The sequence below is a fragment of the Zalophus californianus genome, chromosome 16 (genome assembly GCF_009762305.2).
Source record: "Zalophus californianus isolate mZalCal1 chromosome 16, mZalCal1.pri.v2, whole genome shotgun sequence".
Classification (NCBI taxonomy): domain Eukaryota; kingdom Metazoa; phylum Chordata; class Mammalia; order Carnivora; family Otariidae; genus Zalophus; species Zalophus californianus.
This window is the reverse complement of record NC_045610.1, coordinates 1,864,311-2,002,898: the sequence shown is the minus strand read 5'-3', so window position 1 is coordinate 2,002,898 and position 138,588 is coordinate 1,864,311. Positions and strand designations below refer to the sequence as shown.

General features: G+C 51.2%; 6 protein-coding genes, 1 long non-coding RNA gene, 2 other non-coding genes and 1 pseudogene across 17 annotated transcripts; 7 read left to right on the top strand and 3 right to left on the bottom strand.

Moving 5' to 3' along the window:
- Nucleotides 1–13,686: 13,686 nt before the first annotated feature.
- Nucleotides 13,687–22,960, bottom strand: LOC113908304 (polyunsaturated fatty acid lipoxygenase ALOX15). 2 transcript variants are annotated; one of them, XM_027568584.2, is made up of 15 exons: nucleotides 22,314–22,960; nucleotides 21,808–21,966; nucleotides 20,350–20,554; nucleotides 19,987–20,068; nucleotides 19,757–19,879; nucleotides 19,495–19,598; nucleotides 19,157–19,317; nucleotides 18,774–18,917; nucleotides 17,564–17,773; nucleotides 16,157–16,243; nucleotides 15,885–16,054; nucleotides 15,641–15,762; nucleotides 14,945–15,045; nucleotides 14,655–14,822; nucleotides 13,687–14,571 (listed from the first exon to the last, which is right to left on the bottom strand). In XM_027568584.2, the coding sequence occupies exons 2-15, from the start codon at nucleotides 21,940–21,942 to the stop codon at nucleotides 14,392–14,394; spliced, it is 1,992 nt and encodes a 663-aa protein (XP_027424385.1). In that variant the 5' UTR covers nucleotides 21,943–21,966; nucleotides 22,314–22,960; the 3' UTR covers nucleotides 13,687–14,391. The 2 variants fall into 2 exon arrangements, with proteins under 2 accessions (XP_027424385.1, XP_027424384.1); XM_027568583.2 differs by lacking the exon at nucleotides 22,314–22,960 and having other exon boundaries at nucleotides 21,808–22,082.
- On the top strand, nucleotides 20,586–40,124 carry LOC118356366. Of its 3 annotated transcripts, none has more exons than XR_004819687.1 (4): nucleotides 20,586–21,107; nucleotides 25,730–25,844; nucleotides 33,070–33,184; nucleotides 39,296–40,124. It is a non-coding gene; the product is annotated as an uncharacterized LOC118356366 (long non-coding RNA). The 3 variants fall into 3 exon arrangements; XR_004819689.1 differs by lacking the exon at nucleotides 20,586–21,107 and adding an exon at nucleotides 25,456–25,637; XR_004819688.1 differs by lacking the exons at nucleotides 33,070–33,184; nucleotides 39,296–40,124 and adding an exon at nucleotides 31,955–32,539.
- LOC118356410 lies at nucleotides 30,773–30,901 on the top strand. The gene has a single exon (XR_004819719.1). It is a non-coding gene; the product is annotated as a small nucleolar RNA SNORA65 (small nucleolar RNA).
- On the top strand, nucleotides 38,112–38,240 carry LOC113908366. The gene has a single exon (XR_003515442.2). It is a non-coding gene; the product is annotated as a small nucleolar RNA SNORA65 (small nucleolar RNA).
- Nucleotides 40,125–40,261: 137 nt separating the features above from the next.
- On the top strand, nucleotides 40,262–40,920 carry LOC113939135 (annotated as a pseudogene).
- Nucleotides 40,921–75,069: 34,149 nt separating this feature from the next.
- Nucleotides 75,070–97,126, bottom strand: PELP1 (proline, glutamate and leucine rich protein 1). Its single transcript, XM_035724708.1, is given in 18 exon segments — nucleotides 75,070–76,527; nucleotides 76,741–76,821; nucleotides 76,823–78,163; nucleotides 78,271–78,477; nucleotides 78,608–78,663; nucleotides 79,062–79,221; nucleotides 79,363–79,510; nucleotides 79,628–79,744; nucleotides 79,825–79,913; nucleotides 80,322–80,409; nucleotides 80,546–80,675; nucleotides 81,021–81,171; nucleotides 81,456–81,515; nucleotides 84,316–84,387; nucleotides 84,604–84,753; nucleotides 88,567–88,672; nucleotides 89,058–89,122; nucleotides 96,832–97,126. Coding segments are annotated over 18 exon segments (3,363 nt in total). The 5' UTR covers nucleotides 97,081–97,126; the 3' UTR covers nucleotides 75,070–76,434.
- A 5,541-nt stretch (nucleotides 97,127–102,667) lies between these two features.
- On the top strand, nucleotides 102,668–110,910 carry ARRB2 (arrestin beta 2). Of its 3 annotated transcripts, none has more exons than XM_027625053.1 (16): nucleotides 102,681–102,830; nucleotides 104,148–104,353; nucleotides 105,602–105,632; nucleotides 106,300–106,360; nucleotides 106,473–106,517; nucleotides 106,718–106,914; nucleotides 107,191–107,250; nucleotides 107,617–107,684; nucleotides 107,823–107,958; nucleotides 108,186–108,270; nucleotides 108,463–108,535; nucleotides 108,814–108,951; nucleotides 109,743–109,826; nucleotides 109,917–109,996; nucleotides 110,107–110,161; nucleotides 110,426–110,910. In XM_027625053.1, exons 9-16 carry the CDS (start codon nucleotides 107,914–107,916, stop codon nucleotides 110,517–110,519), a joined length of 654 nt encoding a protein of 217 aa, XP_027480854.1. In that variant the 5' UTR covers nucleotides 102,681–102,830; nucleotides 104,148–104,353; nucleotides 105,602–105,632; nucleotides 106,300–106,360; nucleotides 106,473–106,517; nucleotides 106,718–106,914; nucleotides 107,191–107,250; nucleotides 107,617–107,684; nucleotides 107,823–107,913; the 3' UTR covers nucleotides 110,520–110,910. The 3 variants fall into 3 exon arrangements, with proteins under 3 accessions (XP_027480852.1, XP_027480854.1, XP_027480853.1); XM_027625052.1 differs by lacking the exon at nucleotides 104,148–104,353 and adding an exon at nucleotides 103,322–103,406 and having other exon boundaries at nucleotides 102,686–102,830; XM_027625051.1 differs by lacking the exon at nucleotides 104,148–104,353 and having other exon boundaries at nucleotides 102,668–102,830.
- Nucleotides 110,911–116,333: 5,423 nt separating this feature from the next.
- Nucleotides 116,334–119,266, top strand: MED11 (mediator complex subunit 11). Its single transcript, XM_027625057.2, has 3 exons — nucleotides 116,334–117,342; nucleotides 117,462–117,592; nucleotides 118,210–119,266. The coding sequence occupies exons 1-3, from the start codon at nucleotides 117,258–117,260 to the stop codon at nucleotides 118,345–118,347; spliced, it is 354 nt and encodes a 117-aa protein (XP_027480858.1). The 5' UTR covers nucleotides 116,334–117,257; the 3' UTR covers nucleotides 118,348–119,266.
- On the bottom strand, nucleotides 118,706–122,576 carry CXCL16 (C-X-C motif chemokine ligand 16). Of its 2 annotated transcripts, XM_027625055.2 has the most exons (6): nucleotides 122,313–122,576; nucleotides 121,854–121,992; nucleotides 121,503–121,585; nucleotides 119,776–120,192; nucleotides 119,251–119,315; nucleotides 118,706–118,990 (listed from the first exon to the last, which is right to left on the bottom strand). In XM_027625055.2, the coding sequence occupies exons 1-5, from the start codon at nucleotides 122,377–122,379 to the stop codon at nucleotides 119,269–119,271; spliced, it is 753 nt and encodes a 250-aa protein (XP_027480856.1). In that variant the 5' UTR covers nucleotides 122,380–122,576; the 3' UTR covers nucleotides 118,706–118,990; nucleotides 119,251–119,268. The 2 variants fall into 2 exon arrangements, with proteins under 2 accessions (XP_027480856.1, XP_035580423.1); XM_035724530.1 differs by having other exon boundaries at nucleotides 118,706–119,315; nucleotides 122,313–122,573.
- An 812-nt stretch (nucleotides 122,577–123,388) lies between these two features.
- On the top strand, nucleotides 123,389–128,576 carry ZMYND15 (zinc finger MYND-type containing 15). 3 transcript variants are annotated; one of them, XM_027625048.2, is made up of 13 exons: nucleotides 123,389–124,167; nucleotides 124,567–124,801; nucleotides 124,890–125,045; nucleotides 125,304–125,464; nucleotides 125,970–126,122; nucleotides 126,442–126,522; nucleotides 126,675–126,791; nucleotides 126,889–126,977; nucleotides 127,065–127,163; nucleotides 127,275–127,428; nucleotides 127,517–127,575; nucleotides 127,852–128,012; nucleotides 128,224–128,576. In XM_027625048.2, exons 1-13 carry the CDS (start codon nucleotides 123,597–123,599, stop codon nucleotides 128,393–128,395), a joined length of 2,208 nt encoding a protein of 735 aa, XP_027480849.2. In that variant the 5' UTR covers nucleotides 123,389–123,596; the 3' UTR covers nucleotides 128,396–128,576. The 3 variants fall into 3 exon arrangements, with proteins under 3 accessions (XP_027480849.2, XP_027480851.2, XP_027480850.2); XM_027625050.2 differs by having other exon boundaries at nucleotides 127,275–127,441; nucleotides 127,482–127,575; XM_027625049.2 differs by lacking the exon at nucleotides 125,970–126,122.
- Nucleotides 128,577–138,588: the final 10,012 nt, after the last annotated feature.

The following is a 138,588-nucleotide window of genomic DNA, read 5'->3' as shown; positions in this document are numbered from 1 at the left end:
CTTTGGGGCGCCTGGGTGGCTAAGTCCGTGAGGCGTCTGCCTTCGGCTCAGGTCATGATCCCGGGGTCCTGGGATCGAACCCCACGTCGGGCTCCCTGCTCAGCAGAGAGCCTGCTTCTCCCTCTCCCTCTGCACCTCCCCCTGCTTATGCTCTCTTGTGAGCTCTATCTCTCTCATGAATAAATAAAATCTTTAAAAAAAAGAGTTAAAAATAGAAATACCATATGATCCAGTAATTCCACCACTGGGTATTTGCCCAAAGAAAACAAAAACACGAATTCAAAAAGATATATATACCCCAGTGTTCATTGCAGCATTATTTATGATAGCCAAGATATGGAAGCATCCCAAGTGTTCATCTTAATATATTAAGATATATATATCATATCTTCTTTATCCATTTATATATAGTGGAACATAACTCAGCATAAAAAAGGATGAGCTCATGCCATTTGGGATAACATGGGTGGATCTAGAGAGTATAATGCCAAGTGAAGTAAGTCAGACTGACAAAGTCAAATACCATATGCTTTCACTCATATATGGAATCTAAGAAAACAAATGAATAAACTTCTGCTTTTTAGCAGAATCAGACCTATAAATACAGAGAACAAACTGATGGTTGCCCGAGGAAACTGGGGTGGGGGTGGGTAAAACGGTGAAGAGGAGTGGGAGGTCCAGCCTCCCAGTTATGGAGTAAGTTACAAGAATAAAAGGCACAAGATAGGGAATATGGTCAATGTTACTGTAATAGTGTTCTGTGGTGACAGGTGGTAACTACTTTTGTGGTGAGCAGAGCATAATGTGTAGAGACGTTGAATCACTGTGTTATACACTCGAAAGTAATGTAACATTATGTGTCAACTATACTCAAATAAAAATTTTAATAAGTAGATAAATACATAAATAAAAGTCTCAGTATAAAGCGTTCTTTAAGCCTTTTTATGACTACTAACAGTTGGTGTCATATAAACTCACATATTTTTTGGTTAGCTTACAACTCAGCAGGGATGAGTAAAATTTTCCTTTTACTCATCCAAAAACTTGAGAGATGAAAGAATGTATTTTTAGTAAGAATACTGATTAAAGTTTTATTAATTACAGTTCTGCACAGTTACCTTGTGGATTTTATTTTTCCTCCTCAGTGTGAAATATTTATCTTTTAACTAAATATGTTATCATTTCATTAATAAAAATATGCTTTTACAACATGAAAACCATAAGACTCTGTCCCTTTGAGACGGATTTAACCAACATGAGCAATGTATTTGTGGAAGGTTATAAGTATAATTAATGACTGGGCTCTCTTTCCAAAGACTGGGAAGTTTTAAGATGTCATTTTTTTCTGACATATCTCTTACTTCCAGCCTAAAGAGAAACTTTCTTAAAAGACTGTCATATTTAAAACATTGTCAGTTTTGCTTTATTTCTACCTGCCCATAGCCTGGCTACTCTTTGGGATTTCTTATTTTAGGTTTTTGTAAGCACTTATTAATTTCTTATAATTAAACAAAATGGAAACTCTTTAAGTATTTTATTATCTTTATTTTCTAATACCTCTCATTAAAGATGCTCTCTGAAGGAAATTATTTTTTTGTTATTTATGGATCCCATATAGTACCAATCCTTGGGGAATTGCCAACTTTGGCAAACATACTGTTTTATCATCAGAAAATCCGGAGTCTCCACTAGATGCTTTGAATTTTCTTGGAATTTTCACTCCTTCATACTCAATTCATGTGGATTTTGAGTCGAGGATATATCTTGAGTCATAATATCTCATATTCAAACAATGTGAAAAATAATAAATTTCATGGCAAGTGCAGACTACATGGAATCTCTTATTTTAAGGAAAGAAACAGGGAAAATATATGCATTCAGAATAGAAAGCACAACCCTGACCCAAAACTTCACCTCTATTTATATTCCTAGAAGGCAGCAATATCGAGAAAAGGCAATTTTTTCAGGTTACTGCTTTCCCTCTTGGAGACCACTTACTCTACACTTGGTCCAGCAGGATTTCAGGAAAACTCACTCAATGGAGTCTTAATGCTCCCAAACAAAGAAAACCCAATTTTTGGAGCTAGAAAACATTCTTTCCAAAAAAAAAAAAAAAAGGCATTTCTTCCTCTGAGCTCTGCTACTGGGATCAAACTGGGTATTTGCCCAAAGATCAAAGGCATGGGCACATACACCATGCCTCTGTCAAAAAAAAAAAAAAACATTAGAAACAATGACCCACAACAACAGAAAACAAAAAGACAACAGTCTTAATCCTTTCACTTTCCAATGTGTGGCGGAGACTGCTACCTGTCCTGCAATGTCCATTCTATCCTTACTCCATACAACTCAAAGGGCAGCCGGCTCTTGGCTAGTGGACCATCCCAAGTTCCCAGCCTCCTCTGCAGCTCAGTGTGGTCACATGACTTAGTCCTTTCCCGTGAAATGCAAGCAGGCTGATGTCCGCCATTACTGGGACAACACCTCAAGACTAGACCCCATCTCCTCAATATTCTTTCTTTTTTTCTCCTCCCCACTTTATTGAGGCATAACCAACAAATAAAAATTATATCTCTTTAAGACATACAATGCGATGTTTTATTATATGTACACATTGTAAAATGATTCCACAATCGAGCTAATTAATATATCCATCCCCTCGTAGTTACCTGTTTTTACTTTATTTTTTTCCCTTTAGAAATGGGTTTTTTTAATTAAGGTTTTATTTTCATTCCACTGTAGTTAACATACAGTGTAATATTAATTCCAGGTGTACAGTATAGTGATTCAACACTTCCAAACAACATGTGGTGCTCATCACAAGTGCCCTCCTTTATCCCCATCACCCATTTAACCCATCTCCCCACCCCCACCCCTCTGGGGACCATCAGTTTCTTCTTGATAGTTAAGACTCTGGTTCTTGGTATGCCCCTCTCTTTCTTTTTTTTCCCTTTGCTTATATGGTATTCGTCTTTCTCTGACTGACTTATCTCACTAGCATTATATTCTCTAGCTCCATCCACGTCATTGTAAATGGCAAGATTTCATTTTTTATGGCTGAATAATATTCCATTATATATATACCACATCTTTTTTATCCATTCATCTATTGATGAATACTTGGGCTGCTTCCATAATTTGCCTATTGTAGATAATGCTGCAGTAAACATAGGGGTCCTTGTATCCCTTTGAATTACTGTTTTTGTATTTCTTGGGTGATACCTAGTAGTATAATTACTAGACTGTAGGGTAATTCTATTTTTAACTTTTTGAAGAACCTCCATACTGTTTCCACAGTGGCTATACCAGTTTGCATTCCCACCAACGGGGCAAGAGGATTCCTTTCTCTCCACATCCTCGCCTGTTGTTTCTTCTGGTTTTGATTTTAGCCATTCTGACAGGTGTGAGGTGATATCTCATTGTGGTTTTGATTTGCATTTCCCTGATGATGAGTGATGTTGAGCATTTTTCATGTGTCTGTTGGCCATCTGGATATCTTCTTTGGAGAAAGTGTCTGTTCGTGTCTTCTGCCCACTTTTAATTGGATTACTTGTCTTGGGGCTGTTGAGTTGTATCAGTTCTTTATAGATTTTGGATACTAGCCCTTTGTCAGCTATGTCATTTGCAAATATCTTCTCCCATTCCATAGGTTGCCTTTTAGTTTTATTGATTGTTTCCTTTGCGGTGCAGAAGCTTTCTATTTTGATGTGGTCCCAATAGTTTATTTTTGCTTTTATTTCCCTTGCCTCAGAAGACTTATCTAGAAAAATGTTGATATGGCCAATGTCAGGCAGTTACCTTCTTTTCAAATGAGAACAATTAAGATCTACTCTTAGTAAATTTCAAGTATGTGATTATTAACTATAGTCACCATGCTGTCATATTCTCTTCCTCATTCCTACTGGTTACAACCCAACCTCTCTCACATAGAGGAGTATAATATCCTATGGAATGGAAGAAAAACAAGATGAAGAAAACCAGCCTCTTGGAATTGAGGAGTAGAGTCCCTAACCGACTCAAAATGCCAGCCTGATGGGTACAACAAGGAGAAACGTGACCCTGTCCTAGCTGCTGCATATTTGGGGTCTCTTCATTATAAGAGTATAATCTACCCATGAGACTCCTGGGTGGCTCAGTCAGTTAAGCATCTGCCTTCAGCTCAGGTCATGATCCCAGGGTCCTGGGTCTGAGTCCCACATCGGGCTCCCTGCTCAGCGGGAAGCCTGCTTCTCCTTCTGCTTGCTCCCCTTGCTTGTGCTCACTCACACTCTCTCTCTCTGACAAAAAAATAAAATCTTTTTTAAAAAATCTACCCTAATACACAATGTTCCCATTGATTTTCTAAGCAGGACAGCTCTTTAGCATTGTTCCCACTGGTTAGAGGCAGATGGTAGCAGTGGGGAGACTCCCCAGTGACAACCAACAGTTAAACTTCAGTTGCTTTCCTTGGCTGGTACATGAGCTCACAGGTGTCCCAGGAACACCGCTTTCTGTTCAGTTCATCAAAACCACATCACAGCACCATTGGTTTACTTAGATAAGGCAAAATTTTTTAAAAAAATCTTTGCTTAAATAAAAAATCCAGAAGAATTATTATTTTATGTCTATGCACGGGGGAGAAGGAGGAAGTGCCAAAAATCCTTTCTGCATAAACGAAGGAAATTCACAAGCATTTATACTTTTTGAAAAACATAAATGTCCATTTAAAATTTTTGTCAGAACAACACATTATTAATTCAAATCAGCCAATCAGAATTACAGACTTCCTAGAGGTTAAGGAATACTTCCATAGGTAGCAAAAATGTCTAAGTTCTGGTGATTTACAAGACTACTTAACTGGGAAGAATATCTATAAGAATAGTTTTACCAGGCAGAATACCACCTACTTCGCAGCTTCAAGGGAAGAGGCAACATTTTCTCTTACCTTGCAGAGGTTTCTTGCACCAGTGGTTAGAAGAGCCTAGAGTTTCAAGGCCAAGCACTGAAATTCCATTAGTAAATCTGTCCTAGGATGCCCAGAATTTACAACGGGGAAAAGAAGAAGGCAGAATAGGGTTATTAGCAAATGGAATACAAAGCATATAGTATTTTACATCCATATGATAATTGACATAGTGTTGCTATAGTAAAGTGCATTTGAAAGGATTACATATAAACTGATTACAAAGATTATATGAAAGAGAAGACCCATAAGAATATCCAAGGACATTTTGAAAAAAATGCATGTCAAAATATAGGATAAAACCATTATATGTAAGAAATCTAGAATGGTATTGGCACAATAAAAGGAAGACAGATCAGCAAAACAGAACAGAAAAGAAATAGAGAAGTCTAGACTATGACGAAGAAACTTCCAGTTTAAGGAGAAAGGATGAGCCATGTAATAAGAGGACTCGGGATTGTTCACTATCCAATATTTTCTTAAGGTTAGATACCTACTTGACACCATATCCCAAAATAAACTCCATGCAAATAAAAAAAAAAAGCATGAAAGCAAACTATAAATTATTAGAAGAAAATATAAAAGTACCACCTTTATATTTCCAGGTACTGTGAAGGACTTTCCAACTACAATAAAACAAACATCCTGTTAAAATTTCGCTTGGCTCAAAAAGGTAGGGAAATCATGAAGTATTGGTGGGGAAGCTGACATATGTATGAATCCGGTAAGCAAACAACCAAGGAGACTTTTCATGGACCAAATGGCTATTCTAGAGCTAGAACCTAGCGATTAAGCCTAGGGCCCCCTACTAGACTGGGGCATTGAGCCGGTCTCTCAGAGGGCAAAAGTGGTCTCAGGTGAGGAGTATCCCCTTTGACTCCCATCATAAGAAAACTGCAAATTATCTGTGGGGAAGAGCAACTCCAGATTAGGCCCTTGGAGCTTCCACAGGCTAAGTCCCATCAGGTATGAGTTCATAATCAGAAATCATCTAACCCAGAAGGAAAAAAAGCACTATGAGTGAACACCAGCAGAAAGAATGACTGCATATTTAGCCAGGGATTTCAGATATTGGATTTATCAAATACAGAATACAAATTAACTATTGGTAAATGTATAAAAAAATGAAATACGGAATAAAAAAATACAATAAGCAAGAGACTATGACAAATTCCAAGGAAGTCTCAAGAAGAACTCAACAAAACTTTTAGATATGGAAAATAAATAGAATTCCACTTCTGGTCATGATGGAGTAACTGTTGTGAGACTAGACTACTAGGCTGTAGTGAAGGGCTAGAAAACTGGACAGAATATATGAACCACTTGTTTTAAGACATTTAACAGCAGGCAGAGGAGGGCTATATAATCACTGAGAAAAGGGAAACACATCCTATAAGATTTCTGCCTGAAGGCAGTTCCCCAGCAGGGGGCACAAGGAAGGGGACCTAAATAGACCCTTATGGACCCACTGAGTTGAAACAGAGATCAGAGTATAGGGAAACTGAGACAGCTACAAATGATAGAACAGAGTTCTAGAGAGGTGGGACCAGTGCAGAAAAATACTTCAGGAAATCTGCATATAGGTGTTCTTGAATATTGGTTATGTGTGGAAGAAAGAGTGGGAATGAAACTCTACGAGACCAGGCAAAGAAAGACTGGGGCACTGAATAACTCTCACAGCTCCCAAAGTGGAGCAATATTTGACCACCCAGGCATTCAGTAGAGACTCCAGGGGTGGGGGTGGGGGGGGTCACATCTTTTTTTTTTTTTTAAGATTTTTTTTTTATTTATTTGCAAGAGAGCACAAGCAGAGGGAGGGGCAGAGGGAGAGGGAGAAGCAGGCTCCCCACTGAGCAGAGCCTGACATGGAGCTCCATTCCGGGACTCTGAGATCATGACCCCAGCCGAAGGCAAATGTCCAACCAACTGAGCCACCCAGACGCCCCCCCGGGGGGGGGGGTGGTCACAACTTGACAGTAGTGCTGACTTATCCCTGATTGAGATTCTAGACCCAGTCCAACAGTGCTAAACAAGCCTTGAAGGAAAAAATTGATCTGCCAATAACTCAACTTCTTATCGGACTTGCAACAGATTAAAGGAAGACAAAATCTAGGGAGTCAACAAAGCCATAGTCATGATATTGGGCATCTACTCAAAACTTACTAGACATTCTGAAAAGCAGGAAATAAAACCAAGAGAAAGACCAGTCAATAGAAACAGAATTACAAATGATGGAGGTCATGGAACCAGAAGACAGGGAGAATAAAACAGACATTGTAACTCCATTCAAGTATTTATGGGAAAACATTAATATAATGAAGAGAGGAATCACTGATGTAAAAAAGAGACAAATGAACGCCTAGAGTTAAAAAAGCATCTGAAATAAAAATTTTACCGTATGGGATTAAGAGCAGACTGGATATCACAAAGAAAAGGTCAGAGAACTTAAAAAAAAAAAAAAAACACAAAAGAATGTATCGAAATGAATCACACGGAGGAAAAAATTATGCAGAACCTCATTAACCTGTGGGACAATATCAAAGTCTAACACAGATGTAATGGGAGTCCCAGAAGGATAGAGAAGTAAGACAGAAATTTTGTGAAAATACAATGGATACAATTTTCCCAAATTTGATAAAAACTAAAAAAGCACAGATCCAGAGAACTCAATAAACCTTAAGCAGGATAAACACATATACACGGGCCTGACACTAAGGTACCTCAATAGTCAAATTGTGGAAAATGAGTAGTAAAGACAAAAGCTTAAAAGCACTCAGAGAAAAGATACTATGTGCGGTGTAATAAAGATAAAAATCACAGATTTCTTATCAGATAGGCAAGTCAGAAAGACAATGGGAAGACATCTTCAAAGCAATGAAAGGAAAAGATAGGGGCGCCTGGGGCGCTCAGTCAGTGAAGCGTCTGCCTTCGGCTCAGGTCATGATCCCGGGGTCCTGGGATCGAGTCCCGCGTCGGGCTCCCTGCTCGGCGGGGAGCCTGCTTCCCCCTCTTCCTCTGCCTGCCCCTCCCCCTGCTTGTGTTCTCTCTCTCTCTCTCTCTCTCTCTGACAAATAAATAAATAAAACCTTTAAAAAAAAGAGAGAGAAAAAAATTAAAAAAATAAATAAATAAAAAAAGAGAGAGAGAAAGAAAGGAAAAGATATCTTCCAAAAACACAGAAAAAAATAAAAACTTTTGTAGAAAAACAAAAGTTGCATCAAAGGATTTTATCAAGAAAGTAAAAATACAACCTACATAATAGGAGAAAATACTTTCAAATTATATTTTTGATAAGGGCCTAATACCTCTTACATATATATCTATATATACCTCTTACAATTCAATAATAAAAAGACAAATAACCCAATTTAAAAATGGGCACAAGATTTGATTTGCAACAGCATGGGTGGACCTAGAGGGTATTATGCTATGTGAAATAAGTCAGACTGAGATAGACAAATACCATATGATCTCACTCATATGTGGAATCTAAAAAACAAAGTGAATGAATGAACAGGCAAACAAAAAGCAGAAACAGACCCATAGATACAGAGAACAAACCGATAGTTGCCAGAGGGGAAGGAGCAGGAGGGAGGGCAAAATGGAGGGAGGGCAAAATAGGTGGAGGGGAGCGGGGGGTCCAGGCTTCCCGTTATGGAAGGAATGGGTCATAATAGGGATGAAAGGAACAGTATAGGGAACATCATTATAGCCACACCGGTGGTGATCAGAGCATAACGTACAGATTTATCAAATCACTGTGTTGTACACCTGACACTAATATACGTCAGTCAACTCTACTCAAACAAAAAAATGTTTTAATAAAAGTGGGCAAAGGATCTGAATGGACATTTTCTCAAAGCCTACAGACAAATGGCCAATAAGCACAGGAACAAAAAGAGGCTCACCCCCATCAGTCACTGGGGAAATGCAAATCAAAGCCAGAATGTGATACCACTTCACACCCACTAGGATGGCTATTAATCAAAAAAAGAAAAAGAGGGGCGCCTGGGTAGCTCAGTGGTTAAGGGTCCGTGACTCCTGGTTTTGGCTCAGGTCATGATCCCGGGATCCTGGGATCAAGTCCTGCGTCGTTGGGTTCCCTACTCCGTGGGGAGCCTGCTTCTCCCTCTCCTTCTGCCGCTCCCCCTGCTTCTGCTCTCTCACTCTCTCTGGCTCGCTCTCTCTCAAATAAGAAAATAAAATCTTAAAAAAAGAAAAAACATGTGGGGTAGGATGTGGAGAAATTGTCTTAGAGAACATCAAGATCATGTGTCATGAGTTTCTCCCCACCAGCCTGTTTGTAAAAACCCTGTGTCAGGGGTACCTGGATGGTGTAGTCGGTACAGCATGCAACTCTTGAACTTGGGGTCATGAATTCAAGCCCCACGTGGGGCCTGGAGCTTACTTAAAAAAAAAAAAGATTCATCTCCAAAAAGCAATGGGACTTGAAGTTTTCTCTATCAGGGAGTGAGGGGGAAAACTATGAAAATGAAAATATCTGACAAGGAACCAATAATGAGAGTGAAGGGGGTGGCTCCCAAGGAAAGGGGTGAGGTCCCCAAAGAGAAGGGGTGCTACCCAAGGAGAAAGGGGTACCTCTGTGTTTGACTTCCAGGACCCTCTCCTATCATTACTTAAAATCCTTCAATAGCTGTTTCCTAAAGGTCAAGCCTAATTTCCTGGCACCACCTTCATGAGACCACCCTTCCCAGCGCCTCTCGCCCAGCCCCCACTGCTCCCGCTGCCCCACTCCCCAGCCTCCCCAGCTGCATTATTTCTGGTGCGGAGATTGTACCACGCTCTCTCACCAGATCCCAGGATTGAACTCTACCCCACCTTTCCACTGTGTATTCCCTATTCTTGCTTTAAGAATCAGACTAACCATCACCCATACGTCTTCTGCCAACTTAAACAATCAGAGGCAAGAAGCAACTTTGTTCATCTTGGAAAGGAAATGGTTTGGGCTGGTGTATACTTGAATTTCTGCTTTAAAATACCCACAAAGTGGTGCCTGGGTGGCTCGGTTGGTTGGGTGTCTGCCTTCAGCTCAGGTCATGATCCCGGGGTCCTGGGATTGAGCACCACATCAGGCTCCCTGCTCAGGCGGAAGCCTGCTTCTCTCTCCCATTCCCCCTGCTTGTGTTCCCTCTCTCTGTCAAATAAATAAATAAATAATCCTTTAAAAAAAGAAATAAGGGCGCCTGGGTGGCTCAGATGGTTAGGCGTCTGCCTTTGGCTCAGGTCATGACCCCAGGGTCCTGGGATCGAGTCCCGCATTGGGCTCCTTGCTCAGCAGGGAGTCTGCTTCTCCCTCTCCCTCTGCTTCTGCCCCTGCTTGTTCTTTCTCTCTGTCTTTCTCGCAAATGAATATATAAAATCTTTTCAAAAATATATATAAATTAAAAAATAAATAAAACTTCTAAGTTTATTTTTCCAAAATTTTCATCAGATACAGAAGTTGGATTTTAGTGATTCCTTTGTTGTCACTCATTAAAATAAGGAGGGGTTTTTTTAATTTATTTTTTTTTTAAGATTTTATTTATTTATTAGACAGAGAGAAGAGAGAGCACCAGCAGGGGGAGCAGCAGAGGGGGAGGGAGAAGAAGATTCCCCGCTGAGCATGGAGCCGGATGCAGGGGCTCGATCCCGGGACAGTGGGATCATGACCTGAACTGAAGGCAGCCACTTAACCGCCTGAGCCACCCAGGCGCCTAAGGAGGGTTTTCCAAAAAAATATTTTATTTCTGCCACCAACTCATCCAACTGACAGCCTTGTGTCTGCCCCTGCAGGACGTCTACAAAATTGGTAGTATTGGTACAATCCCTGTGGGTCGAGTGGAGACTGGTGTTCTTAAACCCAACATGGTGGTCACCTTTGCTCCAGTCAGTGTTATAACTGAAGCAGAGTCTGTTGAAATGCACCATGAAGCTTTGAGCGAGGCTCTTCCTGGGGACAATGTGGGCTTCAAAGTCAAAAACGTATCTGTCAAAGATGTTCATCGTGGCAATGTGGCTGGTGAGAGCAAAAATGCCCCCCACCCCCACCCCATGGAAGCAGCTGGCTTCATGGCTCGGGGGATTATCCTGAACCATCCAGGCCAAATCAATGCTGGATATGCACCTGTGCTGGATGGTCATGCAGCTCAGGTTGCTTGCAAGTGTGCTGAGCCTAAAGGAGGAGATTGATCATCATTCTGGAAAAAAGCTGGAAGATGGTCCCAGGTTCTTGAAATCTGGTGGTGCTGCCATTGTTGATATGGTTCCTGGCAAGCCTTTGTATGTTGAGGGCTTCTCTGACTATCCTCCTCTGGGCCATTCTGCTGTTTGTGACATGAGACAGACGCTTGGTGCGGGTGTCGTCGAACAGTGGGCAAGAAGGCAGCCGGAGCTGGCAAGGTCACCCATGTCTGCCGAGAAAACTCATGGGCTAAATGAATATTAACCCCAATACCTGCCACCCCAGTCTTCATCAGTGGTGGAAGACTGGTCTCAGAACTGTTTATGTCATTGGCCATTTAAGTTTAATAGGAAAAGACTGGTTAATTATAACAACACATCGTAAAACCTTCAGAAGAAAAGGAGAATGTTTTGTGGACCATTTGTTTTTGTGTGTCTGTGGCAGTTTTAAGTTAGTAGTTGCTTTTTGTTTTTTTAGTTTTTTGTGTTTTTTGAGAGAGAGAGGCAGGCGGGGTGGGCAGGAGGGGCAGAGGGAGAGGGAGAGGGAGAGAGAGAATCTCAAGCAGGATCCACGCTCGGCATGGAGCCCGATGCGAGCTCACGACCCTGAGATCACGACCTGAGCCAAAATCAAGAGTCAGATGCTCAACCAACTGAGCCACCCAGGCACCCCTTTTTAGTTTTTAAAACCAGTACTTTTTAATGGAAACAACTTGACCAAAAATCTGTCACAGAATTTTGAGACCCATTAAAACAAAAGTTTAATGAGAAACCTGTGTCTTCTTTTGGTCAACACTGTAACCTTGTATAGTACGATTCAGGTAAATGATTAAGAGTTGCACAGACTCTATTTCTGGTGTTAAAATATGTTGAAACTGAAATTTGGGTTAGCATTTTTTTTCCTGGGTGGGAACTTGGGTTTTTTCACCTTGTCTCAGGGAAAGAAACTCTGTTTAAGTACATAGTAAAAATCTATGGGAAAAGGGGGTCTGTTGGTGCAACACATCTTCTCTTAGAACAGATAAGCAAAGAATAACACCACAAGATAGTTTATAAAACAGGTTAAATTCTGTAATACAAAGTCAATGTGTTGCATAGAAAATTTCTATTATATCACTATGGAGTAAACTTGTTGATACATTGTCACATTTTCATTTCCCAGTTATTGGAATGCATTGTCACATTTATAAATATTGAAACCGGGTGCCTGGGTGGCTCAGTCGGTGAAGCGTCTGCCTTCGTCTCAGGTCACGATCCCAGGGTCCTGGGATCGAGTCCCACGTGGGGCTCCCTGCTCAGTGGGGAGTCTGCTTCCACCTCTCTCTCTGCCTGCCACTCCCCCTGCTTGTGTGAGCTCTCTCTCTCAAATAAATAAATAAAATCTTTATATATATATATATATATAGAAACAGTTTGAAGTACCCTAAAAGGTGAGGCATTCAATAAAGTTATTTTACTTAATGGTAGAGTTAATTGTATCTAGATTGTAGGAGAAGAAAATCTACTGGAAATTACTTACGAACTAGAAATCCACTTCCACAGGAATCTTCATCTTTAAAGAGCAAGGTTGGTTGAAGAGGGAACATTACTGCACTGGAGATTAAACCCAAAGTTTGAGAAGGTGCAATGGCATATACCTAATGAGAGAGAAGGATGTATTTTGGACTGGAATGTAGGGTAAGCTTTGTTTTTATTTTATTTTATTTTTTAAAGATTTTATTTATTTGAGGTAGAGAGAGCAAGAGAGAGAGATCATGAGCAGGGGGGGAAGGGTAGAGGGAGAAGCAGATTCCCCCCGAGCAGAGAGCCCAATTCGGGGCTTGATCCCAGGACCCTGGGATCATGACCTGAGCTGAAGGTAGACGCTTCACCGACTGAGCCCCCCAGGTGCCCGTAAGCTTTGCTTTTCGTTTGAAAATGGTTTGGAGGTTTTGCTAAGTGTCATACCAAAAAGTACCTGATGAGAGGGAATATTGGAAGATGACCATTTGAAGTTGAACTGATGAACAGGATGAAAAGAGAAGAGCTCTTTAAAAATTATTCTGGGGGGGGTAATTTTATAACTTAAAAAATTGCATGCAGTGATTGGTAAATTAACAGTATTTGGGTGACAACCCCCTACCTCTTGGCTTTAAATAGCTAGCAAATCTCTCAGAACACCGGTGCATTTGATAAAACAACTATGAATCTTGACCATTTGAACATGAGTTCTGTCAAGATCCTGTTTGGTCCCTGAATAGGCTTTTTTGGCCTAAGAAAGGGAAGTTTTTCAAGCTGCTTTGAAATAGGGCGAAAAAAGCACACGGGACACCTTGTGTTTTATAAGGCAAATGATGCTAAGTGAATGTATCCTATAACTTGGTGGCCATAGGCGAGAAATGACTGCAATTGAAAAATTTTTTTCATTTAGTTCTAAGCGAGGTAAAATGGTCTCTTCACAATACCATCAGGGGCACTGATGAGGCCTGTAAATTAGAAACTAATAAAAGATTTTGTCCTCAACTCAAAAATAAATAAATAAAAAGATTTTATGTATGCATTTATTTATTTGAGAGCAAGAGAGAACACAAGCAGGGGGAGTGGCAGAGGGAGAAGCAGGTTCCCCGCGGAGCAGGAGCCCCATGCGGGGTTCCATCCCAGGACCCCGAGATCATGACCTGAGCCGAAGGCAGACGCCAAGGCGCCCCTCTGGTTAATTATTTTCATTTGGAGCTTTCCAACTGGGGAACCGCAAACGGGTTATAGATACGGACCCCCGTTTTCTTCCATTTATCGCTAAGTCAGCCATGAGACAAAAGTCTTGAGCATTGCCATGTGGATGGTTTGCTCTGTGTTGGGTCCAGCCTCAGGACGTGTGACAAAGCCCATCCACTTAGGGAAGATGCGCTACGTTCTTTGGCCATTATTTGCTTTGGGATAGTTTGTTCTAACTTCTTTTCTTTCATTGTCTAACATACCTTTTTGTTGCCATTTAAACTCGATTTTGTTTCAAAATCATATCTGGCTCATAAAGGGTGTGGAGTAACATGTATGGACCCCCTATCCTATTCTTGAAACAGTTTATATAAACGTGGCTATTATCTGCCCCACCCCCAGGGAGACCTGAATGATGAGGGAGGCAGGGGGTAGAACATCTAGAATAAAATGTATCCACCGTGGGCACAGACCATGGAAAGGGGACTCTTGGGAGGGGGGGGACTGCGGGGCGGGGGGGGGGGCAGGACTGCAAGCACCGAGGGATGGCGCGTGGCTCGGGTGGGAGACGGCGCTCAGATGGCCACGCTGTTTTCCACCAGGCTGGGCAGCAGGTACTCATAGGGTATGTCCAGCTTTGCATTCCGGGTCTCGATTTCCTTCTCCAGGGCAGCCAGCTCCTTCCTGAACTCCTTCAGCACGGCCTTGGGTCCAGGGCCTGAAAAATACTCCTCCTGGTGTTGGCCCAGAGCCACCTGGGCGGAGAGAGAAAGGCAGCTGAGAGCCTGGGACCCTCAGCACGGGGTGCTGGGAGACCCCAGGGCGCCCCGACCCGCACCATCACGGGCTGGCGGCGGCCCAGCTGCCAGACGATGGACATCTGCAGGGAGGCCTGGTGGAAGTTGGGCAGTGTTGCCATCACTGTCTCCAGGGTGGCGTCCTTGGTGGTCGGCGGGGGCATCCGCATGGTGCAGGGCGCGTTAGGGACCCAAGAGTACCAGTCCAGCTAGGGAGGGGCAGATATGCAGGGTCAGTGCCCGCGAAGCATGGAAACCCCTCAGCCCACCTGCACCCAGCCCCAGCCGCCACTGCAGGTGCAAATTCCCAGCTGCCCCCTCTGGTGAGTACCTGGCCCAGGTGGGTGGAGGAGTGCTGGCCGGTGCAGGTGAAAATGCACATGGTAAGGAAGTGGCACAGCTGGTGCCGGGACTGCAAGGAGCTGGGGAAGCCTGCAAGGGGTTCCGGGGAGTTAGCCGCTGGGGGGCCAGGAGCAGACACAGGGCAGGGCCGGGAGATGACAGGGGTGGGGGGGGCACCGAGCACTGACCATCAGCGCTGAGCGCACACTGGGCCGTAATGGGGGTGGGGGGATCTGCTCGGGGGGTCCCACCCCGTGGGGCACTGGTGTGGCTCGTGCTGGCCCACAAGAGCCAATCAATTACGTTACGGGTCAGGTGTTTAGTGAGCTGGCTGACGTCACATTGGTAACCACAGTGGGAATATTTACACCGTGCAAGTGGGCAAATCCTACAATTCAGGGTTTGGCTGTATTTTGCTTTGTTTTGTTTGTTTTTCCAGGGAGCTGGTTGTTAAACATTTACAAGCAACCAGTGGTCCCACTGTGTCTGGGACCTCGAGGGGTTCTCAGGGCATAGGACGGGGCCCTGTCTCTAGCTGATAGGGAAGGAATCTGGGAAGTCCTCTGGGCATCTTCATAGGGTTGGAAATGCTTCTGGTAGATTGCACGGAAGTTAGAGAGGATTCTGGAGAGGTTCCCAGGGGAACTCTCTCATGTGGGAGGTCCCAGGCAGGGGCTGATCTAACCTTTGTCCTGGGCCCCGAGCAGCCCGACTTCAGTGATCTCTCTACACCAGGACTGCAGCTCCAAATCGTCTCTCACAGCCTCGTCCGTCTTGTAGTGGAGATGCACGATGCCCTGCACATAGCTGCCCTCCCCCCCAGGGTCTGAGAGCCGAAGCGCCAGGGGCCCCAGCCCCCCAGCCCCCCAGCCAAGACACAGGCCTCCCGTCCTAGCGTCCTCCCCCAGCCCTGCCGTCCCGCTCCTCACCGAGCGAGGATTTCCCACAGCCGCAGGGCATCTTGGGCATAGAAGGAAGACTTGACTCCCAGGAGCCCCCGGTCGGCCAGGTCATCAGGAGGACAGAAGGAGCGAAAGGTTAGAGAGGCTCCAGCTCGCTGGAGCAGCTCCACATGGCCTCCGCCGCCTGTGCTCACCACCTGAGGAGCAAGGACCAGGCAGGGTCAGGCACATCAGCCTGCCCCGAGGCCAGAGAGCCGGGGGGCAGGCTGGGCTCCGGGATGCCCCTGCTCTCCTCATACCTGGTCGAAAACTCCCATGTCAGAGATGAGCCCGGTCCTGGCCCGGGTGTTAATTTCCAAGGTGTAGCGCAGGTGGGGAATCATAAGCTGCAGAGACAAGAGCGGGGAAGGGCAGAGTCCTAAAAGAGCCTGGCTAGTCCAAGCTGGAAACAGGGCTGAAGAGCAGGAAGGCGCCGGCACTCTGGGAAAAGCACAGACGTGAAGCTCAGTGGCCCTTGGACGCTGCTGACTTATTGCTCTATGATAACTGAAAGAAATCACCCTCCTTTTCTGTTTGAATATGACTGTGCAAGGTCAAGCTCAATGTTTCTCATCCTTTTGTTTCATTATCACTCCTCTAAGTAGCCTTTTTAGATATCATATATACATAGTATTTATATATTTATACATGATATACATTTTTAGATAGAATTTCTCCCCAGGAAAATTTAATGTTACGGATATACTGTATCTGTTATGTAGTGTATGTTTATATGTGCTTTATACATAAAAATAGTACTTTCTTTTGCCTCCCCAGAAGCACTTTCATCCCCTTGGGGGGGGGGCGTAATGGCCCCCCCCCCACCAAGAATGCACGGTCTAACTTGTCTGCCTCTGGAACTTCATCTCCGACCCTCTCCCCTTTGTCCATTCCACTCACCTTCTTTCTGTCCTTCAAACAGGCCACGCTTGTCCCTGCCACGGGACCTTTGCACTAGCTCATCCCGGCCTTGACCATCTCACGGCTGGCACCTTGTAGTCTCATTCTCAAAGGAGCCTTTCCTGACCACCCGGTTTAACTCCCTCCCACATCACCCTGCCCTGATTCTCTGCATTGTACTTACCACAGTCGATAGGCTCCAAGAGAGTCTTTATTGCCTGTTAGCCCTTAATGGAAATGAAAATCCCCAAAGATCCGGACCTTGCCTGTCTTGCTTCCCACCGGCATCTAGAATGGCTCTTGCCCCATGGGAGGGCCCCAAGAAAACAAGCGAATGGGTGGATACCCCATTCTGCGATGAGCCAGGCTACCGTCATTGGCCTGAGTCCCCCGAACTGGTCTATGGGTTACTGGTTTAGGACTCTTCAAAACGGGCTGGAAAAAAATACTTGATGCTATTTGTATGGTCCTGCCTTGTTGGAATCCTCAGCCATTTGTGTATGCCGTCTATATAGTGTACGTACGTCTGCGCTTTAGAGTAAGACTTCTCACCCCTCACCCCGCCGATGACTCATTTGCACCTCCTTGGGAGGACACACGGCCCTGTTCTGAAGGCACAGCGGGCCAGCCTCCCACTCCCGGCTCGCTTGTCTTTCTGGGCTGGCTCTCCGGGCCCTGAGAGTCCCCCGAGAGGTTGCCTCCAGATGCGGGACCGCGCAGTGGGGCAGGGAGAGGGGCAGGCAGGAGTGGAGGGAGTAAGGGGCTACCTTGAAGACAGGGTGTATTGATGGAAGGCACCTCATGGTGGCCACAGTGATGACCTCCGCTATCAAGTGTCCCCGCAGAAGATGAGACTGCAGCTCATGCATCTGGAAGTCAGAGCTGCGGACCCAGCATTTGGCCAGGAGCCAGACCATCGGGGGATCCGTGGGCAGGAAAAGCGGCGGCGGGGAGGATCCCACTTGAGGCAGCTGGAGCTGAAGTGGGGACCAGAAAGCGGGACGAGTGCCAGGCGCCCACAGCTCCCCTCTCTTGCGTGCCTAACCCCTCGGGCTCCCTCCCAGTCGCTGAGCTTTGCCCACCTGGCTCTGCTAGTCCCCAGCAGCCTCTCCTACCCACTCGGCCCAGCAGCCCTCTGCAGAAATTGCTCCCCCGGCCTCCTCCGACCTCACTTCCCCTTCGGCCCCCGCAGCGTGGACAAGATTCAGACCCTCTGCTTCCTCCTTCGCACAGCCTTGCAACACCGCCTCCACACGGCTGGCTACGCCCAGGTCCTCAGCTATCACTAGGCACACGTTACGATCTCGATGTCCCCCCCGCTGCCCCGTTACCTCAAAGTTGGCCTCCTGATTTCCCTCCTTCTTTGTCCCATTTCTGCAGGAGCCTTCCCCGGCTCCTCCTTTGCCTCTCCCCCTGAACGCAGGCCAGTTTAATTTTCCTCGGCACCCCACAGCTGTTCCCCACGTCGGAGCCCATCACCTCTGCCTTGGACAGTCGCTGAACCCATCACCCTAATCCCGGGGTCGAGCATCCCCCTTGTCGCCCCGTCCTGAACGCAGGTGTCCATCACGGCAGCTTTCCCCAGCTTCCTGTGTTCCCGCTCCTTAGCTGGGCCGCCCCCCACAGCCTGCGCTGTGTGGCCCCCTCCCCCACACCACCCCCCAGCACCCCGGGCTCACACTGGCCAGACCTCAGCCTCCCCACGCAGCCCGTCCGCCCTCCTGCCTGGAGATCTAAGTCCCGAGCCTCTTCCAAGGCTCACGCCACCTCCAAAGGGCCCTCCCAGACTGCTCTGTCCTCAGGGGCTTCTCCCCTCCCGGAGTTTCTTCAGATTCACCCGGCCTGTCTCTCCAGCTGGACCCCAACTTTCCTCCTGGCGCCTTAGGCCTCTGCACTGAGTGGGGGACTCAGTGCACCAGGGTGAGGGGCTGAGTGGGAGCGCCACCCCTGGGGAGCAGAACTCCCGGGGCCTCTCACCTGGATGACCATGGGCAAGAGTTTCCCATCAGGCTGCAGCTTCAGCAGGACCAGAGGGGCGGCCAGGTGCTGCTGGCTGCACAGGATGACGTTGGCCTTGATCCCGTTCAGCAGCGAGAAGTCCGCCTCGAACAGTGTGTCTGTCTGCATGGGGGGCGGTGGGAGGCAGAGGGCAAGGGCTGCCATCATTTCGACTCTGCCTCTGTCAACACTCTTCCCCCCCAGGGTTCACTGCTCTCACTCGCAGAGGAAGGCATGGACTTGCATTTCTCAGGATCACCCTGATTTCTCCTGTCAAATCCTTTCTTGCCAGCCAGCTGGGCCCACAGTGGACCCCACCGCCATCTCACTGTGCGGTCTCTTTAGGGCTCCTGTGTCCATACCTGGAGCTCCTTCTCCAGCTGGACCTTCAGCTCCTCCATCCCCGGAGGGAACACCAGGCGAGCAGGAAGCTGCTTGGAGCGCCTCAGCAACATGGGGTTAGTGCCATTGAGAAACTGGTACCCAAATAAGGCATCCTCCTGCCAGGAGTCCCGCACCTTCTCTGGGGATGGCCGTTGTGGAGGACTCCATGAGATTGGAGCACCCCCACCAGACCATCCCTACTTGACCCCAGCCTACTCGAGGCACCCAGGCCTCTGGTCTCCCAGCCCTGGCGCCCTCGATTGGATGGGACCTGGAGGCAAGGGTTCTGGGAGAAGCACTGGGGTGGGGGACTGACCAGCCAGTTTGCTCTGGCCACACCAGAAAATCCGGTTGAAGTCATTCAGGCCCTTCCAGGAGGTCAGAACATTTAAAGAGTCTTTGATGGCTAGGTCTGCCAGCCTTCAGGGAAGTAGAAGCAAAGAGTGTGAGAATTATGCTCAGAATCCAGCGGATCACAGGCACCCACCTTAGGCTGGCCCAGTGCCATGCAGTCCTAAGCCCCTCGCCCTCCCCTGCACGAGAACACGTCCCTCGTGCCCAGCCCCCCTTGTTCTCACCCCTTGGCCAGCGAAGCCTCAAAATCAATTTTCTTGTCTTCCAGAAATCGCTCATCTACGGGGAGGTCACAGATGGTGGCCCCGGCCATATTCAGGATTAGCCCATCCTTCCAGTTACCCCAGCTGTGGCAGAGAAGTGAAAGCAGATGTTGGTACTAGGGAAGGGTCAGCAGCGCCTGGCAGGGTCGGGTGGGGTCGGGAGGAGTCCGGGGCACGGGAGGAGGGCTGACCGGTAAAGCCTCCTCCTATCTTTCAGCTCCTGCTCCCTGTGTTGCTTGAACAGACCTTGAGGGTCGTCTCCCAGGGTCCGGCCTAGATGTGGGGAGCAAGGCGTGGGCAATGAGGCCTCTCCTGAGAGCCTCTCCCGGGTCCCCCCAAGGGCGCCTCCTCAGCCGGCCCTTCCCGCTGGCCCTTGACCCTTCAGCATCACGCCTTCCTCCAGCCTCCAGGCCCCTCAGCTCGGGGTGCAGCGCCAGCAACCTGCCTCTTCCACATCCTCCCAAACCCCGCCCCTCCGCCCCCCAGGTTCCAGCCCTGCCTCCTGGCTCCGCTACCCCCACCAGACCTCCTCACATCCCCAGCGGCGCGCTCACCGGTGCCCTCGGGGAGGCTCAGGATGTCACTGCCCTCCACCCAGCGGTAGCATGGGAACCTGAACTCGTCCCCACTGGGTCCGGGGCCCTGCACCCAGATCCAGTTGCAGAACCAGGCGTCGTCCTGAAAGAAGTGCCGTTTATGCAGTTTCACGAACAGCAGCGGCCCCAGGTACTCCTGCACGTCCGCCTTGAATTCCGTCTCCTGCAGGCAACAGAAGGGGCTCAGCATCCGCGGGGCGCGCCGGACCGGGTCCTTGGGCTGAGCCCTGCTCCCGCTGGACGCCCTTCCGCGAGCTTCTGGGAAAAGCGCGCGGAAGGAGCCAGAAGGAGGGGGCGCGCACCGCGCAGGTGCGTCGGGGTGAGGCGGCAGAGGGAACATGGGGAGGTGCCCTCCTTCCTTGACTTTTTCCTTGGTGTAGACCCTGCCTGTGCCAAGCCCCGCGCGGGGAGGGAGCGCACCGGTGAGCGGGGAGACCCGGGGCTGAGCAGGCAGCTCCGGCTGCGGCCGCGGCGCCCTCAGCCGCGCCCCCCAGGCTGCGCGCGGACGGCCCACGGCCCGGGCAAGCCTCCCGCAGGACTGGCCTTCTGGCGACCCCTTCAGGAGGCAGCGCTCGGCAGGAGAGGGAAAGGCGGGGAGGCGTGCGGGGCAGGGGCAGGGGAAGACGGGGCCAAGGGAGGCTGAGCTGCGTCGGGGAGCTGGGGCGCCGGGGAGAGCTATGCGGACAGGCGCGCAACCACATCGTGAAGTCTCGAAGGTAAGCCAGGGGCTTGGGATTAGTCCTGAGAACACGCGGGGCACGTTTGAAGGTGGGGATGTTTGGGAGAAATCGCTCCGGCCCCAGAAGGGCTGGGAAGGGCCGCGCGGCAGCCGCGAGACGGTGGAGAGGGTGGAGGTGACCAGGTTCAAGGGGGCCCTGGTGGGCGGTGGGAGGACGGAGCTCGGGGCGCGGAGCCCGAGGGGTCCGGGAGACGGAATGGAACGCGGCGGTTCCCGGCTAGAGGCGGAGAGAGGGGGAGGCGCGGACAGACAGCCGCATCTGGGGGGCTTGGAGAGAGCCGGACAGGCGGTGAGAACTGGGGGGTCGGAGCCGGGGCGAGAGCCAGGTGGATGCTATGGGAGCGGGGAAGTGGGCCGGAACTTCGGTGTTCTCATCTCTGGCTTCTTTCCGCGGGCGCCCCCATCCCCACCTGGTGCGGGCGAGAAAGCCTACGGGTCGGACACCTCGCAACGGTGGAGAAGGCTTGAAACGGCAGCTTTTGAGAATAGAGAGCACAGGAGCACGGAAATAGGGCACGGGAGGACCGACTGCCCGTTCGAGGAAAGGCGGAGCTCCGCGCGACGCCGGGCCCGCGAGCAGCGGGTCAGTTCCAAGGGGGCCGGGCGCGCGAGCACGTCCTGGGCGCGCACTGTGCGCCGCGTCCCGGCCGGAGGCTCCCCCGGACCCCGCGGCTCACCTGGCCTCGCGCCGGCCTCAGGCGCTTCTCGATGGTCGCCTCCCCGTGCTCGCCCACCAGCTGCAGCTGCACCTGGTTGTTGGAGCCCGCGCACAGGGAGGAGCCGGTGGACACGCGGATGCGGTAGACACCCATCCTGCCCGAAGACGAACGCGCCGTCTGAGGAGGAAGAAGAGGGGGCGCGCTAAATAACAGCCCGGGACGCCGCTCCTGGGAGGCCCAGCGGATCCGAGGGTGTGGTGGCTCCCGGATCTCTAACGGACCCCACGCGCAGCTGAGAGCTCAGACCAAGAAGGCGGGCCTGGCGCGGGCCGGGGGGGGGGGGGGGCGGGGGGGGAGAGGGGGCGGTGCACACCACTGGCCGGGTGGGAGGAGAAGGAGGGAAGGGGGAAGCAGACGAGGCTTGAGGCAGAAAACCTGCAGGAAGAAGGAATGGACGGCCGGCCCAGCAGACACATGGAGCGCGTGGCTGGGCGCGCACACAGTGACCTCACGAGGTGGCTCACCTCTGTGAGGGTCTTGCTTAACGTTGCAAGGGAGGATGAAGAGGGCAAGGAGAGTCGCTCTGCAGGAGTTTGTGAATAAAGTACATCATGGCCACTGAATTAACTCGATCAACTTGGAACACTTGCAAGCCCTCCGTGTGCCAAACTCTGGGCCCCTTCCTTTCTAGCTTAAAAGCCTCTACCTCTCTGTTGCCTACAGGAAAAAAAACCCAAGCTTCTTGGCATTCAAAGCTCTTGCTCACGCGGCCTGCCCTCCTCCCACCTCATCCCACGGTTCGCCATCCTCAACCCCCCCCCCCTCCACTGGGGGTGGAGCCCTGTGTTTCCGAGAACCAACTATGTTGTTTGCTTGGCAGTCCCTGTTCTGAAAAACTCTGTTCAGCCTTCTAATCCCTGGTTCGACCTCAGTTTTTCAGAGAAGTCCTCCCTGGTGATTTCACCCCTCCCCGCCTTCCCTCCAGAGCGCACCAGCTTTCCTCTCTATTTGCTTTTGTCCTGTGCATGCTTGTTACCGCTCACTTACTACGCCCCGTAATCTGTGTGTATGTCCTCGTTCCCACCCTGCTGAGCTCCCCCTAGGCAGGGACCACGCTCCCGGCAGGACTGACTCATTTTTATTTCCCTGGATTGAGCACAGTATCAGGCTTGTGGGTGTCAAGAAGTGTTTGCTAAGGGGCGCCTGGGTGGCTCAGTCGTTAAGCGTCTGCCTTCGGCTCAGGTCATGATCCCAGGGTCCTGGGATCGAGCCCCACATCGGGCTCCCCGCTCTGCGGGAAGCCTGCTTCTCCCTCTCCCACTCCCCCTGCTTGTGTTCCCTCTCTCGCTGTGTCTCTCTGTGTCAAATAAATAAATAAAATCTTAAAAAAAAATCAAGTCAAGAGAAATAGGTCTGTAATGCATATTTTCTTGTTTGTTTGCTTGTCTAGTGGGAAGTGCATTTACATGATGCAAAGTTCAAAAGGTAGAAAGAGGTAACCCCCCATGCCCCCTACCCCCCATGCCCCTACCCCCCATGCCCCTACCCCCCATGGCCTTACCCCCCATGGCCCTACCCCCCATGGCCCTACCCCCCATGCCCCCTACCCCCCATGGCCCTAACCCCCATGGCCCTACCCCCCATGCCCCTACCCCCCATGCCCCCTACCCCCCATGCCCCCTACCCCCCATGGCCCTACGCCCCATGGCCCTACCCCCCATGCCCCCTACCCCCCATGCCCCCTACCCCCCATGCCCCTACCCCCCATGCCCCTACCCCCCATGCCCCCTACCCCCCATGCGCCTACCCCCCATGCCCCTACCCCCCATGGCCCTACCCCCCATGGCCCCTACCCCCCATGGCCCTACCCCCCCATGGCCCCTACCCCCCATGCCCCTACCCCCCATGGCCCTACCCCCCATGCCCCCTACCGCCCATGGCCCTACCCCTCATGCCCCCTTCTCCCTCTTGACCCCATTCTCACCTCCCTCAGTCACTCCTACATCTTTCCGAGGCACATTCACAAGCAAATACATGCCTGTCATTTTTGTCCTTTCCGCGCACCTGGTTGCATACACTATACGCTGTTCTGTGGCTTGAATTTTCCACACCGCAGCATAAATCAGGAGATCATTCCGAATCAGGACTTGAAGAGCTTCCTTGTTCTTAAAGGTGCTCCTATTTTGATGCAGAAAAAAGTCTGCCCGGTTTTGTAAAAGTTGGACATCTAGGTTGCTTGCAATCTTGTGTAAGTATTAAAAAAAAGTGTTTTTGCGAGGTGCCTGGGTGGCTCAGTTGGTTGGGCATCTGCCTCTGGCTCAGGTCATGATCCGGGGGTCCTGGGTTCGAGTCCCACATCCAGCTCCCTGCTCAGCGGGGAGTCTGCCTCTCCCTCTCTTCCTCCTCCCACTCATGTGCTCTCTCTCTCTCTCTCTCTCTCAAATAAATAAATAAAAATCTTTTTAAAAAAGTGTTTGCTAAAAGAGATTACCGGGCATATACATCATTTCTCAAATGTAGGTATATATGTAGTACAAAATCCTAGAAATGGAATGTCTGGGTCAAAAGCCTGTGTACATTTGGCATATGTAAAATTGCCTCCCCACATAGAAGTTGTACCAATTTATACTTGCATCAGCGAGTCCACTAATGTGTGAGAATGCTCACTTTCCCTCCCTCTCGCCAACAGTGTGTTGATGAACACTTTTACCCTAGCCAATCTGACAGGTGAGAAATGGTATACTCGTGTAACTTTAATTTCTGTTTCTCTCGCTCTCAGTAAGGCTGAGCATCTTTTCATATTGTAGAAGCCAATTATATGTCCTTTTCTGTGAACTAGCTGCTCCATTTTTCTATTGGAATTTGGTCTTTTTCTTATTGATTTGTAGGAACTATTTACATGTTAAGGAAATTAGCCCTTTTCCAGCTCTGTCATGACTAAAAGGGTCCCAATAGCAACAATGGTTTTTTTCTACCTACACCAACTCCTTGGAGCCCAGATTGTGGTCCACAATATTATTCTCCACTAAAACCTAGCCTCCTTAGGGGGTACTTGGAGCAGGTAAAATTCAGGATACGCCTGGAACAGGCTATTGTTGCTAAAAATAAAAAAGTAAGGGCACTCTCAAGAAAGTCACAGGCTATACTGACAGGGCACAATGTCCAATTAGAAGGGCTCCCACTGGCTATGTTGAGACATTTTGGGGCACAAAAACCTAAATAAATGGGGCTAATGAAATAAGAAGTGTATCAGAATGCTTTCTGTTGCAAGTAACCAAAAAAAAACCTATTCAAAATGACCCAGACAGTACGGAAAAATCATTATCTCAGAAAATAACAAGTCCATAAGTTAGGTTGGCTCTAGGATTGTTTAGTTCAGTTGCCCTACAGCATCACCAAGGAGCCAGGGTACTGTTTTTTCCATCCTTCATGACTTAGCTCCTTGATGGCAAAATGGTGCTGCTTCTACAACAATGCCATACAGACACAACACCACGCAGTGGGAAAAGAAGGACCATTGTAGGAAACAGAACGCCACAACAACCACTGGTGCAAGCTCGCTCAGACTCCGAGATCTCTGGGAAAACTCGAGATTGCAGGATTAAAAATAAGCAGGAAGGATCACAGTGAAATTCCCTTGGAATGTGTGTGGTCAGTTCCAAAGAACACAGCAGAAGATGTTTAGTAGGTAGGAAGCCAGCTGTAAATAGCACACTGGGCACTCCCCTATTTGTTCCTTTATTCTGTTTTAAAGATTCTTACATGCTTGACTGATCCTGGGTACGTGGAGGAATGTGCCCTACTGCGCCCCTGCTGTAAATCATTATAGGTCTATATCGCCGTAGAAGGTATAGAAGAGGATGGAAAATAAACCTTGGCACCTTGGGCTGTTAGCTCGGGGTCCCCTGTGCCTCACTCTACTGTCGTCTCTTTTTCTCAGTTCCTTCACCGCCCCAGGTCCCCGACTCTCAGAGGTCGACAAGTGGCGCCCGAACAGGGACCCGAAGCCCCCGTCGAGGAGTGATCAGCCAGCAATAGGAACCCTACGGAAGGTGGTAAGTAGGAAAGTTTATTACAGGGTTATGGGGCAATCAAATTCGAAAGCATCAGGTTTTGCTGCGTTGATACATCATTTTCTTAAAGAATATGGAGCTACAGTTACTAAGCAGCGCATAGAAAAATGTTCGGAAACAGTAGTTGAATATAATCCTTGCTTTCCGGACGAAGGCTCCTTAGATGAGGAGACTTGGATCCGAGTGAAAAATAATGTCTCGAAGGCTACGAGACAGGGTGAAATGATTCCCCTTGATTTCTGGCCCATTTGGGCTTTAGTACGAGCGGTGATCAATACTATGGAAACTGCGGATAAGTTATCCCCGGCTGAGGTTGCTAAAGAAACTCCTAACTCTTTACATACATATGAGTTAGACGATGAGACTTTAGAAAAGGCTAAGACTGAAAGTAAAAAAATTTTCGCGGCTTCACAGTCGTGGCCGTTACCCACGGCCCCTCCGCTTTTAACGGAGGACCCCGCCGAAGATGAGATCAACCTCCCTCCACAGTAGATTTATTCCCTCTCAAACGATCCTCCCTAGTTCTCTCACCTCTCGAAAAGGAACTCGGATGGCAAGGGGCTAATGATCGATTTATGGCTTTCCCCGTAGACCGAACACAAGCTACTGGTCCCGTCTATGAGGGATTAGATTTAAATGCTTTAAGGGAACTAAAGAAGGCTCGCCGCTTGTATGGACCCACAGCCCCTTATACTATAGAGATTTTGAAAACTTGGGCAAATTCTGGGGAGTGGATCCCTCGTGATTGGCATATGGTTGCACGGGCTTGCCTTAAGCCACAGGATTTATTGCAATGGAAAATGTGGCTATCAGATGGTGCTTATATGAAACCCCGGGCGAATCGGGCTAACCCAGCCATGCATCATATTTCTTTTGAAATGCTCACTGGCTCTGGCCCCTTTTCAGATGTTCGAGAGCAGTTGGTCAACACTCCACCTGCAGCCACAGCGCAGGTCTCTGAAATCGCCCTCGCAGCTTGGGGAAAGCTAACCCCTTCAGGAGAAGTGGGGCAAAGTTATATAAAAATTGTGCAAGGCCATACAGAAGCATATACTGATTTTATTTCTCAGCTTGAAATGGCTATTGACCGCCAAGTCAATAATAAACCTGCTAAAGAGCACTTGCTAAGACAGCTTGCTCTTGAAAATGCTAATGAGGACTGCCAAGCAGCCATCCGGCCCCATAGACAAACAGGAGGTATTCTCGATTATCTTCGTCTATGTAGAAATACTGGCATTCTTACACATCAAGCTCGGAGAGCCTCCCTTCAGCTCATGGCCCTACAAAAACAACAGGATATAAAATGTTATAATTGTGGGAAAGTAGGACATGACAAGAGGGAATGCCGTAAAGGCCCCCAACCTAGAGCCAATTCCCTTTCTAATACCGCGCCTAGCCCCTGCCCTCACTGTGGCAAAGGCAAACATTGGGCCAAGGGATGCAGATCCAAATTTGACAGGCAAGGTAGCCCACTCCCATTAAGGTCGGGGAAACGGGATGCGGGGCCACCCCCGGGTCCTGAACAACAACGGGGTATTCAATATGTCGCCTCTCCAGCAGCAACTTCCTGCTGTGCACATAAACCCTCCCTGTTATCATTCAGTCCCGCCACCCAGGGAAGTGCGGCAGTAGATTTAACCACTCCTTTTACAGTAAGTCTTCACCCTGGTCTCAGGCCTCAAAAAATACCCACGGGTTATTATGGACCTTTACCAAGAGGAACCGTGGGTCTTGTGCTAGGAAGATCTAGCCTAAATCTTTTTTTTTTAAATTTTTTATTGTTATGTTAATCACCATATATTACATCATTAGTTCTTGATGTAGTGTTCCATGATTCATTGTTTGTGCATAACACCCAGTGCTCCATGCAGAATGTGCCCTCTTTAATACCCATCACCAGGCTAACCCATCCCCCTACGCTCCTCCCCTCTAGAACCCTCAGTTTGTTTTTCAGAGTCCATCATCTCTCATGGTTCGTCTCCCCCTCTGACTTACTCCCCTTCATTCTTCCCCTCCTGCTATCTTCTTCTTTTTCTTTTTTCTTAAAATATGTTGCGTTATTTGTTTCAGAAGTACAGATCTGTGGTTCAACAGTCTTGCACAATTCACAGCGCTCACCACAGCACATACCCTCCCCAATGTCTATCACCCAGCCACCCCATCCCTCCCACCCCCAACCACTCCAGCAACCCTCAGTTTGTTCCTGAGATTAAGAATTCCTCATATCAGTGAGGTCCTATGATACATGTCTTTCTCTGATTGACTTATTTCACTCAGCATAACACCTTCCAGTTCCACCCACGTCGTTGCAAATGGCAAGATCTCATTCCTTTTGATGGCTGCATAATATTCCATTGTGTATATATACCACCTCTTCTTTATCCATTCATCTGTCGACGGACATCTTGGCTCTTTCCACAGTTTGGCTATTGTGGACATTGCTGCTATAAACATTGGGGTGCACGTACCCCTTCGGGTCCCTACATTTGTATCTTTGGGGTAAATACCCAGTAGTGCAATTGCTGGATCGAATGGTAGCTCTAATTTCAACTGTTTGAGGAACCTCCATACTGTTTTCCAGAGTGGTTGCACCAGCTTGCATTCCCACCAACAGTGTAGGAGGGTTCCCCTTTCTCCACATCCCCGCCAACATCTGTCGTTCCCTGACTTGTTAATTTTAGCCATTCTGACGGGTGTGAGGTGGTATCTCATGGAGGTTTTGATTTGGATTTCCCTGAGGCCGAGCGATGTGGAGCACGTTGTCATGTGCCTGTTGGCCATTTGGATGTCTTCTTTGGAAAAATGTCTGTTCATGTCTTCTGCCCATTTCTTGATTGGATTATTTGTTCTTTGGGTGTTGAGTTTGATAAGTTCTTTATAGATTTTGGATACTAGCCCTTTATCTGATATGTCATTTGCAAATATTTTCTCCCATTCTGTCGGTTGTCTTTTGGTTTTGTGGACTGTTTCTTTTGCTGTGCAGAAGCTTTTTATCTTGATGAAATCCCAATAGTTCATTTTTGCCCTGGCTTCCCGTGCCTTTGGCGATGTTTCTAGGAAGAAGTTGCTGCGGCTGAGGTCGAAGAGGTTGCTACCTGTGTTCTCCTTTAGGATTTTGATGGACTCCTGTCTCACGTTTAGGTCTTTCAACCATTTGGAGTCTATTTTTGTGTGTGGTGTAAGGAAATGGTCCAGTTTCATTCTTCTGCATGTGGCTGTCCAATTTTCCCAACACCATTTGTTGAAGAGACTGTCTCTTTTCCATTGGACATTCTTTCCTGCTTTGTCAAAGATAAGTTGACCATAGAGTTGAGGGTCCATTTCTGGGCTCTCGATTCTGTTCCATTGATCTATGTGTCTGTTTTTGTGCCAGTACCATACTGTCTCGATGATGACAGCTTTGTAATAGAGCTGGAAGTCCGGAATTGTGATGCTGCCAGCTTCGCTTTTCTTTTTCAAGATTCCTCTGGCTATTCGGGGTCTCTTCTGGTTCCATACAAATTTTAGGATTATTTGTTCCATTTCTTTGAAAAAAGTGGGTGGTATTTTGATGGGGATTGCATTGAATGTGTAGATTGCTCTAGGTAGCATTGACATCTTCACAATGTTGGTTCTCCCAATCCATGAGCATGGAACGTTTTTCCATTTCTTTGTGTCTTCTTCAATTTCTTTCCTGAGTATTTTATAGTTTTCTGAGTACAGATCCTTTGCCTCTTTGGTTAAATTTATTCCTAGGTATCTTATGGTTTTGGGTGCAATTGTGAATGGGATCGACTCCTTGATTTGTCTCTCTTCTGTCTTGTTGTTGGTGTATAGGAATGCCACTGATTTCTGTGCATTGATTTTATAGCCTGCTACTTGACTGAATTCCTGCATGAGTTCTAGCAGTTTTGGGGTGGAGTCTTTTGGGTTTTCCACATACAGTATCATATCATCTGCAAAGAGTGAGAGTTTGACTTCCTCTTTGCCGATTTGGATGCCTTTGATTTCTTTTTGTTGTCTGATTGCTGTGATCTAGCCTAAATCTTAAAGGAATCCAGGTGATGACTGGAATAATAGATTCTGACTATGAGGGAGAAATAATGGTGGTCGCACAGACTCGGGTTCCTTGGACCTTTAAGGGAGGAGATAGAATTCAGTTATTATTATTACCCTATGTACAAATTGGTCAGTCCCAACAGATCAGACGGGGAGGATTCGGTAGTACTGATCCTCTCATGGTTAAATGGGCTTCATTACTGACTCAGACTGATCATCCTTCTACGACTCTTAAAATTAAAGGAAGGACTAGAGGAAGGTCTAGTAGACTCTGGAGCCAACATTTCAGTAATAGCCTCCCAGCATTGGCCTAATACCCGGTCCACGCAAGCAACTTCTAGTTCGGTAGAAGGAATAGGTTTTGTGACGGCAGAAGAAATTCGACAAAGTAGTGTGCCACTTAAATGTGAGGGACCAGACGGATTAGAAGGAGTTATCCAGCCTTTCATCTTAAATACCCCCATTAATCTTTGGGGAAGAGACCTCTTGCAACAGTGGGAAGCCGAGCTAGTCATCCCCCCTAAATCGACCAATTAATCAAATCAGGACAAAGATGGGCTATAAACCAGGACAGGGCTTAGGCAGACAACGTGAAGGAATAAAGGAGCCTATCATTGCCCAAGGACAAACTCATAGGGCTGGACTGGGTTACCCTTTTTCCTAGGGGCCATTGAGGAGAAGAGCCCTGTCCCCATTAAAATAACATGGAAAACTTCTTCCCCGGTTTGGACTCCTCAATGGCCCCTTCCGATAGAAAAATTGCAGGCCTTAGAACAAATTATTCAAGAACAATTGCAGGCAGGACATATAGAGCCTTCGCAATCTCCTTGGAACGCTCCTGTTTTTGTTATCAGAAAGAAATCAGCCAGTCACCCGCCACTGCACCCGATCAGTTTCTGTTGGCTGGTGCAATCCAGTGGTGAGCTGATAGTAAACCCCAGTTTAGGAAACAGCATTGTTCTTCATGTGGATGACTCTGTGCCGAAAGCATGGGAACAGCCCGGAAGCACCAGCCCCACAAAGTGACACAGTACAAGAAGGGCAAAGATTCTCTTTATGCCCAGGGAAAGCGGCGTTACGACAGGAAGCACAGTGGCTCTGGTCGGCAGACTAAGCCGATTTTCCGGAAAAAGGCTAAAACTACCAAGAAGATTGGGCTGAGGCTTGAATGTGTTGAGCCCAATTGCAGATCTAAGAGAATGCTGGCTATTAAGAGATGCAAGCATTTTGAAGTGGGAGGAGATAAGGAGAAAGGGCCAAGTGATCCAGTTCTAAGCTTCATATTTTGTTAATGTTATGAAGACAATAAAATCTTGAGGTTATGTTCACTTCAAAAAAAGAAAGAAAGAAAGAAAGAAATCAGGTAAGTGGAGGCTCTTAATAGACCTCCAGATTGTTAATCCACCATCATGGAGCCTCTGAGCGCCTTGCAGCCTGGGTTACCTACTCCTACAGCCATTCCCAAACAATGGCCATTGATAATAATAGATCTAAGGAGAAATTTGCCTTTTCTCTTCCCAGCACTAACAATAAGGAACCAATGAGACGATACCAATGGACAGTTTTGCCACAAGGCATGACTAATTCTCCTACCATGTGTCAGTATTATGTTGGCCAGGTCCTCAGACCTGTAAGAGATCATTATCCTCGATCCTATATCATTCATTATATGAATGATATTTTGCTGGTGTCACAAACTGAAACCGAATTACAAGATGTGTATCAGGCCGCTTCCCAACATTTGACTTCTGCTGGTCTCATAATAGCCCCGGAGAAAATCCAAACAACTACTCCGGCTTCTTATAAAAACAACTCCGTAAAACTATTTCAAAAAAGAAAGGGGGAATCCACCCAAGACATCATGGCACAAACCTTATTTATTTTAAATTTTCTAAATTTACCCCAAGGAGAACCATATACCAGAGCTGACAAACATTTCTCGCCAGCCTCAGTCTCAACTCAGGATGCACCGTGTGGTTAAAAACTGAGGAAAATAATTGGTTGCCCGGGAAACTAATTACCCAAGGCCCCAGTTAATGCTTGTGTCATTCCAGATCGAGCAATTTGGGTACCTCTTCGGAAAGTCCGGCCCAGGACTGGCGATGAAGACAACATAAGAGGTCTCTCAGCCGCTGCAGGGATTGACTACCCAGCCCCCTGTCCGACAGATGGCAACACTTTCCTTGAAGAGACCTCGAAAACGAAAATTGCCTCCGACAACACCTCCAACCTGGGGGCAACTGAAGACCCTCACTCAGAGGGCGGAGCGAGTCCTGGAGACGACCAGATCTACCAAAAGCCCTGAACATTTGTTCCTGGCTATGTTAGCGGTGGGGACATGCGCCTCAGCGCAGTATGGATTCCATCCTTCTCCAGGCCCGTATGGGGGTCTGGATCCTGGATACTGTATCCTCAAAAAACAAATGAGTGCCCCAAATCTCCATCACAGAGTGCTTACGACAGCGGCTAATTTGAAAAAAGAAAGGGGGAGCTGTGGGAAACAGAACGCCACAACAACCACTGGTGCAAGCTCGCTCAGACTCCGAGATCTCTGGGAAAACTCGAGATTGCAGGATTAAAAATAACCAGGAAGGGGCGCCTGGGTGGCTCAGATGGTTAAGCGTCTGCCTTCGGCTCAGGTCATGATCCCAGGGTCCTGGTATCGAGTCCCGCATCGGGCTCCCTGCTCCTTGGGAGCCTGCTTCTCCCTCTGCTTCTCTCTCTCTCTCTCTCTCTCTCTCTCTCCCCACCTCTGTCGCTCATGAATAAATAAATAAAATCATTAAAAAAAAAGACTGCAACATCCTTTAAAAAATAAAAATAAAAAAAAATAAAAATAACCAGGAAGGATCACAGTGAAATTCCCTTGGAATGTGTGTGGTCAGTTCCAAAGAACACAGCAGAAGATGTTTAGTAGGTAGGAAGCCAGCTGTAAATAGCACACTGGGCACTCCCCTATTTGTTCCTTTATTCTGTTTTAAAGATTCTTACATGCTTGACTGATCCTGGGTACGTGGAGGAATGTGCCCTACTGCGCCCCTGCTGTAAATCATTATAGGTCTATATCGCCGTAGAAGGTATAGAAGAGGATGGAAAATAAACCTTGGCACCTTGGGCTGTTAGCTCGGGGTCCCCTGTGCCTCACTCTACTGTCGTCTCTTTTTCTCAGTTCCTTCACCGCCCCAGGTCCCCGACTCTCAGAGGTCGACAAGTGGCGCCCGAACAGGGACCCGAAGCCCCCGTCGAGGAGTGATCAGCCAGCAATAGGAACCCTACGGAAGGTGGTAAGTAGGAAAGTTTATTACAGGGTTATGGGGCAATCAAATTCGAAAGCATCAGGTTTTGCTGCGTTGATACATCATTTTCTTAAAGAATATGGAGCTACAGTTACTAAGCAGCGCATAGAAAAATGTTCGGAAACAGTAGTTGAATATAATCCTTGCTTTCCGGACGAAGGCTCCTTAGATGAGGAGACTTGGATCCGAGTGAAAAATAATGTCTCGAAGGCTACGAGACAGGGTGAAATGATTCCCCTTGATTTCTGGCCCATTTGGGCTTTAGTACGAGCGGTGATCAATACTATGGAAACTGCGGATAAGTTATCCCCGGCTGAGGTTGCTAAAGAAACTCCTAACTCTTTACATACATATGAGTTAGACGATGAGACTTTAGAAAAGGCTAAGACTGAAAGTAAAAAAATTTTCGCGGCTTCACAGTCGTGGCCGTTACCCACGGCCCCTCCGCTTTTAACGGAGGACCCCGCCGAAGATGAGATCAACCTCCCTCCACAGTAGATTTATTCCCTCTCAAACGATCCTCCCTAGTTCTCTCACCTCTCGAAAAGGAACTCGGATGGCAAGGGGCTAATGATCGATTTATGGCTTTCCCCGTAGACCGAACACAAGCTACTGGTCCCGTCTATGAGGGATTAGATTTAAATGCTTTAAGGGAACTAAAGAAGGCTCGCCGCTTGTATGGACCCACAGCCCCTTATACTATAGAGATTTTGAAAACTTGGGCAAATTCTGGGGAGTGGATCCCTCGTGATTGGCATATGGTTGCACGGGCTTGCCTTAAGCCACAGGATTTATTGCAATGGAAAATGTGGCTATCAGATGGTGCTTATATGAAACCCCGGGCGAATCGGGCTAACCCAGCCATGCATCATATTTCTTTTGAAATGCTCACTGGCTCTGGCCCCTTTTCAGATGTTCGAGAGCAGTTGGTCAACACTCCACCTGCAGCCACAGCACAGGTCTCTGAAATTGCCCTCGCAGCTTGGGGAAAGCTAACCCCTTCAGGGGAAGTGGGGCAAAGTTATATAAAAATTGTGCAAGGCCCTACAGAAGCATATACTGATTTTATTTCTCAGCTTGAAATGGCTATTGACCGCCAAGTCAATAATAAACCTGCTAAAGAGCACTTGCTAAGACAGCTTGCTTTTGAAAATGCTAATGAGGACTGCCAAGCAGCCATCCGGCCCCATAGAGAAACAGGAGGTATTCTCGATTATCTTCGTCTATGTAGAATTACTGGCATTCTTACACATCAAGCTCAGATAGCCTCCCTTCAGCTCATGGCCCTACAAAAACAACAGGATATAAAATGTTATAATTGTGGGAAAGTAGGACATGACAAGAGGGAATGCCGTAAAGGCCCCCAACCTAGAGCCAATTCCCTTTCTAATACCGCGCCTAGCCCCTGCCCTCACTGTGGCAAAGGCAAACATTGGGCCAAGGGATGCAGATCCAAATTTGACAGGCAAGGTAGCCCACTCCCATTAAGGTCGGGGAAACGGGATGCGGGGCCACCCCCGGGTCCTGAACAACAACGGGGTATTCAATATGTCGCCTCTCCAGCAGCAACTTCCTGCTGTGCACATAAACCCTCCCTGTTATCATTCAGTCCCGCCACCCAGGGAAGTGCGGCAGTAGATTTAACCACTCCTTTTACAGTAAGTCTTCACCCTGGTCTCAGGCCTCAAAAAATACCCACGGGTTATTATGGACCTTTACCAAGAGGAACCGTGGGTCTTGTGCTAGGAAGATCTAGCCTAAATCTTTTTTTTTTAATTTTTTATTGTTATGTTAATCACCATATATTACATCATTAGTTCTTGATGTAGTGTTCCATGATTCATTGTTTGTGCATAACACCCAGTGCTCCATGCAGAATGTGCCCTCTTTAATACCCATCACCAGGCTAACCCATCCCCCTACGCTCCTCCCCTCTAGAACCCTCAGTTTGTTTTTCAGAGTCCATCATCTCTCATGGTTCGTCTCCCCCTCTGACTTACTCCCCTTCATTCTTCCCCTCCTGCTATCTTCTTCTTTTTCTTTTTTCTTAAAATATGTTGCGTTATTTGTTTCAGAAGTACAGATCTGTGGTTCAACAGTCTTGCACAATTCACAGCGCTCACCATAGCACATACCCTCCCCAATGTCTATCACCCAACCACCCCATCCCTCCCACCCCCCACCACTCCAGCAACCCTCAGTTTGTTCCTGAGATTAAGAATTCCTCATATCAGTGAGGTCCTATGATACATGTCTTTCTCTGATTGACTTATTTCACTCAGCATAACACCCTCCAGTTCCATCCACGTCGTTGCAAATGGCAAGATCTCATTCCTTTTGATGGCTGCATAATATTCCATTGTGTATATATACCACCTCTTCTTTATCCATTCATCTGTCGACGGACATCTTGGCTCTTTCCACAGTTTGGCTATTGTGGACATTGCTGCTATAAACATTGGGGTGCACGTACCCCTTCGGGTCCCTACATTTGTATCTTTGGGGTAAATACCCAGTAGTGCAATTGCTGGATCGAATGGTAGCTCTAATTTCAACTGTTTGAGGAACCTCCATACTGTTTTCCAGAGCGGCTGCACCAGCTTGCATTCCCACCAACAGTGTAGGAGGGTTCCCCTTTCTCCACATCCCCGCCAACATCTGTCGTTCCCTGACTTGTTAATTTTAGCCATTCTGACGGGTGTGAGGTGGTATCTCATGGAGGTTTTGATTTGGATTTCCCTGAGGCCGAGCGATGTGGAGCACGTTGTCATGTGCCTGTTGGCCATTTGGATGTCTTCTTTGGAAAAATGTCTGTTCATGTCTTCTGCCCATTTCTTGATTGGATTATTTGTTCTTTGGGTGTTGAGTTTGATAAGTTCTTTATAGATTTTGGATACTAGCCCTTTATCTGATATGTCATTTGCAAATATTTTCTCCCATTCTGTCGGTTGTCTTTTGGTTTTGTGGACTGTTTCTTTTGCTGTGCAAAAGCTTTTTATCTTGATGCAATCCCAATAGTTCATTTTTGCCCTGGCTTCCCGTGCCTTTGGCGATGTTTCTAGGAAGAAGTTGCTGCGGCTGAGGTCGAAGAGGTTGCTACCTGTGTTCTCCTTTAGGATTTTGATGGACTCCTGTCTCACGTTTAGGTCTTTCAACCATTTGGAGTCTATTTTTGTGTGTGGTGTAAGGAAATGGTCCAGTTTCATTCTTCTGCATGTGGCTGTCCAATTTTCCCAACACCATTTGTTGAAGAGACTGTCTTTTTGCCATTGGACATTCTTTCCTGCTTTGTCAAAGATGAGTTGACCATAGAGTTGAGGGTCCATTTCTGGGCTCTCGATTCTGTTCCATTGATCTATGTGTCTGTTTTTGTGCCAGTACCATACTGTCTCGATGATGACAGCTTTGTAATAGAGCTGGAAGTCCGGAATTGTGATGCCGCCAGCTTCGCTTTTCTTTTTCAAGATTCCTCTGGCTATTCGGGGTCTCTTCTGGTTCCATACAAATTTTAGGATTATTTGTTCCATTTCTTTGAAAAAAGTGGGTGGTATTTTGATGGGGATTGCACTGAATGTGTAGATTGCTCTAGGTAGCATTGACATCTTCACAATGTTGGTTCTCCCAATCCATGAGCATGGAACGTTTTTCCATTTCTTTGTGTCTTCTTCAATTTCTTTCCTGAGTATTTTATAGTTTTCTGAGTACAGATCCTTTGCCTCTTTGGTTAAATTTATTCCTAGGTATCTTATGGTTTTGGGTGCAATTGTGAATGGGATCGACTCCTTGATTTGTCTCTCTTCTGTCTTGTTGTTGGTGTATAGGAATGCCACTGATTTCTGTGCATTGATTTTATAGCCTGCTACTTGACTGAATTCCTGCATGAGTTCTAGCAGTTTTGGGGTGGAGTCTTTTGGGTTTTCCACATACAGTATCATATCATCTGCAAAGAGTGAGAGTTTGACTTCCTCTTTGCCGATATGGATGCCTTTGATTTCTTTTTGTTGTCTGATTGCTGTGATCTAGCCTAAATCTTAAAGGAATCCAGGTGATGACTGGAGTAATAGATTCTGACTATGAGGGAGAAATAATGGTGGTCGCACAGACTCGGGTTCCTTGGACCTTTAAGGGAGGAGATAGAATTCAGTTATTATTATTACCCTATGTACAAATTGGTCAGTCCCAACAGATCAGACGGGGAGGATTCGGTAGTACTGATCCTCTCATGGTTAAATGGGCTTCATTACTGACTCAGACTGATCATCCTTCTACGACTCTTAAAATTAAAGGAAGGACTAGAGGAAGGTCTAGTAGACTCTGGAGCCAACATTTCAGTAATAGCCTCCCAGCATTGGCCTAATACCCGGTCCACGCAAGCAACTTCTAGTTCGGTAGAAGGAATAGGTTTTGTGACGGCAGAAGAAATTCGACAAAGTAGTGTGCCACTTAAATGTGAGGGACCAGACGGATTAGAAGGAGTTATCCAGCCTTTCATCTTAAATACCCCCATTAATCTTTGGGGAAGAGACCTCTTGCAACAGTGGGAAGCCGAGCTAGTCATCCCCCCTAAATCGACCAATTAATCAAATCAGGACAAAGATGGGCTATAAACCAGGACAGGGCTTAGGCAGACAACGTGAAGGAATAAAGGAGCCTATCATTGCCCAAGGACAAACTCATAGGGCTGGACTGGGTTACCCTTTTTCCTAGGGGCCATTGAGGAGAAGAGCCCTGTCCCCATTAAAATAACATGGAAAACTTCTTCCCCGGTTTGGACTCCTCAATGGCCCCTTCCGATAGAAAAATTGCAGGCCTTAGAACAAATTATTCAAGAACAATTGCAGGCAGGACATATAGAGCCTTCGCAATCTCCTTGGAACGCTCCTGTTTTTGTTATCAGAAAGAAATCAGCCAGTCACCCGCCACTGCACCCGATCAGTTTCTGTTGGCTGGTGCAATCCAGTGGTGAGCTGATAGTAAACCCCAGTTTAGGAAACAGCATTGTTCTTCATGTGGATGACTCTGTGCCGAAAGCATGGGAACAGCCCGGAAGCACTAGCCCCACAAAGTGACACAGTACAAGAAGGGCAAAGATTCTCTTTATGCCCAGGGAAAGCGGCGTTACGACAGGAAGCACAGTGGCTCTGGTCGGCAGACTAAGCCGATTTTCCGGAAAAAGGCTAAAACTACCAAGAAGATTGGGCTGAGGCTTGAATGTGTTGAGCCCAATTGCAGATCTAAGAGAATGCTGGCTATTAAGAGATGCAAGCATTTTGAAGTGGGAGGAGATAAGGAGAAAGGGCCAAGTGATCCAGTTCTAAGCTTCATATTTTGTTAATGTTATGAAGACAATAAAATCTTGAGGTTATGTTCACTTCAAAAAAAGAAAGAAAGAAAGAAAGAAATCAGGTAAGTGGAGGCTCTTAATAGACCTTCAGATTGTTAATCCACCATCATGGAGCCTCTGAGCGCCTTGCAGCCTGGGTTACCTACTCCTACAGCCATTCCCAAACAATGGCCATTGATAATAATAGATCTAAGGAGAAATTTGCCTTTTCTCTTCCCAGCACTAACAATAAGGAACCAATGAGACGATACCAATGGACAGTTTTGCCACAAGGCATGACTAATTCTCCTACCATGTGTCAGTATTATGTTGGCCAGGTCCTCAGACCTGTAAGAGATCTTTATCCTCGATCCTATATCATTCATTATATGAATGATATTTTGCTGGTGTCACAAACTGAAACCGAATTACAAGATGTGTATCAGGCCGCTTCCCAACATTTGACTTCTGCTGGTCTCATAATAGCCCTGGAGAAAATCCAAACAACTACTCCGGCTTCTTATAAAAACAACTCCGTAAAACTATTTCAAAAAAGAAAGGGGGAATCCTCCCCCAAGACATCATGGCACAAACCTTATTTATTTTAAATTTTCTAAATTTACCCCAAGGAGAACCATATACCAGAGCTGACAAACATTTCTCGCCAGCCTCAGTCTCAACTCAGGATGCACCGTGTGGTTAAAAACTGAGGAAAATAATTGGTTGCCCGGGAAACTAATTACCCAAGGCCCCAGTTAATGCTTGTGTCATTCCAGATCGAGCAATTTGGGTACCTCTTCGGAAAGTCCGGCCCAGGACTGGCGATGAAGACAACATAAGAGGTCTCTCAGCCGCTGCAGGGATTGACTACCCAGCCCCCTGTCCGACAGATGGCAACACTTTCCTTGAAGAGACCTCGAAAACGAAAATTGCCTCCGACAACACCTCCAACCTGGGGGCAACTGAAGACCCTCACTCAGAGGGCGGAGCGAGTCCTGGAGACGACCAGATCTACCAAAAGCCCTGAACATTTGTTCCTGGCTATGTTAGCGGTGGGGACATGCGCCTCAGCGCAGTATGGATTCCATCCTTCTCCAGGCCCGTATGGGGGTCTGGATCCTGGATACTGTATCCTCAAAAAACAAATGAGTGCCCCAAATCTCCATCACAGAGTGCTTACGACAGCGGCTAATTTGAAAAAAGAAAGGGGGAGCTGTGGGAAACAGAACGCCACAACAACCACTGGTGCAAGCTCGCTCAGACTCCGAGATCTCTGGGAAAACTCGAGATTGCAGGATTAAAAATAACCAGGAAGGATCACAGTGAAATTCCCTTGGAATGTGTGTGATCAGTTCCAAAGAACACAGCAGAAGATGTTTAGTAGGTAGGAAGCCAGCTGTAAATAGCACACTGGGCACTCCCCTATTTGTTCCTTTATTCTGTTTTAAAGATTCTTACATGCTTGACTGATCCTGGGTACGTGGAGGAATGTGCCCTACTGCGCCCCTGCTGTAAATCATTATAGGTCTATATCGCCGTAGAAGGTATAGAAGAGGATGGAAAATAAACCTTGGCACCTTGGGCTGTTAGCTCGGGGTCCCCTGTGCCTCACTCTACTGTCGTCTCTTTTTCTCAGTTCCTTCGCCGCCCCAGGTCCCCGACTCTCAGAGGTCGACAGACCATTTCTTCCTGCACCTTTCTTTTTAAGAGTGGGAGAGGCCAGGGCCACCTCTGCCAGCACCATGTTCAAGGTAATTCATAGGCCCGTGGGGCCAGCCAGGCTGAGTCTGCTCACCTTCAAAGTCGCCTCCCAAAACTTCCGCAGAGGTTAAGGAACTTTGGCTCTCCTCCATCCCCAAGGGTCTTTCTGAATATGGGGAGGAGCCAAGGACCCAACTTGAGGAAAGCATCTCACATCTCTGACATTACTGTGAGCCATCCATAAGTTGGTGTCAGGAAATGTACTCACAACCTAACCCCAAGAGCTTGGTTCAATGGGGGGGTAGACACAAACCTTATTTATTTTAAATTTTCTAAATTTTCTAAAATCATAGACAGCTATGAATGTCTCCAGAATGCACCTCCTGGATTTTTTCCAAGACTTGGTGTTACTGGTTTTGCTGGCATTGTGGACTTCTTTTGGCCAGAGTTTCAGAAATAAAGAATCTGGTGTATCTACCTGGGTTTGTGGGATGAGCTGTCTCTCTTCATTATCCACAACAAGCCCTTCATCGTCTTCGTCCAGGTCAGTGGGGAGAAATTGTATGACTGGGGTCTACAAGTATTCATAGTCCTAGAAGATTTATAGAAGGAGAACTTTCAGATGCCAGAGAATGTGAAGAATTCACCTGGAAATAAGGAGATTGTTCCATGTTCTGCCCATTTAATCAGTTACAGGTAAACATTGGAAACTCCATGCGGTAAACCAGTATTTCCACAGAAAAGTGGCAGAGTCTAGAGGCTGCTTTTAGGCAAACAGGCTTGTGTGATGGACACAAAGAGGGGCCACAGTGACCCCCTGGCTGAACACAGGCCATCAGGGGACCCGCCTCAAAATAGCCATAAGCCCTAACTGACCGACGAGCTACTTACAACCAGGCACAGTTACCAAAAAGGGGAGAATTCCATACATCCCCGTACCTGCTCACCTTCCCCCTTTAAAAACAGCCCCCAGCCACCGCCTCCTCGCAGACCATTTCTCCTCCAGTGTCCTGCCCGCGCTCCCTTGCGGTGTAGTCAATAAACTTCGATCGCCTTTGTTCTGCCTCAGGTGAATTCATTCCCTGCCCGCACTACAGGCTTCCACCTGATCCTCGCCCCAACTTTGCGGGCCCCCATCCAATCGAGAGACCCCCTGCATGTGGACTGATGGGAAATCCTTTTACCTAGAGAGACAGTCCAGCCCGAGAACTCCCCATTCTTGTGTTACTAGTCATGCACATAATTAAAATGCCAAGTTAAAAATAAAAATCAAAACGGGGAAGCTTTCACAGAAACCATCCAGCAGCCTCTCCTTATCTATTTTGGCCAAAACTGGGCACCAAACCCAAATCCTTCAAGCTGGCAGGGGAGATGGGACCCCGTCATCCCCCCAGCCTTATCAGGATTTCCCCAAGCCACATAAGGATGGGCGGACACACAAACACATGAGGACCCCACCAGTAAGTAAACAGGGATAATGGATTAGGGAGTAGGCACCCAAGAGTGTTGGCTGCAATTAGTCTGGGAAAGACCTAAATTCATAATAACATTAAAAAGAGAAAACTCACTGTAAACTGTTAGCAAAAAGTATAATACAGAAGAGAGGGGTTCCATTTGGATTTTTGAATGTTTCTATAGGTTTGGGGATGTTACTATCTGCGAACGTGTGTGCTTCTTCTAAGAATACTTCCATTTATAATGAACAGATACATGTTCATGCCCACTGGTAGATAAAAGAGGATAAAAACAGGCAACCGCATGTGAGCCAAACAGTCCTGGGGAAAATAGAAGCCGTCCCCAGATCAGCACATGCGGCTACCCATGACAACCAGGAAGAAAGGAGGTCCAACCAGTCAACCAGGACTGGTGCTCATGCTCCATGGTCAGGGAGAAAAGGAGTCCTGAGATGCTGAATTAGCTAATGTCCTCAAGAAGAGCATTAATGTGCAAACACAACCCTGCCCTCTCCTAGGAGATGAATCCACTAGATGCCCCCTCAACCATAGTAAGACATTAAAGAGTGCATGCATATTTTTTTAAATAATGCTAACAAGCCAGTATATCAGAATGACAGAACAAAGGATTCCATAACTCTGGCCAAGCGAAACTAAAGGAATACATCATTTCAGGGAGAAAAAGACAGATTGAAGAAGCTAACCCTTATGAGGAAAATAAGCCTCAGAGCCCCACCCAGCTCAATCTGCTGAGACCCTCAGTGCATATGAGTGAGGCTCTGAGACGATATTCTTTGGGTGTGCAAGGGTGGGGGTATCTAACAAGATTCAGGTAACACCAAGAAAACATCAAAAGAAGTATTTTAGCAACTTTAAGAACGTATCGTATTCCTAGACAAAAACAAGAACAAGTAGGAGCCAATGAAGTAATGAATTAAATCCATGATGTTGGTGCTTTAAAATAGATTTAAATATAATAACAGTAAGTCTTTAATCATCAGTGATGTGTTCATTTTGTGTACCATTTAAGGTGTATTCAAAAGAATCATTGTGTTAAATATGTTAAATAATGTCAGTTTACATTGTTCAAGGAAATTTAAGTTTGCAACCACTGTTCAAATTTAACACTTATATTTCAAAGTTCTGTTTATAGATTATGTTTAATGTTTGGCATTAAATAAAATACGCATGTGGGGGAGGGTTTCCTCCATGGGCAAAAAAATCCTCAAACTTTGAAAACCTTATCGACAATGAGCATAAACTCTGTCAAACAATAAGGATTAAAAAAATAAGTGTACATGGCGCATCCAGGTGGCTCAGTCAGTTAAGCGTCTGCCTTCAGCTTGGGTCATGATCTTGGGGGTCCTGGGATCGAGCCCCGCACTGGGCTCCCTGCTCAGCGGGGGGGTCTTCTCTCTCTCCTTTTGCCCCTCTCCCCCATCACGTTCTTTTTCTCTCTCTCTCAAATAAATAAATAAAATCTTTAAAAAAAATTAGTGTACACCAAAGCATTAGCAACAATTATTTCTAGGGAGTGGGAGAAGGAAAGGAAGGAACTTACATTTTTTACATCCTTTGGAATTTTTTTAAGTTTTTAGAAAAGCATCAGTTATTTTTGTAATCTCAAAAATGTAATCTTGAACAAAATTCAAGGCTATAAAATGCTATCATAAAAGCACTAACTATAATCAAGTGTGGCCATAAAGGGAAGCCCTGAAACTGAAGTTTCATTTTCTTTTATAAATATAATTCAGAAAAATCAAAATGTAGTGGATGAAGCTCATCATCTGTGGAAATGGCACAAACCTAATAATTTTCTTACAAATTAAAAATGGGGTTGAGGGGCTCCTGGCCGGCTCAGTCGGTAGAGCATGTGACTCTTGATCTCGGGTTCACAAGTTCAAGCCCCACCTTGGGTGCAGAACTTACTTTAAAAAAAAAAATAGTTGGGGCGCCTGGGTGGCTCAGTTGGTTAGGCGACTGCCTTCGGCTCAGGTCATGATCCTGGAGTCCCGGGATCGAGTCCCACATCGGGCTCCCTGCTGAGCGGGGAGTCTGCTTCTCCCTCTGAACCTCTTGCCTCTCATGCTCTCTATCTCATTCTCTCTCTCTCTCAAATAAATAAATAAAATCTTAAAAAAAAAAAAAATAAAAAAAATAAAAAAAAAAATAGTTAAGAAATAGGTGGTTGAAGAGTTGCGAAGACACCCGAAGGTCATTCACAATAACTTGTGGGTAGATTCAGTGAGGTTACATTATGATGCAGTTATGACCTTGAGAGGTAAAACCCAGGCCATCTCCCCACCTTGTTGAATAGTGTCTCTATGGAGGTTATCCTTTGCTGTCCACCATTGTTGGGTGAGAGCAGAGGGCAAATGACTTTCTCTTTAGCTCATGGGCCTTCAGAAGGAGAAGAATTTCACTGGAGAAGCTATGCTTAAGGAAATATTCCTGAGAAATCCTACCCATCCCTGGACCTGATTTAGATGATGAAATTCTGGACTTCACACTGATGCTTAGATTAGACTTTGGGGTGCCGGGAGGGGAGGCAAGTGTGGGAAGGATAAGTATTGGGGGCCAGAGGGCATACAGTGGTAGCCAGTCTTCAGAATAGCCCCCAGTGATCCATACCTCATGGTATGCACACCCTCCCCAAGTGTATCAGGGTTGGTCTGCACAACCAACAGAATATGGTAGAAGTGATGGTTTATGCCTCCCAAAAAGGTCCCAAAAGACATCTCACTCCTTTCCCCTCTCTCTGTCCCTTCGACTGCTTTTCTGGGAGAAGTCAGCTGCCATGTCATAAGGACAATCCAGAAACTCCATGGTGAGGTCCTCATGACAAGGTTCTGAGTCCCCCCTACCCTGAGCCAGTGAGGAACTGAGGTGCCCAGCCAATAGCCGCGTGACGGAGCCACCTTGGAAGCAGTTCCTTCAGCCCTGGTCAAACCTCAGATGACCACAGCCCCAGCCAACATCTTGACTATAACCTCAGGATAGACCTGAGCTGGAACCACCAGAGACTTTCAGAAACTGTGTGAGATAATAAATGTTCGTTGCCCCAGGTTACTGAGTTTTGAGGTAATAGTATTGCAGCAATAAATAACTAACATGGTCCACATACTTACTTTCTGAATCCTCAAAATCATAAGCTTCTGTAGGTCAAAAAACATTCATGATGAACTAACAGCTTACCAAATTAGTCCTCGCTCAGATATTCCTCCCTTATTAGCACCAGATACCAACCTTGCCCATCCAACTTGCTCCCAGGGAAACTCCCAAGTGTTGAAAAAGACAGATTTCACCAAGACCACGGAAGCGTTGTTAGAAAACTGATCTCCCAGCAAAGCAATTGACAAACAATGTTGATGTTGCAAGAAGGGCCACCTTCCTGGGATAATTCAGACAGGGGCTGAGCAGAGTTTTCAGGGACCCGGTCAGTAGGTGGCACATCAGCTGCAGTCAAAGGGACAGGCATGGACACCCAGAAAAGCCCTTCCATGCAGGTGATGTCCACTTGTGCTTTCTGTGTGCTCCCCTCTGTCCCTGTGTGACAAGAGATGGTGTCCTCAAATCAAGGGCAGAGGGGACCTTGGATGCTGACCCCGCTCCTCTCTGCAGCCCCTCCCAATCCTCATGCATTAGTTTTCCCCCATGGCCATCACCTATGCATGGAAGCCCTTCCCAATCCCTTTGTGTCAGAAATCCAAAACCGAGACTCAAATACAGTAAGGCCCTCCTGAAATTGTGGAAGGAAATGTCAGGACCATAAAAACACATATGTTGGGGCGCCTGGGTGGCTCAGTCGTTAAGCGTCTGCCTTCCGCTCAGGTCATGATCCCAGGGTCCTGGGATCGAGTCCCACATCGGGTTCCCTGCCTGGCAGGAAGCCTGTTTCTCCCTCTCCAGCTCCCCCTGCTTGTGTTCCTGCTCTCGCTGTCTCTCGTTGTCTCTCGTTGTCTCTGTCTCTGTCAAATAAATAAGTAAAATCTTAAAAAAAAAAAACCACATATGTTAATGTTGTGTTTGACAAGTATTATTCCATCCAAGCAGAGCCCAGTGATATAATTTAATGGGTTATATATATTGCTCCCAACAGTCATGGAGAAAGGTAGAGGGATTTGAGAAGGCAGAGAGCTTGCTGAATGCTCCGTGCTGCATCATGAGTTTCCTCTGATAAACCTCTGGACCTTCCATTAATACTCTGAAAATCTTGATGTGATGTGACTTTGAGTGAAGGAACTGAATTTTGCATCCAAGTTTACTGAAGGGCCACCCAGAGACTCCATATTGGGTGCTGGGATGAGAGGCAAGAAGTATATCAAGGCCACTAGTCTGAAGACTCCCCCAGAATTTGGGGGGAACCTTTTGGATTTCTCTAGGCCATGAAAATTGGGGGGATGGAATAAGAAAATTTCCCTTAGAATGTTAAGGACAGGGATGTCCCTAATTGACCATGCTACATTTTGAGGTTCCATCCAGGATCGTTTGAATGAAGGCAGTGTAGCCAGCTACATGTTGGTCCTGAGTTAGGAGTACACTCCCCCTACTACTGCCAAATCTTAGATTACTGATGCCAGGTCATTGATCCTAATCCCACACAAGTCTCTAAGGTCCTGGGAAATCCACTTCAAAGACAAGGGAGAGTTGTGACATCAGCCTTAGCCTTCAGGGAATGGATGCACAGTCTCAAATTGTTCCAACAGTAAGCTGTGTACATGTCATTATGTGAACTCAGAGCCTCTGAGCCTAAAACATTCTCTGGCGAAATAACATCCAGTATTTCCCAGCCTCTGTAGATACCCCATTCCTTAAGAGAGTGGAGGTTTTCAGGAAGCATTTACGCCATGCTTAAAATTGATCTGCCTCCACTCAGTTCCTTCTGCTGAAACAGGATTCCATTGTCTAGTTGAAGGATGCTGGGTTGTTTATATTTTTTGGTCATTATAAATAAAGGCGCTATAAATATCGTTGCTGTGTGAAACTAAGTATTCACTTCTCTTGGATAAATACCTAGGAGTGGGGTCGCTGGATCATAGGGTAAGTATATGTTTGACTTTATAAGAAAACTCCAGACGGTTTTCCATAGTGGTTGTACCATTTTGCATTCCCATCAGCGTGGAAAGAAAAAAACATCACCCAAATGAGAATAAACAGAGGCTATTTATTCAGAGCTTGCTGTATTGCAAGGGAGTAGGCCACCATCATTTGCGGTTGGCAGAGACTCAAAGGCCGGCAGGGTGGTTGGAAACTTTACAGTTGAAGAAAGGGAAGGCTTCAGCTCTCTTCTGATGGGAGGCGGCCGGCATGGAAAAGTTGTAAGCAGACTAACCAGAAACAGGACATCCTATGTGATTGGTGAGGGGGAGTAGGAATTCGTCTTTCTCCAGTTGGTGCTAAACTGGAAGCAGGGTCAAAACTCAGAGAAGCTGGCAGTTATGGGCCAAATCGTGACTATTTGGGGCCAGTTGCTCAGGGGTTGTGGTTTGGCTTTCTGGACTGGTGGCTACAGGGGTTGTAGACCAGAGTTCTATTTTTCTGTGTCATTCTGGCCATTGTCCTTTGGTAGACAGTCTCTCACCAGCAGTGTGTGAGAGTTCTAGTCGCTCTGCATCCTTGCCTGCACGCGGTGATATCAACCCAGGGGAGATGGCGGGGGTTGGTGCCCAGTCTTGTCTAACAGGTGAACAGTTGTATGCTATTGTGCTTTTACTTTGCATGTACATTCTGCTAATGACTCACTATACTGAGCATCCTTTCATGTCCTTATCTGACATCTGTCTATCTTTCTTGGTGAAGATCCTGTTAAATTGTTGCCCATGTTTTGTTGAGCTGTTTCTTTTTTTTTTAAGATTTTTTTATTTATTTATTCGAGAGAGAGAAAATGAGAGATAGAGAGCACGAGAGGGAAGAGGGTCAGAGGGAGAAGCAGACTCCCCGCTGAGCAGGGAGCCCGATGCGGGACTCGATCCCGGGACTCCAGGATCATGACCTGAGCCGAAGGCAGTCGCTTAACCAACTGAGCCACCCAGGCGCCCCGAGCTGTTTATTTTCTTATTGTTGAGTCTGAAGATACCTATCTCTCTCTCTCTCTCTCTCTCTCTATATATATATATATATATTCTAGATGTCAGTCTTTCATAAGATGCTGTTTGCGAATATTTTCTCCCAACGAGAACTGTCTCAGGAAGCAAGGGGGCCTTTTCATCTCTTAACAGGGTCGTTAGCAGAGTGGATGTGTTTGAATATTTGTGAAGTATTTATAATTTTAATTATGAGGATGTACACTCTATCAGTCTTCTCCTTTTGTGCAATGTGTTTGCCTTTGCCTCACAAAAGGCCAAAAGACTCTCTCCTATGTTTTCTTCTAGAAGTTTTATTATTTCATATATTTTATATTTAGGTCTGTGATTCACTCTGAGTTAACTTTTGTGTGAGGTGTGAGGAATGGTTCAAAGTTGATTTTTTTTTAAGATTTTATTTATCCATTTGCGAGAGAGACAGAGAGAGAACAAGCAGGGGGAGAGGCAGAGGGAGAGGGAGAAGCAGACTCCCTGCTGAGCAAGGAGCCCGATGCGGGACTCAATCCCAAGACCTTGGGATCATGACTTGAGCCGAAGGCAGACGCTTAACCATCTGAGCCACCCAGGCACCCTCAAAGTTGATTTTTTTTCTTTCTTTTTTTTCTCTTCATTCTTCCCCTCCTGCTATCTTCTTTTTTTTTTTCTTAACATATATTGCCTTATTTGTTTCAGAGGTACAGATCTGTGATTCAACAGTCTTGTACAATTCACAGCACTCACCATAGCACATACCCTCCCCACTGTCTATCACCCAGCCACCCCATTCAAAGTTGATTTTTTAAAAGATTTATTTATTTATTTTAGAGAGAGAAAATGCTGGGTGGGGGAGGGGCAGCAGAGAGAGACAATCTCAAGCAGACTCTGTGCTAAGCGTGGAGCCTGGTGTGGGGCTCAATTCCCCGACCCTGAGATCATGACCTGAGCTGAAACCAAGAGTCTGATGCTCAACTCACTGAGCCACCCAGGTGTCCCAAAGTTGATTTTTTTTTTAAAGATTTTATTTTTTTAAGTAATCCCTACACCCAATGTGGCACTTGAACTCACAACCCCGAGATCAAGAGTCTCACACTCCACTGCCTTATGCTGGCCAGGCGCCCCAAAGTTGATGTTTAAATGTGATGTCTCCGATGTCAGTTCTGATATTGCTAACCTGTCACTTGGCTGTTTTCTAGGTCATGACTAAAGGTTTATGAATTTTATTGATCTTTCCCAAGAACCAGCTCTCAGTTTCTCTGATTTTTTTTCTTTATTCTGTTTTTTAATATAAGAGCTGATTTCTGCTCTTATCAGTAAAACCAATCACTACATAAAAATCAGTACAGCTTTATAGTATAACATGAAATCTCGAATGTGATTCCTCCAATTTTGCTTTGTTTTTTCAAGAATGCTTTGGCTTTTCAGGGTCTTTAATGGTTCCATACAGATTTTAGAATTGTTTGTTCTAGTTCTGTGAAAAATGCTGGTGGCATATTGATAGGGATTGCATTAAATCTGCAGATTGCTTTGGGTAATATGGACATTTTAACAATATTTCTTCTTCCAATCTATGAACATAGAATATCTTTCCATTTGTTTGTGTTTTCTTCAATTTCTTTCATACATGTTTTATAGTTTTCAGAGTACAGGTCTTTCACCTCTTTGGTTAAGTTTATTCCTAGGTACTTTATGATTTTTAGTGCAATTGTAAATGGGATTGTTTTCTCAATTTTTCTTTCTGCTGCTTCATTATTTTAGCGTATGGAAATACAATGGATTTCTGTATGTTGATTTTGTATCCTGCCACCTTACTAAACTCATTTATCAGGAAGCCTAGTTTTTCTAATATTAATATTGTCACTCTATTTTTTCTACTAGCATTTTCATCATATATCTTCTTTTTTTTAATTTTTTTATTGTTATGTTAATCACCATATATTATATCATTTGTTTTGGTGTAGTGTTCCATGATTCATTGTTTGTTCATAACACCCAGTGCTCCATGCAGAATGTGCCCTCTTTAATACCCATCACCAGGCTAACCCATCCTCCTACCCTCCTCCCCTCTAGAACCCTCAGTTTGTTTCTCAGAGTCCATCATCTCTCCTGGTTCGTCTCCCCCTCTGACTTACTCCCCTTCATTCTTCCTCTCCTGCTATCTTCTTCTTTTTCTTTTTTCTTAAAATATGTTGCGTTATTTGTTTCAGAAGTACAGATCTGTGATTCAACAGTCTTACACAATTCACAGCGCTCACCGTAGCACATACCCTCCCCAATGTCTATCACCCAGCCACCCCATCCATCCCACTCCCGACCACTCCAGCAACCCTCAGTTTGTTCCTGAGATTAAGAATTTCTCATATCAGTGAGGTCATATGATACATGTCTTTCTCTGATTGACTTATTTCACTCAGCATAACACCCTCCAGTTCCACCCACGTCGTTGCAAATGGCGAGATCTCATTCGTTTTGATGGCTGCATAATATTCCATTGTGTATATATACCACCTCTTCTTTTTCCATTCATCTGTCGACGGACATCTTGGCTCTTTCCACAGTTTGGCTATTGTGGACATTGCTGCTATAAACATTGGGGTGCACGTACCCCTTCGGGTCCCTACATTTGTATCTTTGGGGTAAATACCCAGTAGTGCAATTGCTGGATCGAATGGTAGCTCTAATTTCAACTGTTTGAGGAACCTCCATACTGTTTTCCAGAGCGGCTGCACCAGCTTGCATTCCCACCAACAGTGTAGGAGGGTTCCCCTTTCTCCACATCCCCGCCAACATCTGTCGTTCCCTGACTTGTTAATTTTAGCCATTCTGATGGGTGTGAGGTGGTATCTCATGGAGGTTTTGATTTGGATTTCCCTGAGGCCGAGCGATGTGGAGCACGTTGTCATGTGCCTGTTGGCCATTTGGATGTCTTCTTTGGAAAAATGTCTGTTCATGTCTTCTGCCCATTTCTTGATTGGATTATTTGTTCTTTGGGTGTTGAGTTTGATAAGTTCTTTATAGATTTTGGATACTAGCCCTTTATCTGATATGTCATTTGCAAATATTTTCTCCCATTCTGTCGGTTGTCTTTTGGTTTTGTGGACTGTTTCTTTTGCTGTGCAAAAGCTTTTTATCTTGATGAAATCCCAATAGTTCATTTTTGCCCTGGCTTCCCGTGCCTTTGGCGATGTTTCTAGGAAGAAGTTGCTGCGGCTGAGGTCGAAGAGGTTGCTACCTGTGTTCTCCTTTAGGATTTTGATGGACTCCTGTCTCACATCTAGGTCTTTCAACCATTTGGAGTCTATTTTTGTGTGTGGTGTAAGGAAATGGTCCAGTTTCATTCTTCTGCATGTGCTGTCCAATTTTCCCAACACCATTTGTTGAAGAGACTGTCTTTTTGCCATTGGACATTCTTTCCTGCTTTGTCAAGGATGAGTTGACCATAGAGTTGAGGGTCCATTTCTGGGCTCTCTATTCTGTTCCATTGATCTATGTGTCTGTTTTTGTGCCAGTACCATACTGTCTTGATGATGACAGCTTTGTAATAGAGCTGGAAGTCCGGAATTGTGATGCCGCCAGCTTCGCTTTTCTTTTTCAATATTCCTCTGGCTATTCGGGGTCTCTTCTGGTTCCATACAAATTTTAGGATTATTTGTTCCATTTCTTTGAAAAAAGTGGGTGGTATTTTGATGGGGATTGCATTGAATGTGTAGATTGCTCTAGGTAGCACTGACATCTTCACAATGTTGGTTCTCCCAATCCATGAGCATGGAACGTTTTTCCATTTCTTTGTGTCTTCTTCAATTTCTTTCCTGAGTATTTTATAGTTTTCTGAGTACAGATCCTTTGCCTCTTTGGTTAAATTTATTCCTAGGTATCTTACGGTTTTGGGTGCAATTGTGAATGGGATCGACTCCTTGATTTGTCTCTCTTCTGTCTTGTTGTTGGTGTATAGGAATGCCACTGATTTCTGTGCATTGATTTTATAGCCTGCTACTTGACTGAATTCCTGTATGAGTTCTAGCAGTTTTGGGGTGGAGTCTTTTGGGTTTTCCACATACAGTATCATATCATCTGCAAAGAGTGAGAGTTTGACTTCTTCTTTGCCGATTTGGATGCCTTTGATTTCTTTTTGTTGTCTGATTGCTGTGGCTAGGACCTCTAATACTGTGTTGAATAGCAGTGGTGAGAGTGGACATCCCTGCCGCGTTCCTGACCTTAGGGGAAAAGCTCTCAGCCTTTCCCCATTGAGAATGATATTTGCTGTAGGTTTTTCATAGATGGCTTTTATGATATTGAGGTATGTACCCTCTATCCCTATACTCTGAAGAGTTTTGATCAAGAAAGGATGCTGTACTTTGTCAAATGCTTTTTCTGCATCTATTGAGAGGATCATATGATTCTTGTTCTTTCTTTTGTTAATGTATTGTATCACGTTGATTGATTTGCGGATGTTGAACCAGCCTTGCAGCCCAGGGATAAATCCCACTTGGTCGTGGTGAATAATCCTTTTAATGTACTGTTGGATCCTATTGGCTAGTATTTTGGTGAGAATTTTTGCATCCATGTTCATCAAGGATATTGGTCTGTAATTCTCCTTTTTGATGAAGTCTTTGTCTGGTTTTGGGATCAAGGTAATGGTGGCCTCATAAAAGGAAGTTGGAAGTTTTCCTTCCATTTCTATTTTTTGGAACAGTGTCAGCAGAATAGGTATTAATTCTTCTTTAAATGTCTGATAGAATTCCCCTGGGAAGCCATCTGGCCCTGGGCTTTTGTTTCTTGGGAGATTTTTGATGACTGCTTCAATTTCCTTAGTGGTTATAGGTCTGTTCAGGTTTTCTATTTCTTCCTGGTTCAGTTTTGGTAGTTGATACATCTCTAGGAATGCACCCATTTCTTCCAGGTTATCTAATTTGCTGGCATAGAGTTGCTCATAATATGTTCTTATAATTGTTTGTATTTCTTTGGTGTTGGTTGTGATCTCTCCTCTTTCATTCATGATTTTGTTGATTTGGGTCATTTCTCTTTTCTTTTTGATCAGTCTGGCCAGGGGTTTATCAATCTTGTTAATTCTTTCAAAGAACCAGCTCCTAGTTTCGTTGATCTGTTCTACTGTTCTTTTGGTTTCTAGTTCATTGATTTTTGCTCTGATCTTTATGATTTCTCTTCTCCTGCTGGGTTTAGGCTTTATTTGCTGTTCTTTCTCCAGCTCCTTTAGGTGTAGGGTTAGGTTGTGTATTTGAGACCTTTCTTGTTTCTTGAGAAAGGCTTGTATTGCTATATACTTTCCTCTCAGGACTGCCTTTGCTGTATCCCAAAGATTTTGGACAGTTGTGTTTTCATTTTCATTGGTTTCCATGAATTTTTTAAATTCTTCTTTAATTTCCTGGTTGACCCATTCATTCTTTAGTAGGATGCTCTTTAGCCTCCATGTATTTGAGTTCCTTCCAACTTTCCTCTTGTGATTGAGTTCTAGTTTCAAAGCATTGTGGTCTGAAAATATGCAGGGAATGATCCCAATCTTTTGGTACCAGTTGAGACCTGATTTATGACCTAGGATGTGATCAATTCTGGAGAATGTTCCATGGGCACTAGAGAATAATGTGTATTCCGTTGCTAAGGGATGGAACGTTCTGAATATGTCTGTGAAGTCCATTTGGTCCAGTGTGTCATTTAAAGTCTTTATTTCCTTGTTGATCTTTTGCTTAGATGATCTGTCCATTTCAGTCAGGGGGGTGTTAAAGTCCCCCACTATTATTGTATTGTTGTCAATGTGTTTCTTTGCTTTTGTTATTAATTGCCTTATATAATCGGCTGCTCCCATGTTCGGGGCATAGATATTTACAATTGTTAGATCTTCTTGTTGGATAGACCCTTTAAGTAGGATATAGTGTCCTTCCTCATCTCTTATTACAGTCTTTGTTTTGAAATCTAGTTTGTCTGATATAAGGATTGCCACCCCAGCTTTCTTTTGGTGTCCATTAGCATGGTAAATGGTTTTCCACCCCCTCACTTTCAATCTGGGGGTGTCTTTGGGTCTAAAATGAGTCTCTTGCAGACAGCATATCGATGGGTCTTGTTTTTTAATCCACTCTGATAGCCTGTGTCTTTTGATTGGGGCATTTAGCCCATTTACATTCAGGGTAACTATTGAAAGGTATGAATTTAGTGCCATTGTATTGCCTGTAAGGTGACTGTTACTGTATATTGTCTGTGTTCCTTTCTGATCTTTGCTGCTTTTAGGCTCTCTCTTTGCTTAGAGGACCCGTTTCAATATTTCTTGTAGGGCTGGTTTCGTGTTTGCAAATTCCTTTAGTTTTTGTTTGTTCTGGAAGCTTTTTATCTCTCCTTCTATTTTCAATGACAGCCTAGCTGGATATAGTATTCTTGGCTGCATATTTTTCTCGTTTAGTGCTCTGAAGATATCTTGCCAGTCCTTTCTGGCCTGCCAGGTCTCTGTGGATAGGTCTGTTGCCAATCTAATATTTTTACCATTGTAGGTTACATATCTCTTCTCCCGAGCTGCTTTCAGGATTTTCTCTTTGTCTCTGAGACTCATAAGTTTTACTATTAGATGTCGGGGTGTTGACCTATTATTATTGATTTTGAGAGGGGTTCTCTGTGCTTCCTGGATTTTGATGCCTGTTTCCTTCCTCACATTAGGGAAGTTCTCTGCTATTATTTGCTCCAATATACCTTCTGCCCCTCTCTCTCTTTCTTCTTCTTCTGGGATCCCAATTATTCTAATGTTGTTTCGTCTTATCGTATCACTTATCTCTCGAATTCTGCCCTCGTGATCCTGTAGTTGTTTCTCCCTCTTTTTCTCAGCCTCTTTATTTTCCATCATTTGGTCTTCTATATCACTGATTCTCTCTTCTGCCTCATTTATCCTAGCAGTTAGTGCCCCCATTTTTGATTGCACCTCATCAATAGCCTTTTTGATTTCGACTTGGTTAGATTTTAGTTCTTTTATTTCTCCAGAAAGGGTTTCTCTAATAACTTCCATGCTTTTTTCAAGCCCAGCTAGTATCTTTAAAGTCATGATTCTGAACTCTAGGTCCGACATCGTACTAATGTCCGTCTTGAGTATGTCCCTGGCTGACGGTACTACCTCTTGTTCTTTTTGCTGAGGTGATTTTTTTCGTCTTGTCATTTTGTCCAGAGGAGAATAGATGAATGAGAGAACAAAATGCTAACAGGTTTACAACGTCCCCAGCAAATATACTGTATACAAATCAGAAAAGACCTGAAACCAGGGGAAAAGAAAGGGAAAGAAAGAAAAAAGAAAGAGAAAAAAAAAGAAAACAAAAAAGAAGATAAAAACAAAAACAGAACAATACAAAAAAAGCAGAATGTGATCAAATATGATCAGGCTAGTGCATAGATCAGTGCCACACACTAGATTTTGGGCGTATTTTGGTCTGTTAGAAAAAAGTGCCTCCTAAAATTTTAAAGGAAGAAAGACATATATGTACAAAATAAGGGTTGATACAAGGAAGGGATAGAAGATGACTGTAAAGATAAAAATTATAAAAGATTTTATAAAAGGACTTGATAAGATAAGAAGTTGTTTGAAAAAAGAAAGAAGATTTAAAAAAAAAAAGAAAAAAGGGAGAGAATGTGATCAGGCAGGAGACTAGAACAGAGCCATATGCTAGTGATTTAGGGTATATTTTTATCTGTTAGAAGAAACTGTATCTCAAAATTTTAAAGAGAGAACAACTTATATATATATGCCAAAAATAAGGGTAACTACTATGAAGGGATAAAATATGACTCTAAAAATGAAAAATAAAAAAAATTTTTTTTAAAAAGAGATTGATAAGATGTTGGTTGAAAAAGGGAAAAAGAAAAAAAAAACAGTTAACAAAAATTAACTTTTATGAACTAATGAAACATGGTAAAAAAAAGCCATGAATTCTATGTGCAGTATTCCCCTAGCGCTGGAGTTCTCCCGTTCTCCTTGATCGGTAAACTTGGTCTTGGCTTGCTGGCTGTTTGTGCTGATCTTCTGGGGGAGGGGCCTGTTGCTGTGGTTTCCAAATGTCTTTGCCGGAGGCGGAATTGCCCCGCCCTTGTCGGTCCGGGCTAAGCAAGCTGCTCGGGTTTGATCTCAGGAGCTTTTGTTCCCTGCAAGCTCTCCGTACAGACTTGGAGGACCAGGGCAAAAATGGTGGCCTCCCAATCTCCACCCGGAGGAGCTGAGAACTCGGGGCCCCGCTCCTCAGTGCGCCCACAGAGAAAAGCAGTCACTCCCTTGTCCCCGGTCTCCGGCCGCACTCCATGCTCACCCGGCCTGTGACCGAGCGTTGCTGTCTCTGGCACCCGACCCCGTGTGGAGTCTCCAAACCCAGCAGATCCCTGCGGTGCGCTCCCGCGCCGCTCCTCCCCGGGAAGGAAGGGGAGTCTCCCCGGCTCTGCCGCTTGTTGGGTCCCTGCTGGAGGAGCAGTGGCCCGACTGGGCCGCGGATCACAGTTTATGGCAACCCCAAGCTGAGAGCCCGCGCCTCGGCTCCGTCTCTGCAGCCGGCTTCCCCGCTCCGATACCTGGGAGTTCTGGTGCACTCAGGCTCCCCCTGTCTTTCTGTGACCCCAAGGGTCCTGAGACCACACTGTCCTGGGAGGATTCCACCCCCTGCTTAGCCACTGCAGCGACGTCCCTCAGCGGAGCTGACTTCTAACAGTTCTGATTTTGTGCTCCGCGACTCTATCACTTGCCAGAAGCGGCCGGCGGAGGCCCCTCCCCCGCCGTCTATCCTCCCGAATATCGCCTCAGATTCACTTCTCCGCACGTCCTACCTTCCAGTAAGTGGTCGCTTCTCTGTTCAGAGAGTTGTTGCTACTCTCCTCTTTGATCTCCTGTTGAGTTCGTAGGTGTTCAGAATGGTTTGATCCCTATTCAGCTGAATTCCTGAGACCAGATGAAATCTAGGTCTCCTACTCCTCCGCCATCTTGCTCTGCCCCCCTCATCATATATCGTCTTCAACTCCTTTATTTTTAACCTATTTATGTCATTATATTTAAAGTGGATTTATTATAAACAGATTATACTTGGGTCTTTTTAAAATCCATTCTGATCATCTCTGTCTTTAATTGGTATTTTAACCCATTTACATTTGATATAATTATTAATATGGTTGAATTCAAGTTTATAATTTTGTTGCTTTCTGTTTGTTCTCTCAGTCTTATGTTGTTCTCCCTTTTCTGTCTTCTTTTGGGGACATTGGGGTATTTTTTAGTATTGCATTTTAATTTACCCATTGGCTTTTGGGTCATCTTATTTTGTATTATTTAGGAGGTGCTATGGGAATTATGATAGACATCTCTAATCTTTCACATTCTACTTAGAGCTAATATTTTTACCACTTGAAGTAAAAATAGCCTTCCAACCATGTAAGACCCTTCATCTCCTTTTATGTTATACTTGTCATATATATAACATCTACATACATGCAGCACCCCACCCAGACAATGTACTAATTTTTGCTTTAAACAGCCAATACATATTTTAAATAACTGGAAACAAAGAAAATAGTTAAATATACTACCTAGATATGTACCATTGCTGTCGCTCTTCCTTCATTCCTGAAGTTACAAGTTTCCCTCTGGTGTCATTTTTCTTCAGCCTAAAAGAACTTCCTTTTTCATTCCTTGTAGAACAGGTCTTATGACAACAAATTCTCATTTTCTTTCAGCTAAAAATGTATTCACTCTGGAGTACCTGGCTGACTCAGTCACAGAGTATGCAACTCTTTTTTTGTTTTGTTTTTTGTAGTGTTCCATGATTCATTGTTTGTGTATAACACCTAGTGCTCTACGCAGAACGTGCCCTCCTTAATACCCATCACCGGGCTAACCCATCCCCCCACCCCCTCCTCTCTAGAACCCTCAGTTTGTTTTTCAGAGTCCATCGTCTCTCGTGGTTCATTGGAGTGTGCAACTCTTGACCTCAGGGTCATGAATGTGAGCCCCATGTTGGGTGTGAAGATTACTTAAAAATAAAATCTTTCAGGGGTGCCTGGGTGGCTCAGTCAGTGGAGTGTCTGACTAGTCTTGATTTCAGCTCAGGTCCTGATCTCAAGGTTGTGAGATTGAGCCCCACGTTGGGCTCCAGGATGGGCTCCCCACTCAACAGACTTGCTGGAGATTCTTTCCCTCTTCCTCTGCCCCGTCCCCTACTCTGTCTCCCGCTCTGTCTCCGAAATAAATAAATCTTTTTAAAAAAATAAAATAAGATCTTTAAAAAATAAAAATAAATAAGAATGTCTTCATTTTGCCATTATTCCTGAGGGATTTTTCCCTGGAAATAGAATTCTGGGTTGATAGGTCTTTTCTTTAAATACTTGAAGGATTCATTCAACAGTCTTGTGGCTTCTTTGCTTCTAATGAGAAAAACCCAAAATCATTCGAACTCTTGCTCTGAGACCTTGTTCTCCAGCAACTTTAAAGAGGGGCTTCCCCCCCCAGTCTTTGATTTTTAATAATTTGTTGTCTGGACATGGCTTTATTGAGTTCATCTTGTTTGGGGTTTGCTGAGCTTTTTGAATCTGTCCATTTTTGTCATTCACTAAATTTGGAGAGTTTTCATCTGCTATTCAAATGTATTTTCTGCACCAAATTTCTTCTCTCCTCTCTTTCTGAGACTTTGGATTGTTCCCTAGACATTGTGAGACTCTACGTCCTGTGAAAATCCTCCAGAGAATGTTGATATTTATTGGTTTGTTTTGATTTAGCAGACAGTTGACCTGCTTAGGTTCGGACATCAAGCTCTGCTTCACCATCTGTGAGCTGTGACTTCAGTGTTAATGGAATTTCCAAAGCCTTTGCTGGGCTGTCCTATTCTGGGTCTGTCCTATGCACGCACAGCTCTGTGATGAACCCAGGATCTGGGTAAATCCATACACAGAACTAGGGCTTCCTCTGCTCTGGCACTCTTCTCCTGCCCTCTTCAACCTCCAGGGATCTATTTTTACATCCTTTTGCTTGAGAGAAGGGGTTTCTCCTTAAGTGTTGGTCACCTGTGCTGCCAGACCTCTGCATGACGGGGCTGCCCCCGGGGCCAAGTGGAGAGAAAACAAAGCAGAAAAAGTCATGGAGCCTTTGCCACCCACACTCATCCACCATAGCATCTCCCTTTTCCAGTCCCTCCGGCCAAAAACGTGGGTTTTCTCAGTTTTAGGGGCCCACGCCACGACTCTGTGACTCCAGCCACACTGGGCCAAAACCAAGAGAGGAAAAGATAAAATTTTTTTTAAAAAGGAGAGTTACCGCCACACCCTCGAGCTTAAGGGAGCTTCTTTTCTTAGTTCTACAGCCAAAAAAAAAAACCAGAGTTTCTCTCCATATCTTGACCGTTCCTCCCTGCTGTACAATCCCATACCGAGGCCACTCTCAGGTCAGAGTCAATATAAACGAGCAAGTAAGCAGGCCTCTGGTGACACATCATTCCTCTAGTTTGGGCTCCTGTCCCGATCTGCATGCCTTTGCAGGTTCCTCAGGTAGTCAAGTGCATTTTGGGTTTTGTTCAGTGTTTAGGGCTTGCCAGAGGCTATTGTTAAATTGTAATAACATATACGGGAATGGATGAGTGTTGAAAACATGGTGCCAAGTGAAAGAAGCCAGACATAAAAGAACACGTATCGTATCGTATGATTCCATGTATGTGAAATGCTCAGAAGAGGCAAATCCACATAGACAGGAAGCAGATCCATGGCTTCCTGGGTTTGAGAGGAAAGGAAGAAGTGTGGGGGTGGGGAACAGGACAGGGGTTGCGGCTGGGAAGAAACTGCATATATGGGTTTTCTTTTTGGGTGGCAGAATGTTTGGAAATTAGTGGTGATGGTTGCATAACTGTGGATAAACTAAACACCACTGAATTATATACACTTTAAAGGGATGACTTTTATGGTATATATTTGGACACCTGAGGGCTTTTTATTACTTATTTTCAACCAGTGTTGTAGTCTACATGAAGGTAAATTTTAAGAATTCCTGGCTGTACAGTTAACACCTGACCCAACTATACATGTTCATTTCAAGGCAAATTCAGTAGCAGTTTGGAATTCAAGCTGGCTTCTGATACGGTTTGTGTCTCCAGCCCAAATCGGGTAGAGCACTCATTCTGAAACTGTGCAAACACTAAAAACAATTTTTTAAATTTTTTATTGTTATGTTAATCACCACACATTACATCATTAGTTTTTTTTTTAATTTTATTTTATTATGTTATGGGTTTTTTTAATTTTTTTATTGTTATGTTAATCACCATATATTACATCATTTGTTCTTGATGTAGTGTTCCATGATTCATTGTTTGTTCATAACACCCAGTGCTCCATGCAGAACGTGCCCTCCTCAATACCCATCAACAGGCTAACCCATCCCCTCTAGAACCCTCAGTTTGTTTTTCAGAGTCCATCCTCTCTCATGGTTCGCAAAAACAATTTTTTAAGATTTAATTCCAACGCCTGAAGTACGCTTCAATAAAAAACAAACAACAAACAAAGACCAAGAACCAAAAAAAAAAACAAAAACAGAAAACACAGGAGGACCGGCTCAGATCCTGGATGCAGCTTTCCTTTCCAGAATCATCTATTTCTTCTGCTGTGAAGCTTTAAGTGTGACTAATCAGACACAAATATCTGCAAACAGCTGAAATCAGCCTTAAACAATGCACAGAAAAGCACCAAACTTTAAAATTTTCTTTGAACACTGACCACAGAAATTGTGGAGAAGGCCATTCACGAGGCAACAACAAAAGGTAAGAAAATAAGCATGTACATTTGGAAAATGAAATTTCAAAGAAGAAGATCATAGATTCAAAAAGAAAAAGAATTTGAAGTATGAATCCAAAACTTTTTCCTTTTTTTACTGCAATTTTTTGTTTTTTTATTTGAGAAAGTGTACTGGCACGATTATATAAAGAAAGCTCAATAAAGTTGAATAAAAGAAAAACATCATGGTCTCAAATTATTTTCAACCCATGATTATTATAATTACCCTTTTCATTCCATGACTACTAAAATTCATTTAAGGCTGTTAAAAGTGATGTGCTTTCTACTGGGTATTTACCCCAAAGATACAAATGTTGGGACCCGAAGGGGTACGTGCACCCCGATGTTTATAGCAGCAATGTCCACAATAGCCAAACTGTGGAAAGAGCCAAGATGTCCATCGACAGATGAATGGATAAAGAAGATGTGGTACACACACACACACACACACACACACACACACACACAATGGAATATTATGCAGCCATCTAAAGGAATGAGATCTTGCCATTTGCAATGACGTGGATGGAACTGGAGGGTGTTATGCTGAGCGAAATAAGTCAATCAGAGAAAGACATGTATCATATGACCTCACTGATATGAGGAATTCTTAATCTCAGGAAACAAACTGAGGGTTGCTGGAGGGGGGTTGGGGTGGGAGGGATGGGGTGGCTGGGTGATAGACATTGGGGAGGGTATGTGCTGCGGTGAGCGCTGTGAATTGTGCAAGACTGTTGAATCACAGATCTGTACCTCTGAAACAAATAGTGCAATATATGTTAAGAAAAAAAAATAAGAAGAAGATAGCAGAAGGGGAAGAATGAAGGGGAGTAAGTCGGAGGGGGAGACGAACCATGAGAGACGATGGACTCTGAAAAACAAACCGAGGGTTCTAGAGGGGAGGCGGGTGGGGGGATGGGTCAGCCTGGTGATGGGTATTAAAGAGGGCACGTTCTGCATGGGGCACTGGGTGTTATGCACAAACAATGAATCATGGAACACTACATCAAGAACTAATGATGTAATGTATGGTGATGAACATAACAATAAAAAACTTTAAAAGGTGATGTGCTTTGCCAGGTGATGTATGTAAGTGATGAGTCCCTAAATTCTACACCTGAAACTAACATCACACTGTATGTTAACTAACTGGAATTTAAATAAAAACTTGAAGAAAAAAAAAGTGATGTGCTTTGGGTGTCAAATGCACAGCTGACCCTGGGTTTGGATGCCTGCGATCACACCTTCCCCTTGGACACTGGGATGGACTGGACTTCCAAGCATGGCTGCCTCGTTGACCTCCCCACACCGAGTGACTCACTCTGTTCAAGCTCCTTGCTCTTGAGTGGACCCTTGAGACTGCCTCAACCAATAGGGTACAAAAGAAATGGTAATTCTGTGACTTGTGAGGCTAGATCATAAAAATTTCAGGCACTCCCTTCCACCTGGATCTCTTGGAACCCAGCCGCCATGCTTCGAGGAAACCCAGGCCACGTGGCGAGGCCCCATGTCCGTGTGCCCACGGACACCCAGCTCGAACCACCGGATGTGTGAGTGAGGCAGCCTTCAAGATGACCCCAGTTTCGGTCGCAGCCTGACTCTAAGCACGTGAGAGGCTCCAAATGAGAACTTCCTGGTACAGGTAACCCCTGGAACCATTCTTGTCAGGATTTCAAGTCTCCACGTTTGGGGGTGACTTGTTACCAGCATCAGGTACCCAGAACAGATTTCGGTACCAAGAGTGGGGTGCTGTTGAAACAAAACCCCAGGGCATGGAGTTGGCTTTAGGACCAGGTGTTGGGCAGGAGCCTACAACCTTCAAGGAGGCGGTTGGTGGGAGCTTGATGGAAAGTCAGAAAGGTGTTACTGGAAAATCCAGGAAAGGCTTATGAAAGTAGGGGAAGTCTTGTCATGCATGTAGTATCATATTACATAATAGTGGGAACTCCGTCCTCCCACAGTACCCTGGAGAGTGGCAACCACATCTAGTAAACTCTGTGATGCAAGGAGGCTCTCAGAGTACTCTCGCCGCCCATGATAAAACGCAGGAGGGGAGAGGTTAAGTTAAAGATGAAATGTTATGTATGAATGATCCGGGGCTTGCTGGGCTCCAAACTGAATCTCTTAGTCTCATCCACTCCAGATGAGCAACAACACTAAAATTAAGAAGATGTCTTCTGGGCAGAGACCCACTTCAGGGCATTTTCAGGAAGACATGGTCTAAAGAGTAAGCCAAAGATGTAACTGTCTGATAATGGTCAGACCTCAGAAAGATTCAAAGTGGGGACTCAGACAAAGGCCTTTTAAGGATCTTAAGGGTAGATCCAGCAAAATTTCTCTGTCAAAATAACAGAGCTTTTAAGAATGTTAGGGGTAAGGAGCCCACACTAGAGAAAGGGTTATCATGGAGGTCTGCATATGGACGGTGTCTACTAGACTGGATTATAATTGATACATACAACACCCACGAAGTTTTTTGTTTCTTTTTTAATTATATGAGCTTGAAGTGAAAAGAACAGAAACAAGACCAACAGAAAAGAGAACACTGGACCCGCAACCTTCTATAGGTGAGAATCAGGCTAAGAAAAAGACTCACCTACAAACATGGGCTCCTATTTATGGGAAAGGAAAGATGACCCACGAGAGGAAAGCCAAGAGCCACGGTGGGAGCCCTGATCCAGTAGCCACACCTGAGAGACCACCCACACCTCGATGAGGCCCCAATTTTAAGCTGTTGCCAACATGGGATGAGAGTACTTTGCACATGGGAGGGGTGTGGTGTGCACTCAGGGGGTGGACTGTGACGGGCTGTGTTTTTCCGAATATTTCCACAGTGCTATGTAACATCCCGCGTGCTCTTCTGTAATACCGATACTCTTCTCGTGGAATGGTGGAGTCTAGCTCCCCTTCTTGTGTACCTGAGTGGACCTTTGTGCGTGCCTCAGCCACAGAAATAGGATGCAAGTGATACCCTGTCAATTCCAAGACTAGGTTAAAGGCCACGCTCTCCCTGGTACTGTGTTATCTTGAGGGCCTTTCTCTTTGAACCCAGGCCACATGTAGACGCTCTGGCCAATAGCCCTCACTCGAGACGCCCATCAACAGCCAGTATCAACCAGAACACATGGCAAATGAGGAAGCCTTTGAGGTGGCTCCAGCCCCACCAAGCACCAGAGCTGTAAAAGATAACAGTAGAATGACTATCAGGGTTTGCAGTCACCGAGTTCAGGGATGAATCATTTTGCCACGACATGGTTGGAACAGACCCAGAAGCTCAGAACAGGGAGTAGGAGAGAGCCTGCAGGGGAGAGCTAACCCAGACCTCGCAACAGGAAGGGTCGATGAGCTCTCGGGGAGGAGACAGGACTCTGCAGGTAAGGCACCTGGGGGCAAACAGGGCCCGCATCCACGCCATGCTGTTCTCATCTGTGGATGTCGAGATGCATGTGGAGCCCCTCATCAAATCAAGTGTGTGTGTGGTGGGGGGAACACAGACTGGAAAGGCAGCTGGTTTCAGGTCACCCGTCAGCTGATTTTCTCAGCCCCTGCCCAGCATCAACAGGTATCTGGACATTAGAGAGGCATGCTGATGGGGGTAGAGTGGATTTGGCAAAGAGGACTCCAGGGGGAAGAGAGGTGAAGATTTTTAATCCATCCCCAAACAACCAGGAAGAAGCAGGAAATAATGCCCCCAAAAGAGGGCCTCCAGGAAGGGTCCCGTCCCGCCTTTTTGGGGGTAAGGTGGGAGCACCGTCCCGTGGCAGGTGAGGCCCAGGGCCCCCAGGGACATGCTGTGCTCAGTCTCATCCTCACCCACCTCTAGGGGCCAGAATTTGTGTAGCAATCTTTTAGTGATAGAAAATCTTTTTTTAAGAGAGAACAGAACAGGGTAAAGGGGTAAAGATTCTCTTCCTTCGGCCGCCGAGGGAGGCAGTTCAAGGAAACGTAACCTAAAGTACAAGGGCCGGGAGGTTTCAGCCAACTTCCAGGAGACACATATCGACCAAAAAATAACATAGCAGATGAATGAATAAATACTTAATGACAGCTCAGTTACTGACATCTTTCTGTCTCTTTGTAGCTGGAGAATGCATTTATTGTTTGAAATTCAGGATACTTTTCGCTCTGAATCTTTCAAAATTAAAAGAAAGTTAACTATTCGGCTACAGGATGCTAAGCTCAGAGCCAACGCTGTTACCTAATGATGCGGTCTCTTGACAAAAAGAGAGATGAGGGCATGATAACGTGACCTGACCCTGTGTTTTCTTGGCAGACAAACTGTAAAAGTCATCATGTATTTCAAGGAAAATTAAATTCAGGTGTGAGCCAAAGATGCACGGATTTTTTTTTTTTTTTTAATCAGTGGGTGAACTCCGACTTCACAAGCTGAAAACTTTCAGGGCTGTGTGAATATCGGCAGGCCAACCTCGAGACAAAACGAAATTCATCTGGAACCCGAAAATGCAGGAAGGAGCAAGTGGAGCGGAGCAGAACCCTCTCTCAGCCAGCATCTCACGGTTTTCCAAGGAGAACACGCCTGAGGCTCGGCGGGAGGCACGGCGACAGCCCTGCCGTGGGGTCCCTGCTGCCCGGCTGCGTGGGGCTCAGGGAGGTGGCACGGTTAATTGGGGAACTCCAGAGTTCTTTGTAAAGCCCAAGTGTTTTAATGCGGGAGTGAGGTCTGGGAAATGGTTATAAACGAAACATGCCACGTAGAAAATGCTTGAATGACCTTAAATGACAAACAGCAGTTGGTGGATTGAACCAATCTGTAAGCGTCAGTACTTTCATGTTTACAGAAATGGACTGACTCACAGTTATGAGGAATTCTTAATATCAGGAAACCAACTGAGGGTTGCTGGAGTGGTGGGGGGTGGGAGGGATGGGGTGGCTGGGTGATAGACATTGGGGAGGGTATGTGCCATGGTGAGCGCTGTGAATTGTGCAAGACTGTTGAATCACAGATCTGTACCTCTGAAACAAATAACGCAACATATGTTAAGAAAAAAGAAAAAGAAGAAGATAGCAGGAGGGGAAGAATGAAGGGGAGTAAGTCGGAGGGGGAGACGAACCATGAGAGACGATGGACTCTGAAAAACAAACTGAGGGTTCTAGAGGGGAGGGGGTGGGGGGATGGGTTAGCCTGGTGATGGGTATTAAAGAGGGCACGTTCTGCGTGGAGCACTGGGTGTTATACGCAATGAATCATGGAACAGTACATCAAAAACTAATGATGTAATGTATGGTGATTAACATAGCAATACAAAAATTTAAAGAAAATTTAAAAAAAAGAAATGGACTGAAATGTTAAATACTGCCAAGAAAGAATGCAGCAGGTGGGCAGATTTATTTTGTGTTGGTTCCGTCTTCCTCCTTGTGTCTTAAAATGAAATGGCAAAATACAGAGAATTGAATGCATTAATTTCTTTTGCGTCTGGCTCTACCTGACGGGTAAGATCTGTGTGTGTACATGATACATACAAAACCAGTCACAATCAGGGTACAACCCAAACTGTTGGAATCAAGAACTGTCTGATATTGGCTCACGTTGCAGATGCTCTCAGGGTGAAGTTATTGGGATTTGGGTCATTTGGAAGTGATATTACAAATTTCAGCTTGGCTACATAATGTATTCAGATAAAGCCTCTGAGGGACTTGGACCAGTGACCTGGGAAGGGAGATACAGTTTTTTGCAAATTCCAGAACCCAAGAAAAAGTTGGCCACTGGAAGTTTTCTTTTTAAGTGAAATTCCAAGTAATATGGCATCACTTGAAAAATGACAATCTTGGAAACAACTTACAAGGAATTAGATGTTTTCAGTTGGGTTAGTTCACTTTGGACTCGAAATAGGGTGTGGATTTAAAAGTGAAGGATGAGGGGTGCCTGGGTGGCTCAATCGTTGAGCATCTGCCTTCGGCTCAGGTCATGGTCGCAGAGTCAGGTGGGTTAAGCATCTGACTTAGTTCCGGCTCAGGTCATGATCTCAGGGTTGTGGGATCGAGGCCTGCATGGGGCTCCATGTTCAGCGGGGAGTCTGCTTGAGATTCTCTCTCTCCCTCTCTCTCTGCTCCTCCCCCCACCTGCTCTCCCTCTTTCTCTCTCTCTCTTAAAAAGAATTACTAAAATCAAAAGAGAGAAAAGATATCACAGCCACAAAACAAGAACAGGAACTAATCTTTCTTTAAAAGGGCCATTCAGGGAACAGAGATGAGCCCTTAGAAATAAAAATATGATAGTAGAAATGAAAATTTCAAAAGGGTTGGAGAAAGTCATGAAATTTCCCAGAAAGAGACAAAGAATAGTAAGATTTCCTGAGTAGAAGAGAAGACAGGGAAAGGTGAGGATAACTTACAAATAAGGAAACTTTCTAGAACTGAGAGAGTGTTAGTTGCAGATGAACACAACCCACCAAAAGCCAATGGAACGAACGCAAACACCTAGGCCCAGGCACACCACTGGGGGATTTCAGAATGCTGGGGACAAAGGACAAATCCTAAAACCTTCCAAAGAAAACGTTTTTAAAGTAGGTCACAAAGTGACTCAAAATGACATCAAAACTTCTGAATGGCAACGCTGGAAACTAAGAGAAATGAGAAAATGTCTACAAGATCGTGAGGGGAAAATAATCTCTCACCCCTGTACGTGACCAAATATTCGATCAAATGAGATTATTTCCAGACAGACAAGAAGTAAAAACATGTCATGTCCTACGCAGTCTTTCTTAAGAAAGTGTTAAGAGGATGTTCTCTATTGAAATAAGGAAATAAGCCAAGAAAGAGGAAGGCATGCGACCCAGGAAACAGCAGAGGTACATAGAATTCCCAATGATGATGGTGAAGGAAGGTTCCAGAATAAGAGCTGAATAGGGGGTCCAGGGGCATCTGGGTGGCTCAGTTGGTGAAGCGTCTGCCTTCGGCTCAGGTCATGATCCCAGGGTCCTGGGATTGAGCCCCGCATCGGGCTCCCTGCTCAGCGGGAAGCCTGCTTCTCCCTCTCCTCCTGCTCGTGCTTGATTTCTCTCTCTCTCAAATAAATAAATTAATTAATAAAATCTTCAAAATAATAAATAGCAGGTCCGGAAGGTTCTAGAATTACAGTTAAATAGCAGGTCCACAAGTTTCCAGAATGTTCAATAGTGGCTCTGGAGGGTTCCAGAATATGACAGGTAAATAGTGGGTCCAGAGAACAATGAATCCAGAAGGAAACAGGAAGTATGCCTCCACGAATGAATGAATGAATGAATGAATGATGACCTGCTTTGACTAAATATGTTAAAATGTAATACGTAGGTGTATTTTAAAGTTATTATAGAGACATCACAACACAAGATCAGGAATAGGGTGGATTTCCCCCCAACACCGCTTCCACTCTCCCTTTCTTCCTGTTTCTCCGATTCCCATTGGTGACGCCCGCTAAGAGCAGCAAGGCTGTAACCAGTCCCAGACTTTCTCTTCCTGCACCTGCTGTCCGGACAGTTTCTGGCTTCCCCAACCCCTCCTTCGTGTTCCGCCCACTCCAGTGCCGACCCTGTTGTTACAAGAGCACCTGTGTCACCCCTGAGTTCAGAGGTCTTTTTGGGGTGTGGGCCTCGGGGTTCCGTGGAGGCTGGAGGGCCGCCAACAGAAGCAGGGGGCTGGAGAGGGAGTGCGTGTGGCTGTCTGTCTGTCTGCATCCCGGCGGCCAAGCGTCCGCGCCCTTGATGACCACGTGGCCAGGTGAGGGGAGGGATGCTTGCTGAGAGCCTGAGAGCCTGTCATCCGGCCACCACCTGGGCTTTATGGCCTTCTCGGGAGCAGGCACCTTGTTGGTTAAAGGTTGTAAATCTCCTGTCAGCTGGGATTGTTCTGCTTCCGGCCAGAGAGGAAGAAAGGGGTGAGGGCTAACTCCAGAATCCGGTGTTCCGACTGCGACCCAGGAGACAGTGCAGTGGCCCCTGCCTTAGGGACCCAGGAACTGACACAGGTGGGCTTGGGGGTGGGAGGAGGGCACCTGTGATTGCGGGGGAGGGAGGCTGAAATTCACAAGCAGCTGAAACAGACTAATTACTGAGTCAAGTGAGGACATTCGAACATGGGCAAAATATTATTCTTTCAGCTGTTAAATTTCTTTTTTTAAAAAAGATTTTATTGATTCATTAGAGAGAGAGAGAGTACGAGCAGGGGGAGCAGCAGGCAGAGGGAGAAGCAGGCTCCCCGATGATCAGGGCGCCAGACTCGGGGCTCGATCCCAGGACCCCAGGAGCATGACCTGAGCCGAAGGCAGACGCTTCACCCACTGAGCCACCCAGGCGCCCCAGCTGTTAAATTTCTGAGCTGACAATTTTGTCAGACTGTGGAGGAAAATGTCTGCAGTCTGAGGAGATACTGTGTAAATATTTGGGGCTGTGCAAGTATTTAAGGTAAAGAAGCAAGTGGATACAATTTACTCTGGAGGGAGAAAGAGATACAGAGAAAGTGCATGAGGCCGACTATCACTATTTGGCTAATCTAAGGGAAAGGTTTCTCACCACTGTCTGTTGCACTGATACTCTGTTAACTTTTCTTATTTTTTCAAAATTTCTTTAAGTTACAAAGTTCTAAAAATTCTTTGTAACCGAAGTACTTTGCTACAAACAACCCAGGTGTGAATGTCAGAAAGTCCTGCTTCTGGGCTCCCTCAGGGTCACCGGGGCGGTTGGTGCAGTTCCTCCACCTTCTTCTGCCCTGAACGCCTGCCAGCAACCCACATGCGCGCGCAGCAGTGCCCTCTGGCACCTTGTCTCCCCGCCACCCCACCCCCCTCCTTGGGTCTCCCACTGTGCTGTTCTCTTTCCCAGGAGACGGAGATCTGTGTAGAGGGAGGGGCTGTAGCCCCGGCTCCAGCATCTCCTCCCCGCCCCCCCGGGCACCTGTCGGAGCCCAAGTGACCTCCTGGCTGGTTGACAGGGACTGGAAGGGTCCAAGTGTAAATGCACTCAGATTCCTGGTGTTTGGGACCCCAAACTGTGGCTTCAGCACTGTGCCGGCACACGGGAGCTAGAGGCCAAGCCCGGCGCACCCTGGCAGGGATCGGGGAGGCGAGGAAGTGCAGGGCAGAGCGCAGTGTCCTGGGAAAGACACGTACAACCTGGGGGCAGGGAGACCGACCACAGGCAGCTTCCTCTTGAACTCAGACCACATACAGCTGCAGTTACTTACCATCTGCGGGCGTGCTCTGGGCCGCACATCCTGCTGGGGACCGCAGAGAAGCACCTCACACACAAGCCCTGGGCGGAGGGTGCCACCGATGGGCCACTCTGCAGGGAAATCCACTGGGCAGGCTGTAGGGAGGTCACTCGTCCGTCCCTCCCTAGGGCCCAGGCAGAGAATCAGAGAGTGAAGGGGAGAGGGAACCAGGCACTCGGGGCTGCAGACCAAGGAGATCCCGGGAGACAAAGGCCCAGGCAGGGGACAAGGGCCAGTGCGGTTCCAGGGGCAGCCCCAGGCCATCCTTCTGGTGTTCCACTGGGCCTCTGAGGAGCGGGAGGCCTGCAGCAGACCCCCAGTGGGGCGAACAGGGGAGCCCCTTCAGATGGCTAAGGAAGGACAGCTTGGTGACGTCCGTGGCCAGTCCCCTCCCTTGATGCACATGGACGGGCTGGGGCAGGGTGCCTTGCCTTTTGCGGAGCTGATCACGTACGTTGTAGGTAAGGTCTGCTTATCTCCCACTCGGGGCTCGTCGGGGCACGGGGCCTGTGTTTAGGAACCCCCCCCCCAGGGCCCCGCGGGGATTCCGCCTCAGCCACCCACCCCCTTGTTCCAGTCACTCTCTCCTCCTCCGTGCAACAGTACTGAGCTCTTGCTGCGAACCACGGTCCTGTTGAGTAATACATATCGGCTGGTGGGGAGTGCTACAAAGCAGGGTGGGCTGGGGAGCAGGGTAAGGGCTTGATCAAGAGAGATGGGGCAGGAGGTGAGCTGTTAGCAGGAGGTCCAAGGCCTCTGAAAACATCAGCTCGCTGTCCCTGTGAGCGACGGCCAGGGCCCAGACCCTGAGTTCTGTCTGGGGAACTGTCTCTCCCTGGAGGTGGTGATAGGAACTGTACGTGAGGCTAAGGGGCCACCCATCCCCAGCACACAGGACCCACTGAGAACATGAGCAGAGCAGAGGCCACTGGGTGGCCGCAGGGGCAGGGGACCCCAGGGGCAGATGGGTGGCCACAGGCTCTGGGTGGAGAGGCGATGGTGCAAACCCGGGGTCCCCTCACTACACCACCTGCTCCTCTCCCCTCCCCATGCAGAATCTGGCTCCTCCCCTCTTCTCCTGGGGAGCAGGGCCCCCATCAGCCTTCTGAGACTGCTCTCCCTGAACCCACTGATGGGGGACAAATCCCACGAATATTTCTCAACAGCACGGTTTTCCCCTCCCGTTTGAAGTTCTTTCATTTTCTGGGACATCAGCCCTTCGGTGGCCTCTTCTCTCCCCATTAAGGGTTCCTCTTGCCCCTAAAATGTGGGTGTGATCAGGGTTCCGGACTCTGCCCGCTTCTCTCCCTCCAATCGCATCCATCCCTGGGTGCCCGGCCCTCCCTAATCTCTCTGCCGCCCCGGACCCCACACCCCCCGCTGCTTGTTCTCCTGGACGTACTTCTCACTCGATGCCAGACTCAGTGCCAACACCTTGAATAACGGATTACTTCCCCAATGCCTGCAACCCTGCTTATGGGCCATAGGCCTTTAATAAACCCAAAACTACTGCCCTCTTGAAGACAGGCCCTGCCATTTGGGGGGTTATCTGCAGATCCCAGCTCCGGCTGGTCCAAAGCCCATCTCTAGAGAACAGTAAGCAGGAAAGACACTGGCGGGAGGCTACGGCCCCGGGCAGGCAGGTGGCTATTCGTGAGGACAAGCAGGCTCAGAGACTGCTCCCAGGTGAGGCCCAGCCAGCCTTTAGCAAGGGCCCCTGAAAACGAAGCATTCATGACTACCTGGCAGCCCAGACCCGGACCGACAGCCAGAGGGCGTTCAGATGCCAGGGAAGCCTGAGCTCCCATTCCTGCCGATGGCTACTGCCCAGTCACCTTCACCATCCAAGACCACTGCACATTCCCTGAACCATCTCCCGGGCTCCAGCTCTCCTCCTGCCAAAGCCGACGGAAAACAGAGCTAGTCACTTCTCTCCACGAGGTTCAACGTTAAAGGCTGGAAGAACAGAGCCCAAACTCCTGACACAGCTTCCCGGGGCTCCACGAACCCGAGCCAGCGTCCCCATGCCTCCTCCTTCCGTTCGCACCTGCCCCCACTCCAGCCTTGGACCGAAGTCACCTGCAGGAGCCAGGCTCTTCTGCCTCGTCACCCCCACCCATCTCTGAACCCCCTGTCTGCTAACCACAGCCTCTACCTCTGCCACAGAGGAGCCCAAAGACAACCAGCTCCTGATCCCAAAGACAACCAGCTCCTGATCCCTATGAACCGCTCCCAGGCAAGCACACAAAAGCCTTCCTGCTTGGTGTCCGGTGAAAACGTAATACACAGCTCGAGACCCAAGCCCCCAGTTGCTTACAGCTGCGCACGCCAGGGAAGGTCTGGGGCAAACATGGGGACACACCCCAGAAAGGACTCGGCGATTCTGTTTCTAGCAGTTGATCCCACACATCAGTACTCGTGTGCACATGTCATCTGTACACATCTACATGCTTGTTTGTTTTGTGACAGCAAAAGCCAGGGAACTGACCTAGAGATTCGGCAGCCAGGATGCTTAAGTAAAGGATGGTACATGCCACTCAAGGCAGAACAAGGAGACTCTGTATGAACCGACGTAGAACCACCTTCAAATTCGTTGACGCGATCCTCAAACATTAACTGGATTTCAACCACTTCTACACCGTCCACCCCCAGAGACTGGCATCCCTGCTCCAGCCTGATCCTCCTTTACATCCATTTTCTAAGAGTGGTCAGGTGCTGGTCAAACAGAGCTACTGAAAGGGGAACACTCTTACTCTGTTGGTGGGAATGCAAGCTGGTGCCGCCACTCTGGAAAACAGTATAACTCCTCAAAAAGTTAAAAACAGAGCTACCCTATGACCCAGCAATTGCACTACTGGGTATTTATCTGACGGACACAATAGTGATTCGAAGGGGCACCTGCACCCCAATGTTTATAGCAACAATGTCCACAATAGCCAAACTATGGAAAAGAGCCCAGATGTCCATCGACAGATGAATGGAGAAAGAAGACGTGACGTACATATACAATGGAATTATTAGCTAGCTATTAAAAAGAATGAAATTTTACCATTTGCAACAACATGGATGGAACTAGAAGGTATTTTGCTAAGTGAATTAAGTCAATCAGAGAAAGATAATTATCATATAATCTCACTCATATGTGGAATTTAGGAAACAAAACAGAGGATCATGGGAGACGGGAGGGAAAAATAAAATCAGACAAAAGCAGAGAGGGAGACAAATCATAAGAAGCTCTTAACTCTAGGCAACAAACAGGGTTGCTGGAGGGGAGGGGGTGGGGGAGGGGGTAACTGGGGGATGGGCAGGAAGGAGGGCATGTGATGTAATGAGCACTGGGTGTTATATGCAACTGATGAATCACTGACCTCTACCCCTGAAACTAGTAATACACTGTACGTTAACTACATTGAATTTAAATTAAAAATCTGAAAAAAGCAAAACAAAACAAGCAAAAAAACCCCTAGTACGTGGTCTGCCCAAAGCCTCCCCGCCCTCCCCACTCCCCGCCCCCTCCTGCTCCCAACCTTCCACCTGTCTGACCGCATCCCCTTTCTCCGCCCCACCAGCCTCCCTGCTTTCCTTCCACACCCCAAGAACGGTCCCTATTCAGGACGTCTTTCCTGCTGTGCCGGTGGCGAAGAGACCACCCCCCCACAGCCCCGCACTGCCCTCCCGTCATCTCCTTCCGGCCCTTTATTCACCATCCCTCTCCGGGAGACCCTCTGGACTGTCCTACCTAAAGCACACGAGCGCACGCATGCACACACGCACGGACGTGGTGAGACCCCCCCTTGACCATCCTGAAACGCACGTACACACCCACAGATGCACGCATGCACGCACACACTCATAAGATGCACGCACACACGCACGGACGTGGCGAGACCCCCTTGACCATCCTAAAACACACACACATGCACTCAAGCATACATGCACACACGCGCACAGGATGCACGCACGCACACATGCACGTACACACGCATAGGATGCACACGCACACGTGCACAGATGCACGCATGCACGTACACACGCACAGGAGGCATGCACGCACGTATACACGCATAGGATGCACACACACGCAGATGCACGCATGCACGTACACATGCATGGACACAGTGAGACGCCCTTTGACCATCTTAAACACGCACACACGCACACACGTGCACTCGAGCACACATGCACACGCATAGGATGCATGCACGTACACACGCATAGGAGGCATGCGTGCACGTATACACGCATAGGATGCACGCACTCACGCAGATGCATGCACGCACGTACACATACATGGACGCGGCGAGACGCCCCTTGACCATCCTAAACTCACGCACACACGCGCACGCACACACAAACGCGCACCCAAGCACGCATGCACACGCGCGCACAGGTGCAGTAACACGGTGGGCACGTGGGTGCTCTCTGTGGAAATCCTTCCACTTTCAGTGTCTGAAAATTCTCATCAAATGTTGAAAACACGCCCCCACACCCCTATTCCCCCGCCGTCCCCGCCGTGCACTCGGCGCCCACTCACACACTGTGCCCGTGTGCTGTCTGCACCCCACGCAGCACCTGGACCCTCAGCCCCACGAGGGGGTGGATTTCTGCGTTCTGTGCACTGCCCTACGTCCAGCTGATGAAACTGCCCTATCGCTATAGTAACATCAAACCCTAGTCTCGACGTTGTGCCCTAACCATGCAGACAACCGCGAGGGGAAATTATGGCCGCCCCCGCACCCTCTGTGCTCTCTCCAGAACCTCCTGTGATCTGGAAGTACTTCCAAAATACGTATTAAGGAGAAAGCAGTGCCTACTACACGACCGGTACTCAGTGTTTGATAAATGAGCAGATCCCGTGACTCGGTGAAATGGCTTTATCCTCAGCGATAACGAAGCACCCTCTGTGGGAATGCTGAAGGGAAGGCCGTACATGTCTGCGTGTGCGCGCATGCACCGGGCCCCGCGCGTGCACCCATCCCCACACGCACACCCGTCCCAGAGCGCTCACACCAGGACCCACCCATGCACCTGTCCCAGAGCGCGCACCTGTCCCCGCGTGCACATCCCTGTCGCCTCACACGCACCCATCCCAGAGTGCACACCTGCCTCGTGCTCACACCCAGCCCCACGCGCACACCCCCAGCCCCAGGCTCACACCTGTCCCTGCACGCACATCCCCGTCCCCGCACGCACACATCCGCCCCCACGGGCCGCTCCAGGCTGCATTCTGGGGGACTATGGCGGACAAACAGGGACGAGGTCTTGCAGCCAACCTCTGGTTCCTGCTGAGTGCTGAAGCACCCGAACGTATTATCTACGCAAAACACAATTTGATCACAAAATTTCTGTCCCAGGCTCTTCCTCGGGGTCAATATCAACTTTATCCACGTACACTTTCCAGAATTCAGGTGCTTCCCATTTTTGAAAAATCACTATTGCAGGATTCCTACACTTCTGTCCCTCAGCGGTCCTTAAGCTGCAAGTGGTCCTCTGCCCCTGAAACACCTCTTGAACTTGAATCAAAATAAAAAGTAAACAAAAGACATTTCAAGAAGCAAGGAAATTTGAGTATCAGTCTATATGCACTATTACTGAATTACTTTTCTCAGGTGTGATGGTGGTATCGTGATTACATAAAAAAAAGTCCTTAATCTCAGGAGATAATATTGAAGAATTCAGAGGAAAAGGGCAGGTCTGCGACTGACTTTTACACGATCCCACGAAGAAAAGAAACATGTACAGGTGTGAATGGGCTGATTATGGGCAGAGATGCACGTGCGCATACAAACGCACATGTCTGTACATGACACAGCCACATGGACATAAACACCAACACGGGAGAACGTTTGCAACCGGTGAGTCTACGTGAAGGTCACACTCCTCTTCCAGCCTTTCTGCAGGGGTGGGGCTTCTCAAGATACCAAGTTGGGGGGAAATTTGTTTAAACCCAAGTAAGTTGCCAAAAATGGGCTCCAATGTCACTGAAGGAGCCCATCAGGATACACGCTCCCCTTTCTGCAGTTCCAAGGCATTCGACTCATGTTCGCGCCGCAGCAGGCGCATGTCCTACCCGCTCCCGCGCACACGAGGGGCCCAAGGCCGAGGGTCAGTGTGTTGACGGGGACCAGACGCTGGCTGCCACGCGGCCACGGCTCCACGCGGAGGAGAGCGCGGGCGAGCTTCTCAAACTCCCGCAGGGGGAGGGTACAGTCACTGGAAGGCCCAGCCCCGGAACTGGGCTCACACTTCACGGACTCAAGGACCGGACTCCTCCGTACCTTTCCTGTTTCTCTACGTCCCATCCCGAGCAGCCTGGGCCGAGGGAGACACACGTGTGTGTGTGTGTGTGTGTGTGTGTGTGTGTGTGTCCGTCCGCGTCCGTCCACCTTCACTCGCAGGGACACGCCGTGCTGACCCCCCACGTTCCCACGGCTGGACCCGGACAAGCAGCGCCGCGTCCTCGCTCGTGGTCGTAACCGCCGGGGAGCCCGGCGCGCGGCACACCGAGCGCGCAAAGGGCGAGCAGCGGGAACGCCCGGCCCCGCCGGCTGCCGGGGAGGAACCCGGGGGGGTGGGGGGGGGCAGCACGGACAGCCGTGCGGAGCGCTCCGGGTGCCTCGGAGAGCCCGGCCGGGGACGCGGTGCTGCAACAGGCGGGAGCGGCAGGTGATACCCCAGAACGTAAGTTTATTGGAAAGCAGGAGGGCGGGCGCGTGCAGGAGCGCACTAGGAATCAGGCTCCGGGGCCGGCGGTGGCTTCTCGTCATCAGGGGGACAGTCGATGAAGTCAGCCAGCATGGCGGCCGTGTCATCCTGCTCCTTCGGGGACAAAGACAGAAAAGTGGAAAATGACACACACACACACACACACACACACACACACACACACACACACACACACACACACACACACACACACACACACACACACACACACACACACACACACACACACGGGCCGGGCTAGGGACGGACACGGCGGCCGGCGCCCCCCCCCCCCCCCGCCCGGAGCTGCGCCCCCCGCCCGCCCACCTTCTCCTGGAGGGCTGCCGTCTCGGCCTCCGCCTCGGCCGCCGCCTCTTCTGCGGCGGGTGTCTCGGGGGGGGGGCGGCGGCACCCCGTCACCCCCACTGTCAGCCCCCTCCTCCAGCAGCGTCGGGGGAGCCGAGGGCTCCTCCTCCACAAGCTCCTGCGACGGCGGCCCGGCTGGGGGGCTCCCGGCGGCCTGCGGCCCCTCCCCCTGCGAGGGCAGCACCTCAGGGGCCAGCGTGGGGGCGGCCCGGGCCCCCGGCCCCTCCCCCCCGTCTTCCTCCTCCTCCTCCTCCTCGTCGTCGTCGTCGTCGTCCTCGTCCTCGTCGTCGTCGTCGTCGGCCGCCGGCTCCTCCACCTCCAGCAGCAGCCCGGGCTCGGCCTCGGGCGCCGCTCGCACCCCCGGGGACGAGGCAGGGGGCGGAGCCGGGGCGGGGCTTGGCGGCGCAGGGCCCCCCGCCTCCGCCGGCCCCCCCGCCGGGCCAAAGTCCGCCTCGTCCAGCTCCTCCAGCTCGTCGTCGTCGTCCTCGTCGTCGTCGTCGTCGTCCTCCAACTCCCCCTCCTCCTCCTCCTCCTCGAACTCCTCCTCGAACTCCTCCTCCTCCTCCTCCTCAAAGTACTCCTCCTCCTCCTCCTCCTCCTCAAAGTCCTCCTCCTCCTCCTCCTCCTCCTCCTCCTCCTCCTCGTCGCTGCTGTTGATGTTAATGACCGTCAGGTCTTCCTCCAGGGAGGGAGGCCCCCCGCCCCCAGGAGTCCCTTCAGGGACCAGCTGGGGGGGCGGCAGCGCCACCGGGCCCGGCGCAGGCGGGGGCGGCGGCGGCGGGAGAGGCCCCGGCGCCGCGGGAAGCTCCTCGGGCTCCTCCTTGGCGGGCACAGGAGGGGAGGCCGTGGGGGGCCCGGCTGGAGCCGCAGGCGGGGGTGTGGCGCCCGAGGCGGGCGCGGGCGGCAGCGGCGGCAGCCCCTCGGGCACGATCACCACGCTGTCGTCTGAGTCGCTTTCCAAGGAGATCTCCACGTCGGACGCCTCCTCCTTATCGTAGTGGACGAAGGCCGGCCTGGGCACTCTGCCCCCAAAAGTCTCATCCGGGGGCAGAGCGGGCGGAGGGCTGCCACCCGGGGCGAGCACGGGATCCTCACTGGAGCCGGCCCGGTGGTTCTCAGGGCCGGGAAGGAGCCGGGGGGGTACGGACACCAGGCCCGGGACAGACAAGCCTAAGTGGTTGGCTGCGGCTGGAGGTCCGGGCCGCGCCGGGGGCGGGGGGCCCGCCGGGGGATGGAAGGGGGGAGCCCTGAACGGAGACGGGGCCTCAGGAGGGGGGACGGGGGCAGGCGTGGGGCAGGTGGGGCCGGTGGGCTGCAGGGGAGGAACCCGGGGGTGGGTCAGGGCAGCACAGACCACCAGCGCTTCCGAGCAGAAGGACGACACCTGGGGAAGAGGCGAAGGGTGGCCATGAGTCTCAGGCGCCGGGGCGGGGGGAGGAGGGGGGGCCCGGCTTCACCCGAGAGGTGGGCGCGGCCCCAGAGAACAGATACCTCGAGGCTGTCCTCGCGCTGGCCGAGGGAGAAGGCCTGCAGGGCGCAGGCGAGCGGCGGCGGGCAGCGGGGGGACGGCGCCAGCAGCAGGGCCAGCAGCAGGCGGTACAGCTCCTGGCGGCAACGGGAGCTGGTGTACGGGGAGCTGCCCAGGGTCTCGCCCCGCTGCAGCCCCATGACCAGGGGCACGACCAGGTCGTGCAGTCTCTGCAAAGAACAGGGGGCACACTTGGAGGCAGCGCGAGGACCCCCGCCCCTCCTGCAGGGCCGGCCCCCCCCTCCCCCGGGGCTGAACGCCCCCACTCTGGGGGCGGCCCCCATGCAGAGCTCCACTGACCCTGTGAGTCTCCTCCTTGATGAGAGGCCCGCACATGAGGACTGTCCGGCTGAGGCCTGCGGGAGGAGGCGGCGTCTCAGGGGCGTGCTGGCGGCAGCAGGGAGCACGCAGCCCACGCGGGGCGTCCGCCGCCACCTCCAGGCTCCTGCAGCCCGGCCGCGTGCGACGAGTGAGGAGACGCGCTGCCCACGTGCGCCCACGGATCCGGGGACGGAAGCACACGAACCCCGAGGGGGAGGCCCCGAGCGCCTCGTGGGGAGAGCGGAAGCCCCACGGTGCAGGCCCCCACGGGAGCCGCAAGGGAACACGGCACGCAGAGCCGCAGGCGGAGCTGAACGGGAGCCTGCAGGGCCAGCGGGAGGGCCCGGAGCCCCATCTGGGGCGGGGCCCCTATCCGTGCCCCCCGCCCCCGGCCGCCCGGGCTGCAGGGTGCGGCCCCTCCCACCTCTCCCACCTCTCAGCGCGGCCGCGCACACGTCACTGTTGGCGTTGCTGTCCCCCTTCCGGTGGCTGGGCGGGGCCATGGCCTCCCCCAGATCCAGCTTCAGCTTCTTGGGAGCGCTGGGCTTCCCGGTCTGCAGCCCCCCGTCCGGGCTCCCCCGCGGGCTGCGCAGCTAGGGGAGGGGGGAGACCTGGGTCACCGGGCCCGGCCGGCACAGAGGCGGACGGCAGCGGGAGACGGCGTCTGGGGAGCAGGCTCGCTCCAGCAGGGGCGCAGATGAGAGTCCCCGGCCAGGGGCAGGCGCCCCACTCACCTTCAGAGCATCCGCCGGCGGGGAGATGTCACTGAGCAGGTGGGAGAGCAGGGCCTCCCCCGAGGCGCCCCCCTGCAGCACTCCTGCCGAGGCCCCACACACCTGCACCCACAGCTCCAGCACTGCGTACACCTTGGTCCGCACGGTGCTGCGGGGGGCGGGGAAGGGGGGCAGAGAGCAGCCCGTGAGGGGGGCGTCGCAGGCGGGGTCCTCCTCAGAGCCCCCACCCACCCTCTCCAGTCTGTGCCCTTCCCTCCACGGTCACCTGTAAGGCCTCTCCTGGCCTGGAGAGAGGGTATCCCTACCCAGGTTCCAGGCATTGAGGACCTGGGGAAGCAGGCGGCTGATCAGGCCCCCGAAGCGCAAGAGGCGGCCTCCACACCTGGGGGTGAAGACAGAACAGTGACCTCCGTTCCCGGCACGTCCTCGTCCCTTCACTACACCCTGTCCCCTCCCGCTCACGCGAGGATGAGTGCGGAGAGCAGGTCCAAGGCGTCCAGGTGGATGGAGGGGAGAAGTAGCAGCCGCAGGGGACCGTCTCCAAGCAAGCTCTGCAGGAAGATACGGCAGGAGTAAGGGGGCAGCGGGGGGAGAAAGGGAAGTATGGAGAGAGCCCCGTGCACACGCAGGAAGGAACCTGCCTCCATGCCCAGCTGGCCCAACCAGACGGACCCCGTCTCTAAAACAGACCCGCGAGAGGATGACGGGGAGCACGGCTGAACCTCTCAACGGTGGTGACCCAGCGGAGCCCCGGGTTCACCCTCCCCGGGGGAAGCATCTGCTGGACGGGTTCCGAAAACCGCGAGTGCGCTCCGACGGGCACGTGTGACGAGGGACGGGGCTGGCCGGACAGCCTCGGGGAGGACACTGCTGTGGGAGCGCCGCCCCCCCCCCACCACGCTGCTCTCTCTCCGCCCGGGGCCCGAGGACGGGCTGCAAACAGCCCCAGCTCCACTCACGATGTTCTTCGCGCTGATGCTGAGCGTTCGGCAGATGACGTCCAGGATTTCCTGCACAGGGACGGACACGGGAGCCCCAAACTCAGAGCTAAAGAGGGGGAGAGCAGAGAGATCCTCAGCGCAGGCTCCTCAACGTGACTCCACCCCCCCACCCCCTTCCCGATGAGGACGACACCCCGAGCTCAGCCCCCACCCCCCGTGCCCTTCGGCACTCGCTCGCACACCTGAGCATGAGCCCCAGGCAGCGGGCCAGTCCGCAGAAGCGCTGTCGGAGCCGGAGGAGGGCGTGCGCGTCCCCATCCTCCGAGGGCGTGAGCAGCACCTCCACCCCGGGGCCCTCATACTGCACAGGGGCTGCACGGAAACACAAGGACGTCGCACTCCCAGGCCCTTGGTCCGCCCCCTTCCTCCTCCCTTGTGGAAGGGGACACAGGCTGCTGGGACATCCGCTGCCCGGCCTCCGGGGCCCCCCGCCCCGCCCCCCCCCCCACGCTGCCCGCCCCTACCGGTCTCTGCGCCCTTGCACAGGGCCCCCAGCAGGCTGTGCAGGGAGGCCAGCACCCTCCCCACCACCCCCTGCACCGCCCGACCCTACCGGTCTCTGCGCCCTCGCACAGGGCCCCCAGCAGGCTGTGCAGGCAGGCCAGCACCCTTCCCACCGCACCGCCCGCCCCTACCTCCCACGCTGCCCACCCCTACCTGTCTCTGCGCCCTCATACAAGGCCCCCAGCAGGCTGTGCAGGGAGGCCAGCAGGCTACGCAGCTCCTGCTGCCAGCTCTCCGTGTGCTTCAGGCCCTGGGAGAAGCCAGCCCCCAGCGACGGCAGCCGGGAGTAACACTCACAGGCCAGCTGCGGGAAGAAGGTCGAGAGCGGTCAGACAGCACTCCGGCCCAGCCCCAGAGCACCCCAACCCCCACACGCCAAGAAAGAGCTCAGAAGGGAACAGAAAGGACAGCGAAGCAGCAAACCACAGACGGGAGCTGGAGGCAGAAGTCACGCCATGTGGATCGTGTGCAGGGAACGGGAGGGAAGAGGGAATGCAGTCCAACCGCGGGAACAGAGAGAAAAGCCGAAAGCCAACAGAAGCTCCAGCTCAGATCCCCAGGCTCACCACCTCCCTCTCTTCCCTTTACCTGCTGGAGCTGAGGGCTCAGGGCATCCACCCGGGACAGGAAAAATGAGGCCAGCTTGCCCTGGGTCAGAGGAAACAGGAAGAGGCTGGTAATTCGGCTCCGAGGGCCAGAGACGCACACCCCCGTCCACTGCCGGGAGCAGAACGCAAGCCCAGGCTTCCTCCCTCCTGCAGACACGGGAGGCACGGTGCCGGACATCAGCCCCCGTCAGCAGCTCACTGCCCCGTTCGGCCCCAAAGACACAGCGGGGGGGGGGGGGGGGGGGGCGGTGTCTGCAAAATGACAGCCCCCCTCTGTGCAGCTGCAACGAGACAAAGGTCCGAGCCAGGAAGCGAGGCCCCAGGCAGGGGTTCGAGGGCAGGGCCAGGTCAGCACAGGTCAGAGCAGCCTGTCCACGGGCGAACACCCGCCCAGCCGGCCACGGGAGAGCCACAGCTACCTGGGGCTAGAGTCAGAGGGGCCTGCGAACGGGGCCGGGAGGAAAGATTTTTACCGTCTCACTACCCTCAAAGTTAACTACAAACGTGGACAGAGAACCCCGGCAGCACCGGCAGCATCTCTGCCTGCCTCCAGGAGAAACCGCGCATTTTCACTCGTTATGATCAGCAGGCATCTTGAAACATCAGTCATGGGCGTCACCGACTTGAAAGGTCTACGATCTCGTCATCTGACATGTTAACAACGAAACCCACGCTGCTCTATCACAGTCGTTTAAAATACACGTTTCTATCAGAATCCGCTTCCCTTGCGATTCCGTGAGCTTTAGGAATTTAAAAGCATCTCCGGGAAGGAGTCCGTGGCCCGAACAAGGGCAAGAAGGCCGAAGCGGACACAGAAAAGCAGTGAGACAGGACCCCGGCTCCAGGGGGAAGTGAGAAGGCGTCAGGAGGCCCCGAGAAGCGAGCCAGGGGCGCAAGAGCGGCCAGCGCCGGCAGACAGGCCCGGCAGGGCTGAGAGGAAGGGCATCCACACAGTCGGATCCGAGGGGAGACCACCGCCAGGAGCACACAGAGGCTGTGGACCCCAGGCTGGGGAGGACGGACCCCGTGGGGACGGGGGTGCCTCGTGCACAAGAGTGAACTTTCGGAGGGGCCGTCGGCTGAGGCATCAAGCACATGGAGCGACTTCTGGGACGGAGGCCAAGCTTCCCAGCCTCCCCCCACCTGCCCCGGGGAGGGAACCGCGTGAGGTTTCCCGCATCACACTTTGGGACTCGGTGACCACCGGGCGAGCGCTGTTCTCGCTGATCCCGGGGCAGAAGGCCTAGAACCGCTCCCCGCGGGACCTGGAGGGCACTCTCCCCACCACGCGGGAGGGTCCGGAACACTGCAAACCAAGAACAGCAACCGCCCCTACGTCTCCTGATTCCCCTGCCTCCCCAAGGACGACGTTTCCTAGAGAGCAGCCGGAGGCCCGACTAGAGCGGCCCTGCGCTCTCAGCCCACTCCTGCTCACGGTGCCCCCCCGCCCCCAGACCGCGGCGCAGAGCGGGCTGAGGCCCACGGAAGGCTGCGTCCGTGAGCACAATAAAGCTCGGCCCGCGGACACGGCCCTGGCGACCCACGAGACGCACCCAAGCAAGGGCTCACGCGGGACAGCCCACCTGAAGAGCGAGCCCCCGCGCGCGCACAGCCCCACGGCATGTGCCACGTGCCCCACCCCACAGAACCACTCGTCACCTGGGCGAGGAGAGCGAGCGCCCCTGCAGGACTGACCGAACAGCCTCGGACCACCGGAGGGGCAGCATCCTGGACCGGGAGACCACCGCTACCCTGGGAGCTCCCAGGGACGAGCCAGAGGACAGGCAGATACTCCAACGGCAGGTATCCGCTTCCTCAGTCCCGGCTGCAAGGTCCTCTGAGTACAAACTGCCCGGGAGCCTTGCAGATTCCTGCCCGACATGCTGGCAGCCGACAAAACCAAAACCCTCGGCAGAGGGCCGTTCTCCAGATGACACTCTATTCTTAGCAAAATAAAGGCACACACACCCTCTAACAACATATGAAGTCCTGTTAGCTCTGGAAAGGGCCCTCAAATTTCTGGCCCAAACTTCAGAAACTTACGGATGGATGAATTCTCCACACTCAAAGGGACGATGAAGAGGCACCAGCGCAGGAAACACTGGGCATCCCAGAGTCCCTGACTATTCGAATCCTGACCGGGCCGTGACAGTCTCTCCCTGCGTCTCACAGGCGGGGGGCCGGGGGGTGCAGGCAGACACAAATACACCCACTCGGAGCTGAACCAACAGAGCCCTGCAGTAACACCTCCCTCTTCTGACCAGAGCAGGCTCGGGCACAAAGACCCAGCCTGCATCATCCGAGCAGTTCATTTACAGAGCATTTTAGAAGGAAGGCAGAGTTTACGGAACTCAGTAAAACTTTTGTTAAAAAAAACAAAACGGGCGCCTGGGTGGCTCAGTTGGTTAAGCGGCTGCCTTTGGCTCAGGTCATGATCCCAGGGTCCTGGGATCGAGCCCCGCATCGGGCTCCCTGCTCAGCAAGGAGCTACTTGTGCGCTCTCTCTCTGTCAAATAAATAAATAAAATCTTAAAAAAAAAAAAAAACCCTTGTACGGGTCATGACGGAGAGAGTTTAGCCGCGAATACGCGTCAATACAGGGAAGAAGTCAGTCAGGAAGGCTTTCTGGAGGAAGTGGCCAGAGCTGTAGGCACCAAGTGAAAGAGGGGGGGAGCAAGACAGGCAGGTTGGTTTATCTGTGAGCATGAAGCGCTAGGAGGTGGCGGAGTCAGGTGGCTGTGCGCTCAGCGGAGGGGGGCTCAGAATCCTCCACCACGGGCCTGAGCTAAGACAGCAAGCGAGGATTACACAGCTGAAGAGGACTGTGGGGGAGCACTTACTCTGAGAGACCCACAGGCCCGAGGAAAGTAGGTCATGCAGGCCTTCATTCCCTCCAGCGCGGAGAGCTCACACTGTGGGCAAAACAGAAAGTCAGGCCAAGGCGCAGAGCCCAAAGCCCCCAGCCCCCAGACGCACGCCACCACCCCTCACGCACCGTCCTCGGCCCTCCCTCTCCTCCCTCCCCTCCCCGCTCCCCCCCTGCTCCCTGCACTCTAACCTGCTGGAGGGTGAGCACTGTGCGGGCCGGGGGGGGGGGGTGGGGGGCGGGGGGCCAGGGGGGATCTCACCTCCGGCCTGAGGCCCAGCAGGGAGGTGAGGAGGCCGGGGAGGTGGTTCATGGAGATGTCCCGGAAGAGCGTGGGCAGCTGGGCCGCGTAGCGGAGCAGGTCCCTCAGGACAGCCACAGCCAGCTCCATTGTGGGGGGCGGGTCCTGGGACTAAAGGAAACGACACCCATGCTCCCGAGCTCACCTTCGCAGTCGCCAAGAAGCAGCGGCACGGGAGGCAGCACAGCACAGGGCTTCTGAGAAGCCCTACAGTTACGTCACCGTTGCCCACAAATCCACTAGGGACACGGGGAACCCCAACGTGGCGTGTTTGTCTACAGAAAGGATGTGTGTCTGCACTTTAGTATCACGGGTATCTGGGGCCTTGAAATGTGTTCAGAGAGGAAAGAAACAAAGCCAGGCCTTACAGATCTGACTAACGGGAAGATGTCGAGTTTCAGGTTCCCCCGACTGCACTTCCCTGCTGGGAATGGAGGAGAGCACTTCTCACCGTGAGAACAGCCTCAGCCACAACAAAACCGCCCCGTGTCGCCAAGTGGGCTTCGGCTGGGCTCACACCTACCCTGGACTCGTGCAGAAAGAAACGGTTTGGATTTAGGACTTCCCTGGAAAAATAACACGTACTACAGGAAACAGAGTCGGCACCTGTCTCCCACGAGACCCGAGGCCACAGGTACAACATGAGTAGGAACACTTAGCGAGAGAGTAAGAACGGGAGGGGGAGGGGCGGACTGGGTGCCGGGCACGGAGGAGGGCACGTGATGGGATCAGCACCGGCTGTTGCGTGCAACCGATGAACTGCTGAACGCTACAACTGGAACTCGCGATGTACCATATGTTGACTAACTGAATTTAAATTAGAAAAATAAAAAATAAATTTAAAAAAATAAGCACGGAGGGCCCTCCAACACTGCCCAGTACCCCCCCTGCATTGCGGTCCAGTTAACCGGCGCCCCCACTCACACCTTCTCCCACCACCGCCACCTTCACAGAAGCCCAGGGACGGGCAGGAGTCCCGGCCAAGCCTGACACGGCCCCTCCATCCTGTCACCCAGCGCCTGCCCCTCAGCGCCCTCCACGGCAAGCGCCCCCTCCGTAAACACCCTTCCCGAGCCCCGCCCCCTGAGACCCAACATCTGCATTGTCTGGCTTCTCCACTTCCCTTCGTTCTCCCGCCCCCAGTGTCCGAGCTCCGCCCATCTCCTAACCCTTGAGCTGCTAAATCTGAAACAGGAGTCCGTCCTCACCTCGCTCCACCTCCGAGCGGCAGAAACAGAGGGGTCCTGCCTCTCCCCTCCATGCACCCACCCCACAGCCCTGCTATCCTGTCTGCAGCGCGTCCTCTCTCAGCTCCTTCTCCCCTACCGGCACATCCGGTCCCCGGAAGAACCCGCGCTGCCACCCCTCCCCTCTGGGCCCGGCCGTCCGGGTGCTCTGAAATCCGGGAGTCCTCCTGGACATGCCTGTCCCACCACCGGGACCTGTCCACTTTGCCTCTAACCCTCTCCTGAACTCAATCAACTTCTCATCATTTCTGCAGCCTCCTCTCCAGCCCAAGTTACCAGGACATTTCCCTTCTACATGGTCTTTCTGCTTCCACTCTGGCTTTCTAGTCCTTTCTCCACACAGCTGCCAAGGTAGTACTTCCAAATGAAAATCTGATCACGTCACCACCACCACCACCACCATCTCCTCCTCACCCCTACTCAAAACGTTCCATGAAGGACGCCTGGGTGGCTCAGTCAGCAAAGCGTCTGCCTCCGGCTCAGGTCGTGATCCCAGGGTCCTGGAATCGAGTCCCGAATCGGGCTCCCTGCTCGGCGGGAAGCCTGCTTCTCCCTCTCCGTCTGCCTGCCCCTCCACCTTCTTGTGCTTTCTCTCTCGCTCGCTAATGAAATAAATAAGATCTTAAAAAAAAAAAAAAAAAAAAAGACCCACCTCTCATGAATTCCCAGTGTTCTAGGAATAAATACCAAGCTCCCTAACATGCCCAGGCCACCACGCGTGGCTTGGTCCCTACCTCTCTCCCCCCTACTCCAGTCACATTTCATCAACCCCACTCAGCCACACCAGCTTGCTTATGATTCTCCACATGGGCCAAACTCCTCTTCTCTCAGGGCTTTTGCACACTTACAAAACGTTCTTAGCCCAATTGGCTCGGAAAAGCCCTCCCTGGACCAGTGGCCCACACTGGTCCAGTCTCGGTCAGATTCTCTGGTACGTGTTCTCGGGGAACCGTGCTCTTTACCCCCACGGCACCTGCTGTGGTGCATCACTTCAGCCCGCTGCGCCTTCTGTTTGTAAGTAGGCTCCACACCCCACCTGGGCTGGAAAATCACCACCTGAGGTTGAGAGTCGCACACGCTACTGACGGAGCCGGCCAGGCGCCCCATTGTACGCTTATTCTAGTGAAGTCTCTTCTGCTAGAAAAGGGATCGGCAAACAGTAGGTATAGTCTGTGGGTGCCTATTTTTGTATGGCCCACAAACTAGAAATGAGTTTTACATTTTTAAAGGCCTAGAAAAGAAAAAAAGAAACAAAATGCAACTGAAACCAATTGTAGTTTGCAAAGCCTAAAACATTTCCTATCTGTATCCTGGAGCAGAACACAGAGAACCCTCAAGCCCGAAACTAATGTAACATTCTGTCATCAGCTGCATTTTAACAAAAAAATCTTCCTAAAGAAAAGTATGGCCAAAGATAGGAAGGAAAACTACCTTCAGATTATTCTATTGAGGGGGAAATAAAAGGAGTCTCATGGTCAGCAGCATGATTTAGAGAATTTCTGAATAGAAAGAATTCTGAGTACGCTGAGACGTTTAGCACCTACTTTGTATAACTATCCGAGAAAGTTTTCAGTTTAAAAATTCAGAGGCTGATTAAAACTGAATGAGATCTGAACACTGTCACATACAACTATGTAAATAAAGGACAATAAATTGCAAGAATATGGTGGATTAAAATGCTCTGATTGCAGGTGAAAATTAAAACAGAAGAACTACAACAGAGTAACTATGGAACAAAAACATCTTTCACTCCAATACGTGGATTTATGGATTTCTATGATGGGCTACCACATAAGTACTACTTATTTTTTTTCAAAGATTTTATTTATTTGACAGAGAGAGACACAGCGAGAGAGGGAACACAAGCAGGGGGAGTAGAAGAGGGAGAAGCAGGCTTCCTTGCAGAGCAGGGAGCCCGATGCGGGGCCCGATCCCCGAACCCGGGATCATGACCTGAGCCGAAGGCAGACGCTTAACTGAGCCACCCAGGCGTCCCATAAGTACGATTTATTGATCCGCTCCAAATACATCCTCTAAAATGTGAACACCAGCTAACTGGAATGAACCATTAGGAGATGGTTTACGTGGTGTATTTTCTGAATAAAATCGTTTTTTAATTTACCATCTGCAAACATTTACTTCACGGGAAGTTCTCCAACCCCCCGCGCTGGACTCCGAGCCCATGCCAGTGGGGTCTGGGGTCACCTGACCACTGCCCCCCAGAGCTTAGCACTCAGCCCCGTGCTCAGAATGTGCTTGCTGAAGAGCTATGTGGGGAGATCATCAAAGCATGTAAGAGCAGAAAAAACTGAAAATGTTAAGAGAAAGAAGGGAGCAGGAAAAATATAAATAAGTAAACAAAAATAAAATACCTGGAAAAAGGAACTTTCGAGATGTCACATGTTAGAAAAGCTAGCGAGGAAGTGAAATCGGTCAGTGGTTGCAGTGTGTGAAAGGTCAAATGAATTAAAATTACTCCCTGGATAAAAATATCAAAAAGTTTACAGCCGTGTTTGTATCTGAAGCTCATGCTCTGCTCCCTGCCGTCAGGACGCTGCCTTGGTCCTCAGGACTCAGTGTGTGGGCCGGGGACATGTGCAGGCCGGGGATGTCCGGGCCGGGGACATCTGGCCGGGGCCTGAGGCATGGCGGCGGGGGTGGGGGTGAGAACCTTTACCTGCAGGACCTGCTGAATGCTCCGGAGCCAGGACACGCAGTGCTGCTGGAACATCTCCGTGGGGCTCTCCCCCACCAGCAGGGACAGCAGACACAGGCCCTCAAACCTGACAAGGAAGTAGCCAGTGACAATCCGCAGCGGCTGCCACACTCCTGAGAACGCTGGTCACCGCGCTGGGACACTCACGAGACCAGAGCAGACGCCACCTCCAGACCCTCAGTGCTTTCTAACTCCCGAAATGCCTGGAGGGCTCGGGGTGAGGTGTGGGCAGCAAGGAAGCAAGGACCAGAGCTGATCCCAGGTGGGACAAGCCAGGGGCCGGAACAGGCAGGGCTCACCCCAGGGGGGCCCAGGGAAAGAAGGAAACGCTCCACCCTCTCAATGGAGAAGTCTCTGAGTCCACAGGGTGGTGACAATGGAGGGACAGACAGATGGACAGCCCGCTTCTTAAGGAAACACCCCCTGGAGAAAAAAGAGGCTTAAAGACTCACCGGGTTTTGATGGAACCGAGCCGTGCGTTACTGAGACCCACCAATGCCGCAACAGCTGACAGGTTCTGGGGGAGCAAACGGGGAAGCGAGTCAGGATTAGGAAGCTGCTGACGACGGGGGAGCGCTTCTCTGGGCCCTTCCGTGCCCTCACCTACGAAGCCTCTCCTGACGTCAGACCTCCTCTGAGGCCCGAGGCCCCATTTTCAGCAGCTGACACACAGAAGCCTGTGCAAGGCTTTCCTCCAGGCCCGTCCGGCCTGACCCCTTCTCCCACCTCCCCCCCAGCAGGTTAGTGCCCCGCAGAGGACAGCCCAACTCACCCCAGCGACGCGCCTCCCTCAGCTCAGTGTCCCTGGACAGCAGCCAGCGCAGAGCAGATCCCACACACACTTGCTGGATGGACCTCATCTGTTACCCTCTTCCTTCACCCCCCAAACCTCCCTCGTCCCGTTCCCAGCTCCCTGAAAGCCGTGAGCCAACGCCAACACAGACCCAGTCAGCCAGAGCCTCCTTCCCTCACATTCCGGGGGCCCTGAGACAGGTTTCCTCCTCAGCCCTCCCCCCGAAAGGCCACGCTCCTCTCGTGGCCCCTGGACCTCCCTAACCGTGCTCATCCCTCATGCTCCCGACAAACACGTTATGCATGGGGTCAGATGAAGGAATCCAGAGCTGGACAAAATAAACAAGGTCACTCATGTCATGATGGGTAATGTTTATTCACTTATTCAGTCAGTGTTTATTCAACGTCGACTTCATGGGGGACACTGTTGTAGGTGCTGGGGAGCTTGTATTCTAGGTAGAGGAGGCAGAAAATAAACAAACGACCAAACACGAAACACTGTGTTGGATGCACTAAGTGCTGTGGGGCAGAATAAAGCAGACTCGGGAAGGAGCGGAAGGAGCGAGTGCCTGGCATAGGGGAGGGAAATCGTGTTTCACGTGGAGCAGGCACAGAAACCCTCTCTAAAGACGCCATTTGAGCAAAGTGAAAGCAAGACGCACTCCTGTCCACACACCCTGCTGATGGGATTGTAAGATGGTGTAGCCACTTTGGAACATTCTGGCAGCTACTCCGAAGGTCATACAGCACATGACCCAGCACTTCCACGCCCGGGGACATGCCCAAGAGAACGGAGAACCGAGTTCTCACGAGAACTCGCACAAGAAGCTCACAGCATCATCGCCAACAGCCAAAAAGGAGAAACAATCCAAGGGCCCACCAAGTGGCGAATTAACGACAGAATGTGGCGTATCCACAACAGAAGAGTATGTGGCCACTAAAAAAAACAAAAAAAAAAATAAGTTCTGAGACACAGATAAACATTAAAAACATGACGCTACGTGAAAGACACCAGACCCAAAAGCCACATGTTGTAGAATTTATTTATATGAAACGGTCGAGGTAGCCACATCCAGAGACAAAAAGTAGAGAGTGGCTGCAGGGAAACGGGCAGTGACCCCCACGGGGCACAGGGCTTCCTTCTGGACGGATGACATGTTCTAAACCCGATCAGGGTGGGCGCGTGCCCGGCCGGCACAGGCGGGGAGCACTCGACCCTTGATCTCGGGGCTGTGAGTTCAAGCCCCACGTGGGGTCTAGAGATTACTTAAAAAATAAAATCTGTAAAAGTAATTAATAATAAAAATGAATAAATGAAATTGATCACGGTGATGGTTGCACTACTCCGCAAGTAAGCTACAGAAGAGCAAGGAGGCGAACTGTGGCAAGGGAAGAGCGAGCAAGAGGCAGATGTCATCAGAGTGGAAAGTCCCGGGGGCAGGGCAGAGGTCTCAGGGTCGTGCAGGCAATGGGGGATCTGTACTCTGAATAAGATAAAGGCCACGGGGGGGGGGGGGGGGCACAATGATATTATCTAACCTAAATGTATTTTTTTAATATTTTTTATTTTTTTTATTTTTTATTTTTTAGTAAGATTTTATTTATTTGACAGAGAGAGACACGGCAAGAGAGGGAACACAAGCAGGGGGAGAGGCAGAGGGAGAAGCAGGCTCCCCGCCAAGCAGGGAACCCGATGCGGGGCTCGATCCCAGGACCCTGGGCTCATGACCTGAGCCGAAGGCAGACGCTTAACCATCTCAGCCACCCAGGCGCCCCCTAAATGTATTTTTTAAAGATAATCCACAACACTTGAGTCGCTTGCTGGGAGGCAGATGCAGACGGGAGGCGGCTGTGGTGAAGGTCCAGGGGAAAAGTGACACCTCTTAACCAGCGCAGTGATGCTGGGGACACGGAGTGTCAAACTCTGGATCTCTTCTGAAGGTAGAACCAACAGGATGGGGTAACAAACCGGACACGGGGGAATCCAGAGAAGAGGCAAAAAGGATTTCAAGATTTTTAGCTTGAGCAACCGGGCAGATGGAGCGGTGGGTTCCTAAAAGGGGGACTCTGCAGGAGGCACAGGCTGTGGGGGAGAATCGGAAGTCCGGGCTCAGATACCAGGAATCTGGGACACCCACCTGACATCAGCTTGGATGTGCCAAACAGGCGCATGGCGGGCAGGGCTGGATGAGGAGCGATCTTGGCTGGAGCATGAATATGGAACTTTGTCGGCCGCGGACAGGGTCAGCTCACCCAGGGAGAGCGTGAAAGAGAGGAAAGCAGTAGGAGCACGGGGTTCTTGGACAAACACTCAGAGGCCGGAGGGAAGGACGGACGAGAACGGTGACCGGAGAATCAGGACAGTGGCGTCCCAGAAGCTGAGAGAATTTCAAGAAAGAAGGAGGGGCCAACTGTAGGAAATGCTGCAGACCCTGGTGGTCACGGGCGGTGTTCGAGAACTGCCACGTGACCGGGTAAAGGGGTGATTCAGCAAAAGGTTAGGCTGGGAGCCTCAACGGCAGGAGTTCTAGGGGACGGCCACTGGGGGAATGATTCGTTCGATCTTTTACGGATAAAACACGAGAGTGGAAGGTTGACAAGACACAAGACATTGCTATACTCTCCCCACAGGACACTTCTTACAGAAAGAAAAACCACGACTTCACAGTGAAGAAACCTGGCAAATGCCACCTTAGCCCAGTGATCGAAGACGACACCACCAGTAACTGGACAGAGAACACCGTGTGTGCCACACACACCCCCCCTTCCACGCTATGATGCACCAAAAACAACACCCGGCTGCAGTTTCCTGCCAAAAATACAACCTGCGTCAACCCCCAGGAAACTGCCCTGAGCCCACACTCAGGGACAGCCTAAAAAATAATTTCCTCTAACTCTTCAGAAATGTCATGCTCTGGGGCGCCTGGGTGGCTCAGCTGGTTGGACTGCCTTCGGCTCAGGTCATGATCCCGGGGTCCTGGGATCGAGCCCCGCGTCGGGCTCCTGCTCAGCGGGGAGTCTGCTTCTCCCTCTCCCACTCCCTCTGTTCTTTCTCTCTCTCAAATAAATAAATAAACAAAATGTTGACATTTGGAGCACCCCGGGTGGCTCAGGTGGTTAAGTGACTGACTCTGGGTTTCAGCTCAGGTCATGATCTCAGGGCCATGATGTCATCAGGCTCTGCACTCCCTCTGCACTTCCCTCACCCTCTAAAATACATAAATAAATCTTTAAAAAATAAATAAAATAAGATGTTGACATTTGGGGCATCTGGGTGAAGGGTATACGGGAATTCTTTCAATTATTCTTTCAAATTTTCCACAAACTCTGTCATTTCAAAGCAATGTTATTAAAAGAAAAAAAAAGAAGAAGAATGGGGGAATCAGAGACAGCAAGTACAAATAGTTCTTTTGAGGAGTCTTGCCATGAAGAGAAACGGGGCAGGAGACAGCGGGGTTGGGGCTGTGGGGAGAGGGGTGTTTAAAGCAGCTCTGAGCGGTACGCTGAGGAAATCAGAGGGAAGATCTGATGAAGTGGGGGGACAGGGGCTAGATCTCACGCACAAACAGAGGGCTGGCCCGAGACAGGGGCATGGAGCAGCTCACCCCTCGCCGTGGGAGGGAAGGCAGAGCATATGGGCACAGACGCAGTGAGGCCGGCAGATAACCCATGGGCCTGCCCATCCGACTGCCTCTACCTTCTCCGTGAAACGGGAAGCAAGTCATCAACTAAGAGGGAGGGTGCAGAGGAGGAGTGAGAAGTTGTCTAGGAAAGCGGAAATGTGGCAGGATTGCCGGGCAACACCAGGGTCCGCTGGAGGTGAGGATGGCCGCGCATGCTAAGTGAGACCAGTCCGCAAGCACACCGGTTCTTCTGCAGCCACAGTAAATTCACCACAGCCGTGGTACTGCCGGGCAAGTACAACCAAGGGAGAGGGACAGACCAGGGATTATAATGGAATTTAAACTGGGTAAGAAGGGGAGGGAGAACGTGACAGATAATAAACAGGTTAATTTTCAAATGCTGATAAATGCTAGCAAGAAAACAGAACAGGACAGTGTGGCAGAAAATGCCCAGAACGGGACAGACTGGGATGGTCAGGAAAGACTCCTGTGAACAGGAGCACAGAGGCGGAGACTTAAGTTTGAGTTCACCCTCCCATGGGTTTCCCAAGTCTCCCAGCAAAGAGCCAAGGAGCTGGTGAGCAATGGCCTCAGCATACTCTAGAAACGAGGTTAGCCTGGGCAGCTGGAGTACGGTCCAGAAGTTGTACGAGATGAGGTCAGGAGGTTAGCAGAGGACACACGAGGCAGGGCCTCATGCAATGATAAATTACTGTGTGGTTCTGAGCAAGAGAATGTTGTCATCTTATTGATATGAATAAATGTTTTTTAAAGTAGGCTCCGTGCCCAACATGGGGCTTTGAACTAACAACCCGGAGATCAAGAGTTGTGTGCTCTATGGACTGAGCCAGTCAGCGCCCCTTTTACTGATATTTTTAAACAGATCACTGGCTACTGACTAGGGAATGGAACAGGACAAAGCCCTGGGGATAAAGGCAGAATAAGACATTCCATCCTTCTAAGAACATGTAGTATAGAGGAAATGAGATGTGAGATTTACTTTAAAACGCTGAGGGAGGGGGGCAGAGTTGGGAGGATGGGCATGAAACCATGTTGCTAAGACGTTCATTGTTAAATCTGGGTGACGGGGAAAGCATAGGGTGGGATGGTTTAAAATACTAATTTTTTAAAAAGATTTTATTTATTTATTTGACAGACAGAGAGAGAGCACAAGCAGGGGGAGCGGCAGGCAGAGGGAGAAGCAGACTTCCTGTGGAGCAGGGAGCCCGATGGGGGACTCGATCCCAGGACCCCGGGATCATGACCTGGGCCGAAGGCAGACACTTCACTGACTGAGTCACCCAGGCGTCCCTCAAAATACTATTTTCTCTACATTTGTGTAATCTGAATTAAGTTCCATCTTTTTTAATTACACATAAAAATAAAGCAAATCAAAGCCTAGCTGTTTGGTGTGAAGGAAGAAGGTTGTATATACACATGAAACGAATAAACACATCATTTCAATACATTGTAGGAAAGACAACTAAGGTTTCCCAAAGGCAGTGAAAAGCACAGAACTGAAAAGATTTTTCTGGGGAGCAGGGAAGCAGCACAGGGAGGGACCCCAGGCAGACAACAGTTAAGTGCAAATGCCCGAAGCCAGGAAAGCCCAGCTAGTGAAGGATTTTAAAACGTGGCAAACGGGATCAGAATTTTACTTGAGGAAGCTCACTCCAGCTGCCGTGCGAGAAATGGATGAAATGCCACAAGACTGATGCAAGGAGACAAGTCAAGAGACTTGCTATAAGCCACACCAGAAACTGTGAACGGATCCCGTCTCACTGTGCAACTACTGAGTTCACAGTACCTATAGGAAAGCAAGCTGTGATTCAGCCTAAACAGATGGCCCAATCAATGGATCTCTGCCTTTCCAATAAGCTCTGAGCCTATTGAGTTACTTTATTTCTCATCTCAATTAGACTAGAAATTCTCCAAGGGAAAAGACTATGCCTATGTGTCTACCCAGAAACAAGAAGCAATAGTTAACGCTTAACAGGTACTCAGTAGTGTTTGAATGAAAATGTATGGGGAAGCAAAGCGAACCCTCCAGGCGGCAGCACCGCAAACCCTGTGAACCGAGGATCCAATCCGAGAGACATTAGCAAGAAAAAAGGCAGGATATGCCCAAAATTGTGGCACAGGCAATATTAAAGGGGAGTCTAGGTTCCCACAACACCTTCAGCTTTGCTCAATATTCTACTAGGCTTTAGACACTTGCCGGAAACAAGCAAGATGTTGAATTCATGAGCTTGCCTTGAGGGGGGCGGGGAAAGCTTGGGACAAGAAGCCACACGCGTACAAGCAGAAGAGACAGTATTTCAGAAATACTTAAACCCACATGAATTAGAAGACGGAGATTGAGAAAATGTGTACTCAGTTCCCACTTCCCAAAGTGGGCCGAGACAGCAGAGGTATGGACCTGGCACCCTCAACAGTGAGGAGTAATGTCAGTAGCAGCGATAAGACTGTCCCTGACGAGTCTGGGGCTAAGCTCAGAGAACCACCCAAGGCTGTGACAACCCTCTCTCTGGAAGGAAGCATAGCGCTGGGAAGGTCCCCGTAACAAAGACTTGACAAAGAAGACCTCATGTATATGGATCTTGAGGGGTGGGTAAAATTGGGGGGGGGCCTAGGAGAGGACGGAGGGCAGGGGCATTTAAAGGAGCACCTACCCTCAGACATCATGTCGGACACACTATGCCTTCTTACAATCAGTGCTCTCACCTGGGCGAGAGGACACGGTTCAAGCTGGGACCAGGGCAATGGGAAGGATATGGAAAGGAGTGGACAGCTCTAAAAGCTACTTAGATAATAAAACGAGGGGCGCCTGGGGGGCTCAGTCGTTAGGCATCTGCCTTCGGCTCAGGTCGTGATCCCAGGGTCCTGGGATCGAGCCGCGCATCGGGCTCCCTGCTCGGCGGGAAGCCTGCTTCTCCCTCTCCCACTCCCCCTGCTTGTGTTCCCGCTCTCGCTGTGTCTCTCTCTGTCAAATAAATCAGTAAGATCTTAAGGAAAAAAAAAAAGATAATAAAATCAACAGGACTGCATATGAGAGAGATATGGAAGTAAGAACGTGTTTAGGATGACATCTGCGTTTCTGGTTTGCGGAACTGAAGGGATGTTAGTTTATAATCCTAAGGACCCCTTCCAAGCCAGTCTACAAAGCTCTGCCTGATCTCTGCGTTGCCCCCCCCCCCGTGCCCACTCTCTTCCCCACCACCTCTGAGCCCCACACACGATGCCCTTCTTTTCACTTCCTTCCTCCCACAGGACTTTCCCATTCTCTTTCCCTAGCCAACCCTCTACCCATCCGGGGAGGTGGGGGTCTCAGCCTAAACTCCAGTGCCCCAGGAAATCTCTGCAATCCTCCAGGTCAGGTTTGAGGTCTGCTACACGATTCTCAGTGTTTCAAGACACTGTGTTCACCGCCATTGCATCTGAGCGGAGCGCCCGGGACTCAGCCTCAGTAAGAGCGCGGTCAGCTGTCTCCATCCATTCCCTCAGTCCAAAGCGTCCCAAAACCAGACACGCGAGGGGGAGGGGGAGACGGTGCATCCATTGGGTGGCGGGGCCTGGAGTCGGACGCACGCTCCCGAGCGACCACCAACAGCCCAACGGTGGAGCAGTGAGGCCCTTCCTGTCTCCCCGGAGTTTCCGCCGCCGGCGTGAACGTTGCCCAGACTAACACGGGCTCCGGCAGAGGCGCTCCCAGCCCTCCCCGCCCGCCACATCGGCGGGGCCCCGCGCCCCCCGCGCCCCCGCAGCGGCGCCAGCTCCCCAGCAGGGCCGCGGGCGCGCGGGCCGCACTCACCTGGGCCCCGCCCACCGTCCCATGCAGCCGCAGGAGGCACATGAGCCCGGGCAAGTGCGGGGCCGAGCGCACCGGGGGATGCACAGGCGCCACGGCGCTCCCCGCGCGCGGCTGCAGCAACCCGGACACGCTCTCTAGCAGCAGCAGGCGGAGACGCGGGCCCGAGCCCACCGCCGACAGACCCGCGGTCCCGCCGGGCACCCCGGCCGCGGAGCCCGCCGAGGGCCCGCTCAGAACGGCTGCCGCCATCTTCGCCCGGGCTCCGGTGGTGGCGTGGCGCGATGACGCAAACGCACCGCGACGGGCGCCTGGTGGGGAGGGGGCGTGAGGAGGGGGCCGCGGCCCTGCGCACTGCGCGGCCGGGGGTGGGGCTCTGCGCGGCGCGCGAGGGAGCATGCGCGGGCGGGGCGGGCGGGCCACGTGGGCCGGACAAAAGGCGCGGGCGGCCCCGGGGGCTCGGGACGCATGGCGGTCGGTGCGGCCGCTGTCGGAGGACGTGTGTGCAGTGACGGCTACGGACAGGCCGCCGTCCGCGCGCCCTGCGGAAACAAGTTCCAAGAGCACGCGGCCTCTCCCCGAACCCCCCGCCCAGGGCAGTGCCCGCTTTCTGACACCGCTCCGTGCACGGACACGCAAACACGAAGTCCGTCTTGCAGGAGCAGCGGCTGCCCTCGGCCTGTCCCACGATGTGTCCCTCGTGGCCGCTTTACGCTGCTTTTCCAAGCTGCAGGCTACAGTGAAATGAGGGCGCCATGATTTAATTCTCTTGCTGCATACTTGCAGCCGCTCCGCTTTCTCCCTCATACACTGAACCCTCGAATACTTCTCTCTTTGCGTGCTTTTCGTGCACGAGGATAATCTAATACTTTGAAAGAAAGTCAAGGCTAAGGGTCACCTTTATTCCTCTCTTCCTGCCCCTCTGTCTAATCCGTCTTCAAGTCCAATTCATTAACCCCGTTCGGCTGGTTTCTTTCTCTTGTTTCTCCATCTCCGGGGACCCTCTGGTCCCCCCCACCATTCTCATGTGGCCTCTTACAAAGGCCTCTTCATGGCTTCCCTCTTGGCCCTGCGTGGTCCCTTCTCCGCAAAGCAACCAGAAGTGGTCTTTTTCAAGTGTTAAGTCAGATCTTGGCACCCTCTGCTTAAAGCCCTTCAGTGGCTTCCAAATAGGTGAATGGCTCCTAGAATCCATGTGATCTGACGCATACCCACCTCTCCGACCACCACACATACCACGGGTACCCTCAGTCTCCCTGTCTTTTCCTATCCTTGAGCCAAACTGCCCTTTCTACCCTCCAGCAAGCCCACTCCCACCACATGCTGCTGCTTCTGCGTGGAGAAATTTTTCTTTCAATCTCTGATACCGTCTTGCCATCCTCAAAAAGGGCTTCTTTTTTAAGTAGCCCCCACTCCAAACCCCTTCATCCTTTACCACATCACCCCGCTAATTTTTTTTAAATAACTCATAACATTATCTCAAATGTATTTCTTTCTTTCTTTTTTTTTTAAAGATTTTATTCATTTGAGGGGCGCCTAGGTGGCTCAGTCGTGAAGCGTCTGCCTTCGGCTCAGGTCATGGTCCTGGGGTCCTGGGATCGAGCCCCGCGTCCGGCTCTCTGCTCCACGGGAAGCCTGCTTCTCCCTCTTTCTCTCCCTCTGCCCCTCCCCCTGCTCATGCTCCCTCTCTCTGTATCTCTGTGTCTCAGATGAATGAATAAAATCTTTAAAAAATAAAAATAGAAATAAAATACATGAGAGGGGTCTTCTCTACCTCACTATGTTAGTCTTATCACCTAGAATAGTGCCTGGCACATAAAAAGGGCTCAACAAATAATTGTTGAGTGAATAAGTGAGAGTTGGATGAAAGAAAAAGCCTACTTTTAATTTTGACAGGAACTGGCAAAATGCCTTCTAGAAAGGTTGCCTTGACTTAACACCCCTGCCCATCATATGAAATAGTGCTTTAGGCAAAATCCCAATACTAGGTTTATTAGTGGGTCGGAACTCTTCGTAGATGTGGGAGTTATTCTTCATTGTTATGTGTTGCAGGGTTGCAAGAGGCTTCTTCCAATTTGTCATTTCATTTATTTTAATCTCTTAGTCTTCTTGAGGTAAGGTGTTTTGATAAAGGCCACGGACTCTGAACTAGACTGCTGGGTTTGGACACCAGCTTTGCCTCTTGCTAGTTGTATGAGCCTGCAAGTTACTTAACTGTGCCTTCACTTCCTCATTTGTAAAGTGGGGATAATTATAAAACCTTAATGCATAGAGCTGTATTAAATGAATTTACATTTGTAAAGTGCTTGGAACAATGTCTGGCACGTGGTAAATACTATAAAGTGTTAGGTGGTATTATTTATAGCCCTGGGGTTTGATATCTTATGAGGCTTTTCCTAACCTCCAAGGTTATAAAAATATTTTCCTGTTTTTCTCCTATACTTTTATAGTTTTAATTCCATGCATTTAGATCTTTAACCCATCCGGAATTTATTTTAAGGTGTGAGATGAAGAGCTATCGCTTTTTTTCTCCCAAATGAATAGCCAACTGTCTCAACCCAGTTTAGTGACTGTGCCATTCTTTCTCCAGTGACTTGAAATGCTACCATGTGAGTCTGTATCTGGATCCCATATTCTCTTTCATTGCTCTGTTTCGTATTATTGCACCAATAACGCAATTTTAATTATTATAAGTTAATAAATTATCAGGTAAGACACATGCCTGCTTTACTCTTATTTTTCAGAATTTTTTTTAAAGATTTTATTTATTTATTTGAGAGAGAGAGAATGAGAGACAGAGAGCATGAGAGGGAAGAGGGTCAGAGGGAGAAGCAGAGTCTCCGCCGAGCGGGGAGCCCGATGTGGGACTCGATTCCGGGACTCCAGGATCATGACCTGAGCCGAAAGCAGTCGCTTAACCAACTGAGCCACCCCGGCGCCCTCTTATTTTTCAGAATTATCCTGGCTAAACTTGTGAGTTGGTTCTTCCGATTGTTCGGAATCAAGTTCCCCCCAAAAAAGTCCCACTGTCATCCATTTACTTCTAAAGACTAGTCAAGTGCAGTAGTGAGGAGGGGGTAAGGGAAGAGTGGAACAAGGAGTTCGATCTGTAACTGGGAACCATCATTTGAGATAACTCACTACCTTTCGATCAGCCTCCCATTGCTATTTTGATATGGTGTTAAATTTATACACCATTTGCAGAGAAATGACGGCTTTATAATGATGGGTTTTCCCACCCGTAAATGGTGCATCTCTTTCATTCTTTCTAGCCTTCTTTAGCATCCTTCTAAATTTTTCTTTATATCAGTACTTTTTAATAGAGTAGATTTCATGCCATACAGACCACTACCTTTCAGTCCCAAAATCATTTTTAAAAGATTTTATTTATTTATTTGACAGAAAGCAAGAGAACACAAGAAGGGGGAGCAGCAGAAGGAGAGGGAGAAGCTGAGCAGGGAGCCCGATGTGGGGCTCGATCCCAGGACCCTGGGACCACGACCTGAGCCAAAGGCAGATGCTCAACCGATTGAGCCACCCAGGCGTCCCAAAATCACTTTAGATGTGTAGCAATATGGATCTCATTACCTTCTGGTCATGACTCTTCGACTAAAGTGATTCATGAGTCTAGGGCGCCTGGGTGGCTCAGTTGGTTAAGCAACTGCCTTCGGCTCAGGTCATGATCCCAGGGTCCTGGGGTCGAGCCCCGCGTCGGGCTCCCTGCTCCGCGGGAAGCCTGCTTCTCCCTCTCCCACTCCCCCTGCTTGTGTTCCCTCTCTCGCTGTGTCTCTCTCTCTTTGTCAATTAAATAAATAAAGTCTTTAAAAAAAAAGGTGATTCATGAGTCTAAAAGAGATGTGTGATCTAAAGCTTGAAAGGGATGAAGGGTGAGCTTAGAAGGTGGTGACAGAACTGAGGGCCTACGTTTGAACCTTTTTCTTAATAACTTATTTTCTTTAAATTCAATCAGGTAACATACAGTGTATAATTAATCTCAGAGGTAGAGCTCAGTGATTCATCAGTTGCATATAACACCCAGTGCTCATTCCATCACATGCCCTCCTTCATGCCCCCACCCAGTTACCCCAGCCCTCCCCCCCACCCCCTCCAGCAACCCTCAGTTTGTTCCCTATAGCTAAGAGTCTCCTATGGTTTGTCTCCCTCCCTGACTTCGTCTTATTTCCTATGTTTGGACCTTAAAGATGATCTCAGAAACTATCTTGTTGTGCATATTACTTTCTGTTGTGTGGAAAAGCGGAGGGAGAAGTGTGAAGTTAGTTCACTTGGGTGGGAAAGACGGGGGGAGATTGGGAAAAGACATGGAAGAAGGAGAAATACATTAGCTCCTTAAATCCTGAAATGTCGGGCACCCATCATCCTGCCCCCGGTCCCGTCCATTTTGCCCTAGAAGAGCTCTTCCGCCCGGCCCCTCTTCTCCTCTTGACTAGTTTTAGTCCAGACAACCTTGGCCCACCCTCTCCACCCTCCACATTGCCCAGAATTATCCTCCCGAAGGAGAAATCTCATCGTGCCAGTCCTTCGCTTAAAAAAGCCAGGCTTGGATCCGAGCGTCCTCCTCCTCCAGGGAAGCCCTCCGTCTTGTTCTTTCACCCGCTGTACAGAATCCTTCACGCTCTGTTCCAGGCCTCCTCCTCCACCTCATCTCTCCTGCGGTGGATCCCCACGAACACGTCTTCAGAAGAGGACGTACCTTGCCTTTATTTGTCTTTGCAACACCCTTTCTCAACATCTGCCCACCCTTCAGAAAGATTGTCCTCAAAGGTCTCCTCCTCTGGACAGCGTCCCCTCCCTCCACCCCTGCCCCAGTCAAGCGCCAGTAGTCGCTTTGTCTTCTGGGTCATACCTCCATTATAGTATTCTTGGGATCATAATACCTGTTTCTGTGTCTCCTGAACTGTGCTAGGAAAGCAGGGGCCATGTGAATCCATTGCCCAGCACAGTGACTGGCACGAAATAGGCATGGATGCAGGGATGCGTGCGTGGATGGATGCAGGGATGCGTGCGTGGATGGATGCATGCATGGATGCGTGCGTGGATGGATGCAGGGATGCGTGCGTGGATGGATGCAGGGATGCGTGCGTGGATGGATGCATGCATGGATGCGTGCGTGGATGGATGGATGGTTGGGTGCATGGATGGATGGACGGATGCATGGATGAAGGCATGGAGGCTTGGATGGATACACGGATGGATGCTGGCTGTGATGAGAGTAGATGGAAGGGATGGGTAGTCCGAGAAACCAGGCACAGTAACCCTGTGGAAGATGAAAGACACCAGAGGGAGCTGACACACCACAATAAAGAGGCGGGAGGGCGGGCCAAAGAAGGCTGCGAGTACTGGGGTGAGCGGCGCGCCCTGAAGCACAGCATCACGCAACTGGAGCCGCTCACCCACGTGTGCATCCCCTCACCCTTCTTCCCAGACTGTGCCGGAGCTCCTTCCTCCGCCCCCACCGCCTCCCTCGCCTCCGCCGCCACTGAGACAGCAAACAAAGGGGAGGGGACCCCCGCGGCGTCCTGGGCGCGGGGAGCCAATCACGGGGCTCTCACCTCCCGGCGGGCGGGCGCCTTCGTTCCGGGGGGCCCAATCGGTTCCTACCGGGCTGCGGAGGGGCGGAGAGAGGGGCGGGCAGAGCGGGGACAGGGGACTGCGCGCGCCGGAGGGACCCCTCGGGAGCGGCGGGGCGGGGCCGCGGTGGGGCGGGCGCGGGGGCGGAGCCAATCACCGCGCGTGTCTGCGCCCAGAGGGCGGGCGGCGCCGCGGCGCGCGCGGTCCGGGCTGACGCATCTGGCCCCGGTTCCCTAGGATCGCAGGGGGGCCGGAGGGGCGGGGGAGAGGAGAAAGAGCGGAGGGCGCGCGTGCGCAGTGGCGCGGGGAGGAGCAGGGACCTGGCAGCAGGCTGGGAGGCTGCGAGCGAGCCGCGAACCGGGCGGGCGGCGGGCGGCGGGCGCGCGCACCATGGGGGAGAAACCGGGCACCAGGTAAGGGAGGTGGGGCCACGCGGCGGGACGTGGGCGGCGGCTCTGGGCGGGTGCCGGGACGGTCCCGGGACAAGGACACCGGGGAGAGGACCCGGGGGCCGGACGCCTGGGTCCCTAGGGGCCAGCCATCTGGGGCCGCACGCCTAGGTCCTCGAGGATAATGAGGGGGACGCATGCCAGGGCCCTTGCAGAGAGCGAGGGCTGAAGGGGATCAGGAAACCGGCGTCTGGGTTCTCGCAGGGATGTGGGGGCCGGACGACTGGTTCTCCGGTGCAGGCTGCGATGCAGGGGCGGAGGAAGGAGGCGCAGGTGGCCGGCCCCGAGGGGTCGGGTACGGGAAGGCTGGATGCCGGGAGGGGATTCTCCGCCCCCCCCCCCCCGCCCCAGACTCGTGCCGAGCTGCTGGAGAGCCTCCTGTCCAGTACCCCACAGGCAGTCGGGCTGTCCCAAGGGCCAGGTGGCTCTGCTTCCAAACTTCTGCCTTCCCCCAGGTTGCTAGGAGCAACAGCCTCATCTTGGGGGAGCAGAGTGCGTGACGACCCTCCCCGCTTCTGGGCATTACCCCTCTTCCCGGAGGTGAGGGGAAGCAGTATCTGCCCTGGGCACGCCATCCACTCCCCGGATGTTTTCTGTGCAGTCGAGGCTCTTTCCTTCCACTGATACCCCGAGTTCTCTTTTTTGGTCTCTAGCAAAATCCACTTCCTGTTGTGGGCCAACACCCCCAAGGGGATAGTGGGTGAATGCCCGAGTCCCGGGGGAGCAAGAGGAAAAGATTGGGGCTGTATGCCTCTATCCAGAAGGGATCAGGAATGGGGCCCTGGTCCCGAGACACCACTTGTGCTGCAAAACATTATCATTTCAGCCCCACCGCTCCCCACCCACAGAGGAGGAGAACCCAGGCTTCTGAGCACCAAGTCGAGTCATATCAGAGAGATGATCAGAGGGAGGACTGGTGTCCTGGATTAGGGCTTAAACACCCCCAGAGAAAGGGGAAGTCGCTGACTATAGGGAGGCCCCCAGTTTCCGTTCTGTGGTTCAGGGAGGAGGATGGATGGACCAGAGGGGGGCTGCTGACTTGGCACAATTCCCGCCACCCCCATCTAATTCTGGGCCACAGGAAATGGAGAGAACATGTGCTGTCGCTGGCCCCCTCACTGGGCACCTCCGGGCACCCCCACACTCTGCCTCCTTGGCTAGCCTCAGCGCACAAGCAAGCGTACCTTGCTCCCTAGCGTCGCCTCCCAAGGGCAGGTGGCCCTGCAGGTGCTCCAGGGCCATTACCCCAAAACCACAGTCTGGTGGCTTTGTCCCTAATAGGAGGAAATCCTGGCACAAAGAGGAAAACTAGAAGCAAAGGGGAGGGGAAGCTGGATGATGCCATAGCTGTCTGCCCCCAGGTTGGGTGCTTATTCTAGCTACCACCATACCAGTGTCTACTCTCCTTTATTGGATGGGGATACCCGGGGGCCACCATACCCTTTGTCTCATGGCCTTTGGACAGTCTGACCTTCTAGGAAGAAGTGGTAAGTGAAGTTGTTAGAGCAAAACTGGGGGGCGGGGGGTGCTGGAGGAAGGATGGGTCAGTCGGCAGGACTTCAGTTTCTACTAGCCAAGGACTTTTCCCAGGGATCGCTGCTGAGGCAGAGTGGATTGGGATGAGGAAGGTCAGACCTGCAGGCGACCAGAGCATAGGAATCACCAGACACCTACTTAATGCTCTCAGCAGCGGGTAGAGTCCAGGCTTAGATTGTCTCAGCTCAGGGGAGCGAATCCCCTGCAATTCAACAAATTTCATGCCAATTGCAGAGACAGGAGAGTCTAACGGTTTAGTGATGTAGAGCCTGGGCTCAGAGCCAGACTGCCTCTGTTCATCTGAGTCCCACCAGTTACACCCTCTGGGGCCTTAGGCTAAATCCTTCAGTCCCCCGTGCCTCGGTTCCCTCACCTGTAAATTAGCAATACTGGGTCGCTAAGAGTATTAAATGAGATAACACACACGAAGCCCTTGAAACAGTGCTGAGCGTGGAGCATTCTCCCGACAAATGTCAGCCAGCATGATCGTCTCTCTCGTAGGGCTGGCACTGTGCTGGGGGAGCCTAACTGAATACAGCTCACAGCCTGTGCATGCCATCACAGCACCAGTAAAACATAAGCTAGTGTGACAGGAACGCCCCCCCAAAAAAAGAGTAACCGGGGTCCGGGCTGGATCTGCTTTCTAAAGGTGGTGATATCTGAGCTTGGCCTTCAAAGACAAATGGGCTTTGAGGCTGCTGAGACCAGGGATGGGGACATTTGGAGGTTCATGGAGTCAGGTCACGCTTAAGTAGTGCCTATAAGTAGAAACCATTTTAGGGGCCAAAGCCAGGGCCATTGCCCTTCTGGGTACTCCAGCTGTCTTTGGAGCTGGAGATGAGAGACGATGGAGAGAGGGTTCCGTCTTAGACAGAGGCTCCTACAACCTGCCCATTCGGACCCCCCCCTAGGGCAAGTGCTCTGGAAAGAGCCTGGGTGTTTCCTGTGGCAACCAGGGGCCATTGCCACAGGAGGAGGGGACCTAGTGAGGGTGGAAGGTGGGGGGGGGCACCACCGCTGCGTTGGGAATATCAAGGACCTGTGGTTGCCCTCCTTCTGGAAAGAAATGGGAGGGGTAGAGTTGGCAAAGCCCCAGAGCCTGCAGGCAGAGTCCCGGGTGAGCTCTGTTTCTCGGGCTGGTGTGGGGGGTCCCTGCCGCCGGGTCTGAGGGAGTGGGGTTTCCCTTTCTGTCTCGTTAGGGTCTTCAAGAAGTCGAGCCCTAACTGCAAGGTGAGTCTCCCATGCTGCTTCTCCTCCCAGCCCTCTCTGTGCCCCTGCAAGGCCCAGCCTGCCCCTAGCCGATCCCCAACCCCTAGCTCCCCACTTCCTGTGACAGCTAAGAGCCGACTTCCTTCCCTCCTGAAGCCCCTTGCCGCAAAGGCCGCTCAACCTGAGCCAGACACGAGGGCTGGGTGGGGACAGGTCCAGGTCCCTAGGCAAGACGAAGGGGGAGGAGCCCGAAGCCCTCGGCTATACCTCTGTTGGGAGCCAGCCCAGGGTTCCTGGGCTGGGAACAGTCAGCAGCCCCCAGGATATGGCCTGTGTGTCCCAGAGCCCCTTGAGGGGAGCCAGTGAGACCACACCCCGTTCTCTAACTGGCTGGGGGTGGGGGGGCGCGAGTCCTCCCCAAGCCCACCCCCCATCACCACCACCACCGCCCCACCGCACCTCACAGACACTCACACACACACTTGCCTGACTTGTGGGCAGAGGTGCGAAAAGCTTCAAGGGTGGGTAATCTGGGAAACCCCGCCACGCTCCCCTTCTGACCCTGCTGGGAGGAACCCCAGGGCTACCCCAGCCTGGGAAAGACCAGGGGCGGGACGGTCACTCTGAAGGGCTCTGATGCCCCGCACCCTCCTGCCCCATCTTCCATGTGCCCCTTCCGTATCCTCAGCTCACCGTGTACTTGGGCAAGCGGGACTTTGTAGACCACCTGGACAAAGTGGACCCCGTAGGTAAGTGTGCCCAGAAAATACCGCCGGGGCCCCCAAGATGGGGAGAGGTTCCTGGGCCCAGGGATGGAGGCAAGGCCCTGACAGGACGTGAGCTCCTGTGTCCCTTTCCCAGATGGTGTGGTGCTCGTGGACCCTGACTACTTGAAGGACCGCAAAGGTACTGGCCTGAGTGTGGGGGGTGCCCAGGGGAGGTCAGGGTGGCCCAGTGGGGCGGGCTGGCACTGACACGGACCCCAGAGAGACAAGAGGGCCGAGATCGGAGCGGGAAGTCGGGTTCGGGCAGGTTGGATGCTCCTGGGGACTGGGGGGCTGGGGCCGGAGGGGCTCCTGACTGCCCCACCTTGCCCTCCCGCACAGTGTTTGTGACCCTCACCTGCGCCTTCCGCTATGGCCGTGAGGACCTGGACGTGCTGGGCTTGTCCTTCCGCAAAGACCTGTTCATCGCCAACTACCAGGCCTTCCCCCCCGTCCCCAACCCACCGCGGCCCCCCACCCGCCTGCAGGACCGGCTGTTGAGGAAGCTGGGCCGGCATGCCCACCCCTTCTTCTTCACAGTGAGGACGCCCCTCACCCTCTGCGGGGCAAGGGGTCTGGGACTGAGTTGGGGGAGGAAGGCTGAGGCACCTGTTCTGGGCAGATCTGGGAGCAACAGTGAGGAGGAAGCCCTAGACCACCCCACCTGCGGGGTCACGCTCGTCTCTGCCTCCTCCCTGGGGCCCCTTCCTTCTTCCTCTCTCGCCCCCGGGACTTCTCCAGCCTCTTAGTGGGAATTGGGAGCAAGATATGGGGCCTCTCTGGAAGAACTAAAGCCTCTCCTTGCCTCCCCGCAGATCCCCCAGAACCTGCCCTGTTCCGTCACCCTGCAGCCAGGCCCTGAGGACACGGGGAAGGTACAACGGGAATGGGTCCAAGGGCTCAGGGGACAGAATGGGCTCCAGCAGGCGCCTGGGACACACTGAGAGGGGCGCTGTCAGGGAGAAGCCAGATGGGACATGCCCCCAGTGGAAATATGGTTTATCTGTTCACGGGTGACTCTGGGCACTCACGGGTGAGTATAGGGGCTCGCCTTGCAGACAGGACCAGTGCTCTGCCAGGTACTAGGTCTTTGGGAGGCAGAGGATGAAGCCCCAGGCCCTACACTGCTCAGAGCAGACCGCAATGAGGCAAGAGTCCCTGATGAAAAAAAGGGGAGAGGGAAGGAAGGGCGTGGTGGTGTCAGGGGCCTTGTGTAAGATGTGACCTTTTCTCCTTCTGAGGCCTGTGGAGTAGACTTTGAGATTCGAGCCTTCTGTGCCAAATCACTAGAAGAGAAAAGCCACAAAAGGTGAGGGACGCAAGCTCCCCTGTGCTGTGACTAGCCCCCCCCCCCCCGACTCCCTGGAGCCCCAGGCCCAGGGAAGGCGGTGGTGGGGGTCCGGGTGTCTGAGGACCGGCCCCTCCCACCCCTCCCCCCCCCCCCCAGGAACTCTGTGCGTCTGGTGATCCGAAAGGTGCAGTTTGCCCCAGAGAAACCCGGCCCCCAGCCTTCAGCAGAAACCACACGCCACTTCCTCATGTCCGACCGGTCCTTGCACCTTGAGGCTTCCCTGGACAAGGAGGTGGGGTGCAGGAGGGTGACGCAGGTGTCCCCGTGCGGAGGGACCCTGGGGGGAGGGCTGAAGCCACCTGCCAGGACAGCGTTTTTAAAGAAGGCCGCCTCGGCTGGGCGTGGGCGTGGGCTGGGGTTTAGAGGAAGACCTAGCCGCGGTCTGCGTCGGGGGAGGGGACACTAATGATGGGACCAGTGTAAACAGGTCGCGTTAACTTGACCCCCTCCCCTCGAAAGCTCTACTATCATGGGGAGCCCCTCAATGTCAACGTCCATGTCACCAACAACTCCACCAAGACCATCAAGAAGATCAAAGTCTCTGGTAGGAGGTGGGGGACAGAAGGGGGTCTTGGGGGCGGGCCTTGCTGCCCACGTGGCTCCTGGTGTGATCTCAGCCCAGGGACACCCCCCAGTGCGGGAGGCCACCCCAGAATGTGACAGAAACCCCCGGGGGGGGTGGGGCAGCCTGCGCTCCCAGCACAGCTGCTCGACCCCACCCCACCGCACCCCACAGTGAGACAGTATGCGGACATCTGCCTCTTCAGCACTGCCCAGTACAAGTGTCCTGTGGCTCAGCTTGAACAAGAGTGAGTAACACAACAGCCCGGGTCCCCACCTTAGGGCAGAGAAGCAGCCCTGGGAGAGTGTGAGGCGGGGGTGGAAACGTCCTGAACCGTCCCCACCTCCAAGGGCATCCCCTGCACAGGCAGGTGGCTCTGAGCTGCTCGTTTTCTTGAGCGGCTTGTTACCTGGGGACCCAAACGGAGCCAGGCTAGCGGTGGGGGAGAAGCCGCTGGGGGTGGGAGCGACCTCCTCACTGGCCCGCGCCCCCCCAGAGTCTCGTTCTCCTGCCCCCACCCCCCAGTGACCAGGTGTCCCCCAGCTCCACGTTCTGCAAGGTATACACCGTCACCCCGCTGCTCAGCGACAACCGGGAGAAGCGAGGTCTTGCCCTGGACGGGAAGCTCAAGCACGAGGACACCAACCTGGCTTCCAGCACCATGTGAGCGCGGGCTGGGTGGGGGCGTGGGGGGTCCCGCGGCCCGGCGCTCACGCGCTCCTTCGGGCCAGCTGCGTATCAGGCTCTGTCCTAGGCGCCAGGGCGCTGTCGGGCCCTGGACGGACCAGAGATTCTAGAGAGGGAGGACAGACAGATCCAACACTGAAAGGCACAGCACGCCGAGCGACGAGCGTGGAGAAGAAGCAGGGCAGAGCAGGGAGGGATGAACCGGGGGCGGGCAGTGCGTGTGCACTTTAAAGAGGCCGGCGGGGGGAGGCATGCCCCGGGCCTGGGTTCTGAGGAGGGACCCAGAGTAAGTCGGTGACACGGCCACACAAGGAGCGCTCCAGGCGGAGGGACCTGCAGGCGCAGAGGTGGCCCAGGCCCGGTCTCTGCGAGGACGCGTGAGGAAGTGTGGGGCCGTCGCGCCTCTGGGGGGTGGCCACAGCTTCAGGGAGTCAGGGCCGGGGCCCCCACCGGTGCCTGGGTCCGAGGGGCGCGCAGAGCACACACAGCAGGCCCTGAGGCCGGCGCGGCCAGAACAAGCCACGAGGTGCCATCAGGGTGGCCGAGAGCAAGACGGTGCCGGGCTGTCGGGTCACAAAGACGACCGCCTCTACCGCGAGAGAGGAGAAGCCACAGGCGGGGTCCGTGCAGAGCGGCGCCGCGGGGTGCTTGGCCGTGAGAACAGCACAGCCTATGCTGCTGGAGGCCACTGCCCCGGGGTGTGGTCCCCCCAGAACCTCACGGGAGCCCCAGGGGTGGGCCGCGGTCTAGCTCTCGCCTCGTTGCAGCGTGAAGGAGGGCGCCAACAAGGAGGTGCTGGGCATCCTGGTGTCCTACAGGGTCAAGGTGAAGCTGGTGGTGTCTCGTGGCGGGTGAGTGTGCGGGGGAACGCGGGGGCACAGGGGTCTCCTCCTGGTGCGGCGGTGTCGGCCCTTCATGCTGCCCCCCCCCACCCCCTGCAGGGACGTCTCTGTGGAGTTGCCTTTTGTTCTTATGCACCCCAAGCCCCACGACCACATCACCCTCCCCAGGCCCCAGACAGGTGAGCGCAGCACCCGCCCCAAGCCCCCCGCGAGACGGCCTGAGGCCAGGCCAGGGGAGACATGGTGGTGCTTCCAGCACCCACCCACCTACCCCCTCTCCTCGCCTCAGCTGCTCCTGACACAGACGCCCCTGTGGACACCAACCTCATTGAATTTGATACCAAGTAAGAGACTCCTCCCCCACCTTCAACTGTTGACCTCTGTGGGCAGAGACTCCTGCAGCCCCCGCGTCTGCCCTCGGCCCCCGCGCAGGGAGGGCTGTGGCGCCGGACAGCATAGCCTTCCTCCCGAGGCTGCCCATCACCTTCTCGCCGATGCGCCCAGTCCCGATGCCGCTCTTGACACCCCTGTGTCTGGGAGGGGAGTTGGGGGGGGGGCCGGGATGAGGGTCTGGAGCCCGCACCTCACCCCCGCTCTCCACCGTCAAGCTACGCCACGGACGATGACATCGTGTTCGAGGACTTCGCCCGGCTTCGGCTGAAGGGGATGAAGGACGAAGATTATGAGGACCAGTTCTGCTAGGGGGAGGGGGTGGGCGCTGCTGGGGGAGAGGGCCCCTGCCTCTCCACTCTGCAGCCCCCGGCCCCCCTCCTCCCCTCCCGCCCTCACCAGTCGCCCCCAGACACGCGCTGGACCCATCTCTTGTGGAATGTGGGCATTACTCTTTGGACTCCAGCTGGGCCTCTCCCCAAACCCCCCCGAGGGTGGCAAGCTGTGTTCAAACCTAAATTTTGTGAGGGGGTTGCTGAAAAGACAGTAGGGAAACTGGGGAGAGGGAACCCCCACGTTCAGCCTCACACCAACAGCTTCAAGGGAAGTCTCTCGAGAAGGAGACCCTCTTCTTGGGGGGTGGGGGGCAAGGCCACTTCTTTGTTTCTGAGCATAAAGAAGAAATTAAACCTTTTAATAGGCAGGAGTGTCTGTGTCTTCTGTGCGGGGCTGAAGGGGCAGACGGGTGGCCATCCGGGACCACCCTCTGGAGGCTGAAGCACCTGGCCAGCCAGCTCGCCGGGCCCAAAGGTGGTCAATCAATGTCCAAACCACTGGGCTGTCGTGCGCTCCAAGGTAAACACTGAAACTTGATGTGCTCACTCCAAGCTCAAGGGTACAGTTTGGGTAAAACCACCGTCAGCTGATGCCTTTACAGGGGAAACAGCCACTCACTTCTCCGTAGGCCGGCCGGCTCTTCCCTCTCGCCGCGGACACACGACCGGGTGGTGACCCGCTGTGGCCAGGCGCTCGGGGGTCGGGCCACCCGTTCCTGGGGCTTGCTGGGAGCCCGGCAGCGGCCCTCCCGGGACAGAAGCCACGCAACATTCCGTGGGGCCACAGGGAGTCACGCCTGTGCAGGCAAGTCCCAGAAGCAAGGTCCCACCGCAGCTTCTCGGACGTTCACCAGGCACTCCCGGACACTGGGCTACGGGGTGGGAGCGACCCGCCACGGACCCGGCTCGTGCCGCGCCCCCCCACCCCTGCACTCCCTCTCCTGTCACCCGGATTTCATCTCCCGCGTCTCGTAAGGCTCATTCATTCCCTCCGTGAGCAGCCCGCCCTGGAGTCCCTCTATCATGTTGCCGGGCATCGTGGAGGGACATCGCAGTGACCAAAGCCACCGTTAAATCGTTCCCTAGTGACCTCATGACGGTACCCGTGCTCCAAAGGAGAAGTCCGGGGTGAGGAGAACACACGTCAGGGAGTGCTGACCTAGGCTGGGGTTTGGGGAAGATGTCCCCGGAGGGAGGGACCTTGGAGCAGAGAACTGGCAGATGAGGAACGAGTTGGAACCTTCTGGGTAATGGCAGCACCGAGTGTGAAGGCAGGAACGGGGCAGAGACGGCAAGGCAAAGTAGTTCCGGATGGGGCCAAGGGGGCCTTCAGTCTCTGGCGCCTGACATCTAATTAGACCACTGTTTACCCACATATTTAAGTGCTGCCAAAATGCGAGGGACCTTGCTTGCCCCTACCCCACACAACCTGGTCTTTGCCACATGGACGAACTGCCGGTATCCTTCTGATTCCCGTGAGCCTGCTCCTTGATGGCTGAGCTCTCAGCCCATGGAGCTCAGCAGGTTTCCAGGTGCATCAGAACCCCCCCCCCCGCCCGCCCCACCGAGGCGGGGGCATGAGAAACACACTGTCCCAGGCTCTACCTTCCCGGATTCTGATTCAGCAGGTCCCAGGAAGAATCCACGCATCTGGATCCTGAATTAGCACACGATTTGAAAAACGATGTCTTTTTTTTTTTTTTTAGCGTTCATAAAGTTTTTAATGTTTTTAAGAAGGCAAAACATGCACGTGGTGGAAAGAAAAAAAAAAATCCAAACTGTATACAGCAGTGAAAAGAAGGCTCCCTCGTGCCCCTGAGCCCCAGCCTCCCATTTCTCATTCCCAGAGGCGACCACTAACACCAATCCTGTTATTCTTCTTCCACAGATATTGCTGGGACTCAGTCATATCTGCAGGAGTGTATTTCCCCCTTATTTTGGATCGATACTCGCATGCTGTGACCACTCTTCTATACCATGCTTTTCCCCTTAATGGTGCATTCTTTTCTGTATCGACACATACTGAACTTCCTTATTCTTTCAAGGAGCTGCATGACTTTGCATTCCCTGGATGGCATTTATTTTTACCAGTCTCCTGCCAAGAGACGTGAAGGAGGTCCGCTCTTTTGCTAATGCAAACACCGGTACGATCATTATCCCCGAAGACAGGTCTTTTTTGCATACAGGAACTAGATCTGTAGGACAAATTCTTTTTTTTTTTTTTTTAAGGATTTTATTTATTTGAGAGAGAAAGAGTATGAGTGTGAGTAGGGGCAGGGGCAGAGGGAGAAGCCGACTCCCCACTGAGCAGGGAGCCCAACATGGTGCTCCATGGGGCTCGATCCCAGGACCCTGAGATCATGACCTGAGCCGAAGGCAGACACCTAACCAACTGAGCCACCCAGGCGCCCCTGTAGAACAAATTCTTAAAAGCAGACTTGCTGAGTCAAAGACTGTGAGCATCTTTAGGATCCCGCCAATCAAGCAAGTGAAATATGGTATCATCTGAGTTTTAATTTGCATTTGTTTGATTATGGGTAAGGATACAACCTGACTCATTTGGGTACTTTTTTTTTTTTTTAACATACTCTAAGGGCTCTTTATATACTAAAAAAATGAGCCCTTTGTCATATATTTTGCAAATATTTTTCCCAGTCTGTCATTGTCTTCTGAATTTGTTCCTAGGTTCGTATTTTTGGGGGCGATTTTTGGGGTTTTTTAATTTTTTGTTTTGGTTTTTTCACAGAGGAAAACTTCACAGAACATAAAATTAACCACTTTAAACTGTTCAGTGGCATTTAATACATCCACAATGCTGTGCAGCCAACACCCCTAGTTGCAAAGCATTTTGCTCCTGATATTTTTAATAATTCACTTTTTAAATGTTAAGGTACACAATCATAATCACCTTTTTAACGGCTTCTTGGTGGGTTTGGTTTTTTTTTTTTTTTTGTCGCCAGGCCCTTGGCCCGTCTGTTCCCTGGCAATTTGGCGCCTTTCTTTCCAGACGGAACTTGGAGCCCACCTTGCCCACTGCAATCCCATCCTCTAGCTCAACTGCCCCTCCTTTCAAACACCTGCTCTCAGACCCCAGCCTGGGCTCCGTCCCACCACCACCCTGCCCGCCCCGCCTGACAGGGTTAGCGAGCACCACCACAGAAAAATCACACAACTGGACATGTTTGTTCATTCAACAAGTAATTTTTAACACATCCTAGGTGTCAACACTGGGCACTGGGTACGCATTTGGGGCCGTTGCCCCTGTGGTCTCTAACCTCAGCTGGGCCCTCAATTCCTGATGAGCCTTTGTCCCTCGCCATCTTCCTGGCCACCTCCCTCACCACCTTGCAAATCTTCCTGCTTTTCACAGAGATGAGGCTGCGAGGGACGAATGATTTCAACTTCCCACCTCCTACCCACAAACATCAACATGGATCCCAATTCTCTATGCATCCAAGGTCAAGCCGCCTTCTCCCGTTCAAAGCTCATCCCTCCACCTGTGCTCAGATATCTCCCCTCCCACCTCCTCCGAGACCCCGATTCATCCCACCGCCCGCCTCTCTTCTACCTCTGCCTCTTTCCACTGGTTCTTCCTCCATGGTGCATAAACCCATGCAAGTCTCTTCCACTCGAGGAAGGAAGGAGACCAAAGAGAAGACACTCCTCCACACCCAGGTTTCTTGCACATGAAGTAAATCTCTACTCGTTTCCTCTCTACCACTTCGCTTTTAGTGCGTTGTTATTTTCAAAGTCATATATGCACATGGTGTAAGGGGTCGGACACCATCACAAGGCCCATACCCCATCCCTCTCCAACTCCCTTCTCCCCAGAGGCAGCCACCTTCACCTACTTCAGATGTTCCTTCTGGTATTGACCTCCATATTCCCAAACAACCTGCTCACTTTGCTACTTTCTGATTTTCTTCTTAAGCATCTCTGGCGTCCTGCCATACGAGGTGAAGACTGAGCTCCCTTCTGCCCCTCTCCCCCACAGCCGAATACTTTCCCTCCTGGCATCCCATACTCCCAAGAGAATGGTATCAGTGGAGGTTAGGTCAATATTCAATATTTATACTTTCGAGTCTACACGTAAGTTATCCAGAGTCGTCCTGATGACCTTTCTCTTCCAGCGCCAGGTGGTTTTCCCTGAATCACTGTCATTTTGAGGGAACTCGGCAGAAAAATTTGCCACCTCTGGACATATCAAAATGTCTTTATTCCATCTTTGTTTTGGCTGTTCTGAGAGTCCACGTCTCCCCTAAAATCTCTTCCTCCGTGCTGTGAGGACAGAAGCTGGCCACCTAGGTAAGGACTGGATTGCCCAGAACCCCAGAGTTGGGTGAGACCATACGACTGTTTATTCAGCGGAATGTGAGTAGGAATTATCTGGGCTGCTTCCTAGTCAGACCTCTGAGCCGGGGTCTGCCTCCCCCATGTTTCCTTCTCCCCCTCACTGCCAGCTATGACCCAGGCAGGCAGCCAGCCAGTCTCTACAGGACAGACGGCACTGCCCCAGAGCAGTGTCCCTCAGAGGTTACTGTGCATTCAGATCACCTGAGGAACTTCAAACCCAGATACTGAATCGGAAGATGTGTGCGGGGCCTGCGATTCTGCAGGTCTAGCGGGCTTCTAGGTCATGTCAGTGCTGCCGACCTGCAGACCACACGTTGGAGTACAAGACCCTACAGGGTGGCAGAGCTGAGCGGCTCGTCTTGATCTCCAGCTGATCTGTACGGCTGAATTACCCACGCTGGGCTGTTTTCCGGGGGGGGGGAAATTAAGTTCTATGTTGTTGAATCGTTGCATTTTTAGCCTTCATCCTAGCACAGCCGGAGTATAAAATTCCAGATTGAAACAACTCAGTAAATAAACTTTCATTTAATCCTTATTTTCTTTTCGTTTTTTGTTGTTTTTTTTTTAATTTATGTATCCATTCAAGTAATCTCTACTTCCCAACGTGGGGCTCAAACTCACTACCCTTCCGACTGAGCCAGCCAGGCACCCCTAATCTCTGTTTTCAATACAACTGTGCCCTGGGTGGGCCTTTCACACCAAAGACCCTCTGTTTTCCATCTTCAACAAAGAAACCTCCAGGAATCTGATGGGTTGGGATTGAGTGGTTGCAGAGATGTATGCATTAAAGGAGAAGATCTGGGGGGGGCAGGGGGGTCTAACTACTTTACATAATCCTCCTCATTTTACTATCACCTACACCCCAGTGTACATGATAGCACTAATTTAAGAGAAAATCAAGTTGCTTTTTTTTTTTTAAGATTTTATTTATTTGTTTGACAGAGAGAGACACAGCGAGAGAGGGAACACAAGCAGGGGGAGTGGGAGAGGGAAAAGCAGGCTTCCCACTGAGCAGGGAGCCCGATGTGGGACTCGATCCCAGGACCCTGGGATCATGACCTGAGCCGAAGGCAGACGCCTAAGGACTGAGCCACCTAGGCGCCGGAAATCAAGTTGCTTTTAAGCTTTCTCCACTGCTGGCTTCATTACCACTTCACTACTAAATCAGTCATCACTTACTCTTGTGTCTTCCAGCTTCTATCTAAAGTTTTGCTATTAATTCCTCTCTCTCTCTCTCTGACCCCTTAATAAAATCCCCTTGGTGTTCTTTGATCAGGATCTTCAAAAGGAGTGAAGTTAACTGCTAGGTCTCTCAAGATGAACTGAAAGTCTCCATTCATTTGCTAACCCTGTGCCAAGTAGCTTCATTCTCCATCTTCCAGGGGCTGTCCAGATTGACCTTTCCAAAAACCTGGCCATAACACACTTCTTGAAGATCCTTCAAGGGCTTTCAGAACAAGGTCCAAATTACTCAGCTTGCAAGCCTTTCCCTGATCCGGCTCCCACTCCAGCCTCACCGCCGCCACGCTGCACTCGCTCGGCTCAAACTTGAATCCCTCGTGGTACTTGGGCGGCGCCAGGCACCCCCTCCCCGGCCCCACGCCCTTGCCTGCGCCGCTCCCCTTTTCCACTGCAGCCTCTCGTCCACCTGGTTAACCCGCAAGACGCGGTTCCAGCCGCGCTGCCCCCCAGAATCCTCTCTCTGGGCTCCCGCAGGTGCACCCTGCGCACGCCTCGGAGCAAACGTCGACCTCGCTGTCACCTGAGAGCCCATCCCATTCGTGCCGCATCCCCAGACCCGGCCGAGTAACCGGCGGCCAGAAGGGGAAGGGGGCAAGGCCGAAAGGAGCCAGCTCCGGGGAACACGTTGCTAAGCCTGGGGGTCAGCGGGGCTCCCGCCCGGGAGGAACAATGTAACACTCACCGAGTCAGCCTATCTCCGGGCCCCGACGGACGGCGGAGCGGGGCGGGCAGGCGGAGCACCCCAGGGCTCCCATCATCCTCACCCAGCCGCGCGGGCCCTTCCCGTAGAAGGCAGCAAATCGAGCCCCCAGGAGCGTCGCGAAGGCGCGCAGGGCTCAACGACCTCGAATGCTTCACTCCCGCCTCTTCCCACAGGGGGTCGCGAGGGGGCGGCGGCGGCGCAGACCCGGGCAGGCGCTCGATACCCTGGGAGTTGTAGTTCACCAGGCCAGGCGGCGCCGAGCATCCTGGGAATTGTAGTCGCAGCTCCGAGCGCGCCCTGCGCAGGCGCAAGCCGACAGCCGCTTCCGGGCTCAAGCGTCGCGTTTCGCGGACGGAGAAAAACCCCGTGGAGTTGGGGCCGGGGCGGAGGCTCCTCGGGGGGCTCCCCAGGGCGGCGATGGCTACCTACAGCTTGGCGAACGAAAGGCTCCGCGCCCTGGAGGATATCGAACGGGAAATCGGCGCCATTCTCCAGAATGCAGGTTCGGGACACAACCGCCGGCACCTGCGCTCGCGGCGGGGAGGGGAGGGACCCCAGGTGCCCGCGGAGGGCAGCCCCGGCCCTCTCCGGCCAGCCCCGGCCCTCTCTTCGCCCCCGCAGGTACTGTGATCCTGGAACTGTCCAAGGAAAAAACCAACGAGCGGCTCCTGGACCGGCAGGCGGCGGCCTTCACGGCCTCGGTGCAGCACGTGGAGGCGGAGCTGTCGGCTCAGATCCGCTACCTCACCCAGGTGTGTGCGGTGGGAGGTGCTGCGCCCCCACCCCGCTCTCCGCCCTAGCCTTGGCCGGCCGGGATCTTTCGGGGCGGGGCTTTGGCCTTTGGAGCGGGCGGGGACACCTTTGCAGACTCCCTCCCTTCCAGTGTCGGCTTCCCTCTCTGGAGGGAAAATATTAAAGGCGGCCTTGCCGAGTTTGCTGGCCCGCATCCCATGAGCGGCTGGACGGGGAAGTCCTGGGAAAGGACTGGTGATCAGTGCCAAAGCCACGAGACTGTGCACTCAGAACCTTGACCTGACCTCGGGGGCCTGAAGCGGCAACGCCCCGAGAAAAGGGACAGGGTTGAGAGGGTTCTCAAGTCTTTTACAACAACACTCTTCATTAAGTTTTTACAACGTACCAGACACTGCTTTATCTAATCCTACAACTCTAGGAGGTAGTCAGGCTTACCCACGTTTTACAGATGACGTAGACAAGTTCAGGGACTTACCTTGGGTCACCCAGCCGCCTCCCATGGGCCCGAACGGCTTCACATTCAGGGAAGAAACGAGACAAGAGACCTGATGCGCTCTGGGTTGGGGAGCTGGGTAAGGGAAGGGGTGGGTCACTGATCCACCGGAACGTCCTGCAGGTGGCCACGGGGCAGCCCCATGAGGGCTCCAGCTACTCTTCGAGGAAGGACTGTCAGATGGCCCTGAAGCGAGTGGACTACGCTCGCCTCAAGCTCAGCGATGTGGCCCGAACCTGTGAGCAGTTGCTGGAAAACTAGGCCGACCAGGTAGAGGGAGAGCTTGGACGAAGGCCACCACACGGCACCCAGGACAAAACCCGGAGACCTGTAGCGTGGGAAGTCGGGGCTGCCACATAACGGCCCTGCTGGGCAGAGTATCTGAGGACAAAGGGGCGGGAGGTGGGGACGGAGACACGTGAAGATCAGGCCGGCCCGCGACGATGCCCTGGCTCTTCCAGCAGGGTGCGCCCGCAGGTGCACACCACAAACGTGCTGACAAGCTCAGACAGAGATTCAGACACCCAGCGCGCTTCCCCAAACACCCTGTGTCCCTACCACAGGCTTCTGCAGACTGGACCAATGAAGACACGTTCTTCTTCATTGAAAGAGACAAAAGAAGAACTAGGGGTTTTAATGATGAAAACAACAGCAACGAAAGCAAGGAGCTCAGACTCTCACTGGAACATATGTGGGTGATATGGGGATTGAGGAAATAAAACCAAACTGCATGGTGCCTGCTGAGGAGGGAGGAAGCAGGGGGAGGGCCCAGGCCTGCAGTGGGGAGTCAGGGGAGGAACAGCCGGTGTGTGAAGACAGACTGGGACAAGGGGGCGGTGGGACCCTGAGCGGAGGGGCTGGAGCCAGGAACCATGGTAAGGGAGCAAGGACATGAGGCCAATGTCTGCAGAAAGAAGAGTCAATAATTATAAAAATAATCTTTGTAATTAAACACATAATTTGTCTAGGGTATTACAGTAAAAGGTAGATTTCACATTACAGCATAGGAAAAAAACCCAGGAAGGGTCTACAAGAGGGCAGTGCTGGATGTTTGTATATTAAACATCAGATATAGCTATGGAGTGCCAATTATGTGCCAGAGATTATTCTGATGTATTAATCAAAGGCATATGGGGCTGAATAAATCACAGCGTCTGCCCTTACGGGTTTCCCACTCTCAGCTCAGGCGTTGGAGTCTGATGCCACGGGTGTGTAACGAAGCTGCAAATCTGGAAAAGATGAGGAAATTAAGATATCAGCTCCAAGATTAAGGAAAGTTGGGAGAATGGCTTGAACTGGGGAATTAGAACCCAAAACATCAACCATACAACCTAGTACAGAGTAGGTGCTCAGTAAAGATTGGTGAATTAAATGAATGGCCCCCACCTTCCTCCACAGGTTCATCTCCCCCTAGCCTGCTCTAGCTGCCATCTTACTATGTTGCTCCAAGCCCCGCCTGGCTCTGAAGGCCAAGCACAGGTCCCTGGCCTGTGATGGCTTCCTTCCCTCCCTTCCTATTATGTAAATGTCTCTAGCTGACTCCTCTCGTGGCCTATGGTCCGCGGTGCAGACAGCCTGCTTATCTGTCTGTCTGGGGCAGGTTTCCAGCCACCTAGGAGCTAGTGGGGGCAGGATCCCTGCCAAGGAAGCTCCGAGTCCCCAGGAGAGGGGCCCAGAGGGCCAGCTTACCTGGAGACTCCTGCAGTGAATGCTTCATCCTCTTGCAGAGCACATACAGGAGGACGGTGGTGAGAATGAAGACGATGGTCAGGAGGGACACCACGGGCACCATGGCTGAGGTCCCCGCTGAAGGCCCTGGTTTTTCTTCCAGCTGCTTCTGCCTCTCCCCAGCCTCAGGCCCAGCCCCCAGACCTTGGCCCTCAGTGGATGTAGTGATTTCATTGGCGTGGGTGAGCTTTTTGTCTAAGGCCTGTTCCCCAGCTGGAAGCGTGGGCTGCACGGTAGACTGCGAGGTGGATGGCAGGTACGTCTGGGCAGGGGAGCCCATGTCTGAAGGTGCCCTTTGTGTGGGCTCAGGAACCTGGGTGCTGGGAGGAGGTAAATGTCCCCGGGGGGCTGCACTCCCAGAGTTAGCGTATCCACATTCTGGAGAGGCGAGAAATAAGGAATCAGGGCTATGAGATGAGGGGACCAAGTGAAGAAGCAGTCCAAGAAGAGGGCAGACCGCAACAGGGAAGCACTGGGAAGGGCATGCCTCCTGAACGGGGAGGTGGAGAGACCTGGGTTGGAAGCCTGGCTCTGCTACAGGGTCGCCACGTGACCATGACCGTGACCGTGACCTTGTTCCTTGTCTCTTGACTTCCCTGGGATGCCTTTCTTCCAGCTCTAAAGCAGGAAGGATTTTCCTACCAAGGGCCACAGTAGCTAGGAGGATTAAGGGAAAGCCTGCATGTAGGTCTCTAGCCCACAGAGCAGTCTGTGCGCCACAGAAGCTACATCAGACAACTTATGCTGCGACAGGTTAGAACGTGTTTTTGTGTATTTATTTTAGAAGAAAAATACAGCCGGGCACATCAGCTTTGTGACTTCCAGATGTTATTGCTTTAGGACAAGCTGCTAGTTAAGTTTTTTAAGAGTGGCATGTGTACACATAACAATTTTATTCGTCTTATTGTATGTAAATTTTACCTCAAAAGAGGAAAAGCACACAATAAAGTATTGAGCTCAATAATGCACATGCTGAAATGCTTGGGGATGAAGTGTGGTCATGCCTGCAGCTAACTTGGAAATGCATCAAAAAAATAAGGTGGGGGCACCTGGGTGGCTCTGTCGGGGAAGCTTCTGCCTTCAGCTCAGGTCCTGATCTCAGGGTCCTGAGATAGAGCCCCCTTTCGGGCTCCCTGCTCAGCTGGGAGTCTGCTCCCTCTGCACCCCGCCCCATGCACTCTTTCTCTCTCAAAATCTTTTAAAAACAATAAGGTGCATTGATGACGGATAGGACAGACAGATGGGCATGGCCTAAAACCAATATAGTTAACATGCTGTAAAACTTGATATTGTAAAATATAAATTACATTTGCTGTATTTTGTACCTACCACAGAAAAGATGTGAAATACAAATATACAAAAGCCAAATAACGTAGAATCTAGGTGGTGGGCCTATAGACGTTCCCTGAACAGTTCTTTCAACTTTTGTGTAAGTCTTTACATTTCCATAGTAAAATACTGGAAAACAAAAGTAGTGCCTTGCTTTCAAGAAAAATATTAAGTAAATAAGAGCACAGGAGGAACTGGCAAAAATCAGAACAGCGATGGTGAGCAACATTGGGTGAACTGGGGTCTAAGGGCCTTTGGCTGACACCAGGTACAATAGGAACGCGAGGTGTCATGGGGACGGGGCAGAGGCAAAGAGGATTGTAAGGGGCAGACCCCAGGGAGGAGGGGGAAAGCGGTACCTTTGCGATCAAAGCAGCTCATCAACTGTTGAACCCACGAATCTTTGCTGCCCCCACACACACTCCGGGAGTGTAGCTGGAACCTAGGAAGGAAGAAAGTGGTCTCAGCTCTTTCCTCGTTCCAAAGATGTGAAGTCACTGCCAAGAGCCAATGAGCCCGGTCTGCCCAGACTGGGAAATTCCCAGGTAGGTGGGAAAGGGAAAGCAAGATATGGAGACACACGGGGCGAACGGAATCCTGGGAGGGGGTTAGGTTCCCCCTCCCCCCCCCCCCCGGGGGGTTCCAGGTGGAGCAGCGAGGGTCCTGGAGGCCCCCAGAGGCGTTGCGCTCCCAGTGCTCGGTGAGACTACCTGACGTAGGAATTACAGCGATCGTAGGCTCTCAGGTGTTTTCGGAGATGTGCCATGAACTCCGCCATCGGAGGGGGGCCGGAAGGAATCGCTTTGTGGCAGTAACAACTCCCGATGGCGCTACCCTCGTTGCCATCGCCTGGGGCGGGGGGGCGGGGGGGAAGACACAGGTGGTCAGCGCAGGTTCCCCGCCTAAAGGGCTCCCCGCACTGGTACTGCGCCTCTTCCCTCGATCCCGGATCTGACCCCCGGGCCCAACCCACACATCACACCCCCAAACACGTCCTGAACACGGCCCGAACCCGGGTGTCCCCCAGCCTGTCTCCCGCCCCGGCTGCATGGGGACCCCGGTTTGCCACTCAACACAACCCCGCGGCCCTCGGCGCCCCCGTCCCCCGCGCCGCCCCCATCCCGTCCGCGGACTCGGGGACCTGGGGGCCAGCCCGGCCCCGGACGAACCTGGCGGAGGCAGCTGCGCCAGCAGGAAGAGGAGCGCGAGGAACCCGGCGCCCCAGCGCGGGCTCATCTCGGGAGCCGGGCGGGACCGGAGCGCGGCGTCCAGCGGCTTCTTCGTCCCGGGCCCGCGGGAATGCCGGGCAGCCGCGGCCGTCGGCGGCGAGTCCCGGCCGGGGTTGTGGGGTGGGGTGGGGGGACGCAGCACGAGCTGGCGGCGCCCTCCTCCCGCGCTCGCACCGTCCGAACCGACAGCGCGGTCAGTACTGCGGGCCCGCGCGCGTCCGCCGCCCGCCGCCGCGGGGAAAGCCCCGGAGGCGGGGCTCTGCGCCCCCGCGCCCCCGCACCCCGGCGCCCCCAGTCGGCCCCGGGCCCGCGCCGACAGGAGACGGCAGGGAAGGTCCCCGCAAAGCGAAACGCGAGCGCGCGCGACTGCTAGGCGGGCGCACGGCGCGGGCGGCGCACCGACTAACTCAGCCCGGCTCCTGGACGCCCATCCGGCCGCCCCACGTCAGGCCGCAGGGCCCGAGGACTCGCAGGCACGGCCGCACGGCTCCTTCCACCCCCTCGGCGCTTTCGCTTCCCCGCCGGGCGCCGGCGACTCGGTCACATGCCCGGTGATGTCCCCGGGGAAGTCCGCTAGGGGCCACAGAGCCGGCACGGCCCCCTCCGCGCGAGCCTCGGACGCATGGGGCGGGGCCACCCGGGCCGCGGGCCGCGGGCTCCGGCCGCCCTGACGTCACGCCCGCTCCCCCAGCCCCGAGGTATTTACCTTCGAAAAGTGGTGGCGGCTGCAGGTACCGGAGTGGTGGAGCGGCCGGGAGGGGCTGGGTCCGCGGGGGCTCCCCGCCTAACCGATCCATGCCGAGGGGATGCCCCGGCTCCGGGTCCCTCCTCCCACCCCCTACAGACGGATCCAAAATAATTCCTCCTCACCAAGCCCTTCCCCATAGGATTAGCCCTCCAAATCTAGTCACAAATCAAACCCTACTTTTGGGGGGTTGAGCCTCAGATTTTGAGGCCCAGGTACCATCTCACTCCTGACTACTCATCTTAAACCCTGCTTGCCCGCTTCCAAGCCCAGCCCCGGTTCTCACCCTGAACTCCCACCCTTAGCCCTGAAAACTTGTCTTAGCTGCTAACACTCACCCAGAGGTCCCACTGTAAGTGACCCTCAAACCCACACACCCCCCATTTGGGGACCCAGCCCCAAACCCATCCCTACCCTCTCCCTCACCATACATCCCTTCCTCTGCTCAGTCTGGGCCCAGAACCTGCGGCCCTGAAGACATGGAGTTTGTGTCTGGATACCGAGATGAGTTCCTTGATTTCGCTGCCCTCCTGTTTGGCTGGTTCCGAAAGTTCACGGCAAAGCGTGGGGCTGGGGGGGCCAGCCTTGAGGGTCACTGGCGCCAGCTGGAGGCTCAGATCAGAAGGCTGCCCCAGGACCCTGCCCTTTGGGTGCTCCACGTCTTGCCCAACCACAGTGTGGGCATCAGCCTGGGGCAAGGGGCGGAGCCAGGCCCTGGACCAGGCCTGGGGGTTGCCGGGTTCCTGGGAGATGAGCCCCCACTCCAGCTGCGAGACCTAAGCCCCTATGTCAGCTTTGTCAGCCTGGAGGAAGGGGAGGAAGCAGAGGAGGAGGAAGAGAAGGGGGACAAGGAGGGTGCAGGCGTGGAGAAGGCAGATCCAGAGGAGGGTGGGGAGCCGGCCCCCAGCAGCAGGGAGCCCCGCCAGGAAGCAAAGCCTGCAGGGGAGACGGAGGAGGCTGAGCAGGAGGCAGGAGGCGGCGAGGATGATCGCCGGGCGGACAAGGCGGACGACGAAGCGGGCCCTGAGAGGAGGAAGGGGTGGAGAAGTGGTAAGAACCCTGGGCTGGGCCTTCTGCCCTTTGGAAGACCCGCTCTACCAGGCAGCCCGGCCAGGAGTCACCAATGCTGGCCTGAAGGCCAGTCTGGCCGGGAAAGATGTTTTCATTGACCCACAATGTTTTTCGTTTTGTTGGTTTTCTTTGAGCCAACATGTATACATTGAAAGAAAAAATTCCAGAAAGTTCCAACAGCAGGTCCACACTTCTGCATGGCCATACACGCCCCGGCACTGTGCAGCAGGTGTCCCCTTCCGATGAGGCATTCCCTCTCTACCCGCTCCGCTCCGTTCACTTAGTTGACCCGCCTAGCCCCTGTAGGCATGATGTTCATACTCCCGACCCTGACCATCTTTGGGGCTCCCCGCCCTTGACTTGTCCCTTCTTTCCCAGAGGCTGCCCCCCTGCACCTTTCCTGCCTCCTACTGGTGACCGATGAACATGGCACCATCCTGGGCATTGACCTGCTAATGGATGGAACCCAGGGGAGTGCAGGCAAGGGCTCAGGGACCGAGAACCTGGTTCCTCGGGCCTATGCTCTCCTGTGCCACAGCATGGCCTGCCCCATGGGCTCCGGAGACCCTCGAAAGCCCCGACAGCTCACTGTGGGAGATGCCCAGCTGCATCGGTACATAAACCTGGTATCTGAGGTTGGGGAGGCCTAGGGATCTGGACTCCTGAGCCCCCCAGCCTGACAGTCTCCACCCCCCATTCAGAGACTTGGAGAGTCTGGTCCCGAGGCTGGGAGTGAAGTTAGCCAAGACGCCGATGCGGACATGGGGTCCCCGGCCAGGCTTCACATTTGCCTCCCTGCGGGCTCGAACCTGCCATGTCTGCCATAGGCACAGCTTCGAGGTGAAGCTGACACCTTGGTGAGCAGCCCGAAAGATGGAGTGAGAGGGAGGGAGTCCCCCAACACTCGGGCAAGCAGAGAAATCTGGCTGGTGGGGGTTGGGGCGCGGCAGACAGAGTGAGGGTCCGGGAAGTCGATGGGGGATAAAAAGCAAGCTGTTAGGAGCAGAGTGCACAGAAAAGCAGACCGGATGATACATGGGCAGCTGTAGGACAAAGAGCAGGCCAAGGACCTACAGAGATGAACGCTGGGTGCCCACCACCCCCTGTGACCCCAGCCCCCAGTGCAGTGCCGTCTTGTACTGTGGAGAGGCTTGTCTCAGGGCCGACTGGCGCCGATGCCCAGATGATGTGAGCCACCGATTTTGGTGCCCGAGGCTTGCAGGCTTCATGGAGCGGGCCGGGGAGCTGGCAAGTCTGCCTTTCAGCTACACCGCAGGTACCACAAGGCGATGGGGCTGGGCGCCTGGGTACAGGGTTCCGGGCCTGCAGGAGAGGTGCTCGGGGCCGGACCGCAGGAGTGAGGCCCGGATGCTGGGGATTTAGGGCTGGGGGTCAGAGCCCTGGGGCTGAAGACAGGGTCTGGAGCTGAGGAGTGTGAGGAGCCTGCGCCCCGAGAGAGCTCAGGGGATTCGGGAACAGGGCTGCAGGCACTTGCTGCCCAGCTCTGCCAGTAACTGGGGACCATGAACTAATCACTTGAATTTTTAGACCCTCAGTTTCCTCATCTGTAAAATGAGTATATTAACCAATGCTAAAAGCCAGGGAACTGTTACAAGGATCCTGTGGGTTCGGTGGTACCTGCTGTACTGCAGACACCCGGGAATGTTGGTTCTCTCCAGGCCTAGAACCAGATTCAGACCCAGGGGCCTTGAGAGAAACTGAGAAGAGCTGTAGTCTGGGGTCCTAGCCACTAGGCCCTCACCGCCCCCCTCCCTCCCCAGAGGTGACCAGCGAAACCTTCAACAAGGAGGCCTTTCTGGCCTCACGGGGCCTCACTCGCGGCTACTGGACCCAGCTCAGCATGCTGATTCCAGGCCCTGGCACCCCCAGGCACCCCCGGGGCAGCACGCCAGCCCTGAGCCTTCTTCTTGGTGGTTCGTGGGGTCTCTCTTCAGGCATGGGCCCCTCAGCGTAGAGGGAAGGATGGGGGAGAAAACGGTGGTCCGGGCCCCAGACAACCCCTCCACGTACACACCCAACTCCCTTACCACCACCGTGGCCATTTCAGGCCTTTCCCCAATCCTCAGAGTAGTCACCACTGCCCACCCCACTGGGAAGCCCCATCTGCAGGCAATCTCCCATTCCTCTTGCTGCAGCTCCAGGGAATACAGCTCCTTTGGAAGGAAGAAGGGGATGTGCCGGGTGGGGGGTCTCCCTGACCCCAGGATCCTCTTCTTCGTTCCCTCCTTTCAGGAGATCCCTACCAGCTTCTCCAGGGGGATGGGCCCGCCCTGATGCCTCCTGTGCCCCCAGATCCACCCAGGGGCATCTTTGGTGAGCTGGAGGGGCCCCGAGGGGGCTAGAGGTAGGGACAGGGACTGGAGGGCCAGCAGTCTGAACGGCTGAGAAAAAGGGGGCTCTTAGACTGGAAGGGGCTGCTGGGGTCCAGGCCGGGGCCAGATCCCCCAGTAACCCGCTCCCCCCAGGCTCGTGGCAGGATTACTACACGTGGAGGGGCCTCAGCTTGGACTCCCCCATGGCCGTGCTTCTCACCTACCCGTTGACCGTGTATTACATCATCACCCACCTGGTGCCCCAGTCCTGTAAGGAGAGCAGAGCGGCGGGACCGAGGGGGCAGGGAGCTGGAGGGGGAGAAGAGGAAGGCAGGCCATCTTCTTAAGCGGCTAACTTCTCCCCCAGTCCCTGAGCTCAACATCCAGAACAAGCAATCACTGAAAATTCACGTGGTGGAAGCCGGGAAGGAGTTCGACCTGGTCATGGTGTTTTGGGTGAGTCCCTCCAGGACCCGAGGTTGGGCATTTGGGTGTGGAGTTGGCCGTGGGGTGGGGCCCTGATCTGTCCTCTCTGTCCTTCAGGAGCTCCTGGTCTTGCTCCCCCACGTAGCCCTGGAGCTGCAGTTTGTGGGTGACGGCCTGCCCCCCGACAGTGACCAGCAGCATTTTACCCTGCAGAGGGTGAGGGCTGGGGTGGGGGGGGGTTCCTCCTTCCTCCTGCTCTCCCCTAGCCCAGCGCCTCCCAGTGCCCTAACTTCCAGCGGTTTCTCCACTGTGCTCCTGGCTCCCCAGGATGGCCCAGAGGTGTCTGTCCGTCCTGGTTCCGGGGTATCCGCGCGGCTCAGCTCCAGCACTAAGGAGAAGGGGGGCCGCAGGGACCTGCAGATCAAGGTGTCTGCACGGCCCTACCACCTGCTCCAGGGGCCCAAACCCGACCTGGTTATCGGTAAGAGCCTGGGGTAGGAGTGTGGGGACCTGGGAGAAGGCCGAGGGCGACAGCTTCTGCCCGCTCTCCGCTCTCCCTCGGTCTGCAGGATTTAACTCCGGCTTCGGTCTCAAGGACACTTGGCTGAGCTCGCTGCCCCGGCTACAGGTGGGGGATGGGCCAAAAGGGACCTGCTGTCCCCTCCTGCCTCCCCCCACCCCCCTTCTCCGATAGCCGCTTCTTCCCACCCTCTGCTCCAGACCCGGGGCGCGCCCAGGGCCCTCCCGACCCTGTCTGTCTGTCTGTCTGTCTGCCTGCCTGCCTCGTGCCTCCCTCCCTGTCTGTCTGGGTCCCGGGTTTCCACCCCCGTCTGCGCCCCTGGCGCCTGGGGAGGGGCTGGGCGGAGGCGCCGCTCCCAGAGTCAGAGGCCCGCGCCCACCGCAGTCCCTCCGAGTCCCGGCCTTCTTCACCGAGAGCAGCGAGTACGGCTGTGTGATGGACGACCAGACCATGGCGGTGGCCACGGGAGGGGGCACCAGCCCCCCGCGGCCCAACCCCTTCCGCTCCCCCTTTCGCCTGCGAGCCGCCGACAACTGCATGCCCTGGTAAGGGCCCGCGACCCCCGCGGGGTCCTCCGCCCTCCGGGAACCCCCTCCCTGCGACCCCCGCCCCCCGCGGGCCTCGACCCAGAGGGCACACGGCGGGCTGGATCCGGCTCCCGGGACCCCGCCCGCTCTCCCCTCCCCAGGGGCGCGCTCAGCCCGCGCCGCCCCGCCTCGCGGAAGCCACGCCCCTGACGGCGCCACGCCCCCTCAGGTACTGCAACGCCTTCATCTTCCACCTGGTCTACAAGCCCCCGCAGGGGAGTGGGGCCCGCCCGGCGCCCGGCCCCGCGCCCCCGGTCCCGACCCCCACCGCGCCCCCCGCCCCCGCCCGCAGGCGCCGAAGGGAGAAGAAACCCGGGCGGGGGGCCCGCCGGCGCAGGTGAGGGCTCAGGTGTGGCCGCCCAGCCCTCCCCCTCGCACGCCCGGGGAGGGAGAACCAAAACGCGCACGGCCCGGGGGAGGCGGGTTGGCGGAGCTCGCAGAGGTAAATAAAAGTATTTGTTTGAAACCACTGAGTCACGGACGCTCTGGTTACACACGCATAACCGGGTCGTTAAACGTAGAGGGAGGAAAAGGATTTCGGGGTGATTCATTTTCCTCCAGCTTCTTTCAGCCCCTCGACGGCTGTCTCCTCTTCCCTGCGGCTCCGATTCCGACCGTCCTTGGTGATCCCAAACTCCTGATGTATGTGTGTAAGTCACTGTAGGCCCCAGTAACCCTCGGGCCTGCCCCAAGGCAAGGCAAGACCCAGGAGCGGGAGAGGGGCTTCTCACTAGCTGGCAGGGGACGCACACGAGCTCCTGGGGGCGCACAGGCCTTGGTTTAGGGGCCGCGAAAGGCCCCCAGCCACCCAGCCGTGGGCCATCCTTGCCCTTTTCTCATTACTCATACGCAATGAAGAACCAGCTTGTGCTGAGTCCACTGCGAACGTTACTCAAACCCAGTTCAAGTCCACTCTCACTGCCCACTCGACGTGTCCGGCGGAGAATTCTTTCTACGACATTCCTTCCCTGCTTAGATCCCTCTGGTGACTTTCCTCCACTCTTAAAATCCCCTGAGTGTGGGCTGGGTTTAGTGACTCAGTCGTAAGTACAGAAAGGGAAGAGTAATGGAGAAACTTGGCAGACGCCACTTTGACCAAGTGATGAAGGTTAATGAGCGTAAGTCACGGGGACATCATGTGCTCCCTGACACGTTGCAGTGAGAAAGCCACATCACCTTCCTATTCCTCCCAAAAATCCATGACCTCGGTCTGACCGTGAGAAAACAGCAGACAAATCCACACTGTGGGACAGTCTACACGATGCCTGGCTGCTCTTCTTCCAAGGTGTTCCAAAGTCATCGAAGGCAAGAAAAGACCCAAGAAACTGACAGACTGGAAGGGAGTAGGGAGACGTGACATCTAACTATGATGTGGTCTCCTGGCCTGGATCCTGGGGCAGAAAAAGGACATTAGCGGAAAAACTGGAGGAGGAATCCAAATAAAATCTGTAGAGTTTAGCTAACGGTATTGTGTCGATGTTAATTTCTTCGTTTTGATAAACACGTTATATGGCTTATAGGTTCTTCTCTCCCTTTCTGTCATTCTCTTTTAGTATAAATATCTTAGCGTCGATGTTTCCAAATACACACAAAAGCCCAGAGACTGCATCATGAATCTCTATGTACCGGTCTCTCAGCTTCAACAATTATCAACGTTTTTCTCATTTTATTATTACTTCTTGGGAATCTGTGACATAAGAAGACGTGTATGTATTTGGTCTTGTCCACGTTCCTGGCACAAGAGCTTCTGAAACCCTTGGAATCTCCTTAGTGAAAGGAGTCTTGAGGGTTATTCATCACAAGCCCCTCCAACCATACCTGAGTTTATGCTAATGAGGTGACCCTAGGTGGACCCCTATTGAACTTCACCATGGAGGCCGCTTGCTAGTAATAGTTTGAGTCGCTTGCTAGTAATAGTTTGAGTAGAGTGCTGGAATTTTCACCCCACTTTTCAACCGCCAAAGAGTGGCGAGGGGGCTGGAGACCGAGTTAACCACCAGGATTTCATCAATCATGCTTACGTAATAGAACCGCAATAAAAACCCCTAACCCATGGGGTTCAGAGAGCGTCTGTGTTGGTGAGCACCCTGAGGTAGGTTCTGAGGGTGGTGCAGCTGGGGAGGGCGTGGGGGCTCCACCCCACCCCACGGCCTACCCCTTGCCCTGTGCATCTCTTCCATGTGCCTGTCCCTCAGTTGTGTCCTTTGTAGTCAGTCGGTAATAGGAAACTGTGTTCCTGAGTGCGATGAACCATTTTAGTAAATTAGTGGACCAGCGGAGGGGGTCACAGGAACCCTCAATTTATAATCAGTCGGTCAGAAGTACTGGAGGCCTAGGACTTGTGCCTGGCATCTAAAGTGGGGGCGGCCTTCAGGGATTAAGCTCATTCTGGGTACTTAGTGTGAGACTTGACTAAAGAGTACGACATCCTGGGTGCAAAGCTGCACTGGCCAAGCAATTTCTCGCCCCACAGGCCGCTATCTGGGCAGGTGGAGAATCGGTTGGTGTGGGGAAACACACACACACACACAACTTTGGTGTCAGAGTGCTGGTAGTAAAAACAGCTAATCGTTAGTGTCAGAAGTGGGCTACACTGGCCTTGGTTCACAGAAAGATGTGGTTTGGGAAGAGAAAGGAAGGGTAGGGGATGGGGAGCCTTACCTTCCTGGGTGGCCACGGGGTCACTCCCGCTGCGAACAGCAGAGGTCCTCACTCAGTTACCCAAGGTAAGCCGACCAGTGGAATTTAGAATTGGACCCAACTCCCAGGGAGCTAGTTTCCTGGTTGCCTAAGGAAATGGAAACTAGTAAGAAAAATGGGAAACACACCATCCCTTGGTGATTATCTGTAATGGCTAAAATGAGATTTAAAAAGAGTTCTAGTTTGGGCTTTGGTGCTAGATGGAGCTCAGGTTTTGGTCAGCCTAAGCTTTGGCCACTAGCCTCAGAGATGGCCACAGAGCGAACAAGTGTGCTCTAGTCACCAAGAAGGCTGTCAATGTCGGGGGGGGAGTGTGCAAAACCACGGAATTACTGAAACCAGACACCAGCGGGTACAGCGTGAAAGAGTTGCCCCATTTTGTAGATTGGTATCATCAACTTCCTGGAGAACCTTTTTAAAAGTGGATTGTGAGGGCGCCTGGGTGGCTCAGTCGGTGAAGCGTCTGCCTTCGGCTCAGGCCATGATCCCAGGGTCCTGGGATCAAGTCCTACACGGGGCTCCTTGCTCAGTGGGGAGCCTGCTTTTCCCTCTGCCTCTGCCTGCCACTCCCCCTGCTTGGCTCTCTCTCTCTCTCTCTCTCTCTATGTATCAAATAAATAAATAAAATCTTAAAAAAAAAAGTGGATTGTGAAAGAGACTAACTTAAGGGCAATATCCTTGGCTTTAAATGCTGCAGGGTGGAATTGGGTGGACGCAGGACCCACAACTTCCTCTTAAACCACCACGGGTGGCTGCACGCAATCCAGACACGCAGGACGTTATTCTTGGGGAATAATCCTGAAGCCACCCAGTGGCCACCAGGAGTCCCCTCTTTGGCACACACTCAGGGACGGTGGAAAAGGCCTTAGTGGGAGTAACATAAAACCCTTCTCTCTCCCCTATTACTCGGGAAATTCCAAGATTTTGAGAAGCACCGTGCCAGGAACTGGGACAAAGACCAAATACATATTAGTCTATTGCAAGATCACACCCCGTGCCCCCCAGCTTCTTTCCGGAGTGTTTGAGAGCACAGTCCAGATGTTCATCATCTCACTTATGTGCATCTATAACTAACAAGGGCTCATCACAGATGTAACCACCGCGCCATTTTCGCACCCAACAAAATCAGCAAGTACTCTCTAATATCTTACAACACCCAGTTCACATTCAAATGTCTTTGATTATCTCAAAGATGGCTTTTACAGCTGAGTTGTTCCAAGAAATAAACAAGGTCCACAGGTGGCTTTGGATGTTGTTGTCCCTTCAGTCTCTTTAATCTGTAAGGGAATTCCCTCCCTTTTCTTTCTTTTTGGTTTCCATGCCCCCGGTTCGATGAGAAACAGAATCTTCGTCCTGTAGAATCTTCCTCATTCTGGATCTGGCTGATGGCTTCCTTGGGATGTTTTCTGCTGTGCTTTTTGTTTTTTGTTTTGTCTTGTTTTTTAATTTCCTCATTTATCTTCCTTCGTTCCCGTAAGCTAGTAATTAGATCTAGACGGGAAGACAGTTCTACTGTGGTCTGTGCCAACCTCCGCAGGCTGATCGCATGCCACTTCCCACCCCCTCTCTGCCCTCCAGCCAGATGCCTCTAAGTAGACACTGTGCTCTCTCATCATGGAACTTCCCCATTTTCTTGCTCAACCGATGTCATCTCAGCCTATACATGACTTCCTTAGGAAATGAGAACTTCCCTGACTAACTGGTAAGGGTAGACAACCCCCCCCCCGCCACCCCGCCGCAAAGTTCTCAGAGCGCCCTGTATATCTCCTAAGACCATAAAAGGGAAGCCCAGGTCCCTGGTGAATTGAGGGGAAAGAAAACTTTTTACCACTCCCTTGGCCAGAAAAGAACCTTTCCCTGGATTCTGGCATCTACTGCATAAAAAGTAGGAAAGGATATTGTTATCTCCGAACGGCAGGATTCCTGAGGATTTGCTTGCTCTTCTGGTTTATCTGTGTTGGTCATTTTTCTTCCATGAGTACACAGTACTTGTGTAATAAAAATGTTTAATTTACAAATCGCTGCCTTTAATAATTCACTCACGAAACACTGAGTGAATGCAAGCAAGGCTTTGTGTGGTACTTGAGAGATGTGATGGGGGAAAACAGACAGGGTCCCTGCCCCTGTGAAACTGACGGTCAGTGGCAGGTCCGTAAACCGTGGCCTCTAGCCCGACCCAGCCCTCCGCCTGCTTTTGGATGAGCAGCAAGCTGGAAAACCAAAAGAAGAAAAAGATTCTGTGATGTGAAAATTATATGAAATTCAAATTGCAGTGTCCATCAATTTATATCAAAAGAGACCCCACAGCTATTTATTTATGTGTTGTCTGGGGCGACTTTCAGGATACAAACAGCAGGGTTTTGGATACTATACTTGCGACAGAAACCATATAGCCCTACAGAGCCTAAAATATCCTCTAACAGGCTCTTCGCAGAAGAAGTACTCTGACCTCTGGCTAGGGCAAGATTTTCTTGAACCTTTTTTACAGATTTTATCTTATTTATTTGAGAGAGAGCATGAGCAGGAGGAGCAGCAGAGGGAGAGGGAGAAGCAGACTCCCCCCTGAGCAGGGAGCCCAGTGGGATGCAGGGCTTGATGCCAGGACCCAGAGATCGTGACCTGACCTGAATGAGCTGAAGGCAGACGCTTAACCCACTGAGCCACCCAGGCACCCCAGGGCAAGATTTTAAAAAACACAGGGGAGCCTGGCTGGCTCAGTCGGAAGAGCACATGACTCTTGGTCTCAGGGTCGTTAGTTCAAGGCCCCCACGTTGGGCATAGAGATTACATAAATAGATAAGTAAACTTAAAAGAGAAAATTTTCGGGGCACCTGGGTGGCTCAGCTGGTTAAGCATCTGCCTTCGGCTCAGGTCATGATCTCAGGGTCCTGGGATCAAGCCCTGCATTGGATCCCTGCTCAGTGGTGAGCCTGCTTCTTCCTCTCCCATTCCCCCTGCTTGTGCTCTCTCTCCTCTCTCCCTCTCTGACAAATAAATAAGTAAAATCTTAAAAAAAAGATATTCAAAATGCAGATTTATGAGATTTTGTGTAGGTTATAAAGTCAATTTGGTGGGCCTCAAACAGCATTTTTTTTTTTAATGAAATAGAATAGAATAAAACTATTAGGTGTATCACGTGTCGTGAGAGTGCATATTATTTTGCGAGACATTTGCTTCACTTACATCTACCATATATGTTCAATGTGCATGCGTGTGCTGCATCACGATATGAAATGTGTTCTTTACTGTAGACCATGGTCAAACATCTGAAAGTCACAGGCTTGGAGGGAGGCCTGGAAGACATGGAGAAGTCACCAGGAAGTTCTAGTACAGTGTGACTGGTGTGATAATGAAAAGTTCCAGACTCAGAGACACGGAGGAGGCACTCAAAACAGCCTTGAGGTATCAGGGAAGGCTTCCTGGAAGAAATGACATCTAAGCAGTAACCTGAAGGACAAGTAGGAGTTAGCCAGGTAAAGAAGAGAAAAGTTGGTAATAGCATGTGCAAAGGCCCTGGGGCAAAAGTAAGTAAGGGGTTTGGGAGAAACTACAAGGAGTTCAGTACTATTAGAGTTTAGAATGAGATAAGGCTTTTTTATCCCCATCCCCTCTCTATCATGTCACACCTCCATTTTCCCTGAGTGCCAGTTGCCTTATTATTTATTTACATTATTTATTTATTTATTTACAATTTATCCTTCAACACACTTGAAAAAGTAAATTCCACGAAAGGGAAGACCGGTCTGTCTTCTTTAGAACCATGCCCTCGCACCATGCCCAGGACAGACTGGCCACTCAGCATTTACTAAAGGAATTTTAGGAAGAGATCCCTCCCTGCTGTACTGGGGGGAAAGTGGACCCTGAAGGGTAAGGCTTGTCTACTTGTTCCACCAATAGCTGGAGGTAGGCCATGAGTCCTGGATTTAGACAGACCTGGTTTTAACCCAGGCAGATTCAGACCAGAAGCCTGGAGAATCTCTTCTGAGAGCCATGCTCTGTTGGGCTGGCACAGAAAGCACAAAGTGCAAATATGCACACAGGGCTTACTTGTGTCTGAGTGTTTTCTGAGCACTTTATTTACACGTATGAATAAATGTAATCTTCGTCACAAACCAGTAGGTATTGTTAGTATCCCCCATTTTACAGATGAGGAGACTGAGGCAGGGGGAGGTCGTCACTTAACCCCGGTGAAGCAGGGTAACCTGGAAACAAATCAGGGGACCCAGCTCTTGAATATGGGCTTTGAACCACTACCCCAAACTGCTTCTTGGAAAACCACACAACTTCCCAGAACAGACAGGAATGGCTTACGTATGAGAGCCCTTTTCTCCTTCATGATTGGCCACGCAAAGAATCACCAACACTTCTGCCAGTTTTTCTTTGAACTACATGGGGGGATTTCTGGGAGGCTCCCGGAGTTGGATGGGTGAGCTCCCCTGGAAAGATCGCCACCCCCATTGGGCACTGCCCGCCTCGCTGAGACAGCGGGATGTGGAATGGAATGCAACGAGAGCCAAGCCTTAGGAGGGAGTGCTTATACTGATGACAAATATAAGCCCCTTATATTGATTACAAATGATAAGGTATCGATAACATTTTATATTGATTACATGTTGGATACATTAGGTTAAATAAAATACCTTCTTAGGGGCCCCTGCCTGGCTCCGTCAGAGGACCCTGTGACTCTTGATCTTGGCGTCGTGAGTTCGAGGCACACGGTGGGTGTAGAGCTTACATTAAAAAAATAAGTAAGAACAAAATACCCTCTTAAAATTAAAAAAAAAAAAAAGGTTTAGGTAAGGATCAGATGCCTGAGTTCAAATCCAGGCTCCCCACTTCCTAGCTTAGGATCTTGGGCAAGTTACCCACCCTCTCTGTGCCTGGTTCCCCGCCTGCCAAAGGGGGACAGTAACGGGACAGTCTCGTGCATGTAAGTGCCGAGAAGGGTCTTCAGCATAGAGAGGATTCGGTAGATGCTGTGTGTTGCCATCATTACTATAGCAACGTGCCGGGAGAGACCAAGCCCGAGACAGCGAACCCCCCACCCTTCAGAAGGATAGCATGCCTCCTAGCTATGGTCCACATGGGCCAGGGCATCCGTTGTCCCCTGGGCTTATCCCCGAGTGACGATCTCCTACCCTCCCCCAACCCTGCCCCAAACCATCCGACTCCGCCTCTGCCCTCTTGCTCTCATGGAAACTTGGCTTTGCTCCGAAGCAACTCTTGGAGGAGACTGTTGTGGTCTCTCCCACATTCCACATATTCTGAGGTGAGGCAGGTGTCTTTCCTCCTCCCTGCTCTGGCTTCCAAAAAATGTCCCTTCCCTTCAAAACCCCGGGCTCTTTGAAGCACACACCAGCAGGCTGAATGGCATCCATCACCCTCCTGCTTGCAAGCATCTTTCGGCGTCTACGCACTTGGTGGAGGCCTCAAGCATTTGGCTGATGTTCACTTCTCCACCGTGAGGCAAGTCGTCATCTGTGTGGACTAAGACAGCCGCCTCTGCAATCCGCCCGGCATCCAGTGGAAGTGCCCTCGTCGAGGTAATCTCGCCAGACCCCAGTGGTCGGTTCTCTCCGTCTCGGGAGCATCTAACAGAGCTGCCCTCCCTGAAACACGGCCTGGGCCTCCAGGACTCACGCTGTCCCGGCCCTCCTCCCCCCTTGCCTGGACACCCTGTGCTGGCCCCTCCTCCCCTTGCCCATCTCTGAGCCTCTCTCCTCTTTTCTCGACTCCCCTCCCTCTCCCAGCCCTGCCCCACTCCTGCTCCCCCCTGCTTCCTCACTTTGATAAATGGCCCCCTCATCCCTTCACCAGGTCCAAATCTTGGGGTCAGCTCCCCCTCCACCTCTTCAGCTCGGACCACTCCACCTCCCTGCCGCGCCTGCCACGGGCCATGCTGGTCTCCACAGGGCCTTTGCACATGCTGCTCTCTGCACCACAACACTCTGCTTCCCCAACCCCCCTTCTTTCCTGGCCACCGCCGCTGCGGAGAGGCCTTCCCTGGCCTCCCTAGCGGAAGTCGTCCTCAACGGCTGTTACTCTAGCTCCTAAACTCATTCTATTTTTCTTTGTAACTCATCGCTATCTGGAGTTGTGCGTTTATCGGCTGATGCGCTCACTGCTTACCTCTCCCAGCTGAACCCCCAGCATATTCAACAATGCCTAGTGTAAAGTAAGTACTCCGGACCTCTTTGTTGTGAAGGGAAAAAGGAGAGACGGGAGAAAGAGAGAAATATTACACGGGTACATGAAAGGCCCCAGAAAGCTGGTTTGGGATAAAGCCAGCTTAACTCTCGGCCCATCCCCTTTGCAAACTGCATCAGTCCCATTGGTGAGGCGACACGGTGATTACAAGTGCGAGAATCAGAGTCTGACAGGCCCGAGTGCAAGTCCCAGCTTGACTGCTTCCTGGTGTGTGGTCTTAGGCAAGTTACTCAGTCTCTCTGAGCCACATACACTCATTCTGCCCATATTTGCTGAGTGCCTACTTTACAACAGAAGCACCATGCCGTGCTTATCATGAGGATTATGTAAGATAAAGTATGACCTGTCTCTGGCGCCAAGCCTGACTACTCATTAGTACTCAGTCATCTGGTGTTATCAATGCTTCGGGTTTTGCCGTGGCCTATTCTCCTTGTTTGTTTATAGTCATCTGAAGTTTACAATTTGGATTTTCCCATTGATCAAAAACTTATTTAGGACAGGGGCACCTGGCTGGCTCCGTCAGAATAGCAAGGGACTCTTGATCTCGAAGTCGTGGGTTCGAGCATCGCGTTCAGTGTAGGGATAACTAAAAAAAAATAAAAACTTTAAAAAAATTTATTTAGGACAGTTTTGGGGTTCTTCAGGGTTGGGTTTTGTTACCTAAACATTGGGAGGTTTCCGGTTTATTGCCTCGTGGTCAGAGAATGTGGCCAGTACAATTTCAGGTTTGAGGAATTTGGTATTTCTTTCAGAGCCTGATATTTGATCCATATTTGTGACTGTTTCCTGGGCATCAGAGAGGGTGTATTTTCCATTTCTGAGATACAAAGGTCAATAAATATCATCTGACTCAAGCTCCAGGATGATGACTTCATGTTCACTGCTGTATTTCTGGGATCTAGCAATAGGCCTGGGGCACATCATACAGGTTCAATAAATATTTGTTGAATGAGTGGCTAATTAATCAATCAACCTTATCATCACTTAGATTCTCCATACCTTTGTACCTTTGTGTATTTTTTCCTATTTCATCTGCCAAAGGCGGGTGAGTTATGTTACAGTTGTCCATACTGTTATATTTCTGACAACTTCTCAGTTTATTGCTAACTATGTGGGCTTTATATATTTTCACACAATATAACCTCGTGCCTGTAGGTTTATGGATGTTACATAACAATTGTAAATATATGCCCATACCAACATAAAATGACCCTTTAACAAAACACGATCTGTACCATACGGTTTAATTCTGTTACGTATTTACTATTTCCAAGGAACAACACAATAATAAAAAAAATTTAATTTTTAAATGAAAAAATAAAAATAAAAAAAAACCAACACAATAACAAAATCCAAAAGGCAGAAAAGTGCCTTTTCCCGGACACCAAGAGGAAGTCCCCTCCCCCTCTTGTGTCCCATCACCCTGCCCCTCCCCCGAGGCCAACGCCACTAACACAATTTTGCCTATTAGCTTCATTTGAAAACACTAATGTTTTTCATGAAGGAGTTTAAAATACTTACACGAATTGTTATGTGTTTCACATAATGAGTCACCTTATTTTATACTTTCTGTTTTTCCTCGATGCTTTATCTTCTACGTGGATTGAGTCTATTTTCCTTTGATCTC

Bases quoted from the DNA above. Each gene is read 5' to 3' on its own strand.
- LOC113908304 (XM_027568584.2), bottom strand. From the start codon at position 21,942: ATGGGTGTCTACCGCATCCGCGTGTCCACCGGCTCCTCCCTGTGCGCG. The intron at 19,880-19,986 runs GTCAGCCCTCCT...TCTCTGCCACAG, and splicing joins GATAGGAGGAGGCTTTACCG to CTGGGGTAACTGGAAGGATG. The intron at 14,823-14,944 runs GTACTCACCAGA...GCCCCTCCCTAG, and splicing joins CCTCCACCCACCTGGGCCAG to CTGGACTGGTACTCTTGGGT.
- ARRB2 (XM_027625051.1), top strand. From the start codon at position 102,808: ATGGGGGAGAAACCGGGCACCAG. The intron at 106,518-106,717 runs GTACTGGCCTGA...CCTCCCGCACAG, and splicing joins CTACTTGAAGGACCGCAAAG to TGTTTGTGACCCTCACCTGC. The intron at 109,997-110,106 runs GTGAGCGCAGCA...TCCTCGCCTCAG, and splicing joins CCTCCCCAGGCCCCAGACAG to CTGCTCCTGACACAGACGCC.
- MED11 (XM_027625057.2), top strand. From the start codon at position 117,258: ATGGCTACCTACAGCTTGGCGAACGAAAGGCTCCGCGCCCTGGAGGAT. The intron at 117,343-117,461 runs GTTCGGGACACA...TCGCCCCCGCAG, and splicing joins CGCCATTCTCCAGAATGCAG to GTACTGTGATCCTGGAACTG. The intron at 117,593-118,209 runs GTGTGTGCGGTG...AACGTCCTGCAG, and splicing joins AGATCCGCTACCTCACCCAG to GTGGCCACGGGGCAGCCCCA.
- CXCL16 (XM_027625055.2), bottom strand. From the start codon at position 122,379: ATGAGCCCGCGCTGGGGCGCCGGGTTCCTCGCGCTCCTCTTCCTGCTG. The intron at 121,586-121,853 runs GTAGTCTCACCG...CTTCCTTCCTAG, and splicing joins CGCTGTAATTCCTACGTCAG to GTTCCAGCTACACTCCCGGA. The intron at 119,316-119,775 runs GTAAGCTGGCCC...CATCTTTTCCAG, and splicing joins TTCACTGCAGGAGTCTCCAG to ATTTGCAGCTTCGTTACACA.
- ZMYND15 (XM_027625050.2), top strand. From the start codon at position 123,597: ATGGAGTTTGTGTCTGGATACCGAGATGAGTTCCTTGATTTCGCTGCC. The intron at 124,802-124,889 runs GTACATAAACCT...CCCCCCATTCAG, and splicing joins GGAGATGCCCAGCTGCATCG to AGACTTGGAGAGTCTGGTCC. The intron at 128,013-128,223 runs GTAAGGGCCCGC...ACGCCCCCTCAG, and splicing joins GCCGACAACTGCATGCCCTG to GTACTGCAACGCCTTCATCT.